Genomic DNA, 113,728 nt, shown 5'->3' on the forward strand with positions numbered 1-113,728 from the left:
AACTTATACTGTTAATTACCTTTTCATCTTTATACATCATGTTCTCCCAATTAGATTTGAAGCTTCTGAGGGCAGAAATCATAATCTAGACATTTCTATACTCCCCTACCCAACCTGGTATATTGTGAATAAGTGCTCATTATGATCGTTGATTCACTGATTTAAGAAAAAAAACATATAATTTAAATTTGTACTCTATTCTGTTGATGTCCTCACTCAATGCTCATCCCAGATGTTGATATTAATGGCTGCTATTGAAGTCAATGGCAATGTTTTTGTCGTATCAAATGGGAAAAAAAAGATTCATTCATTTCCTGGTTTTCTCAGTGAGTCGGGGGGAAAGCATTTTACCTCTTCTCTAAACCCCCCACCCCCAAATTGTTGCTAATGTGAAGTATTATTGTCCGGATGCTTCATTTATGACATGGTCATTTAAAATCCCCCTTTAAAGGACTACACATTGCAGTGAGCCAATGTAACAGTGTTTTGGCCTCTCCTTCCCAGATGGTAGGCTGAATGAAAGTGTCATTATAGAGCTAAGTCTAATTAGTCTCTGACTACTGAATGTGCTTTCTCAGAGGGGTTTTTACTTCTCACCCACATAATGCTCCTCTCTCCTACAGATGGTGACTCTGGCCTAGTTACCGAGTAGGAGGAGGGAATGAATTGATCCACTAAAAACTATGAATCATTATGAATTGCCTTGTGTTAGAGCCATGAACTTTGGGACACATAAGCTTCTTTTAACTCTCTTGTGTTTCGTGTACTTTTCTAGTCAATGTGAGGATGAATCTTCCTAGAATTAAAATATAATATTCTGAGTCATGGGGTTATGGATGTTTCTAATTTTGGAGAAAGGGAAATGTCTTTACCACATTCCCATTCTATTTATCTTCTTAAAGCATTTTTTAATTTATAATGAACAATATTTTTCTCATAATGGTAAATGCAGGCATTAAATGTGAAGAAAAAATAATCACATGTATCATAAATTTGTTGGTTAATGTAGAATTTAGCATGAAGCAAACTTGTTGAAAAAGCAATTCCAATGGAAGGTGTTAGAAACTCTAGCTTCCCTGGCCTTCTTCAAGATTCAGCTCAAATCCCATCCTCTAGAGCAGCCCTCCCCATTTCCACCATCCAGTTTCTTCCTTCTGATGGTCAGGTCCCTGGGACCTGCTCCCTGCCCCACCTCCCCCAAAGTTTCCTTGAATTTTCTCACATGGTCAAGTCTCTATGGACCCATTCCAATAGTGCTGTCAATTGGCCATTCCTTGGCCTATGACAAATTTCCAATTCTCTGTTACTTCTTACCTCATTCAACTCTTCATTGTCTTCAGGATTGCCCCTGACCACTTCCCACCCTTGATCCAATCTGGACCCCATTCTGCCTTGGCTACATGGTCCAGGTTCAAGCACCCCAGATTACATGGCCACTCCTAGATCCTTCTCTGTTCCCACAGTCTTCTGTATAAAAGATTCATTTTGTCTCCATTTAAAGTGCCCAGATTCCTTAAGGGTCTAGCCAGTAGTTCAGATTCAGTCTGGCCAGTATTGCGGATTTTTAGAATTACATCCACCCTGACCTGTGCTCTAATAGACCTTGTCTTTGGCTGAAAGAAGGCTTGGGGTCAAAATCATCCAAGGTAGGCTCCATGTGTTGCTATTTTGAGGTCCCAGCATCCCTACCCCTCAACACTTCTTCCAAAGAATTACCCTCCATTTATCTTGCACATACAGTTATTTACTATTTTTACTGCTGTTTTTTACTACTATAATCTATTTACTATTTTAAGTTATTTAACATTGATTTTGTTTCCTCTTTTAAATGGTGAGCTCCTTGACAGAATGGACCATGTTTCTTTTTGTTGTTGTTGTCTCTCCCCAACCCCATCTGTAACAGAGTGCTTGCCATCTAGAAAACTACTTAATAACACTTGTTTGCTGACTGACTAGTAGCTAAAGGGAGCACACATGGAAGCAGCCAAGGTTCCTTATTGATGAGCTGTGAAACAAGAGGGGACTTTTTCATAAGGATGGTCCAGAAGCAAATAATTCAATAGAAACAAATGATACCTCCAAGTTCAGTGTTTAATAACAAAAATTTGCATTTGCATAGTACTTTGTGCTTTCATCCAGACCTGTAATTTCTTTAGCATGGGAAACTCCTAGTATTAAAATCCAACAACTTGTCAGAGATCTGTAATCTTTTCTTTTTTGAGGTAAGTAGGGTTAAGTGACTTGCCCAGGGTCATACTGCTGGTGTCTAGGGCTGGATTTGAATCTAGGGCTGAGTGCTCTATCCACTCTACCACCTAGCTGCCCCAGAAATCTATAATCTTAAAGAGTTGCCTGAGACATGATGAGGTTAAATAATTTGGTCTCATAGCTGGTGTCAAGAAGCAATATTTAAACCAATGTCCTCCTAGCTCCTGGGTGTGTGATTCCTTTTTCTATATTGCCCTGACTCTTAAAGTTACACAGTTTTATAGAATTGATCAATAAACCCTTATTAAGCCCCTATTGTGTTCAAGGCACTGTACTAGGTCCTAGAAATACAAAGACAAAAATGAAAGAGTCCCTATCTTAAGAAGCTTACATTCCAGAGGGAAAGGAAGGAAGGAAGGAACAACTATTTATTAAGCCCCTACTCTGTGTCAGCTTATATGGGGTGTTCAGGGAGTACCAGAACCTCTGGTGTAAAGGCTCACAGAGCCCCTTTCAGGGCTACTTATCCTGCGTTGGTATTCACTAACTCTCATCTGTGGATCCCAGAAACTGTAGCATGCTCACTGGCCCACAATCCTGTAAACCATCTAGTCAGGCAGGCTACACCAAGTTGAGCATATTGGAGGAGTTTCAAACCCATCAGTGAGGTTAGGAAATGTCTACCCCAAGCATGTGAAGACTTCCCCCTGCGAAATAGAGAGATGAGAATCATTTGTTCCAATGGCCATGAAGGCAGCTGAAGAAGGTGCTGTGGTCAAACACCAAAGATGCCAAGGTCATCCACTGCTTCCTGGGCCATCACCAGTCATCCTGATGTTGCACCTTGATGACTCAGGAAGAGGGAGTGAAGTTATTTTATGAAACTCTACCTCCCTTAAATACTATTCACTCGAAAGTCAAGACATTGTGATATCATTGGCCCTCTTTGAGTACTCAGAACAAACAACTGCAACATGACAGGTACTGCACTAAGAACTTTACAAAGATCTCATCTGATCCTTGCAACAACCCTGGGAGGAAGGTGCTATTATTATCCTTATTTTACAGTTGATGAAACTGAGGCATGGAGCAGTTATTAAGTGACATAGCCAGGGTTAAACAGCTAATAAATACCTGAGGCTGGATTTGAACTCTGGTCTTCCCAAATCTAGGCTCAGCACACAATAAGATAAACAGCATATTTATCTGTATCCACATTTGAGAAATGAGGAAATGGAAGTAAATAGGTAGTTAATGACAGAGCTGGGATTAGAACTTGGATCTTCTGAGTCAATGACCTTTTCTCTCTACCTACACAGTACCCCATATGGTCAACTCATGATTTGTTGTGCTGACAGGAAGATGCGGAATCTGAAAGTCATAGAGTCATATGCTACTTGGTCCCAGAAAGCATAACCAAGGACAAAGGGAAGAAGGTTCTATGAGGAAGATTTTTGTCGAAATGTAAGGAACAAGACAGTGGTAGCAGTTGGAGTAACCTAAAAACCAGAATGGATAGCCTGTCTAGGTAGTGAGATTTTTATCATTAGAAGTATCTTGGTGGAGGCTGAATGAATCAGGGATGTTGTAAAGGAGAATACTTTGGGATCAGCCTAGGTGGCTTCTGAAGACAGGTAGGTGTCAGAGTAGATAGAGTCCAGGGTCTGCAGTCAGGAAGATTCATCTTCCTGAATTCAAATCTGGTTTCAGACACTCGCTAGTCATTTGACCCTGGGCAAGTCACTTAACCTTGTTTGCCTCAATTTCTTCACCTGTAAAATTAGCTGGAGAAGGAAATAGCAAACCACTCTGGTATCTATGCCAAGAAAACCCCAAACGGGATCATGAAGACTTGGACACAACTCAAAATGACTGAACAGCGACAACAACATGGCTTTCAAGATCCCTTCTAGCTCTGATATTCTAAGATTCCCCACTCCAGTTACCACGCTCTTAAACCACACTGCCTCTAGTTTAGCTCAGTCTTTAGAATGGGACGTAGTAGGTAATTATTGTTGGGGGATTTCTTGTTGGGGGAGAAGAGGGAAGGAAGAGTTGTAGTGGGAGATACCAGTAGATTTACCTTTTTAATTGTCTTTCTTTGTTTAATATTAAAAACTAACTTGAAATCTCTGACTCTACACCAGCTGAAGAAATGGAGTTGGGGCTCAGGAGTCATTAAGGTTGTAAGGTATCTTTAGACAATAATCCACCAGTTTGACCTTGTCCTCTAGTTCGGGGAATATACTTTTAACGTAACTCCCCATGCTCTGACTACAGGGGTCTTAATAGGCATAATTTAATGGGTCTTAAGGTAGCCCTGAAGACTTTGATTTCCTGCCAAAGAGCTACAAAGACTTTTCTAACTACATGAAATCCCCAGATATTGAGGGAAAGGAGATGGGGAGAGAAAGGCCTGGAATTTACATCTTTTTAAACTCTTTGAAGAACAGGAACTGAATCTTTAGTTTGTTGCTATCTTTGTACCACTCAGAACTCCTTGAAGGGAACATTACTGCACATCCCAGAGACTTCATCAATGTTTGCTCAATGAGTGAATCATCTGACCTCCCTACCGAAATGTGAGCCACTAAAGAAGGGAGGACAGGAAGGACAATGAGCAGAAAGTCTGAAGTCTATTCTGGTACCACTGTGAAAACGCTATTGAATGATCAGTCTTGCCTCCAAAGCAAACACAATTCAACATGGCCTCTCCTCTCAGCAGAGAGGTGGTGAGCTATAGATGAGGCATGACACATACGTTGTTAATGTGTTGGTTTGTTGTGATTAACTGTACTTCTTTGCTATAAGTTAAGGTTTGGGATAGGGCAGTCATTGTGATTTTTTTTAAAGGGTATTAATGAAACATTTTTTAAATTTAGCTGAACATGGTGATACACATCTGATAATCTTAGCTCCCTTAAAGGCTGAAGATGGAGGATTAGTTGAAGTCAGAAATTCTGAGCTGCACTAGGCTATGCTGATTAGTACCTGTGCTAAGTTTTCCATCAGTATGGTGAGCCCCCAGGGTGTGTGTGTGTGTGTGTGTGTGTGTGTGTGTGTGTGTGTGTGCGTGTGTAGGCACCAGGTTGTTTAAGCAAGAGTGAACTAGCATAGGTCAGAATGGAGGTCAGGTCTACACTGATCAGTAGTTGGATTGGGCCCATAAGTAGCCCCTGCATTTATAGAGTGGGAAAGATGGAGAGATCCAGTCTTAAAAAAAGAAAAAAAAATTAAATGCTATTATGGTTGAATTGAGTCCTTTAATTTTGCCGTGTCTCAGCTCCCCGTCACAGACAAAATGAATCATACTTGCCTGTGGGTTGTGAAGTTTAGAAGGTTTCTGATAAAAGCCATGTCTTACTCATCCTCTGACACTTCGAGCTTTAGATCATTCATAAGACATGATATACAGAGAAAGGCCTAATCACAAAGAGAGCATTTGAATTCCATGGAGCTAGATTTCCATTCTTTCTTAGTTTCCTATTCATTGTTTATGGAAGTGGTACCAGCTTTTGGTGCTTAAAATTGTTCCTTTTGCTTTCTTCTCAACGTCTCACTCCTCTAAGGCAATTTTCTGTATTATTATTTATGACATAGGTATTACAGGAGCTCGTCACTCAAGGAGAGAGGCAGTAGGTTGTGGTAGATAAAGGAAGGAAGGAAGTATTTCTGATTTTTTGCATTTTTGAAGAGCTGGCTGTTTGACATTTACCATCATACCTTTGTATGTAGTTATATAACCTCTCTGGCTACTGGACCCAGATGGCTCACGAGGAGAATGTGAGGCTGGTGACCTGCACAGCCCTCACTCAAATCAAAGTCAAGTGCAAGTCATGTCATCATTTCTCTGATGTCATGATCTTCCTCGAAAACGAAGGATGAACACAGACACAGACAGCTTCCAGCCCTCTATTTACTGCACACACTCATCTGCCATAGTGAACATTTAATAAGTTTATTAACTATAACTTTACAAGATTTCATTAGTGACAAAACAAAATTTATTCACAAGAAACAATTTGAACTTATGATGAAAATTCTTGGTCTTGACAAATAGAGAATGAAGCCTACTTCCTTCCTCTTACTATATTCTTGTTGACTTGACTTGTTATTTTCGTTTTAAAATTTTTTTTCCAAGTAATGTAAAGACAATTTTTAACATTCTTTTTTATATAATTCTGCATTCCAAATTCTTTTTTATCCCTCCTTTCAACCCCCTCACTGAGATATTAAGCAGTTTGATATAGGTTATACATGTTCAATCATACAAAGACAGTTCCATATTTTGATTTGACTCCTGTTGTAGAGGTGAGGGCCCTTGAATACAGACAGTCATGCACACTATCAGATTGTGTACTTTTGTTAGCTGGTTTTGCATTAACTATTTCCTTTCCTTAGGAAGAGGTTTCAGTGGGAAAGAGTAGAGGGGTACTGGGACATCTGTACGATGTAAAAAAAGAAAAGTGTGAATAAATCATGTTAGAAGAAAGTTAAAGATTAAAATCATGTAATCCTGATTGTAAATGTAATAAGGAACTCAGGAAGGGGTTTTGCTATAAACTATTTTTTCTCCTCCTGCTCATGGTTATCATTTGTTGTTCCGTCACTTCCAACTCTTCATGACCCCATTTAGGGTTTTCTTGGTAAAAATGTTAGAGTGGTTTGCTATTTCCTTTTCCAGATCATTTTAAAGATGAGGAAACTGAGGCAAACAGGGCTAAGTGCCTTGCCCAGAGTCACACAGCTAGTGTCTGAAACCAGATTTGAACTCAGGAAGACGAGTGTTCCTGACTCCAAGCCCAGCACTCTGTCCACTGCACCACCTACCTTTCCATGTGGTTATCATTACTGCTGTCCTAATCATGCTCTTCCACAAAATGGAAACTCCAGGAGGAAGACCTCCCTTGAGGACTCTAGCCCCAGCAGCCTCCTTTTGGTAGGCTAACCTCAGGGGGAGGCAACTCGACAGCCTCCAGTGTTCGTCCTCTTCTTGTAAGGGCAGATATTTTCTTAAAAGCTTTGCTAGGTTTCTATGTTTGGTTGTCTCTCAACTTACAAGGAAAACAAAATTAAAAACAAAAACGCATTCTTAGTGCATAGAGGCCACTGCCAGTTATTACTAAATATTCTAAATTAATATACTAAATATTCTAAATCTCCTAAATATTCTTCTTTACTTACACAACAGCTGGTGGCTGGTAATCCTATCTGAAGGGAAGTAGTCACTTAATGTGCTGTGAGTCATTGCCATGCAAATACAAGGCTTAGTTATAAATTTTTATATCCCATCGTCTCTGTTATGAGCTCAGTGAGTCTGGGGAGGAATATTTGAGCCATACGTGTTTGGGACAAACATTAGAAACTTAATGTTTGAATCTGAACATGAATCGGTTAAAATTCAGTTTATTATTAGCTACTTACTTCAGCAAACCTCTATTTGACATGACACATGTTAGCAGAGGATCATCTTCCCTAGTTCCAGTCCCCAAAATAAATAGTTTCTATCTCTTTGCAATATAAAGGCTCAGTTGCTTCTACTCCTAAGGGGCCACCCACAAGAAGACTCCTTTGACACAGGAAGATAGAGAAAGAGAAACTCAAGGAGAGAAAATGGAATGTCACACCTACATGCTCCAAATGGATTCATGACCTAGATATAAAAGGTCACATCATAAACAAATTAGAGAACAGAAAAAAATATCTTCACGGCTATGGATAGAGGAAGAATTCCTGACTAAACAAGAGAAAAAAAAGGAGATAAAATGGAAATTCTGATTATATAAAATTTAAGATTTTGTGCAAGCAAAATCAATTCAGTTAGAATGAGAAGGGAGGAAGTAAATATTAAATGATATGTGCCCAGTGTTGTACTAAGCACTTCACAAATGTTGTCTCCTTTGATGCTTACAACAACCTTGGGAAGTAGGTACTACTTTTTTCCCCGTTTTCCAGGTGTTGAAACTGAGGCTGTGACTTGTCCAGGGTCACACAGCTACTAAGTATTTGAGGTTGGATTTGAACTCAGGTCTTTCTAATTCCAGGCCCTGCCCTCTATCCTATGCTAAATTTAAACTGGTAAAAGCATATTTTTATCCCTAAAGGTATGATATCCAAGGAATAGAGAGACTTGATACAAATATATGTAATGGAGAGGCTGGCCCAGGCATGCGAGTATATATACTCATATAACGTTATTATGTATATAATAATGTCATACATACATACATTATATACATAATAATGTTATATGAGACTGCTTCTTTCTCAGACTATTCCTGTCTACTTACTATGTCACTAAAAAAAAAAAAAGACATTTTGACGGGTTGCTAAGCAAGAACTCTGTGCATAAAAAAGACTATACCCTCTCCCCGCCTCCCACCCCCCAAACTGTGCTCTCTCTTTCTGATTGTATTGGAGTAAGAGGACAAGATGCTCTGGGCCTCCTGGTGGGGAGATAACCAATGAGGTCCCAGTTCTCCATTCCATGCATAAGAACAAAGGCTCTTTTCCAATAGATAAATGATCAAAGGATAAAGGTGGTTCTCAAAAGAAGAAAGCCAAACAGTCCTCTTTTGTTATAGCAAAGGAGGTGCCCATAATTTGCAGGATGGTAAAACAATATTTAGCAGAAGACATAGTACAATCTGGAGAAATCTTAGAGCACTTGTATGAACTAGTGATACAGAGAAAGGTGAGAAGAACAGGAGATACTTTCTTCATAAAGGAAACCTACTAAGAAAGACTTAAGGGATTGTGTGGTAGCTAGGTAACCCAATGGACTTGGAAGCAGGAAGACCTGAGTTCAAATCCTGCCTCAGACACCAGCTATATGATCCTGGACAAATCACTTATCTTCTGATGGTCTCATTTTCCTCATTTGTAAAATGTGGAAAAACAAATAGCACTTACATCCCATGAATCCTTATGCAAGAATAAAATGAGCTATTTGTAACAGTTCTTTGAAAACCTAGAAGTGCTTTATAAATGCTAGCTACTATCATTATTGTCAATGCAGCAACAAATCAGGACTCCAGAGGAATGACAATGAAACATGCTGCTGACCTCTTGGTAGAAGCACAATGGACTAGGGGTGAAGAATGAGACAAACATTCTCCTACAGGGCAGCTAGGTAGTGCAGTGGATAGAGCACCAGTGCAGGAGTCAGGAGGACCTGAGTTCAAATCTCACCTCAGACACTTGACACTCACTAGCTGTGTGACCTTGGGCAAGTCACTTAATCCCAACTGCCTCATCCTGGGTCATCTCCAGTCATCCTGATGAATATCTGGTCACTGGATTCAGATGGTTCTGGAGAAGAAAGTGAGGCTGGTGACCTGCACAGCCCTTCCTCACTCAAAGCAAAGTCAAATGCAAGTCATGTCATCATTTCTCTGATGGCACAGTCTTCTTCGGCAACGAATGATGAATACACTCACCTTCTCCAACACAGACACTGAGGGGATTTTGTGTGTCTGGCTATATTCATTTGTTAAAAGAGAATGCTTTTATTTTTCTGTTTTTGTTGGGGGGAAGTTTGGTGCAGAATGGTGGATAATGATTAGATACTTTAAAAAAGAAAAAGGGAAGAAATAAAGAAGAGAAAATGAATCATTTAAAAATAAATAGAAGAAAGGCAAAATGCCACAGAGAAATACAGCAGGGTTGGACCTATCATATTAAATATGAAATATCAAAAAAAATACCACAAGTAGTACATAGTAGAGATTCATGGTTTCCTATAAAATCTTCTTTTTCTGTTGTTTGTAAAGGGAAATGTGTCAAGTTCATAATAATAACAATAATTTTTTAAAAATAGATACATTTGACATATAAGAACATATAAAATATTGAAAAGTCACAAAAATTAGAGTAAGAGGAGGAAACAAGATACTTTTCACAATTATGGTTATAAGGAGAAATCCTAACTAGAGAAGAAATAAAGGTTATCATAGAAGATAAAATAGAGGATAACTATTTCCCTTCCAGCTCCAGCTATTTTGATTTTACTTGTGAAATGACGTTTCCATTTTGTGTAATTGACATGACAGATTGTATGTCCTAAGAGCATGTCCTATGTCTTTTATCCCTTGTCTAGTCAGGAATCTTCCCCTAGCTTTAGTGAGCAAAATTGTGGCATACAAATGTGGTGAAATACTATTGCCTTATGATAGATAATGAATATGATTAATTCAGAGAAATCTGGGAAGACTTGCATGAACTGATGATGAGTCAAATGACTACAACCAGGAGAACTATTTGTATGATGAATGCAATAATATAAAGGAAAACTTTATATTTGAAAAACTATCCAAGTCTGATTATTGCAGTGACCAGTCATAACTTCCGAAACCTGAAGACAAAACATTCTCCCTCTCCTTTTGGAAGAAAGAAGAATGAGACATATTTCTAGACATAGCCAATTTATTGAATTGCTTGCTTGACTCTGCTTATTTATTACATGAGAGGTCTTTTTTGTGAGAGAAAAGAGAGGGGAGAAAAATAGTTTTTAAAGAAGAAAATAGAAAGCAAGACTTTTTAAAGAAGTAACCTAGAGGTCAGTCAGAATTTTGAGTTGTTTAAAACTCAACTGAATTGGTTTTTTTTTTTTAAGACTAGTTCTATCGATCTGTTAAGTACAATCCCTATTGTTTCCTGTACCCTAATATATTGAAAGGAAATTTTAAAAAAACAATCTCTAACAAAAGATTATAGTTTTTGGTGGTCATGGGAACCTAACCACCTATATCCCATAGGTTCAATTGATCAACTTTCACATTTTTTACTTTTTGGCCATTTCTAGGAATGGTACCCTTGCAAAAATTTAGGATTGATTGTACAAGGTAATTTGGTGGAAGAGGGATATTAAAAGCTTATGTAGTAGGAAGCACCTGGACTTAGGTCCAGAAGTTACTACAGTTATGCCTTCCACATTGCGACTTTCTCCATTGCAGTTTCAATACATCATGGGTTGGCATAAAAAATTCAATGGGAATTTGGGGGGAGTTTTGAGGCAGTCACAGATGATATGTGAAGGCAAGCAGATGACACCGAAAAAGTTTAGAAATTCAGAAATGCATAAAATATATGTATAGTATCGTATAATATCAATATATTTTATCATACATATGCATAATTTCTTTTTTAAAGTTAAAGTAAAAAGTTAGTTTGTTGAAAGAACATGAAAGCTAGTCATTGACACACCAAGACTAGTATTTTTACTTAATGTTGACCTACGTGTAGCCCATGATCAAATACTTAACCCACATTTTACAATAAGATACTGTAAATACTCCATAAAAGAAAATGAAAAAATTCAAACATCTTCTCTGCTGCAAAGGGAAGGTAAAAAAATGTTATGTGGATTTTCCAGATTAGTGGAGCACAGGGTCCCTAACACCATGATGTGGAAGGGATAACTGTAGCAGTTTGATTAAACTAACCTATTTTCTTGATTTGGGAATACAATCTCTAAGTATAATTCTGTGGCATACATTTTTTTTTCATTTGATTCCTTTCTCCTTCCAAAGTATATCCCTTATCTAAAAACAGGAAAAAGTTCCAAACTTGACTTCCTCAGAACAGTCATCCTTTTTAGTAATCAGCTCCAAACCAGAAGGCTGCCGGATACATAAAATACATATACCACTCAGAAAAGGAGGTTAAAGAGAATAGCTCCTTATCTGGGTTCTCTGCTAAAAGAAGGCTTATTTCTTCCAACAAATACCTCTCCCATAGCTATGAGTTCTGGGAATTGATGGCTATAGCCAGCCCCTGAATCAATAAATGATGCATGAGACAGACACCTTCCTCCATGTGGATCAGAGAACAGTGGTTTTACGTGAAGTATGTTTGTTATGCTGTGCTCCATATGACAGACTGACTCTGTCTCAGTCAACCCACAGGCTTCTGCTAGCATGTTATGGGGCTAGATGCTGTTCCAATTCATTCCGGTCTTCTTTTCTCTCCAAGTTGGCTTCTCTTGGAACTGAAATAACTGAAAATCTTAGCTAACATCAGCTACAATGCAACTGGTGTGTGTTTTTGGACAATAAATGAAGAATGGATAATTGAAAATTTTAACTAATATCAGCTACAACCCAACTGGTGTGTGTTTGTGTGCATGTGCATGTGTGTGGGGGTGGGGTGGGGCGGGGGTGGGGGGGTTCCCTTGTCTGGAAATATGACTTCTACTATGGGAGTTAAGTAGCAACCTTCTGAAAGCTCATTCATATATGTTAGCTCCTCATAATAATTCTGTAAAACAAGTCAGTCAGATATTATTATAACCATTTTACAAATGGAGAAACTGATGCCCAGAGAGGTTGTCATCAAATGATAATAATAGCTGACATTTACGTAGTATTTGTTTATTTCTTTGGAGACTGGCCTTTTTTTTTTTGGCTTCTTTTTTATATCCCAAGAGCTTTTCATGGTATATTGTACGTAGTATAATATAATAAATACTTACTGACTTGATGTCATCCCCCAGCTATACAGATGAGGAAATGAAGTCTCCAAGAGGTTACATGACTTGCTCATGGTCATGCAGCTTCTGCTTATGAAAGGAAAGATTCCAACATATATCTACCTGACTTCTAGGTCATCACTCTATCCATTACACCATATGACTTGTCTCTCGCACAACAAATGTAGGACTTACCTAGCCTCTGGATCCAGTGCCCAATACTTTATAACTCTTGTCAAATTGCCACTAATCAAATGGCTATATTCCACAATGAATAAGTGATGAATGGATATGAAAAAGTCTGTTTTTAAAGGAAGAAATCCAAGCTGTCAGTGATGATGAGGTGGAGTAGTTTTTTAGTTGTGTCTAACTCTGAGACTTTTATGGGGTTTTCTTGGCAAGGATACTAAAGTGGTTTGCCATTTGCTTCTCCATCTCATTTTACAGATGAGGAAACTGAGGTAAACAGAGTTAAGTGACTTTCTCAGAGTCACACAGCTAGTAAGTATCTGAGACTGAAAAAGCAGTCTTCATGACTCCAGGACCAGCATTCTATCCAACATGTCACCTTGCTGCCATATCAGAAATACTTTAAGTTGATAATCATTAAAAAATGCAAATTGTAACAACTCTGTTTTGCTACCTCACATCCAACAGACAAGAAAACTTGACAAAAAAAGGAAAATGACCAATTTTGAAAGGCCTGCGGGTAAATAAGTATATTAATGCATTGTTGATGGAGCCATGAACTGGTCCAATCATTCTGGAAAGCAATTTGGAACTATGCTCTAAGAGTTGTTAAACTCTTTGACTCAGTGATATCACCACCAGGTCTATATCTCAAATAGCTAAAGGAAAGAAGAAAAGGATACATATGTACAAAAATACTTATAGTAGTTCATTTTGTGGCAGCAAAGAGTTGGAAACTGAGCATGCGACCATCAGCTGGGAAACAGCTGAATAATTTATGGTACATGACTGTGATAGAATGCTATTGTCCTGTCAGAAATGATAGAAGGAACGGTTTCTGAGAGACCGGGGAAGATTTGTATGAACTGATTCAAAATGAGCAGAACCAGGAGAACAAGTTACACAATAACAACAATGTTATTAAAACAAGAAACTTTGAAAGACTTAGGAACTCTGGCCAATGAGATGATCAGCCATGATTGAGAGGAGTCACGATGAAGTGTGCTATCCACAGAGAGATGATGAATTCAAAGGAAAGATTGATACATATTTTTTTGGACATGGCCAATGGGGAATTCATTTTGATTGACTAAACATGTTTGAAACAGTGTTGTTTTTGTCTCGGTTGTGGGGAAAGTAGAGAAGAAAGCAGGTAGAGCTTCATTGATTGAAAAAAATAAAATTAGTTTAAAATAATGAAATGACAACCCATGAATTTTTTTACATCTTAGGAGAATTTGCTTCTTTTGAATTTTGTAAAAAGCTAGAATTTTCTTTCAGATTAATTAAAATAGTTTTTCCACATAAGATATGAATACATATTATATATGTACATATATAATATATTTAATATATTAGAATACATTATAGAAATTTATACATATAGTATATACATTGTAGAAGTATATGCATATAGAAGTATATGGAGTATAGGAGTATATACATACAGAAGTATATACATATACTAACTATATATTATATTATAGTGTATTATGATATATTATATATTACATAACTGCCATATTATAACATATTATATAATATTTTAGCATTGTCATGTTACCATAATGATGTTAAATTATATATTATACAGACTAATGTTAGGATTGCCAAATAGTATATTAATATATTATTAACTAATATTAATAATTTAAAACAAATTATACAAATATATGATGTATAGCTCTAATATATTAGAAATATATTATATATGTGTATATTTTTTGTTGCTGTAGTTAATTTGGGGTCCAGAGACCCCTATATGGCTACAGGGATGCCAGGAACTGATGACACCTTAAAGTTAATGCTTTTGAGGGCTACTTTTAGTTCTTAGTCACTCATCAAGTCTATCTGGGTTAGAAGAGCTGTTGTATGGAGCATAATCAGCCCTCTTGGTTCTAGAGGACCACATGGGAACTTTGGGACATGCTTCTGGCCATGTGATGACCCATCACTAAAAGGAATGAACAGTATTTCATATGTCCTGCATCCTCTGACAGTGGAAGTGGGGGAGTGTACAGAATGTTGTATCAGTTAAAAGAAGAAGTAGCTTCTAACTTGCTCCCCTGCTTTGACTTTCTAGGTGGCATCATGTAACTTCAAGTGATGTGTGAAGAAGAGGTAATCTTCCTCTATCCTAGGATCATGGCAACCCTGTCCATGTGACTGTTCCTGAAGGGGGACTCAACTAGGCAATCTTAACCCAGATCTCTGATTTCCTTTTCTTTTTTTTCATATATCTAATCTTAGGTAAATGAATATCTATCCCAAGGTAGACATATCCAGGCTTGAAGGAGACCTTATAAATCTGAATAGTCAGGAAGTCCTGAGTCCCATATGATTTAGGTTAAATGGTAGCTGAGGAAAAGCCCTCAGGAACTGCTCCAGAAGTCTGGGAAAGAATGGTTACTGGCAAGAGAATTAGTCCAGACAAGTCTGATCATTTTAACAGTAGACAGTTTCCAAGACAGTAAAGAGTCAGGGTGAAATCTAAAATGCCTAATTAGAAGTATTACAAACCACTTTATCCTCTGATGAATTTTAGTATTAACCTCCCAGAAGATTCTAACTACAGTTTTAAGTTATTACTGAAATTTAATTTTAAGTCAATCTATTAATGAATACTGTGAATCTTTTATGTTTATCATTTCTCTCTTTTTCTATATGGGGATAAATTAGCTGTCCCATACCTGATTCATATGATACACTGAGTATCTTTCTACTTCCCTTTTTGGGGGGAGAATACTAACCATGAGTCATAATCTATCATCCCTGGTGTCTTGGAGTGGTGATTTAAGAAGAAAAGTTTGAGAACAGGAAACCTAGGCCTCCTCTCAGGTTCCCCAGCTTGGCCCAGTTCTTATACTTGAATGCAGAAAAGGGAAAGTTTTAGCCCCAGTAACCACAGCAGCATTTCAAGTTAGATTGGGCTCGTTTACAGCTTCCTATAGATTGCGTGATTTAAAAACTTACGTCAAAGGGAATCTCCTGCTGAAGACATAATTTCCAGTGAATCTCATCATTTAGAAAAGCAAGACAATAGTAGGTAGTACACAGGGAAAGGGATAGATCGGGGTGAGGAACCTGCAGCCTCAATGCACTCTAGGTCCTCCAGTGCAGCTGAATGGGTTCTGTCAAAGGACCACATTTGAGGACCTAATGGTCCTCAAAGGGTCACATGTGACCTCGAGGCTGCAGGTTCCCCAACCCCGGGATAGATATATCTTCCACTAGTGATTTCTAAAGTTGGAGGACAGCAGCATAAACTCACTGTGTTCTTTAATTTCTCATCAGGGTAATCTAGCTAAATGAAATACCCGAATACTTCAATGGATCTGTGATATCAGCAATGCAGACACCTCTCTGCTGGGATAGATTATAACCCAGGGGACCTCATTTTGGGAGACTGTTGTACGTTTACATAAATACTCTATAGGGATACTCTCAGTTTGCTGGAGGACCTCTCTCCAATTCTTTTTAACATTCTGAGGATACAAATACAATACTTCCATCTATTTAAACCTCATTCTTGCCACATAACCACTCTGGTTTTTTTAATGACATCTTTTCATTTTTGGTAAAATGCTTTGGTCTACTTAGCATTCACTGTACAAGCAACAAAATTAAATAGGCTCATAAATCTAGAGTAGGAAGGACCTAAGATGTAATCTAGTCCAGGGGTGGGAAACCTGTGGCCTCATGGGCACATGGAGCCCTCTAGGTCCTCAAGTGTGGCCCATTGACCGACTTCAATCCTCACAAAACAAATCTCCTTAATAAAAAGATTTGTTCCTCAAAACTTGGACTTAGTTAAAAGACTTCACCCAAGGACCTAGAAGGCCATATGTTGCCTCAAGGCCACAGGTTCTTCACCCCTGATTCTAGTTCAGCCTCTTCATTTTATAGATCAGAAAACTGAGGCCCAAGGAAGTTGAATGATTCACCCAAAGACATAAAGGTAATAAATACAAGAAGCAAAATTTAAACCCTAATCCTTTGACCTCAGAGACAGTGCTTTGTCCATGGTACCATGCTTGGACTTATTATTGTCTTATTAAAATGCTGCTAAACTAAACTGTAAGTTCCTATCCTAGAGTTTGCCATTGTACCTTCAAACTGAAGGATTCACGTTCAAATAAATTGCTTTCAGTCTTTAAATAGATTTGGATTTTAGGGTAAAGTAGAATTGGCAACTGTTTTATTTTTCATATTCACCTTTTATGATGGTGCTAGCTGTTTTGTAAAGAATCAAAGCTTTTGTTGGTAGTCTAAAGAGAAAGAGCTAAGGCTTCTGAATCCAGACTGGGAAGAGAGGTTACTGAGTTATAAATAGCACGTTGCTGTCTGAGCTTTACTCAGGATCTGCAAGGAATTGTGTAGCAATAGTGAAGGTTATAATGGGGGGTAGTGGGACTTCCTGCACAACTTGCTGTGCTAGTGAGCTCAGTTGTTGCATCTCCTAGTTGGTCTCTCATAAGTGTGTAGGTGTAGACACTCTGCCCTTGCCACTGCCTTGTCTCTTCCTCTTGGGAGCCAGTGGTGGTTCTTATTTCCCAAGTCTGGGAAAAAGGAAAGGAATATTTTTGCAATCTTGCCTGTAATATCAGCCCAATTAATCGTAGCCCTACTACTAGACTATTGATTTACTGCCTAGACATCCTGGCATAAGTATTTACTTTCTCTGGGAAATTGTTAAAAAAAAAATCAATTATTCTCTCTCATCAGCTCTGAGTCCCCAGCTAGAAAACAACTCTGATAAAATATTGCAGTCATCTGCTTGTCACTCTTCCCTTCCCTCTCTGCTTCATTTGAGCAAAGATACACATAGATGAGCCATGCCATGGTCAACCACATTTATCATGCTAAAAAGACAAAGTAAACAGGTAAACTAACTCAAGAACTATACGTTTCAGGAAATAAACACACTCCCTTTTGGGAGAGAGGGAAGAAATAGAGAGAGGGAAAAATTGAAGACTTCCTTGAGGAGGTAGCCATTCTAGGGATTTCTCAATAACCTCTTTCATGATCCATATGCCTGCAGTCCTAGTCTTAGAGTCCAGAACCGAGCGTTTTATGGTTGTCATGTTTGGCTGCACAGTTTCCCTAGTTTCACTCTTCAGCTTTGCTTGACTTCTTAACTCTGTTCTGCAGCAAACACACTCACATGTGTTGCTTTAACTGCCATAATTTCTCAGCCAGGGAGGGTGTATCTATGAGTCACTACAGTACCACCCTTCTACTCCCACCTCCAGGAGCTCCCAGATTAGAACAAACTCCTTCGGAGATCAGGAACAAAGAAGGAGAAGCTAGTGTGAATTAGACATCCTAGGGATTTGTCTCCAGCATTCTGATCTCCTTGTCAACGGACAGATAGGGCCACACTAGCATGAGGTGGGGGAAGGGAGAAGAGGAAGGAAGAAGAAAAGACAGGGAAAATCAATATCTGTTATTACTTTTACTGTTCAAACCTTTGTTGTTGTTGTTCATTCCTTTTTTGGTCCTGCCCAATTCTCCATGACCCCATTTGGGGTTTCCTTGGCAAAGATACTGGAGTGGTTTGCCATTTCCTTCTTCAGTTCATTTTACAGATGAGGAAGCTGAGGCAGACAAGGCTAAGTGACTTGCCCAGTGTCGCACAGCTAGTCAGTGTATGAGAATGGCTTGAGGAAGATAAGCCTTCCTGACTTCAGGTCTGGCACTCCATCTTCTGCACCACCTACCTGCCCCTATTTAAACCTTAGATATTTGCGAAAGTTTTTTCCCCCTCTATTAGTTTAGTGAAGGGTGGGGAGGTAGAAGGAGACAATGCAAATTTCCATAACATATTTTTTTGGTTACAGCAAAACAAAAACATTTTTATGGTTGATTTGGGGCCTTTAAAATGTCTTAGGAGGGGGACAGAGTGAAGATGGTGGAGTAGAAGGATGCACCTCTAGAAACTCTGCCTCCATAGCCCATAAAATACCTGTAAAAAGTGACTCTAAGCAAATTCTAGAGCAGCAGAAGTCACAAAATAACAGAGTGAAAGAGATTTCCAGCCCAAGGCAGCCTGGAAGGCAGACAGGAAAGATCTATCACACTAGCACAGAGTGCAGCCCTGAGTGGGCTGCAACACAGCAGGCACAGGACCCAGAATAGGCTTCAGGGTGTTACTGGAAGCAGCAGTTTGGTTGCTTAATCCAAAAACACCAAAGATAGCTTCAAAGGTCGGTGAGAAAGCTCTTTAATCTGTTTGAAAAAAGAGCATGGCCTTCCTACCCTAGCCTCACTCCCAGACAGCCCCAGGTAATGGCAGCTTCCATTGTTGGAGCCCTGGCCTAAAGACCTTGGGGGAATTGAGCTGTTGACCTGGATCTCAGCCCTGAGTGGTGGCCCTAGTGTGAGGAGGAGGAGGAGCACTAGCTGGTGTGGTGGAGTTGATGGAGGCTCTGGAAAGGGAATTCTACTGGCAGATCCTGGGCAGAAAAGAGTGCTTATAGTTGCTCCCAGACCAGAGTTCAGGTCAGGAGAGGAGTAAACTCCTCTCCCTTAATTGTGCCACCATGGAGGAAATGAGAACTTACTGGTCCCCAAAAATACACCTTCCTCTTGACAAAGAACTCCAAAGTCAAGTAATTGGCTGGGAAAATGAGCAAAAATGGGAAAAAGAATAAGACAATAGAAGGTTACTTTCTTGGAGAGCAGGTATTTTCTTCCATTCTTTCGGATGAGGAAGAAAAATGCATACCATCAGAGGAAGACCGAAAAGTCAAGGCTTCTGAATCTAAAATCTCCAAAATAAATATGCAGTGGTCTCAGGCTATGGAAGGACTCAAAAAGTATTTTGAAAACCAAGTAAGAGAGGTAGAAGAAAAATTGGGAAGAGAAGTGAGAGTGATGCAAGAAAATCATGAAAAGCCAGTCAACAGCTTGCTAAAGGAGACCCAAAAAAATGCTGAAGAAATTAACACCTTTAAAAATAGACTAACCTAAATGGCAAAAGAGGTCCAAAAAGGCAATGAGGAGAAGAATTCTTTAAAAAGCAGAATTAGCCAAATAGAAAAGGAGGTTCAAAAGCTCATTGAAGAAAATAGTTCTTTAAAATTAGAATGGAGTTGATGGAAGCTAATGACTTTATGAGAAACCAAGAAATTAAAAAACAAAAGCAACAGAATGAAAAAATAGAAGACAATGTGAAATATCTCATTGGAAAAACAACTGACCTGAAAAATGGATATAGGAGAGACAATTTAAAAATTTTGGGACTACCTGAAAGCCTTGATCAAAAAAAGAACCTAGACATCATCTTTCATGAAATTATCAAGGAAAACTGCCCTGATATTCTGGAACCACAGGGTAAAATAAATATTGAAAGATCACTGATCACCTCCAGAAAGAGATCCAAAAAGAGAAACTCCTAGGAATATTGTAACCAAATTTCAGAGTTCCCAGGTCAAAGAGAAAATGTTGCAAGCAGTCAGAAAGAAACAATTCGAGTACTGTGGAAATACAATGAGGATAACACAGGATCTGGAAGCTTCTATATTAAGGGATTGAAGGGCTTGGAATATGGTATTCCAGAAATCAAAGGAACTAGGATTAAAACCAAGAATCACCTATGCAGCAACCCAGCAAAAGTGAGTATAATACTTTATGAGAAAAAAATGGTCATTCAATGAAATAGAGGACTTTCAAGCATTCTTGATGAAAAGACCAGAACTGAATAGAAAGTGTGACTTTCAAACACAAGAATCAAGAGAAGCATGAAAAGGTAAACAGGAAAGAGAAATCATAAGGGACCTACTAAAGTTGAACTGTTTACATTCCTATAATGTATAAAGATAATATTTGTAACTCTTGAAACATTTCTCAGTATTTGGGTAGTTGGAGGGATACATATACATATACATATATATATATATATATACATATATATATAGAGAGAGAGAGAGAGATCTATATATCTGTGTATAGATAGATAGATCTGTGTATATATATATATATATATATATATACACACACACACAGAGGGCATAGAGTGAGTTGAATAGGAAGGGATGATATCTAAAAAATAAAATTAAGGGGTAAGAGAGGAATATAATGGAAGGAGAAAGGGAGAAATGGAATGGGGCAAATTATCTCTCATGAAAAAGGTAAGAAAAAGCTTTTTCAATCGAGGGGGAAAGGGGGAGGTGAGAGGGAAAAAGTGAAGCTTGCTCTCATCATATTTGGCTTAAGGAAGAAATAACATGCACACTCAATTTGGTATGAAAAATCTATCTTACACTACAGGAAAGTAGGGGAGAAATGGATAAGTGGAGTAGAGGGGGATGATAGAAGTGAGAGCAAATGAGAGGATGGGGGTAATTAGAAGTAAACACTTTTGGGGAGAGATAAGGTCAAAAGAGAGAAGAACAATAAATGGGGGGGCAGGATAGGATGGAGGGAAATATAGTTTTTTTCACAACATGACTATTATGGAAGTCTTTAGCAAAATTACACATACACAGCCTATATTGAATTGCTTGCCTTCTCAGTGGGGATAGGCGGGGAGGGAAGAAGTGAGTGAAGTTGGAACTCAAACTTTTAGGAATGAAAATTGAGAATTGTTTTTGTATGTAACTGGGAAAGAAAAAATACAGGTAATGGGGTATAGAAATCTTTCTTGCCCTACAAGAAAAGAAAGAAGATGGGGATAAGGGAAGGGAGGGGGGGTGATAGAAGGGAGGGTAGATTGGGGGAAGGGGTAATCAGAATGCATGGTGTTTTGGGATGGGGGGGAAGTGGGGAGAAAATTTGAAACTCAAAATCTTGTGGAAATGAATGTTTAAAACTAAAAATAAATAAAGAAGTTGGGAAAAAAAGAAAGAAACGCCTTCAGGTTATCTGAAGACATGTCCACAAAAATATCATGATCTACTTTGTCAAAGGTCTAATGGGATAAAAACTATCTTTAGTAAAAAAAAAAAAATGTCTTTGAAATGTTGTAAGTTAGTTGTGTGTACCTTAAAGGAGAGGATGTTCAACTATTAGGTTTTGTAGTTCTTCGTCTGGGTTCCTAACTTTTTCTCCTAACTTACTATGTAATCTTAAATTACTTTTCTAAACTCCCAAATCTGATATGAAAAAGTGCATAGTGATACTTTTCTATCTGAAAGGATATATTGAAGTGGGTTTTTTTTTTATTTTAATAAAGTAAATACTTTATCCAGCACTTCAAAATATCTAGGTAAAACATACAAGTAAAATATATTATTTTAATGAAAAATCCTAAGAAAGAGAATACTAATTGAATGCACATGATCTGCTAACAGTCCCTAATGAAGATAATGCAGTTAGTTAAATAAATAACATCTTCTGGAACCCTCACTCCTGGACAGCTACTTGTAACTTAGAATGAAGTTAGAAAGGACTAAAAAATGGTTTTGTTTTCTGATTGGGGATGATCCTAAGGTAGGAGCTAAGCTATTCTGCCCAAAATATTTCCCCCCTTTCTTTCAACCTCACAAGAAGCAGCAGATTTTAATTCAGCCTAGAAATATGAAGGACAGGAAAAAAAGACAAGGGAGAAATTGTACTGTAGGATCAAAAAGTGGAGAGCATGACTATACCAAACCTGAAGGAAAGGGGAATCAGCTGGGGCCTATCCAATACTTAAAGAGGATACTCATGATAAGAAAACAGGTAAGAGAATACAATCTCCTCCAATATGAGGAGGGTGAGGAATTTTGCAGCCTCGCCTAGAAGAAGAACCCAACAGCAAAGTGGGATTATTGGGGAGTGTCAGTTGCCAGGAAGTGACCAAGATCCAAACAGAGCATTCAACTTGCAAACATCCAAAACACAGAAACACAAAACAAAAGTACAAACAAGTACAATTACTAAGGAAAGAATAAGTAGCGGCCAATTTCAGAGATTGTTTTTCTTGTTAAAGAGAAGTTAAGATCAGCTATCAGATAAAGAAAACAGAAGGGATCACAGAGATAAAAGTGGGGCATGAGGGTATAAAGATGTAGACCTAAAGAACCTAAAGAAAGAGGAAAAATAATATTAGAAAAGCAGAACTGAAACATCTCTCCATTCAAATACCCCTACAGATATTTGTGGGAACAGAATTGTAGAGTGGGAGGTTGAATAGATGGGACAAAGAGAGGTAGAGGATTTTTTTTAAATGGCGAAACACCCTCACTAAGTCCAGAGAGTAATGGGATCGTGAGTCCGATAGTTTCCCAGCAAGAAGAATCTCAACAGTTCGAGGAGAATAGAAAAAGTGGCAGATCTACGCTATATATTGAGTAATTTCTTATTCCCTCCTTTGAAGGCGTCACAAATTAGGCACCCACCCCTGCACCCCCACCCTCCCCCAGATTGAACTGCCACCTATATAGGAGTCTCTGGGGTGGGAATGAGGAACCAATAAATGTGTATTCCCTCCAGGGGTGAGGAACCTGTGGCCTCATGTAGCTCTCTAAGCCCTAAGTACAGCCCTTTGACTTAATCCGAACCACATTTAGGCTAGGCTAGATGGCACTTTAGAGTCCTAGAGAGCTAGATGTGGCTTCGAGGTCACAGGTTCCCCACTCCTTTGAGTAATAAGCAACCTTGGAGCAATGAACCAGGGCAAGCCAGTGCAAAGGACTGAGTTTGGTGCAAGCAGCCAGTCCCTGTGGCCTTAGCAAATGATGCCTTGTTAGCCATTGTACTAGAAAGGAATGTTGCAACAAAATGTGTAAGGGCAATAACAAAAAATGATCTAGAAATACTATCTAAATTTTAATACCAGGGAGATCTGGTGATATTGAAGGGATAAACAGAATATAATCCATGAATCATATAATAAAATTTTAGAATAAATTTTAAAGGTGATGGATTTTTAAAAGAAACAAAATCTTCTCTGTAAAAGGAATAGCAAGAAGAAAACAGACACAAGAAATTGCAGAAGAAAAGAAGGGAAATTTTGAACTAATCATTTAAATAAGAGAGGAAAAAAGAAGGGACAAAAGAGGAAAAGACTAAATAAAAGTAAGCTAATAATTTAAGTAAAATCTCCAAACTAGGAGACATGAGAAGGATGGTGATCAGGTGGTAAAAGATAGCCTTTGGAAATAAGGGTGTCATGGAAGTAGTTTACGCAAAACAAATCACAGAAACAGAGTATTAACTTAATGAGGAGGAAGACTTTTTTTTTAATACTAAGAAAATACTTAAGCAAAAAATGATTAAAATCTCAAGGCTACCTCTCATCACTTTAAATGTGGATGAACTAAACAAGTAAATTAAATAAGAGAATGAATAAGAAAATAAAATACCATAATCTGTTGTTTACAAGAAACACATATAAAAGAACAAAGGAATACAAAATCAAAACAAAAGGCTGGAACACAATGTATTATGAATTGGGTGAATCTGAGGAAGTAGGAGTTGGAATCATGCAACTAGACAAAGCAAAAATAAAAATCCACAAAGCTGTAGAGATAAACATGGAAATGACATTATGCTTAAAGGAATCATAGACAATGATTTAGAGCAATACCAAAACTGCTTGCAACAAACAAATAGCCTAACATCTACAACCAAAGGAAAAGTTAACTGAATTGCAAAAAGAAATAAATAGTTTCACAATAATAACAGACTTCAGTGTATCTCTCTCAGAAATGGATAAATAAAAGAAAAATCTTAAAAACAGAAAATATGGGATGTTTCCAAATGTCTTAGCACAGTCTTAAGCTTTAGTAGCTTTTGTGACACTTTGTATTTAGCTGAGAGATTTATAGTGTCTCTTAAATGGGAACATTTAAAGAATATACACATTTCTCAGAACATTATGCCACCTTTACAAAAATAGACCATGTGCTAGGACACAAAATATTATAAATAAAAGAGGAAAAACAGAAATACTAAAAAAAAATCTATGACCTATAGGTCATACATCACACAATTTTTAAAAAATCAATATAGGGAACAATGTCACAGATCTAAACAGACTTAAAAAAACATCTTGAACAATGAGTGGACCAAAGAAATAATATCTCTGTTAAAGTCAGTTATAATGATGAAATAACATACCAACATGTCTAGGATATAGTTACAAGTCTTTAAAGGAAAAGTTACATTCCTAAAAACATGCATTAACAAAATAGAAAAAGAAAAGATGAATGAATTGAATATGCAAATAAAAATTAGACAACAAACGAACAAAAAAAAAAACCAAAATAAGCACAGGATGGTAGATCTTGAAAAAAAAGAAATCAATAAATTGGAAAATAAAAAGGATTAAAAGAACTAACACGCAAGACTAAAATCTGGTTCTTTGAAAAGACAAACAAAATTGTCAAACTTTTGGCCAAACCTGATTAAACAGAAGAAGGAAAATAAAATTAATAAAAAATTTAGCAAGGTAAAATAGTGACAAAAAATATAAAAAAGAATTAAGAAAACCTACAATCCCTACAAAATAGATTTAAAAAGGAATAAAGGATTATCCACAAAAATGCAAAATATTCCACTTAATAAATATCTTAATTTTATTTCAGAATAGGAAACTGAATTATCCAGAAAGGAACTACCAAAGTGGTAGAGTAGGAGAGACCTGAATTGATAACAATGATGAATGCCCTGTAAACAAATAAAGAACAATTCAAGGATATTCATGACTGAGCCATGCCAATTTAATAAGAAATAACAGTAGTCCCAAAACTAATTTTAAGATTTAGTGCTAAATCAATGAAACTGCTAAGAAGATACTTTATAAAAGTAGGCAAAAAAAAATTATATTCATTTGAAGAAACAAGAGATCTAGAAAATAAGTGAAAGTAAAGAAAATGAGAGAAATGAATGAGAAATAGTATTTCCAGATCTCATACTAGACTATGAAGTACTAATAATAAAAACCATTTTTACTAATTAAAAAAATAGACAAATAAATCAGTGGAACAAAGTAAACATGGAAGAATCAGAAATAATTAGATTTAATAACTCAATGTTCACTAAGCCTTGAAACATAAATTACCTAGGAAAGAACTCCCAATTTGACAACAGTTGTTAAGGAAATTAGAATGCAACCTGACAGAAGTAATAGGAAAGCTGTTGGGGTCAAATGTACACTTCAGAGCAGCATTTTACACAATTTACCAAAATCAATTAAAAATAGATACCTAATGTCAATAATAATTAGAAGAGAAACACATCAGGTATCTTTGCCTTGATTAGATGGCAACTTTTTGATAAAACAAGCAATAAAAATAATTAATTAAAAGATAAAGTAGATAATTTTGATTAAATAAATTGTAAAAGTTTTTAACTAAACAAAATAAGTACAACTGATAAGATGGTAAATTGTCCACTGAGAGAAAAAAAAAGTCTTCATATGAAATATTTCTGATGAAGATCTGGAACTAAAATACTCAAGCAGCTATAAGAAATGTGTTAGAGTAACACTTATCCCTCCGTATTTAAGTGGTCAAAGGACAAACACTTCTCAAAGAACTTCAAACTATTAACAACCATATGAAAAATAGTTTCAAAACACTCATAAAAAGGGAACTGCAAATTGAAATAACTCTTAGTTTTCTCCTTATTCCCAACAAATTATCAAAGATGACAAAAAATGAGAACACTCAATGAAGAAAGAGTTGCAAAAAGTTAAACATACATACACTATTGTAGGCGTTGTGAGTTGCTTTAATTATTCTGGAAAACAATTTGGGATTTAACCCTTTGACTCATAGATTCTACTGCTGGCCGTTTACCCTGAAAAGGTCAATGACAAGAAGAAAGGTCAAAATATACCCCAAAATATTTACAGCAACATTTTTTTTTTGTAGTAGCAAAAAACTGGGGAAAAAAAGTAGATATCTATTAGAAAATGACTAAATAAATTGTTGCACATGAAGGTAATGCAATATTTTTGTGCTGTTAAAAACAACAAATGTGATGAATACAAAGAAGCATGAGAAGAATTACAGGAACTGATGCAAAATAAAATGAGCAGAACCAGGAAAACAATATACACATTGAATACAGCAATGTAAATTTAAAACAAAAAAACACAATAAAACAAGTGAAACTGAAACCTTGCAAAATTACAATGATTATACCTGCCTCCCACAAAGAGATATATAAAGGTGACACCCCAATGTTTTTTCAGAGGTAGTAAAAGGGAGACTATGGGTGAGGGACACTACATATAACATTGGGGTTTGGGTTTATTTGTTTTGTTATTTTGGTTAGTTTTAATTAATTGTGTTTTCTTCCTCTTTTATTTTTTGTCCTGACTTGTGGGTGCATTAAGAGAAAGGGAAATATTGGGAAATATAGGTGATATAAAAACTAAAGATAGCCCACTGAAATTTGCTTTAAAAAAAAGAAAATGTTTGCCATTTAACAATTATTGGGTTTGGTGAATGTGTATGCTTACATTTTAAAATTGCAAAGAATTGAATGTTGTCTATATAGAAAATATGGGTGTATTATTATATACGTCAAAGTGGACTCAAATGTGCTTTGCTCAGCTACTATTTACAGATAAATATTTGCCAGGCCTAGAGGCCTGAGGGCTACCCGAGTCTTACCTTACCTATCGCAGGTCTTCAGCTGGCCAAACCGGATAAACGTATGAGAGAAGAGACTTTCCAGAGTAGAACAAGGGTTAGGCTTTATTCAGGGTCTTGGTTACATGTGCAGGGGGAACTCTTCCTTAGGAGAGAGAGAGAAATCTCCCAAGGAGGCAAAGATCTTACAGTAAGAGAATGAAAGCAGAAGTGGAAGTGGGGAGAGAGGGGAGAGGGGCCTTCTGTCCTGTAAGGCTCCCTCAGTGTTAAGAGCGTCTTCGGGCTTTCCTGACCCTACTTAAGCTCTCCTGCCGCATAGTTTGCACCTGAATACCATGCCTGTTAGATTACAATAGGTGTGCCCAGATCCGGGCCAGTCTCGAGGGCGGGGATGCCTCTCCTATCACGTTCTCACAGGAAGAGGCGGAAATACACGAGATAGCTCGGTCTCACTCCTCGATTCCCTGCTGTTCCCTGGGGGGCCTCATGAGAACTCTAAGGTTTAGAAGTTCTCACCTTTACCCGCCCGAGACTGTCCACATGGAACTGAGCTTACACCCCCAACAAATATTCACTTATTATGTAGTTTTAATATATAAAAGTAATGTCAAGTGACAAGGGGCAGGGTATATTGGGGATAGGGAAGATAATGTTATCTTTGTACTTTCTGGTACATGTACCTTAGGATGGGCACATTGTGGGGGGAGATGTTGATGATTCATTTTGTGATCATACTGGTGTTAAATTCTTTTTTCCCTCCTTGTGAAGGAGTTTATCATCCTTTTCTACAGTTTCTTCTTTAATTGGCCAAGCTAATGACCTTAGCTTAATAAGATCAAGGTCTCCTGCTGCATCCAGGGCCATCTCCAGTCATCCTGATACACATCTTGCCACTGGACCCAGATGACTCCAGAGGAGAAAGTGATTCTGGTGACTTAAATCCAATTCACTTGCATGTCATGGCATCACCTCCCTGATGTCATGGTCCTCTTTGAGAATGAAGAACTAACAGCAATTGACCAAGGAGTACTGGCTAGTACCTTGCTTTAGATGATGAAGCTGACAGGGACATAAAGTTTCTTCAGAGATTAGTAAGTACATGATTTGATACTTCAAAGAATGGTTTCTCAAGTATGCCTAAATGTATCATCATTTTTGTTTCAGGAGGTCTTCATTTGGTTTATCATAACAGGCCTTTATTATCACCATTATTATCATTGTTTTTGGTGCTTCTGCACGGAGCCTTAGGGATGAGGAAACTGAGTCCAAGAAAGGCACCCCAGGTCCCAAGGACAGGAGAGACTCAGATCTCTTTTCAGTTCTAAGATCTCATGACTTATTTTGGAAAAAGTGAAAGGAATACCAGTCGTTGTTGTACGTATGTATCAATGAGGAGGGATCTATTGAGATAATTCAGGTTAAATTAGGATTTGAGGACAGTTGTGTTTGTTGAGCTATGCTGCATTTCTAGAAGTATTTACACGAATACTTGGTGCTACTAACCTTATATGTATACACAGCAACTTTTTCTGAGGCCATGAGCTAGGACCCGACCATCTTTCTTCCTACGTCAGCAAACTCTTGGCCAAGCAGAACTTGGTCTAGGTAACTGGGAAAAATGCTTTAGGGAACATGTTAGTCCACTATTTAAAATCACCAGGAATAGTGGTATGATAGTCTTCACTCAAAATAAACCCAGTTGTAATGGTAATTACAGTAATGAGAGTTAAAGATCTTCCCCACTCATTAATGGACCTGCCAATTAATGGAAGCTTGTTTAAGGGAGATTTTTTTTGTAGGAAGGCCCATACCTTTTGTTAATTTCTATTGAGGCACTGGGTCAGAGGGTCTGGCCCTTTGGCTCTGAAAAGTATATAAATACTCTAAGGTAATATTTTACTTTGGGGCTTACTCATTGGAAGTGTTTGTTTGGCCAGATGAAACTCTAGGCAGCCCCTAAGAAGCCCCTCTCCCCATATAGTCAGACAGTTGTATCTGTCCATTGATCTGTGATTTATGTATTGCTTATGGTCAGACATTTGGAAACCCTGTCTGTTGATCTTTATTTCCTCTGTATTTTCTCTGAAGTTCAGGGTGCTGACTTTTCCCCTGAACTAAGTGAATGATATATGTGCTTGATTAAAGTAGATTGTTGACCCCTCAACAGTTGCTTTCCTTTTAGAAAAGCAGATCTAAAGAACCAATACAGTAGGCCCTCCTGTGTATGCCTTGATGTTACACCAGTTGAGGAACACAGAATGTTGGGTTCCAATAATCACAAAGCATTTTCAGGCCACAAAGAGTGACGGTGCTAGAGCTTATGAGACATGCTCCCTCTTTAATAATGACTTATGTTGCCATCTTCATTGCTAAGCTTAGAAATTTACCTTGGTGTTTGAGATTCTAAAGGTCTGAGTTTTCTCTTTTAATTATGTGTCAAAATCAAGATACTCTCCTTTTTCCTTAAAGTTGTATTTGAAACTATGCTTTCGGAAAAGATTGAAGTCAGGGTGTTTTAGATAGAAGAAAAGATTGGGTTCTAACTTTCTGCTTATTGTTATTTTTATGTTATTCTACTGAGCTGTCAGGTTCTTTCTTGCTTTTGATGCTGCGATCTTAACCTTAAGTCACCAAATTACTTTTGCCCTCTATATAGAATCTTAATATCTATGAAATAGAGACATTAGAGGTATGGAAGTAAGAGAGTAATTAGTAGGTGATTTTGCAAAATTTTGGAAGATTTGGTGGATTTACCCACATAAGGATAAATGGCTAGGTGGGCACAGTGATGGAATCCTGCGCTTGGAGTGAGGAAGACCAGAGTTCAAATTCAGCCTCTGACACTTAAGCATTTGACCCCGGACAAGTCACTTAACCTCTGTTGGCCTCAGTTTAGTACTTACCTCCTAGGGTTGTTGTGAGAATCTACCTTCCCTCATGTAAATACTGCCCAAAGTTGTTACCTGGAACACTGCTATAACTCAGTTGCAACATGATCTCATTGCTAGAAAGCTCTTTACCCACATCCAAAATGCGTGTTCCAATGCAAGCTCCAAGCACATTAAAATATTTGTAAATGAACATAATATAGACTGTACTTTAGATCTATTTTAATGTGCTTCCTTTGCAGAAGAAGGTGATGTTTACTCTCTGAGGTCTTGTATTTATTTCAATTCAGTGTATATTTATTATTAATAATGATAGGTTGCATTTCTGTAGTACTTCCTTACAAAAAAAAACCCATAGCAATTAGGAAATAGCTAGAGCAAGTATTATCACTATTTTGAGAGTAGAAAACTAAACCCTGGGAGGTGAGGGACTTGTCAGGATTCAGACTTTGGTCTTCAGGCCACCATTGTGGCGCTGTTTTCATTGGCTCCATCTTCAGATGATATGTATGTCTCATTGAAATAAGGCTGGTCCTTTTCCAAGAGACTCAACCAAGACCCCACCAGAATCCCAATTCCACATTATTCTCCTCTTTGACATTACCTAAAGGGAGATGTTCTCTCTAGGACACAGTTAATGTGTCAGTGGCATCCTATGAATTAGGACAGTACTTGAATGGCCCTCTGCTTCAATGGTGACATATCAAAGAATAAAATCTCTTTAACTCCAGCCAAAAAATGAAATGAAATTTAAAAATCATGAATGAGAGCTTTTCATTTAGAACTAAATCAAAGCAAAACAGGATATAAGATATAATAATATATGATATTATTATAATATTATATATTAATAATATATAATAAGATATGTCATATAGAATGAATTTGTACAGAAGTACAAGAACTTTGCAGTAGGAGAATGTTCCCCACATTCAGACTCCTCTGAGCTTTGCATTCAAAGGACTTCCAGGTTCTAATATCATCTCTGTCTCTTACTACCACTTATCATCCCTGTGACCTTGGAACAGTCACTCCACTTCTCTGGGCCTCAGTTTTCTTCGTCTGTAAAATGGGACAGTTGAACTAGACTACCTTTAAGGTCTCTTCCTGCTCTAAATCTTTGATCTTATGACTTTTTGAGTCCACAGTTCACCACAAAAACTTCTTGTAGCAGGTTTTGTGCTACAAGAAATCATAGAGATCATCTCTGGGATAGCCCCTACATTTTGGAGATAAGGTCACTAAAGTCAAGGAGGTTTGAGAATTTCTCCAGATCACGCAGCTAGAAAGTAGCTTGGCTTGATTTCAGATCAGGTCCTCTGACTCAAAATTCAGGACTCTTCTATCGTTATCACAAGCAGAGCTTAGTTACTGTTAATTATTATATGAGTATCTTGTATTCCAGTTTCATCTTTTCTTCTGTAAGTGTGAAAGAGTCCACAACACTTCGGAATTTTTTTTTTTTAAATCACTTTTCTATTATAATCCTTTTGACAGCTCCTTCACTTAAAAACTGAGAAGCTGACCAATCAATTGTTCAATCAACAAACCCTTTTAAAGTGCCTACTGTGTTCTAGGAACTATATTAGGCACTCAGGATAAAAACAAACAACCACAATGAAATCACACTTAAAAGATTCTACCCCCTCCCTCACCTTCCAAGGAATTTACATTCTGCTTTTGAGTTCAGGGGGAGGAAAAGGAATTAGGGTATAAACAGGCCCTGGGTGAATTTCTCTTCAGGTAGATCTTTTTCCCTTTCTAATGTGCCCACTCCCTTCAATCCATTGACAGAAAAATAACCAGACATTCAAAAATAATGTCCTACTCCAAGGTCCTTTGGAATCTCAGCATCCTATTAGGATTAATAGTCAGAGTCAAGGCTGTACTGGCAATGCTGATTTTGTAATTCATCTTGCCAGAGGAATAATACTTCCTGATGACTTACAGACACTCAATCCTCCATTTCCTTTCCACGTTTCTGATTCAGTTTCATCCTGGTGGCAGCTTTGACCAGGTGTGACTGTCTCAGAGTTGCAGCATCTCAGAGCTGGGCCACTGAGGGACAGAGATATTTACCTTCTTTAACTGGGTAAACAAGGCTGTGTTTATTAGACAACTCTAGTGTCGAGGGAGCCATTCTGGTTTAATTCCAGCAAGAGCCTGGGTGTTGAATTCACCAAGGGATCGCCTTCTGTTGTGAAAGTTTCCAGGCTGGATAGTAAACAGACGTTGTTATGCCTTCTGACTCGAGAGAGCCTGGAGAAACGGAAAGGCCAATTTTCCATTTTCTTTAGCTTATGTGCTTAATAAGAAGCGAAGAAATGAAGTAACTTTAAATATAGCTAGTGACTTTCTGTGTCTGTTTCTCTCTCTCGTGTGTGTGTGTGTGTGTGTGTGTGTGTGTGTATTGGTGGAGGGGTTGTTTTGTAATGTCAGTAAATGTAAGCTAGATGGTGTAGTGAATAGCGTATCAGGCCTGAAGTCAGGAAGAGTTGAGTTACACACTTACTACTTGTGTGGCCCTGGATAAGTCATTTAACCTCTATTGGCCTCAGCTCCTCATCCATAAAATGGGAATACACTGGAGAAGAAGATGGCAAACCATTCCTGTATCTTTGCCAAGAGAACCCCATGAGGTCATGACTGAATGCCTGACCAACCAATTTCTGCAGGCCCTAGATATAGTACAAGGAACTTATCTTTTACTCATCCTTCTGTTTGGGATGACCCCCTTAATAAAATTAGAGTCTCGACAAAGGAATAAGAAGGAAAGATATTTATTCAGCTTTCTCGAGAAAGGGCACTCCTGCCTGTGCTCAAGATGGCAATGACTGAGGAGGGCAAGAGTGCGTGCCCAGCACAGCAGTTTTTATAGACCCTGACCACAATACCCCACCCTAGCCCCCTTCCTCTTAGCCCATTAGCTGGGCCTTGAGGGTACAATCTATTCATGGAAAATCTACCCCAGCAACAAGCGTACAAGAGTAATTTTTAGAAAAAGGGGGGAATATGGGAGTGTGCAACTCCTGTTCAAGGATGTCATGTAATATTTAGGAAAAGCGATAAGGGAGCGAAGGCAGTCTGGGAGTAGGCGAAAAGTAGTCTCTGTCAAGGACTATCTCATAGCACAAAAAAAGAATTTTAAGAAAAATGGAATCTCTGTTGTTGGTTTCTCAGGGCCCCGTGAGATAAACAGGCTAACACAAGGCGCCCCTGAGAGGTCTCTACTAACTATACCTATTCTATCCACTGAGGGGTCTTTTTTAAATATACCTGTTCAACTCACCTCCATTCCTGAAAATATAGGAAACTCACTACTATATATGACTGTAGCCAGTTTTCTGACACCATTTACTCTTGCAATCCAACCACTTAGGAAACTCAGTGTAGGAGAATTTTATTTACAAGTAGAAAAAAATAAAGCAGGACTCACAAGGGAGGTCTTCTCCCAGGAGCATTGCAGTCCCTAGGAATGCACACTGCAGTCATGACTGAGCTGGGCTTCCAGCAGTGCATGCTTCTATGTTCTCCTGAGTAGGAAGGGAGATTCTCACAGCTCCCAGAAGATACTGTCCTATTCAACATCACTCCTTGTTGTTATTTCATAGAGTCAAGTGCAACTCTCAGACAGAGAAGTTCATTTTGATGGATTCTATATCAATGACATAAGACGATAACCCAATACGGTTCTTTCCCTGTGTTACAGCTGGCTCTGAGATAATATCAAATAAGGGCCTTACTACTTACAGCGTTTCTCCCTTAAGCTACAACTTTCCCCACCAACTTTTGGCCTAAGGATTTTTACCAAGGGATCTAGAATAATTCCCCCTTTACATCTCCTAGCAAATTCCAGTTGCCAACACCAGGTTCAGACATGTTAATCACAATCTCTGAGGTCTTTTTCCCCTCAGACATTTAGGTGATTTTTCTCCCACCTTCCATACCCTATACCAGTTGTTGTTTCTCAAACCCTAGAGACTCTCTCTGGGCCTACTAGGCCTTTCAACAGCCTAGCACACTATGGGACTTTACTTAACAGGAGAACATGTTCCCCAAACCAGCTACTTATCTATGAACGGTCTTTTAAAAACCCCTTGGGTACAAAGTTGTTCCCATGTATGAGATCATTAACCAGTTACTTAGTTGAGATTTGATAAGAACTGAAAAGACTTCTGTTCCCAACTATATTTCCTACCAGTTAATACCTGAAGCCCATTACAGTCTAAATTCCAAAAAGTATGAATTCAATTTTACACAGAAATAGTTTGAAGTTATCTTCTAGAATTACTGAATTTTTTTTTCAGAAGTAGAGTGTGTGTGTGTGTGTGTGTGTGTGTGTGTGTGTCTCAGAGCACATACAGTGAATGGCAGAAATGTATTTTTGAGTGGTTTTATAAAGGATTTTCACTCCCTAAAATCTGAAAAACACATCTTGTCAGTCTCTCCGACCAACCATCTCAGGATTTAACCTTCTTAGAAGAGGCTTCCTAAGCTTTGACATTAGATAAACTGTAAGCTAGTATTATTATATTAATAATTATGTTATCATATTAATATTATTTGTATTTCAGGAATAACAACCAACCAGAACTACTACAGAAGGCTGAGAGTTTCCTCCCCCATGAAGGAGTCTCAGCGAGGTGGTATAGTGGATAGAGCATTGAACTTCGAGTCAGGAAGACCTGAATTCAAATCCATTCTCAGATACTTACTAGCTATACGATCCCGGGCAAGTCATTTAGCCTGTCTGCCTCAATTCCTTCCCTGTAAATAAGGATTATAATATTATTTACTTTCCAGGGTCATTGAGAAAAGCAGATCAAATAATATTTATAAAAGGACCTGCGTAGTACCTGGTACACAGTAGGCAATGACTATATGCTTGTTCCAGCAGAATTTCAGAAAAGCCTGGAAAGACTTACATGAACTGATGCATGGTGAACAAAACCAGGAGGATGTTGCCCACAGTAACAGCAATATTGTTCTATGAAGAACCATGAATGACTTCGCTATTCTCAGCAATCCAATGATCTAAGACAATCCCACAGGAATAATGATGAAGCATTCGATCCTCCTCCAGAGAAAGGACTGATATTGTTTGATTACAGACTGCAGCATACTACTTTTTACTTTCATTTTTTTCATTTTGAGTCTTCTTATACAAAATGACTAACATGGAAATGTTTTACATAATTGCAAATGTATAACCTATATCTGATTGCTTCCCATTTCAGGGAAGGAGGAGGAAAGGGAGGGAGGGAGAGATAGAATTTGGAACTCAAAACTCTAAATACAAATTTTTTAAAAATTAAAAAAATAAATGCTTGTTCACTTCCCTTCCCCTTTTGGGTTCACATGTACGTTTATACTATTATTCCCTATTTATCCCCTCACTCCACATCCCCCATCTTCACTTAGAGCTTTCCTCTTTGGACTTCATATATTATGCTTCATTCTGGACCTTTCTAATCATTCTAACTTTGTTGTAGTCTAGAGGTGCTAAGAACCCTGAAATGACAGGGCAAAGGGCACAGATCTGCCTTGAAAGAATTAGACAACTCAAGCCTTCTTTCAGTCAGAGGTAAGGTTTGTTGAGTCACCCATAGAAGGCAGGAGGAGGGAGTGGGATTTTAAGAATCTTTACTATTTGGGCCAGATTTTAAAAATCTGAGCAATTATTTGTACCCATTAAACTGCTCAGATACTTTTACACAGAAAGACTGTGGGAAGATCTGTATGGGAATAAAGAGTGGCTAGTAGCCTGTGGTGGGAGCAAGGTGCAGAGAAGGAGGGCCACAATGAAATGGCAGTTAAAAGGATTATTGATTGGGATGGGCCAGGTGCTTCAGACAAACACCAGAGGTGTGGGTTCAGGGGATTTGGGGTCCAAGTCCCAAAGGCATGGTCTTTTCCTTTTAGGAGTCCATTGTGAATCCCATCCACTATCATTTTCATATGCAAATATTTTATATTGTAGTTACCTCTGTTTACTCTTTATCCCCTTACAGGATTTAAGCATCATTAGGGTAGAGAACTATGCCTTATCTAAATTTAAAATCCCAATTATCTATCACTGTGTTCTGCATTCAGTAGGCACTTAATAATGTTATTAACTGAATTAAAACCTGGGAGATGCAAACTAGAATTTAGGGTGGACTCTATTATGGTTTGGAATATTCAGGCCATTCCCTGGTGGTGGGGCAAGGAGAGAATTTGGAAGTCAAAAAAATTTTTTAAAAAGAATGTTAAAGTTGTTTTTACATGTGATTGGGAAAAAAATTCAAAGCTTAAAAAAAGAGGAAAATGTTCCAGCACCATATAAAGTTTGGAGGGATCTCTGGCTGCCTTATTGATGAATTAAATCTCTTGCAAAAGAATAATAGGCATTGCTTCTATACCCAGTAATGGAAAGGAACCTATCTCTGAATCACCCAGAGATAACTATTGACTGTCTTCTAAATAGCAAAGCACTATTAATATAATGGAGAAAGTTTGATATGGCAATATATTTTACCCAAAGTCCATTACTGTCTAAACTCCAAAATGTATGAATTTTACATAGAAATAGTTTGTAGTTATCTTCTAGAATTATTGCATTTTTCAGAAATGGAGAAAGTGTGTGTGTGTGTGTGTGTATGTGTATGTGTATGTGTGTATACATGCTTCCTAGAACACATCCAGTGAATGGCAGCTATGCATTCTGGGATGGTTTTAGAAAGGATTGTCACTGTTTTGTGCATTATCTCAATAACTCTGCTAGAACAAAACTATATTTCTTTTGCTCAATTACTTTTGTGATCATTTCTTAAACTGTGATTAGCTATTTGTTGGTTCCTGAAAGAAGGAAATAATCTTCTTAATGCATAACATTCAAAAGGTGTGTTTTCCCTTTTCTCCTCTCACTCTGCCACCCTCTGGTTCAGGCTCTCATCTTCTCACTCCTAGACCACTACAGTAATAGGCTTTTGTTGCTCCTCTCGCCACCAGTCAATCCCCATTCTAGCCCACCCTCCACTCAGCTGTCAAACTGATCTTCCTAAAGCACTTGTCACACAGATCCTCTGCCATTCCACAAATCCCAGAGTCTCCTTATTGTGTTTGGGATCTAAAATAAAATCAATCTTTCCTTTAACTTTTACAGCCCTTCATCATCTGACCCCTTCTACCTCTCCAGTCTTCTTACACCACGTTATCCTTCATGTCCTCTTCAATCTAGCGACACTGGCCTCTTTCCTATTACTCCCACACAACATTCCACCTCTCATCTCCAGGCATTTCCATTGTCTGTCTCTTGATTCTGGAATTCTTTCTGTTCTCTCTGGCTTCCAGATTCCTTCAGTTCCCATCTAAATAAAATCCCACCTTCTGCAAGAAGCCCTTGCCAATCTTCTTTAACCTTGTGCCTTCTTCTGAGATTACCATAGATTTAGCCTGTACAGAACTTGTTTCTACAGTTGTTTGTCTACCCTTTTATACTATGAGTTCCTTGAGAACAAGGACTTTTTTGTTATTATTTTTTGTCTCTTTGTATTTCCAGGACTTATGTGCCTGGCACATAGTAGGCTCTTAATAAATGTTTGTTGATATGATTTGTTGACTTTCTAAGACTCTTCTCCATAGTTCTCATCTATATTCCAACTCTTTCCTCTATTACTCATTCTAAACTCATTTTTGAAAACTTTACTATGTTTAAGCTGAAGCAAAAAAACCCCACAGGGGTAGCAATCATGGTCTCAGGTAAAGCAAAAATATTAGTCTAATTAAAGAAATAGGGAAGAAAACTATATCTTGCTAAAAAGGTACCAGACAATGAAATAATATCAATACTAAACATATATCAACCAAGTGGTATAGCATACGTATTCTTTTTTTTTGTCAATCAGCATTTATTTATTTCATTATTTAGTTTCAACATTCACCTATAAGATTTTGAGTTCCAATATTCTCTTCCTCTCTTCCCTCTCCCCTCCCAAGATGGCATGCAATCTAGTATAGGCTATACCTGCACTATCCTATTAGACAGATTTTCATATTAGTCACGCTGTGAAGGAAGAATCAGAACAAAAGGGAAAAACCATGAGAAAGAAAAACAGGAGAGAGAGAAAATAGCATGCTTTGATCTGCATTCAGGCTCTGTAGTTCTTTCTCTGTATGCAGATAGCATTTTCCATCCTGAATCTTTTGGAATTGCCTTAGATCATTGCATGGCTGAGAAGAGCTAGTTTTATCAAAGTTGGTCATCTTACAGTGTTGCTGTTACTGTGTACAGTGTTCTCTTGGTTCTGCTGACTTCACTCAGCATCAGTTCATGTAAGTCTTTCCAGGTTTTTCTGAAATCTGCCTAGCATACAGATTTTTAAAGAAGTTAAATGAGTTACAGGAAGAAATAGACAGCAAATTTATATTAGTGGACAATCTCAATTTTTCCTCACAGAACTAAATGTCTCCCCCCTCATTGTGAATATCTATCCTAACTAATTATTCACAACCAGTCTGGGATCAAGCCTTGGTGGGGTTAGGAGGGGTGGTCCCACATGACTAATGGGTAGGGCTGGATGGTTAAAAATAAATAATAAGGAAGCAAAACTCTTGCAGAGTTGCACTCTTTAAAGATGATAGGATGGTGTACTTAGAGAACCCTAGAGAATTAACTAAAAAACTGGTTGAACCAATTAACAACTTTAGAAAAGTTGCACAATATAGAGTAAAACCACACAAATCATCTGCATTTCTATGTTACCAACAAAGTCCAGTGGAAGAGATAGAGAGATTCCATTTAAAATAACTGCAGACCATCCCAGGGACTATATGAACATAATTGCAACATACTTTTCACACAAATAGAGATCAAAACAACTGGAAAAATATTAACTACTCATGGGTAGCCTGTGCCAACATAATAAAAATAACAATTCTACTGAAATTTACTTGTTCAGTATCTTAGCAAATTACTAAGAATCATTTTATAGAACTAGAAAAAATAATAGCAAAGTTCATCTAGAAGAACTAAAGGTTAAGAATATTAAGGAAATTAATGAAAATAATTGAAAGAAGGTGGCTTAGCTGTACCAGATCTTCAAACTATATTACAAAGTGGTAATCATGAAAACAATATGGTATTGGTTAAAAAATATAGTGGTGGATCAGTGGAATGGATTAGGTGCACTACACATACTAGCAAACGGCCATAGTAACAAGCTCATTTGCCTACAGAACAAATTTGTGATCTTGGAATAGAAAGATGCCATTATAGTCTCTTCTTCAATATCCTGTTCCCTACTCAGTCCAGAGTTCTTAGATAATTATTGGAGTATTTGAGGAGGAAGATGGACTGTACTGCTTCTTCCTACTCTGATATCTTGAAGTCGTCTCTCCCCAATCTTTTCTTGAAGAAAATGTCTATAATGCAGAGGCATGGGGTTTCCATGTAGTCTACACATCTTTGGTTTCTCTCATTTCTTGTTCCTGATCCATTTTGATATATTTCTTATCATGTTTACTTATTTACACCTTTACATTAGATGAGGTTCTTCAGATTTTCCTGTTTGTGAATGACAAGAGTGAGGCAGGGTGACCTAATGAACGTAGGGTGTGATTTGGAGTCAAGAAGACATGGTTCATGTCCTGCTTCTGACACATGCAGGATGAGGGACTACTTAACCATTCAGTGCTTCAGGCATCTCTTGAAGACTATAAATTATACATGAGTTGCCTTATACTTCAGTTGAGGGAGATTCCACACTGAGTTCCCTCAACTGATGAAATCCTGGATCTGGATTTATGGTGGATCTCCCAACATAAAAAAAATAATAAGTATGGTAAGGGGTGACTTCTCTTTGAGGCACTATAAGCTCTACATTCAAATTCAGATCCAAAGAGTGATTACCAAGTTCTTATGCATAGGATTGTCTTCAACCCCCAAATGCCCCAAATTCAGGACAAACCTTTTCTCCCTAGGTCCTAGTATAGGAATGAGGTAGCTTCCAGGCAGCTAAGGCACACAGTGGGTAGAGCACTGGCTAGAGTCAGGGAGATCTAAATTCAATTCAAGCCTCAGAGCTGTCTTCAGTTGCGAGGGTCCAATGAGATGTCTGTAAAAGTATTCAACATAGTACGTGGCACATAGTAGTCACAGAAGTATCAGTCATGTTTGTGCATCCTGAAGGGGAAGAGCAGTTCACACTGTGCAATGTGGTCAAATGAATGGGGTTGAGCCAGATACCACCACTTAACGGGTCACTGTTTGAAGGCCTTATTCCACCACCCACTATCTCACAGAGATTTAATGACCTATGTAGAGCTTCTAGTTCCTTGGAAAAAGATTTGTCAAAGCCACAGCAGTGGGCACATCTCCTTACCAACACCCCATTACAATAGAAGAGTACTTGATTCCATCCCCCACAGAAGTCAGCCAGGTTAGTCATCTCTGTTTTTGAGAGAGAGGAGGGGCTGAGAGTCCCACTTTTAGGATGCTTCTCTTGTAATTCACAGCCCACCATGCTGATGGAGGTGAAAGGCCATGCATTTAAATAGTGAGAATAAATGTTCATTCTTACTTAAATATTTATAACCTCTTCACAAGGACATTGAAAGGACTAATAATTTAATTATTGAAGAGAACGGAGAAAGAAATTGATGGTGATGTTTGTAGCTCTAAGTTTTCACCAACACCATTTAGAGAATTTGGCTGATGTAAAGGGAAGTGCAGGGAGGGCATTAATAACAGTCAGTTACATGGTTTGCTTTTTTTTTTTTATCACTCGCATCTACGAAGGAGTTATTGAAAAGCACTTAGTAACTCTGTGCTTGGTAGAACTATTCCTCTGAAAGTCAAGACTGAAAAATCAACTCTATGGGTCCACTATCTTCCATAACCTTTTTGAGTTCTAGTTCAATCTCTACGATATCTTTTTGGCTAAGCTTGCCACACACTATGGACATGGAGTGAGAACATGTGTTTTGCATCTCATCCCCTCCACATCCCAGATGTATAACCACAAAAGGTCATTTACCATCTCCAAGCCTCACTTTCTTCATCTATTTAAATGAGGATAATAATATTTGTGTTACCTAACTCTTTGGGTGGATGTGAGAAAAGCACTCTGTAAGACTTGAAATTCTATATAATAGTGAGTTGTGATGATTACTTAGACTCATCCCATCCCTGCAAAGAAAGCAAATTCTCTTATCCCCTTTGCAGAGGAGCCCAAGATGTTAACTGATTTGTTTTTAGTCATTCTGCTTAGTAAGGGTTCTTTATCTGGAGTATCCTATTTCATTTCTCTTTCATTTCCAAGCAGTCACCAAGTCCTGTCAATTTTTCCTCAGAAATGCCCCTTTGTTCTCAACCCTACTGCTGCAACTTTGTCATCTCATGGCTGGACAACTGTGATAGCTATCTGATCTACCCACCACCAGTCTCCTTCCACCCAGTCCATTTTGCCCACCACAATCACATGAATCTTCATAGTATACCACTTCCCTTATGTCATTCTCCTGCTCCAATCCATTCAATGGTTTCCTACTTTATTACGCACTAGAGGATAAAGCTGACTTTAAATGTACTCCACATGTCAAATCTCACCTACCTGTTGAGTACTCTCTCCTTTTACTACCCCAACAAATGCACTCATCTTTCTTCCTTCCTACTATTTTTAAAATAAGTTTCATCTCAGATTTGACAGTCTTCATGAAGCATTTTCTGACCAATTCAACTTAATTTATTCCAACAAGCATTTATCCTAGCCCTTACTTTACTTTCTTTCCTGACAGTCAGGAGAGATAATGACATGAGAATGGCCTTGACCCCTCCTTATCCAAAGCTGATGTATGACTCTATTCTTTGGACAGTTTATCTCTGCCTCTGTGTCTTGTTTTAGGTAAAGGTTATTGGGATCTTGTGAGCTTCCAAAAGTCAGAAGATAAACCCATAAGAAAGAAGTCCAGGAGCTATGTCTTTGCCTAGATTTGCTGCAAACCAGGAAGTGAGAAGTAAAGTCCTCAGCGACCTGCTTGGCCCAGTCTAAAAATAGGATATGTGCAGACTTATTCATCCAGGAGCTCTGCCAAATTGGGAAGTAAACTCAGTGGGGCCAATGCAATGTAAAAACTATATCAAATTTTCATTCACTGTCTCCAGAGACCTCTCCAGAGTGGTATAGGGGAGAGTATGTATAGGGAAAAATGCTTGTATTTCTGTGCTTATTATATCTTTAGAGTAAATATCCCATAATTAAAAAGCCATCTTAATCGCAGCTAGGGTGCTAGCAACTGGTGGCTCACAGTCCAGATGAGATGCCAGAACCCCACTGACTCTCAGGGGGCACCTCTAGAACCCCAAAAGGGCTGAAAGAATGAGTCCTGAGGACCAAAACAAAATTGGAAACCCAAGCATGTTTATAGGCATCGGGAAAGGAGCAGCAGGTAGAGGAATTGAATATGAAAGTGAGAACAGGAATGATGGCTGAAACTAGCTCCCAGAGAAAGTGGAGAAAGACCAAGAACTCAAGTAGATGTGTTAGCTTGGGAAAGGAAAAGGGATATTTTCCTCTGAGATAAAGCATGGAAGAAATGGCGCATGAAGAGTTAGAGAGAAGAGAGCACTCATGAGGGGAGGCCTTTATTTTCTCAGTAAATAAAGAGGTGGTCAACTGCTGAGCCAAGAGTAAGGTTCCATGAGAAGGCAGGAGGATTGGGAAAGCCATTCCAAGTAGTGTAATAAGTGAAATCAAGGAAGAATTAACACTGTCTTTCAGCAGTAACAGCTCAATTCAAACGAAATAACCTTATTTTATCGTGAATTCAGTAAGCAGTTTCATGACTACCACCAATAACATCTGGTCACTTGGAAGTAGCAGCAGAGAATATGGATGGGGGAGGGAACCCAAGTTTGAGGATTGGGAAGGCATGAACAAGGGGACAGTTGAGCAGAGGAAGACCTTGTACAAGACAGTATTCAGTTGAATTGTCTAGCTATGGGGTCAATAATGGACGCAAGCTATGGGAAGAAAGTGAGGCTAGATCTTGTGGAAGTGAATGTTGAAAACTAAAAATAAATTAATTTTAAAAAACCAAAAAAAGAAATTAAAAAAGTGAAGCTAAAACCCAGATAATGGATAGGGAGGGATGATGGGGTTAGCAGTCATTGAAAGGACAAAGAATAGATTTAGGAGAAATGAAAAAGAGGGAATGATGAAAAACCAAGAAATTATGATCCAAAGCATTTTTCTAAAATGTCACCTTTCTCCTGCATGAGCTCCAGTGACTCTGTCTTACCTCCAGGACCAAATATAAAATCCAGTTTGGTATTTAAAGCACATTATTGCCTGTCCCTTTACTACCTCTCTGGGATTCTCACTTTTTATTCCTTACCACATACTTGACAGTCTAGTATATGAGCCTTGAACATGACATTCCATCTCTGGAATGCTCTGCTATCTCATCTCCATCTCCTGGTTTTCTTGGCTTCCTTCCAAACTCTGCTCAGAGCCCACCCCTTGCCAGGAAGCCTCTCCTAGCTCCCCACCCCACTCATGCCTCCTTATTCAGACTACCTTCCACCTACTTTGTACATACCATGGCTGTACCTAGTTATTTACATGTCATCTCCTTCAGGATAGAGGTTATTTTTTGCCTTTGCATTCCCAGTGCTTAACACAGTGCCTGGCATGTAGTAAACACTTGGTAAACGCTTCTTCACTGTCTGACTGACAAGGAGGATTTCAGAGTACAGAATCACAGAAGTGCTGCATTTTGAGGTGATGCTGAGGTGTAAGCTGTGGTCATTCCTGTAGGTGACAGATTTACTCAAGATGCAGGTTTTGAAAGCTGAAAAGGCTGATGAACTGGGAGGCTATGATATTTGAGTTGGGCATTAACATGAGAAAAAAAGATCCCAAATGTGAGGACGGGTGTTGGTTGTGAAAAGAAAAATTGTGATCCATGTGCTGAACTCCTTTAAGAAAGCAAAGAATGTGACTTGAGGGCTGGAGGAATAAGGGTTTAAGATCTTTCTTTTTCCCCTAAAATATAGATCTGACCATGTCCCCTCCCTGCTTGATAGGTTCTAGTGAATCTCTTACCTCCAGGACCAGATATTCAATTCCAAGGGATTGAACAGAATTATATCAGCATATGGAGCAATGGTTGAATAATGATTGCCAAGGGAGGGCATGAAATGGTAATGGGAAGAATATGCCAACTCTCTCTTATAGCATATCATGGTAGGAGACATCAAAGTTAGCCAAGGATGAGGGGTTATAAGAAATGAACCAGGTTTAATTAAACAAGAGGAGATGGAAAGAGTGTGGGAAGAAGAGGTCTAGGGGCATTTGTTTCTGAGAGAGAACAGATTTCTCTCAAAACTGGAAGAGATAAATGGGCCAAAAAACAACATATGGGCAATGTCCCTTGAGACAAAGTACCCTGAAATGTCTAGCAGAAGGTGGGGATGGCCTTTGTACATGCCCATTTATTTCAATGGTCCCTAGAAAAAAGTTTTGCCATTTAAGTCTATTTCCTAATTGGAAAATTCTGGATTCTGTTATATCTAAACAGCAGTTACCTTTGACAGTGAGAGCTATGAGAGGATTCCCAGTTCAAGCCCAGGTTACACTCAAGATCAAACTTTTCCTTGTGGAAATTCAGCTCAATTCTATTTTTTTTCATTTTTTTCCAGTAATTACCCTTTATTGAAACCCTCTACGAGTCAGTCACCCTTGGCAATCTATAGGAGATTTTTTCTTACTACACATAACAGCACCAGACTTTTTTGCATAAACAGTTTCATGGATTCTTCATTGAACATTGCATACATAATTTATCTCCTGCTGATTTGTTAAGGTCATGGCTAGCCAATCTACAACTGTCATATCACTCAGGGGAAATGCCAAGGAAGTGATTTTTCATGTTTTATTCTTCCTTGTGAAATGTCCTTATGAAGAAGCACTTAACTTTTTGTCTGATTAACTGATTGTAAAATAATATTTTACAATTATTCAAAATACATGAATCTGATTTTGATTCTAAGAAAGTAATGTAGTAGCATATGTGTACGAGTGTGTGTGTGTGTGTGTGTGTGTGTGTATTGAGAAGTGAGAGAAACTAGAGAAAGAAATATCTCTTAATCTGTGATAGTTCTATAGGAATAGTTGGAGGTTAGTCATAATAATGACGATGATGGTGGATATGTGCTTAGAGTTTTAAGTGTGCCAAATGCTTTACATGATCGCACTGGAGCCTTCCAGCCTTCTACCTTCAGAAATAGGTACGATGGGTATCGTTATCGCCATCTTATAGAAGGAGAAATGGAGATTCAAAAAAGCTTTGTTCATAGTCAGGCAGCTAATGTCAGAAGGATTTGAACTCATGAAAACAACATAAAATCAAAGAAAAAAATTGGCATTTTACCCTCTTGGCTGGCGGTCAATTGTTTATAATTTTTGCTTTTTTTCCAGGGTGGGACACATGGACTTATCTATGTAAACAGAGATGTTCCACTTCCTTGCAAGGGTTAGCCCAGTGTGGTAACTCTAAACATTCTTTTAAGAGTAGATAGATTTCTGTTTTTAAAGATGCTCAACCCCCACCTTCCTGGAAGGCCTGGCAAGTAACTGTAGAGTTTGGCCATGGTTAAGCTGCCTCATAGGATTATTACCAACCCCTCCTCCACAACAGAATGTCCGGTCTGTCCCACTGGTATTCTTAATAGTGCAATCTATTTGGGAAGAGGATTATTTGGCCTTGCTGGTAGCCAAGGATTGCTAGGTTCTTCCAAAAGGGCACGAAAGCACCTTGTATTCACTGCCTAACTTCTAACTCAACAGGTCATTATGGGGGAAACATTTTTGTAAATCTTTAACTGCTATACAAACACAATGCTGTTATTATTATTTTTTATTTTTATTACAGATCTACTCAACATGTGATAATGGGTGCAAATCATTGTAGGTAATGATCTGTGAGGCTATCATGAATAAGCCATATAACCTGCTCTGTGAGTTCTCATGCTGGAGTACAAACCCCAGCAATCACTTAAATGAATGCTCAGATTCATTCACTAAATGACAGTTAAAAAGGACAAGCTAAATACAAACCCTCTTAAGCTCTAAACTATGAGGCAGAAGAAAGCATAAATGACAGAGCTTCAATGTTGTATGAGATTTCACCATGGCACAACAATATTGTATAATCCGTTTATTAGGAAATGGCTCCATTCTTTGATCCCATTCCTCCCCCTCTGCCTTTCCATGGACTAGAATACACTGTTGCTACAAAATATTTTTCCCCCTTGGAAAGAGCCGAAGCATCAAAATGTAGGCTTCTGCAGCTGTGGTGAGTAATCCGTCAGCAGGGAAACCATGACAGCCTGCAGCAGACATGAAAAGAAAAAGAAAAAAATGAAGACACGTCGGAAACAAATGTGGCATGAGAACCAGGTGGAGGGAGGAAAAGGGGTCGGGGATAAAAGTGAGCTTTCTCAAGCAAATTCTAATTCCGACTATGCTTTGTGAAGATGCTGAAACATCTGAAGTGATAAAGGGATGATTCTGCACTACATTTGTTTTTATGCAGATGAGGAAAGGTCGAGAGGGAGCAGACTAGCCTGCCTATACAGGCAACCCATGTGGTTCCTAAGGAATAGTTCTAGGGCTGAATAGAGAAAAAGCAGACAATCGTCCATGAGTGACTTTTGCAACCTTGAGGGCATCTGAGGAATTGGCTGGTGAAGTACTATGGTTCATCACACACCTACTGCTCACCATGGTACTTACTATGGAAGTATAGCCTATGGTCAGTATGAATTGAGGGAAATTTGAGGGGGGTCAATCAAGGACCGACAAAAAGCAAATTTGCTTGGAAATGGCCAATCATCTTGGGTTTGGGTGATCCTATTGTGTATAGAGTGATGGGGCAGACAAATGGCTTGGGTTAGAGGCTTCATCTGAAGTTTTTTAGCCTTGTGATTTCAGACACTATAGTGAGGGTAACAAAAGATGGCACATGTGAAAACATGTGAAAATGTTTAGAAACTGTAAATACGAATGCCAGGTGCAATTCACCAGCACTTACTGTCAGCTTGCCTATGAAAAATTGCAGAGGTAATAGCTGTTCCTCACTCTGCCTCTACTAAACAAGGATTTTGGAAGGCTTATCTCCCAGGCATCTCTTGAATTTTTGTATTCCATCTCTCATATGTACCTATTCCTGACCTGTACACGATTTATCTGGTCATGTCTTGGTTTCACATTTATGTTCCTGTGTTTTCTCTGTAATTGGTTATCCATGTCTTTCTTGGTTTGTAAACTAAGTGGCAGGTTAACTAGGTGGAGCAGCAGAGAGAGAGCCAGGCCTGGAGCCAGGAAAGCCTGAGTTCAAATCCAGACTCAGAGGCTTACTAGTTGTGTGACCCTGGGCAAATCTCTTAACCCTGTTTGCCTCAGTTTCCTAATTCATAAAATGAGCTGGAGAAGGAAATAGCACACCACTCCACTATCTTTGCCAAGAGAACTCTAAATGAGGTCACAAAGAGTCGGACATGACTGAAATGACTGAACAAAAAAATGAATGTTTTTCATTTCAATTCAGAGGAATCACAAGGAGCTAGATGGGTAAGGGATTTTAAAGATGGCTTAATCCAGAATTCATTTGACAAATAAAAAAAAGGGAGAGAAAGGGAAGGAAGAAGCATTTCTATAATGCTTATTATGCATCAGGCACTATGGTAAGCACTTTATAAATATGATCTTATCTGATCCTCATTTGATACTCTGGGAGTTAGGGGCTGTTATCTTATAAGATGGGGAAATTAAGATAGAGAGAGGTTAAGTAACTTGCCCAGGGTCACACAGCTATTGTCTGAGACTGGTTTTGAATTCAAATTTCCCTGACTCCATGCTCAGGTCTCTATCCACTGTGAATTCAGCTGATTGAATCAGAGTTGAGATGCAAATCCATGCTTCCAGAATGCTGTGTTCCTTATAAAATTACATGAGTTCAAATTTTATTTTAAAAATTTAGCAAATATTTAATGTGTGAAAAGCAATGTTTGAGATGCTATAGGAGTGCAGATAAGACACGACTCTTGCCCTCATGGAATTTAATTTAGTATTAAGATAAATTTTTCCTGTTAAGTCATTTTTCAGTTGTGTCCAACTCTTTGTGATTCCATTTGGGGTTTTCTTGGTATTTCTTGGTTTGCCATTTCCTTCTCCAGGTCATTTTTTTGCAGATGAGGAAACTGAGGCAAACAGGATTAACTGACTTGCCCAAGGTCCCAGACCTAGTAAGTGTCTAAAGCCAGATTTGAATTCAGGAAGAGGAGTCTTCCTGACTCCAGGTCAAGTACTCTATCCACTGTTCCACCTCGCTGCCATAAAATATAATCACAAATATGATATATAATAATATAAAATATCACATTACAAATACATTCGAGTGGTATACAACAAAGAAGTAGGTGAGAGCATTATATAGTGAAATAACTCTTGAATTCAAAATCTGTGAACCCACATTTAGATCTCAGCTTTTCTACTTATTACCCATATTACTTTGGACAAGTAATTTAATCTTTCTCTCTTCATCTATAGAGACAGGTAGGTGGCACAGTGGATAGAACACGGGACCTGGAATCAAGAAGACTCATCTTCCTGAGTTCAAATCTGGCCTCAGAGACTTAGTAGCTATGAGACCCTAGACAAGTCACTTAACCATGTTTGCCTCAGTTTCTTCATCTGTAAAAAATGATTTGGAGAAGGAAATGGCAAACTTCTATCTTTGCTCAGAAAACCCTAAATGAGGTCATGGAGAGTTGGGCATGACTGAAAAATAAGTTCATTTGTAAATGAAGGATTTACAAATGACAGGATTGGAGCAGATGATCCCAGTGGTCCTTCATCATTCCATATCCTAGGGTTATAGCTCCAGTTTGGGGAAACATCTTTGAGGTCATCTAGTCTAGCCCTTTTATTTTACCGATGATTAAACTGAGGCCCAGAAAAGTTAAATGAGTTCCTGAAAGTGACACAGTGAATGGAAGAGACAAAATTTGAACTCATCCTTGTGGACTCCAAGTTCATCACTCTTTTCTTGCAACACACTCCAAAAATACTGAATGTAGGATTAGGAAAGACTTCACAGAGGAGATATTTTATTAAAATGGCAATAATACTTAAGGGACAATATATTTAAAGTATTAGCATGAGTTGACTATTTTGTGGATGACCTGCCTATCTAGCACATTATGTGAAATTTATAACCTCTTTTTATTAGTCCCAGGAATCACATCAAATATTTTTTAATGGCTTCAGAAATGAGCCTTTAGGGAGTTCTATAAAATGTGACTGATTTTCTCTACTACATTGCTATGTGTTTTTGGCATCCATATTGGAATGCTTTCTGGAATCAGACTTCCACTGGGTCATTCAGTTACCTTCTGCTTCATGGTCACAGCAAAATCTGCTGGCAAGGAAACAAACCCATCTGAGGGTTCTGTCAAGACTGCTGACTCTGCCCTGTTCTATCCCTCAGGGACACAGAGATACTATCTTCCTTGGCAACATCCCTCATGGCTGGGAAAAGCCAAATAATCTCAAAGAGTAAAGAGATGTGTTATGCTTTACAGCAATGAATGTCAAACTAAACTAGAAATGGGGGTCACTAATTCAAACACAATGATCCCTGTGGGGCTATATACTGACTCATTTAAAATGGCATTATCCATGTTTTATTATATTTTTATTTTACTTATGTTTTGTTCAATATTTTATTCAGTATTTCCCAATTACATTTTGGTATGGTTTGGCCTGCACTCAGGAATGTTGTGGGCTACATGTGGTTCATAGGCCATGTGTCTGATATCTCTGGTTTAGAGAACAAGTTTATTATTTGGGTTAATTAACCACTTTGAGATGGGTATAGTCTTTTTCATTAGATCACAGATTTGGGGCTGGAACTTAAAGATCCTTAGATCAACCCTGACATTTCATGCATGTGGAAAATATAGATGAGGCCCAGCAAAGGGAAAGACTTTGGCCAAGATTACATAGGAGGGACAGACAGAGTTTGGATTTGAATCCATAATCTCTGGTTGCAAACCCAGTGATAGTTCCATTCCACCATATTGGCAGGGACATTGTCAAAGAGTCAGAGTTCTTCATTGTACAAGAAAAAACTGTCAGTTTTCATGCCTCAAATGACCCTAGAGATTTGTTAAACTGAGGACTATATGTCTGTTAGAATATGGAATAGCTATTGATCAATAAAATTGCATTGCTTGTACGTACCCACAAACACACACACACACACACACACACACACACACACACACACATACACTGTTATGGATGGAGTAAATCAGTTTACAATGCAGTGAAATGAATGTGCCCAATCATGCCCGGCTATGAAACTATCCAGGGTGATGAAAGTCAGCATTTTTGCTTTAAAAGCAATTACAAGCACTTGAAAATCAGTTCTTCACCATCTTTTTACAAAACATCATGTGTTAACGGTGAGAGGTAGCTCAGCACAGGGACTCAGGCTGAAATTTCCCTTCTATTTTTTTCTACTGTTCAAATGAGAATACATGCAGAGCTTGCCTTTATAGAGAAGCTAGAATTGGGCCCTTGGAATATTACCTATAAATTTTTAGCAAAAATGATGGTTTTGTGTATGAGGACTGAGAAGAATCAGGTGGGCAATGTTTTCTCTCAAGTGTAATTAACTAAAATATTTTTAATGCAATAGGACTTTAATGTTATTTCTCCTGCTAAAAATGGTCAAACTCCATATAAATATTATTGTAGTAAGCTTTGTTATTCTCCAGAATTCCTAAGGAAGACAAAGTTACAAAATCATTAAGGCCTTATCATCATTGGTGTTCCAATTATTTTCTGACAAAAATAGAAGCTTTTATTACTTCTTGTATTATAGAGCTAATATGGTTAGGTCACATTTTTTTTTTTGGAATTGAGATAATTGTCTGTGTCTGAGACTAGTAAGAAGAAAAGATTATCCTTATTTTCTAGTCATAAATTTAGAACTTTAAAATACCAATATTCTCCCTTTCATGCAAAGGCACGCAGAATTTAATTCCAAAAAGAGGTAAAGTAGGGCAAATTGAGTATTTACTGTATCTTGAGTAAGTCATTAGGATGAGAAAAACAACATAGTATATGGTGCAAGGGTTCCTAATTTTTTTGTGTGTTATGGACCTCTTTGATAGCTTGGTGAAGCCTTTGAGCACCTAAATGGAATGTTTTCAAGTGTGTAAATAATATACCTAGGAAGGCAATGGAAATCAATACAGCGAAATTGACGATGTTATTTTTTTTCCATCCAAGTTCATAGAACCCCTGCCCTCACCCTGAAATCTATCTACAGATCTATGGATAGCATCAGAACTCCTGATACTATATTGGACTTGAAGTAAGACTTGGGTTCCAATCTTGCTTCTGACGCTTAGTAGAGATAGTATGTGACTGTGGGTAAATCGCTTAATCTCATCAACCCTTAGGCTAAAATCAATTTAGTTCTTACCATGATTGTCCATTTCCTGTTTTCAGCTTCTGGAAATACGAGCGATTTTGGACAATAAAATACTTCATCATCAACTTCTTCTGGTTTTCTGGGCAAGCAATGTAAAAATGTCCAGTTGGAAGCAGCAGCTCCAGCCATCTAAGGGGAAAAACATGGTGGAAATAGTACATCAGAATTGAGTGCACTTTGGCTTTTCCTTTACATAAGAAAAAAATTACATTTTTACCATCTCTCCCAAATTCAGAATTGCTGCTTTCCAAATGAGATTTATATTTCCCTATTAATTTAATTCCAAGTTCAAGACATTTTTTTCTGAGTCTCCAGAAATACTGATAGATTGGCATGGAAAAGGACATTTCATTCATTCACTCACTCACACACACACATCATTAAGCCAAATTTAAAATACAGAAAAAGGTGAAAAGGGTGTTTATCTAGGAATTAAGGGACCATAATACTGGAAAACAATTACATTTATATTTCAAAATAATTGGTTTCCTTATAATCCTACACATTTTATTTTATGTATTTAATAGCTATTATTTTCAGGAGGGATTTCATCAGTCTGACAAAGGGGTTCATGATGCAAAAAAGGTGAAGATTCCCAGTTCTAGAACCAAGAGGACATTGTACACAGTAGGAGCAATATTGTATGATGATCAATTATGAGTGATAAAGTTATTCTCAGTGATACAATGATCCAAGGTAATTCCAAAGCACTCATGATGAAAAATGCTCTCCACTTGCACAGAAAGATCTGATGGAGTCTGAATGCAGATTTAAGCATACTTTTTCCTAGCTTTCTTTATTTTTCTTGTTAGTTTTGTCTGTGTTTTCTTTTACAACATAACTTACAGGGAAATATGTTTTGCATGACTGCACATGTATAGTCTATATCAAATTGTTTGCCTTTTCAATGGGGGTGAAGAACTGAAAATTTGAAGAAAAGGAATGTTAAAATTGTTTTTATGTGTAATTAGGGGAAAATAAAATATTAAAATAAAAATAACCCCGGCTTTAGTTGTATAATCTTTTGATCTTATGCTGCAGCTCTATTTACCTGTGTAACCTTGAACAAGTTATTTAACTTCTAAGGGTCCCAATTTCCTTGTCCATAAAAAGAGGAGATTGTTTTAGATAACATCTGAGATCTAGCTCAGAGCTAAATCTAGGATCCCATGCTGATTCCTTCTAGGGAGATCCCTTCACCAAACTTGGCATTGGATTTCCTTCGAGATCTTTAGGGAATACCCCAAGATTAGATCAGGAGTGCAACAGAAGGTATTCTAGTTCCTAACATGATCCTAGAATAATCCATTTTGGTCCGCAAGTATTTAAGAAAGCAGACATAATACAGAATAAGAATAAAATGAAAGAAAAATTACATGGAATTATATGGCTGCAAAAGTGCCACTGATGTATTTTTTTCAGTCTCCTAATGCCTTCTAATGACACTTTTTAATAATTATGAAAATTCTCTCTACAGTCTCAACCCCAGCTTTGCCATATCCATCACAAAAATCTCTTTGCAAACGGTACAATTAAACTAAGAGGGACAAAGAGTTATTTGTATAGAGGAGAAAGACACCCTGTTCTACCCAAAGTGAAGGAGTAATTTTCCAGTTCTTGCCTTTATCAATGAATTAATGAACCTATAGACAAACATTGATTCGTACCTTCATTGTTATCTGGTAACCTTGAAAGTCTTGTAGCCTCTTGCTCTTCTCTTCCTCTTGTCCCATGCTTATCCACGTGTCTGTAATTAACACGTTGCTCCCTTGTGCTGCTTCCATTGGATCAAAAGTCAGGGACAACTTGGTACCATGCTAGCATAGATGAATGAGCAGATTAGTTAGCAGTCCTTGAAATGGGAAGACAAGATTGATAGACAGATATGGATACACACATAGATAAAAATACAGATGCTGATATAGATATAGAAACAAATATAGATACAGAAATAGAGATACAGATACGATTTAGATACAGACACAGAGATAAAAATATAGATACACTTATAGATTTATATACAGATATAGATATAGATACAGATATAGTTATGTGAGTCCATCATACCTCTTTAGCATATTGCTCTGCTAGCTTGGTGATACCAGGATCTGGTTCATAGCCCTGTCAAAAAATAGATTAAACTATTAATTTGCATCTGTGAATGTGTGTGTGTGTGTGTGTGTGTGTGTGACACATGGGTTTCCTAAAGGACTCATCTTTCAATGGAGTAAGGATTAAAACAAATTATGCAGCAAAGTAAATGCCTACCTCAACAATAACATATTTCATGATTCTTTTGAACAAGGTGAGCAAACATAATGGTCCAGCTCTTCCCAATAGGATGAAATGGAATTAACTCTTTGTAGGAAAGAAGTGTGAACTGTGCTTTTGATGCTACAAATTGCCACTTTTTGTACTTATGATTATTAAGGGGCACTTAGGTGGTGCAGTTGATAGAGTACTGGGTCTGGAATCAGGGAGACCTGAGTAGTTCAAATCCGATCAGACACTTACTAGTGATATGTGATTCTGGGCAAGTTACTTAACCCTGTTTGTCTCAGTACCTCATTTGTAAAATGAGCTAGAAAAGGAAATGATAAACAACTCTAGTATCTGATCAACAACTACAAATAGTTATTAAAACACTTGATGACTTTAAGATAAATACAAGTAACCTGGCCATTTCTAATATATAAGATACTATAGTTTTAGATTTTCTAACCTTGATGTTGCTTCTAAATTATTTTTAAAATGAGCTGGTTCTCCCACATCCTCTTAATAATTGTGCCACTTAAATTGATATGACAAACATTTTGCTTTTTTCTTACTAGCTTGTGATAATCTTTTCCCCTCTTAAAACCTCCACAAGTTGAAAGGTTTGCTTAATTCTCCAGTCTGATTCTAGACTACGTTTCAAAATAAATTTGTTTATTTTTGTTTAGTAACAAAGGTGATAATGGTGATTGGGAAGTGGACACAAAACAGTTATGGAGATTCCCATCAATAAATGACCATGTTGAAGGGGGTGGAATTGAAAAAGTTCCTAAAAGTTGAGAAGTAGAATGAAGTCCTCCAATGCTGCCATCACACTAATGTAGGCTGTCACTACTTCATTGCTGTTTAATTGTGTTCAATTCTTTGTGATCCAATTAAGAGTTTTCATGGCAAAGACATTGGAGTAGTTTGCAATTTTCTTTTCCAGTTTATTTTATGGATGAGGAAACTGAGGCAAATAGTTAAGTGACTTGTCTAGGTTCATACAGCTAATAAGTGTCTGAGACCAGATTTGAACTCAGAAAGAGAAGTCTCCTACTGTGCCACTTGGTTGCCTCTGTCATCGCCTCATACCTAAATTATTGGTCTCTCTGCCTTAAGACTCTTCCCCACTCTAATCAGTCCATCCTCCATTCAAGGGCCTTAAGTAATCTTCCTAAAGCTTAGGTCTGATCTCATCCACCCCTTCCCATCTCAAACCCCTCTCCCCCCCTACATAACTCCAAAGACTCCCTATCACTTCCAAGATCAGATACAAAACCCTGTCTTTGGCAATCAAAGTCTTTCACACCCTGGGCTCTTCTTGTCCATTAAATTGTGAGCTCTTTGAGAACAGGAACTGTCTTTTGCCCCTTTTACCCCCTATTGTCAACACTTAGCATAGTGCCTGACACATAGCAGGCATTTAATAAAAGTTGATTGACAGACTCACCTTTTCAGTCTTCTTGCCCCTGTATCTTCTCCTCCCACCCCCTCTGCACCCTCACATGCTCTTCCCTTCAGGGACCCTGGCCTCATTACTGTTCTTTGCATGGGATGCTCCATCTCCTGATTCCAAGCATTTTCATTTGTTAACCCCCATGCCTGGAATCCCATCTCAATCTCTTGGCTTCTTGGCCTCCTTCAAGTCACAGATAAATTCTCACCCTCTATATACCAATGTCTTTCTTCTGTTGATTATATCCAATTTATCCCAGATATAGATTTTCATACTTGTTTATGTGTTGTTTCCTTATTAGACTCTGAGCCCCTCAAGAGCAGGGACTGTGTTTTGCCTTTCTGAATATGGCTAGGGCATAGCCAAGTGCCTGGCACAGAGTAGGCACTTAATAAAATGCTCATTGACTGACGGATCATTTCCAAGAGGAGAATCAATAGGTGTTCCAAGAACAGCTGAAGAGGTTTGAAGATAAAAGAAACCACCCAACACAGGGAGGTTCAGAGCACAATCAAAAATGGAAGTTCTCATTCTTTGTCTTAGAAAGCTGAAGTCTTTACTGGCCCTTGTATGCAGAGGAAGGTCACCAGATGAAGACCGATTATCAAGCTCATGTCAGTTAAACTTTGCCATATTTACAATAATATAAAAATTGCTTTCAACTGCAGATTAGGGCAAAGTTTTAGGAAGGATAGGATGTGGACTGGACCTGGGATTTCATTGAGATAGGGAACTCCAAGGGGAGGATACTTCCCCCTACTGATATAAGTCAGCACATTCCCAGCAAGTTAGGGTATTAGAGAGTCCCCTACAACATTGGAAGGTTAATAATAATGATAATGATAACAGTAATCATTGTTATATAATTATCATATAGTACATAGTTATAGTAATAATGGGAAGCAATTATACAGCCTTTAACATCTACAAAGGACTTCACAAATATTAACTTAACTGAGCGTCACATAACTTTGAGAGGTTGGTGCTTTCATTATCCCCATTTTAGAGATGAAGAAACTGAGGCAAGCAAAGATTAAGTGATTTGTCATGGGTCACCCAGCCAGTAAAGGGGCAGCTAAGTGCTGCAGTGGATAGAGTGGTGGACTTGGAATCAGGAAGACTCATCTTTGTGAGTTCAAATCTGGTCTCAGACACTTACCAGCTGTGTGATCCTGGACATCATTTAACCCTGTTTGACTCAGTTTCCTCATCTGTAAAATGAGCTGGGGAAGGAAATGTTAAACCACTCCAGTATCTTTGCAAAGAAAACCTCAAATGGGGTCATGAAGAGTCAGACACAACTGAAAATGACTGAACAGCAACACCCAGCTAGGATGAACCAGGGGCAGAACTTGAACTCGGATCTTTCTGGCTTTGAGGGTGCTTCTCTGTCCCCTAACAAAATGATTTTTTAAATTGCTTTGCTTTTCAACGTAAGCTATGCTAAGTTGGAGTGATGCAGGGAGGTAGATTAATTGTAGCTATAGAGGCCTTTCAGTATTTGGTAAGGCAATAAATCCTCTGGCTTTATCTTTAAAGAAAGCAGAACTTGCAGATTTATGGAGCCATTCCAGCAGTATTTGAATTTGCAGGGATTAAAAAAATAACAACACAGCAACAACTGCCAAAATTCCTGGCCAAAGATTTAGCTAGTTTTTAATGCTCTTTATCATTTTGATGAGTTTCTGCCTCAGGACAGTGCTGGAATTATTTTTAATACTGGATTTTTTTCCTTTTAATAGTAATGAAAGACCTTTGACATCCAATGAAATGTTTAAACTCTAATTTTTCCAAATAAAGCATTTTATAAATTTATCCATGAGTATAAATGTTACATATGAACATTCTGTCAATAAAAACAAACCTAATAGTTAATCTTGCACATAAGCAATAGTTTTCTTCCAAGGATTTTTAAATGAGTTTTATTTTTTCCTTCATGTTGAATGTGGGCATTATCCTTACTGCTTCCATATATCCTTGCCCCCTGCTTCCCTTTTTTGATTTGCAAAGCAAATTATACCATTTATCTGAATTTATGTGGGTAGGACAGGGAGCATCAGCTAGATACTTCCCAAATCTGCATTGACTGTGAAGTTTCCAACAGATGTATTTCTCATTTCATCTGGATAGAGTGCCTGACCTGGAGTCAGAAAGACCTGAGTTAAAATCTGACCTTACCATCTGTGTGACCCTGGGCAAGTCATTTGACCCTGTTTGACTCAGTTTCCTCATCTGTAAATTGGACTAGAAACGGAAATGGCAAACCAGTACAGTATCTTTGCCAAGAAAACCCCAAATGGGGTCACAAAGAGTCAGATATAACTGAAATGACTGAACGACAATAAGTTGTCATTACTGCACTGGCCCAGTTAGTGCAGAAATGATAGTGAGAGAGGATGAGGCAAGTAGAGGATGAGACACAGGAACTTGTTTTTATCTTTTTGCAATTTCAACTGTTGTACAATTACTTACATTTCACATTTTCTGTCGTGTGACAATGTCTGGAACTAAAGAAAGAATGATGAATTTCTATTTTCGGTAGAACAATGGGAACTTATTTTTTAACTTATTTTTTTATAACACAGTAGGAGGTGGCAAAGGTTTTAGCTATATGGCGGCTAATTTATGTAGCTTGGCAGGGAACCAATTCATGTATCCAGTATAGACAGCAGTGCTAGTGGGGGAAATGGCTGTACTGTATTACTTTTAAACTTTGTTTCCTTTGCCAACTTAGTAAACGTTTCTTAGAAAAGAACTATGTGAAAAGCATTCTGCAAGGACCCAAAGGAAAAAATGAAAGTCAGGTTCTGCTTTTAACGTGCTTCAGGGACATAAAAGAAAAGATATGGGTTAGGATGTGGTGCCTAATCTAAAAACCTTGAAAGAAGCTCAGAATTCTAGGAGGCAGAGGTCAGTCAGTACTGCATTTATGAAGTACCTCAAAGGGTAAGGTCTGGGGATACAAAAAAAGCAAAAAACAAAAACAAATAATAAGGACCCCCTCCCTGAAAAATAAAGCCCAGTCCCTGAAGGAGCTCACAGTCTAATGGCAGAGTCAACTTATGTACAAACAATTTATTACGAACAAGTTACATACAAGATAAATTGGGAATGAAAGGGGGGTGGCAGTGGTAGAGCAGCTAAAACTAAGGAGACCTGGAGAAGAATTCTTGCAGAGGGTAGAACTTTAGCTGACTTGAAAGGAGTCAGGGAAGCCAGGACGCAGAGATGAAGGGCATTCCAGGCATCAGGGACAGACGGTGAAAACATTTGGAATCGTGTAGATGAACTATCTCTCATATATCAAACCGTGTCATGTGCAAGGAGCAAGAAGGAGGGGTCACTGGATGGAAGAAGATGTTAGCAGGGTTAGGGAGGAGGGGAATAAGATATAAGAAGGCTAGAAATTAGGAAGAGGTTACGAAGGGCTTTGAAAGCCAAAGGATTTAATACCCATGTTGTGGGACTGGGTGACTAGAAAGTTTGTGGTACCCTCAACAGTAATGGGGAAGCTAGGAAATGGGGAGCGTTTGAGGGCGAGAAATAATTCACACCCAGGCCTCTGTTTGATACTTGATACCTAGAGATAACAGGGAGTCACAGTTTATTGAGTTTGTGTGGATGTGTGTGTGTATGTGTGCATGTGCGTGTGTATGTGCATGTGTGTGCGTGTGTGTGTGTGGTGGGTGATATGATATGATCAGACTTGCACTTTAGGAAGATCATCCCAGTCACTAAGTAGAGGAGGGGGTGAGCTGATTAAGACCTGCACCAACGTAGTGGCAGAATCAGGACAGAAGGGAAGACATATGAGCCATATTACAAAAGTGGAAATGAGATACTTTATTGGATATGGGGGTGAAAGAAGGAGAAATCAAGGATGGTACCTAGATTGCAGGGGTGGGTGATGAGGAGGTTAGAAGTAACCCCATCAGTAGTAGAGAAGTTAGGAAGAGGAGAGAGTTCTGGAGGGAGCAGGGGATGATAATTCACACCCAGGCCATCTGATTCCAAGCCTAGCTGTCTTTGCACTTCACTACTTTTCTTTCCCCTGGATAAAATGATGCAATCCACTTGCCTCCATTATATGTCTTACATGGCTTTCCATGATCCTTGCGGGTACCCTACAGTTCATGCAGTCCATCTATAGTTCCTCTCTCTCTCTCTCTCTCTCTCTCTCTCTCTCTCTCTCTCTCTCTCTCTCTCTCTCTCTCTCTCTCTCTCTCTCCTAATTCAATGGATCACCCATTGAACCCATTGGTAACGGGCAGGTTGGCATAGTAATAATACCTAAAATTTGTATAATGCCTTAAGACTTGAAAAGAGTTTTACAAATCTCTCATTTGATCTTCAAAATAACCTTGGGAGATAGGTGCTATTTATATCCACATTTTACTAATGCACAAACTGAGGCATCAGCTAGTAAGTGTCTGAAGATAAATTTGAACTCAGCTTTTCCTGACTGCAGGCTCTATGTGCCACACCACCTAACTGCATCTGTTGTGGATAGAGAGCTGAAGTATAGTCAGAAAACTGGAATTTAAATCCTGCCTCAGCCACCAGTAATGTGATCATGTGTGCAAGTCCCTTAGAATTTCAGAGACTCAGTTTTTTCATCTGTAAAAGAAGGATAATACAATTTTAGACTCTACCAACTTTACAGAGATGTTGTAAAGAAAGTGCTTTTTTTGGCAAGACAGTGATACATAGATGTGAATTGTTATTATTTAACTACACGTTGTTATTATGTTTATTTCCAATACAGATTTGAATCATAGGACTGCATGATTTGGGAGTTAGATGAGACCACAGAGATCATTTCCTCAACGTCTTCATGCAGGGCTTACAAGAATATAAACGGCTGAAATGATATTTAAGTAGGTGCTATTACTATCCTAATTTTATTGATACAGAAACTGAGGCATCAGCTAGTAAGTGTCTGAGGTCAGATTTGAACTCAGGTCTTCCTGACTCCAGACCCAGTACTCTATCCACTGAGTCACCTAGCTACCTCAATGTTGTTTTAGGAAAACTAATTATCCTCCCCTCCCATTACCAGACATCTTTTCCTACCTTGGGTGTAGCCACCTGCAGATTCATTCCAAATTTAGCGGCACTCATCATGATGGAGTGAAGGATATTGTTTCCATCACCAATCCAGCTGAGCGTAAGCCCTTTCAGATAACCATAATGCTCCTGTAAAACAAGTGATATAAGTAATAGACTATGGCCAGGAGGAGACAAAAGGAAACCCACCAATTTGAAATGCTGGGTTTCCTTCTCTTCCTTCACCCCTCCCCCTGAAAACAGAAGAAACATTTCTAGCTCAGATCTTAGCCACTTGGTACAAGATAACTGTCCACATCCATATCATGATCCATAATCTAAAATGTCATTTCAAATTTTAAGAATCCATGATATAGGTATTCACTCTACTACTGCAGATCGCAGCCTTTCTGTGCTGTAGTTGAAGGTTACACCATTTGCCATGGCAGATAACTTATCACTTTGCAGACAACCTATCAGTGAGCCTTTCTGAGACAACAGACATACAACATATAGTCCATATTGGAAGTATTTTTAGCTTGGAAGGATAGCTGTTGATAATCTCTGAAAACCAGGGTTACTTTCACATCTTAAATTAAAAAGAAAAGTTACATCACAAATTTATTATTTTACTATTCCTGGTGGAAAAGGAGTCACTATTTAAACTATTTCCACAGTCTGAACCTTTCACAAGATCTTTTCCACTCCAGATAATGACTTAATGTGCTTCTTTGCACCCTGGAGAATCATGGTATCCAAGCACAATCCATCACGGTTCAATTAGATTTGGATAAATACCCTCTCTTCTTACAGTAATAGCCCCATTACCTGATAGTGACTAATAAGAGGGTTGTGTATTTTTTCCCCATCTCAAACCTCAAACTTGTTTTTCATGCTATTTCAATTGATTTTATGAGATAGGGTATTAACCACATCTAGAAATCTTTACATTCATATCCTTTTACCCAGAGATTCTACTGGCAGGCATATACTCCAAGGAAATTATTGACAAAAAGAAAGGCTCCATGGGCATCAAGATATTTCTACCAGCACTTTTTGTGGTAGCAAAGAACTGGAATCAAAGTGTTGGTGTTGTTCAATTATTTCAGTCACGTCTGACCCTTTTTGGGGTTTTCTTGACAAAGATACTGGAGTGGTCTGCCATTTCCTTCTCCAACTCATTTTACAGATGAAGAAATAGAGGGAAACAGGGTTAAGTGAATTGCCCAGGATCACATAGCCAAGTACGTGTCTGAAGCCAGATTTGAACTCAGGAAGATGAGTCTTCTCAACTCCAGGCCCAACACTCTGTACACTATGGTGCCACCTAGTTGCGTCTCAACCAAAGCAGATACTCAACAACTGGGAAGTGGCCAACCACATTGTGGTACATGTGTGTAATATAATAATTATTGTGTTGTAAGAAATGATGACTCTGTGAGGCATGGACTTACAAGAACTGATGCAAAGTGAAGCAAGTGAAACCAAGAAAATATTCAAAATGACCACAGCAATGAACTTCAAAAGAAAATAGTAGCTATAGAACAATAATTTTTTAAAAAAAGTTTTACAAAATTTCAAAGAAACAAGCTTGTCTCCAAAGAAAAAATACAACAGGTCACCTCCCCTCTCTTTTGCGTAGGTGGGGGATCAAGGAGTGTGAAACACTGCTTATAATACAAGATTTATGTATGCTGATTGGTTTGTTGAACTTCTCTTCTTTTTAAAAAAGTTATTAGTTGTAAAAGATTGCTCTTTGGAAGAGAGAGGATTGGGGAGTAAAGGGGAAAATCAAGGTGATGTAAAAATAAAAACTGTCATTAAAAATCGAGAAGTGACTCGATTCTCCTAAATCCCCTTAGCTTTAACTGAGCATCACTTATTTCTCCTAAACAATAGCACACACTTCTGTTGACCATTAGCAGGCTCAGCAAGAGCCATTATTGGCTGGTTCAAAGCTGGCTGGTCCAAAGATGCATCACTTGGCTGTTCAGGGACACTGGTGAAAAGGAAAAAGAGTGGGATCTTTTCCCAACATTTTTACATACCCTATCACTCTCTGTTCACATTAGCACAAAATTCAAGCAGAGAGCCTTGCTGTACACAGGGCATAAACTTATACTATTTTTATTTCTCAAAAATAAGTGGAACTTATTCAAGTCTTAATAGAAGGGCATAACCCAGGTCAGTTTAATGACAGGTATATCTGCTGACTGGCTTTATACATATAAGACTAACCACCTATATGGTGTAATTTTTTTTTTTAACATTTATATTGTGTTTTCTTGTGCCAGGCAGTTTGCTAAGCACCTGACAAATATTATCTCATCTGATCTTCACAACAACCCCGAGAGGTAAGTGCTATTCTTATCCCCATTTTACAATTAAGAAAAGAGAGGCCAACAAGGTTAAGTGACTTGCCTAAACTCATACAGCTAGTAAGTTCCTGAGATCAGATTTGAACTCAGGTCTTCCTGACTTCAGGTCCAACGCTCTATCCACTGCACCACCTGCAGCGATCCCTTGCTTGAAATTATATCCTCAACAGCTTACAATGAATGCCTATCATTTTACACTAGAACTGTACATCTTTGCAATAAGCTCTTGTGTTTTCAGAAATGTTCATTAAAGTACAAATAGCCCAAAGGAAGCTAATGTACTCCTCCATAGTCAGTCATTAGGTCACAGGATCCTGAGGAGATGGAGCATCAGACAACTAAATTGGTATTAAGAAAACTGTGCGATAGTAGGTCCAGGGAAGGCCTCCACTGTACCCTGTAATGGGAGTCAGGGGCACCTAGAAGTACTCAGCACCTAGACGGGCAGCAGTAGAGATGACAGAAATGGAGACAAGAGGAAGCCCGGGGTAAACTTCAAGTACACTACATATGTGCACAGAGTTTTTCCTCTCTTCATTGACTAAATAAATCCTACAAGGGGAACTTTTGCTTCATTCCACTTGGAAGTCATCTTAGCAGGCCACGAGTAATCAGAGAAGTATTTCAGGATTTTTCCAGCTGTTACATGTCTAGAAACAAGTGGCTGCTATGAATCAGATGCATTTTAAGATTCAGAGAGATGGGCCACCCCCTTAAAGTATGTTAATTGCACCATTCCAGAGTCATTTTAACTTGCTTCAAAAATAAATTTCACAAAAGGGCTGACATCTTATCTATGTTTCCTTCCAAGCATGGCGTCAGATTGGATAGAATGCCCATATTAACACCACCATCTGTTCAAGGACTATAGATTTAGAGCTATAAGGGATGTTGAAAATCATCATATCCAACCATTTTACAAATGAGGAAATTCAAGTTAAGTGTCTTGCCTAAGGTCACAGAAGTATCAGGGCCAGGATTCAAACTCCGCTCCTCCAGATCCAGCATTGTACTATGCTTGTATTCAACCCAAGCAGTCAAATATTTTTAGATCCTCATTAGCAAAATCAAAGAATTTCCCCCCAGAATGACATTAATACAAAGCAATTGTTTATTGGAATTTGAATTATCTTTTTTTGGGGGGTTGTATCTGAAGGGTGGGGGATGAAAGCCACCACCAAGGTTCTTTTCAAACTAGGGCAAGGGTTCTTGACCTGGAATCTGTGAACTTGGGTTTGTTGTGTTTTCCTTTCTTTAATTTTTTTATAAATGTATTTCAACATAAATTGTTTTGTAATCCTAGATATTTATTTCAAGTGATTGAGAAATAATTCATCTGAAGGCTGCAAAAAGAAATATTTTTAAAAACAGCATACCTGGAGAGTGAGGTAATCAGCCAGAATTTGGATAGGATGATACATCTCTGACAACCCGTTGACTATTGGTACTGAAGCTTCTTTGGCCAAGTGGTCCAAATCAGAGTGTTTATATACACGAGCCAGAATGGCATCTGTCATGCTAGACAACACTCTATAGGTAGCAAATATAAAAGTTAAATAAATGAAAGGCATTCTAATACATAAGGAACGTAATGAGAAGTAATGAGAACCAGAGGAGCCACTTAACAGTATAGCAGCAAGTCTTGTCTTAAGATGTTTAAAAGTTGCAAGGATAAAAGGCAACTTACTCCATGAACAGTCTCATTTTGCTCAACAGAACATGATTTTGTTCTGACACATGGCTGTGAAGTAGATTAAAGTAGATTGCTGGCACAGCAAACAAGATAATAATTGATCACTTATAAAAGAGAAGAAACATCCAGACACCAACAAAGCCAAGGAATTTGAAGAGATAGAAGGGGCAACCTTTTAACAGAAAAAAACAAAAAACAAAGAAATACACAATAGGGACCACTGAATATCGCTATATTGACATATAGCTGCTACGTTTGATTTAAGTTATCACGCCAATGAATATATAATTCTATTTCAAATGAAACCTAGGGCTGCTACTGAATATGGAAGAAGTCTCTCTTCTAACTTCTGCAGACAAAATGATTATTAGCACCAAAGGTTCCTTCTGGAAAGGAAATAATGAGAAATAATGAAAATGAACTTTAATTGAACCATGGCCATAAATACAGCCTGTCAGGAAAGCTGAACAAAAATCCATCTCCATTGTTTTCAAAAGCCATGTGAAATCTCATTTTTTTTTACACACACACACACACACACACACACACACACACACACAAATAATAGCAAATAACAGTACTCTAAATAACACAAGTCTCAAGCCAGCCCTCAAAAGCCTACTTAATTCATTAAGAACTTTGGAGCATAGCAGTAATACTAACTGCCATATTTCCTAATGATCCTGGGAAAAATGTACTTGGGATTGCATCTTGGCATGACAAGAATGCACATCCCTGCCTAGCAACTCCTTTCATCCCCTATCATTCATTGTCAAGCAATGGAAATGGGAACTATTCCAACCCCAAGGAGGTAGTAGTAATTCCCATTCTAGGGGGCCAGAAGTTGAGGGGAATCAAAAGTTCCTCTTTCTTATATCCCAAGAGTTACTCCAGTAAATCAATAAACATTTATTTAGTGTTTACTATGATCCTGGCATTGTGCCAAGCACTCGGGCTGCAAACAAGATGCAAAAGACTGTCCCTGCTCTCAATGAGTTTACAGTCTGATGAAGAGGAAAACCAACCAATCCATACTTTCAAACAAGCTATTCGCTATCCTGTTAGACTTACCAGTAATTCCATTCTATTTCTTCTAAGGTTTCTAGGAATTATATCAATTTCTGTGAAATAACAAACACTATAATAACAAACTAAAATATAGTTCCCATATAGATACTCCACCACATGAAAGGTGACCACTTCAATTTCGCCTACTTTAAAGCTTTTGTATTGTACATCCATGATTCAAACTCTGTGAAGCAGTGGCATAGGACTGGGTTGATAGACAGCTCTGGAAAGAGTCCAGAACAGCTTTCTAAGATGCTTTAACATTTGCCCCTCAGAAGCTCCCAACCCCCTAAAAAAAAAGACCGTTATGAGTAAACGGATACCCTCCCCAACTACAACTAACTGGTCATTTGGCCATTTTTGAATTATGTAAAATTAATTATACTGCAAATATGTATAGTCTACTCTACATAAGAGGTACACTGCATCTAGTATATTGATGATCTCCCCAAACAAGAAAACTTAATGATATTTATTCACATGTGGACAAATGATATTTTGGGGAAGAATCTAGAAAGTTTTGCCTCATACGCTCACCTAAGGACTGAAATGAAGACAAAAAACTGAAGAAAGAACAATGCGTTTTCATTGTTGCTGAAAAAAGAAGCCAAGAACTTTCTAAGAGAAAGAGATTTTGAAAGTGAACAAAAAGTATGAGAAGATGGTGTTTGAGAATGGCATTTATACACCCAGACCATGGTTTAAGAATGTAAGAATGACAGGCTCTTAACCAGGAATAGAGTGCTCTTACCAAGGGCCAGAAAAATAAATTTGCCCGGAATTTTGCAACTTTAATCAAACTGGCTTTAAGCTGAGATGACAGAGAAGAAAGAAAAGTCCTTATAACTACTGAGATAGATATATAAGGAGCAGCTGTCGTGTAGGGAGGAGAACTGCAAAATAATAATATCATTATTCATCATCGCAATAATAACTAGGACATTTACACAGCACTTTAACAAGTGCCATCACAGTTGATAGAAGAGATGCACAGAAATTCACAGGAGATAAAGTCTAAAGAAAGGAGCCAGCTACAAATCCATTGCTTTAGATGTATACGTAAAAATGTATAAAGTATGAATAAGAAATAAGATGAAATAGAGACCCCATTAAAAGAAGATAAATATGACCTTATAGATATCACTGGTGGAATGAGACCCACGTTCAGGATATGATTTTGGAAGGGTATAGTTTCTTCACACACACACACACACACACACACCTATATGGATTATACATGTGTATAAATATACATAAATATGCACATATATGACAGGGCAGCAAGGTGGCACAGTGCACAGAACACTGGACTTGGCATCAGAAAGACCCATTTTTCTGAGTTCAAATCTGGTCTCAGACACTAGTTGTGTGACCCTGGGCAAGTCACTTAACCCTATTTGCCTCAGTTTCTTCGTCTTTAAAATGAACTGGGGAAGGAAATGGCAAACCTTTCCAGTACCTTTGCCAAGAAAACCCCAAAATGCATCACAAAGAGTCTCAAACAGCTGAAAAAACTGAACAACAAAAACAAAGCTCATTCCAGTTTTTAAGATGACTTTAGATATTGTATTGAATTTGGGATACGATTTATGGGATTATAAATTTAGAAGTACAAAGACTATTTTGCAGATGAGGAAACTTGGACCCAAAGCAGTTAAATGACTTACCCAGTCACAGAGGTAGCAAATGACAGAGCTAGAGGTCTTCTGACCGCATCTAGTGTTCTTCCCACTGTGCCATGTGGATCATTAACTTCAACATGAATATTACTACACTCAGAAACATTAGTATTGTCTTCTCTAAGAATTTTGCAACCTTTTCCTAAGGAATACAATGAACCTGCTTCTAGATCTGAAAATTTTACAATGGCCTTTGTCCAAAAGCAATAGTATTCTGACCTAGAAGGATGCTTAAGAGGTCTGCAGCTGACACAAACTTGGAAGGCACAGCTAATATCACAGATTATGAAATCAAGATCACAAACAATCTTGACAGGATACAATGCTGGTTGGATATCAACAACATGAATTCAACAGGGATACATGTAAGAGAATGAATTGGAAACTAAATACAATGGAAATCTAGAGACTTATTTACTTTCATTGTTGTTGTTTCCCAGCTGTGCTACTATGTATCATAAGGTTATTAATTAATCTTCCATTGACCTTCAGATATTCATATTAAAATCAGCTAAATGGGGAAAGGAGCAATGTAGCAAGGAATAGGTGCTAAGCAGATCTATAGTCTGTTGTAGCTCTGTGATTTCCAAGCTACCATTTAGGTTTTTGAAAGAAAAAAAAAAGAAAGAAAGGAAAGAAGGAAAGAAGGAAGGAAGGAAGGACGGACAAAAAAAAAAGGAAGGAAGGAAGGAATATACAAATGTAGGGCATGATTAGACTTGATTTAGCCTCAGTCCATCTGGCTAGAGTCATAATTTATTAAATACTATACCTGAGGCACTGGAAGGTCAAATACTGAAGCTGAAACTTAAATACTTTGGCCACATGATGAGAAATGAAACTCATTGGAAAAGACCCTGATGATTGGAAAGACTCAAGGCAAAAGGAGAAGGAGACAATAGAGGATGTGATGGAAACAATGAGCATGAGATTGGACAGTCTTTGAAAGATAGTGAAAGATAGAAGGGCCTGGCATGCTGTGGTCCATGAGGTCATGAAGAGTTGGATACAACTGAATGACTGAATGACACACCTGAGGCAAATTTAGTTGGAAGGAAGGGATGGTAACAATGAATAATGGAGGAAAGATGGTGGCACAGAGCCACCAAGTGGCATAGGTATGATAGTGTATAGGATGGTCCCACTGTTGGGGGGGACAGAATACCCTCAGAGAGTACTGTAGATCAATTGTGTCGCATGCTTCAAGGAAGGATCATGAGGCAAGGTGTGCGTATATGTGAGGAAACATGGAAGTGTGCTTTCTTAGGGAAGAAGCACAAGCCTCATGTTGGCACCTGAGGCAAAGTCTTGTTCAACACATGCTGGTTCTAGCTCTGGATGTGAAAAAGATGAGATTGTTTAATTAAGCCAGCCACACACCATGAGTGTAACATCACTGATAAAAATGCAACTAAAAAATCATGCTGTCCAGATCACAGAAAGTAAGATGTCCTTCATTCTGCAGGAGTCAGATTATAATCAGAACGTTTTATCTAGTCTTGATACTATATTTAACTTTTAAAAACTTAATCATCTTTTTCCCTTTTCTTTTGATCTCCTTCTTTCCATTCTTATTTGGGCATGTGGTTCAAAATCTTCGCTTCCTACTGCCCTCTAACATCCTATTTTAAGTAACATTCTTTTGCCGCGTTCTTTCCCAAGAAGTCTTTCTTTACTTTGCTGTCATACCTCCATTCTCAACTAGTCTATAATGATCCTATTCTCTGATTCGTGAGCAAAACCTTTATTTGTCCATCTTTGCATTCATATTTGATCGATATTTATTGATTGAAAGTTAAATGAAAAGTTAGGTTTGAAGCTTAAAAAAATTACTTTACTTCATTGATCCTCAGTTTCCTCACCCATAAAATGGGAATAATATTTTTACTTCTTACCTTATACGTGAAGATCTAAAGATACATGCAAATCATTTTGTATTATATATTATACATATAAATTATTATTATAAGTAGAAAAAACACTTTACATGGAAGTAAAAGATGTGAGTAACGATAGTAGCCCTGCTTTACACTTTCTATGTAAACTTGAGCAAGGCCCTTGACAAGTTTGTATTCTCTCTTTTCTCATCTGTAAAACAGGAATAGTAATATATGCTTGCCTCCCCCTCAAAGGGTTTTTATGAAGACCAAATGTGAAAGTAACCTGGGAACTTTATAATGGTATGTGAACACAAAGTTCATATATAGAGGTATAGGTTCCTACCTTTCATTTAAATTGTGCTTCACATTTATCAAACAGATTTGACAAACATCATAAAAAAACAGATTATTGTGGAAAGAGCAGAGAATTCCAAATCAAGGTCACAAAGTTAGTTGGTGACACAGCCAAATGGGTGAAATGGCTGGTCTTCTTCTAGGTAGAGTGGGAAGAAGGATAAAAATATTCCTAGTATGATCTCAAACTCTTACACAGTCTATTGGTTACAGAGCTTGATTCTAAATCCAGGGTTATGGAGTCCCAGACCATCTTATCACTCTATCTTTGCCACTGAAGCATGTGGCAATGCTTTCTCCATTCCAGTATCATGCCGATATGAAAATGAGATCTTAGGGGTATATCAAGACCACAGGGTAGCCCTCAAGTTGTTTTCCCCCAATAAATGAGGCTCATTAACTAAAAACAGAGGTTTAAACACTAAATACTGCTTTATTATGTTGTCAGCAGAAATGCATTTTAATTTTATTTCACTCAAAGACGCTATAAATCATAGAGAATTTGGGGGTGGGTGGGAGCTATTAAAGATTTTTTTAAAGAGACCTTTTATTGGAAACACTGACAAACGTAACAACAGCAGGGTTCTGGAAACATTAAAAGTCATCTGGACTTTATATAATCTCCCATCAATTTAAAATACAACTCTTAAAGGCTGTGAAAGCTTTTTTTTTTTTAAAGTGCTACAGATGAGAAGTTGTACATGCTTAAAATACTCCCTGTTCTCCCTCCCACTATTAGTGAAGCTCTTACTGCTGTTTACTTTTATTTTTGTTGAAAAGATGGGGAGGGGGGGGGGGGGAGAGAGAGAGAGAGAGAGAGAGAGAGAGATGGGGAGGGAGAGAGAGAGAGACAGACACACAGAGAGAGAGATAGACATAGAGAGACAGAGACAGAGGCAGAGACAGAGACACAGAGAGAGACAGACAGAGAGACAGAGAGAGACAGAGAGAGAGAGAGAGAATCTGTTTGCTCATGGGGCAACATGGCTGCCCACCTTCGGGTAATCATGGCCATCTTTCACCAGCATTAGCAAAACTAGGTCTCCTTCCTTGTGTTTATTGCATTTGCATTATCCATCCTAACCCAAATATAGAACCACAGGACAATTTGCACAGCATGATTATTATAAAGTGTTATGGTTTCTGGCTTAAATGAATGAGTTCATAAAGGGAACAAGGACAGATAGAATTAATCTTATCTTCAAAGCTAAAAGATTTCATAGTGTATAAGCATTCTACTTCTTTTTTATATTCCTTTTGTTTTATATAGGATTGACATATGTCCTGGACCTGACTGAACAATTTAGAAACTGAGGCTTCTGACTCTGTGTTCAGAGCCAAATTGTCAAGAGTCAGGTCAAAATTGCTACCCCTCCACTGAACTGAAAGGGAAAATTAAGGAGCAGGAAATAAGCATATGTAGAGTGCCCACTACGTGCCAGGAATTGTACTAAATGCTTTCATAAATGCCTGATTTGATGCTCACAACAACCCTGTGAGGTAGGTTACTATAATTATGCTCATTTTATAGATGAGAAAATGGAGACAAACAGAGGTTAATTGACTTGCCCAGGGTCACAGCTAATAAGTAGTAGTAAAATTGGAACTCAGATCTTCTTGACTTCAGGGCCAGGGCTTTCATCATTGTGTTGACAAACTCCATTCAGTTGACTTAAAAGTTCACCTAGCTCCCATCCTAGTCCCTAATATTGTGTGGTAGAATAGTGGGCAACGCTCTTTGGTTGCTTAGAATGCTTACTGGCACTCTGAAGAAGCTACCAACCTTTAACAAATAGGTTGGAGCTGAGTTCGGGTAAGAAGGGATGCATAAGCACAAGAAAGAAAATGATTTGTTTGGTTTTAGGTGCGACCAGTGATTTCATTAAGTCAAGTGAAGAAACTTCCTCTTAGCAATGCAGATCAGTTGACAACGTACAGTGTTAATGTATCCCCGGAGGCCATAGAAGTTAATTGCCCAGGATGACACAACCAGAATGTCAGAGACTTTGGATTTGAACCCAATAAAAGGTCACTGACTTAAGAATCAAAAAACTTGAGTTTTTTAAATATCATTTCTGACATTACCTGAGTAACCTTGGCAACTCTCTTAACCTTCTCTGGTCTCAGGTTTTCCATCTGTGAAATAGCAGGTGGAGGGGGGTGAGGGGCTCTAAAGTCCCTCCTAGCTCTCAATCTGTGATTTTGTGACCTTCCTGACCCCAAGGCACCTTTCTATCCCCAAGGCAGGCTTTTTACTGATTTAAAAGAGTAAGAGAACAGGCAAATTATGTAAGATGAGTCTTCCAAGTACTGGCAAAGAATGTGTGTCATGCTTTTTTCTTTTTTGTTGGGAAAACATACAGAAAATCAAAGTGTAGATCAGTGGGAGGGGTCAGCCTGACATGTGAAAAGGTGTGTGCTACGTGAAAATGAATGAACAAATCTGTATCTTTGTACAGTTTAACCATTTAAGTACAATGTGTCAGGGGACCAGCTTGGAGTGGCTGAATCAGAAGACTTCTCCTAGACTCATCCAACAAGGGCAATGCATGTTTCTGGAGATCGCAGGAAGACGTGGGGGTATACGCCTTCACAATAAGACAAAATACAGGGGAATTGGGTTGACGTAGTCTCCCTCACAACACCTGCAATTTAGTTTCCTGATCTTCTATGATCTCTCAGTCCCTCGTTGGCAGCCAACTCCCTCATCTGTCAGCGCTGGATCTTTATGTTTCACAAACATCCGGGTCTGAAGGCAGCCTGGCTGCTCCACCACAGCCACAGGAGGAGGTTACCTTTCCCTGGCCTTGGGGTTTTCCTAATCATCAGTAAGGGGAATTCCTGTAGGGTGGAAATGCAACAAGGTTGTTTGCCTCCTCAAAGAGGAGACTGAAGGCTGCAATGGGCAGAGTTATTTTCTGTCCTGCACGCCTTTGAAGGAGGTAGCTCAAGATGCCAATAGTTTGAGGAAGAGGAAAGGTGGAGCAGAGGCCATGCCAGGACATTCCATGGTGTATATATAGATATAGAGATATATGTGTATATACACATATATGTACATACATGTGTGCATGCACATGTACATATACACATGCATACATGTCTGTATATGTAATGCTATATATGTATCCCACATTACCTATTGCATGCACATATGTATGTATATGTATGCATACATGCATGTATATTGTGTATTGCATGTATATATGTACATATATGTGTGTTAGGTATGTATAGGCATATATGCATATATTCATATGTATGTGTATATATATATAATATACACATACATAAAACTTAATTTTTTTCTCTATTCTCAGTCTCCTTTTTTTATTGTTGACCTTGAAATGCTCTCCTTTTTGGACATCTCCTCTCTGGGACACAACATTATCTTGGTTTTCAAACCTTTCTCATTATTCCTTCTGTTTTCTGGAACTTTCATCTTCCTCCAGCCTAACTTCACTTCCTGTCCTAAGAGGAAACTAGTTAATGAGGGGAATTCTGTGGATACAGTTTGTTGACCTCTCATTTGACTTTGCTCTGGACTCTCCTGACTTTTATGCACCTACCCCACCCATCTTTCCTTCTTTTTTGGAGATGCCTTGACCTCTTCAGTTGCTTCCTCTACTTGCAGAGTTCTTGCTTGGGACCATCATTGGAGAGAATGAGGCATGCTCACTTTTTTAAACTGGTGGTCATGATCATTTACATCTTGTCCCCACCCTACTGTCTTGTTCTGCCCCCTTGCTTTTCAGCTGTCTTTTATAAGTTATCTCGGCCCCCCCCCCATTAGAATATAAACTCCTTGAAGGCAGAGGCTATCTTTCCTTTTTTTATATATTTGTATTTCCAGCACTTAGCACAGTGTCTGACACATAAGAACTTTTTTAAGTTCTTTACCTGACCTAAGTTCAGCCCTCCCTCACTTAAATTCAATTCACTTGCCTGTCATGGCATTGCCTCCCTGATGTCATAATCTTCTGTAGACAAGCAACAGCAACCTGATCTAAGCTAGATCTCAGCAATGCTTTTGGTAAAGTATCTCACACTGTTTTTGTGGAGAAGATGAAGAGATATGGGTTAGACAATAATAACTTAATGGATTCAGAACTGGGTTGGGTGGCTAGAGTAGGTGCCCAGTATAAATATGGCAAAAAGTTTCTCCAATAGAGTATCATATTTGGCCCTGTGCTATTTAATATATTTTCCATGACATAAAGATTGGGCTCATTGAATCTGCAGTTACTCAAAGTTAGAAGGGCTCTCTAACCCACCGGATGAAAGAGTTGGGATGCAAAAGGATCTCAGCATTGGTCTGAATATAATAAGACTAACTCCAATTATGTGGTAATAAATATAGTCATACAAAAAACAAACAAATCACATTTCAAAAGTATGAAACAGTGGAGGCACAGAGAGCCAGCAATCACTGTCCCCCCACCAAAATAAAAGAAAGAACAATTTTAGTAACCTGCAAGCTAGATATGAGTCAACAATCTGATGAGGTAGCTAAAATAGTTAATGTAAGGTGTACTTAGAGGGACATAGCATCCAGAAATAGGAAGGTAATGATCCCACTGTTCTCTGCTTTTGTTAGACCTCTTCTGGAATGTCCTATTTGGGGCATCACTGGATTTATAGAAAGGATTGATAGAGTGGAGAATGTCTAGAAGAAAGCAAAAAAAATGAGGAAGGGTCTTGAGTCCAGATCATAGGAGAACCAATTTAAGGAACTGGTCATGGTTAGCCTGGAAAAAAGAAGGCTCAAAATTCAGTATCACTGATTTCAACTATTGGAAGGGCTGTCGTGGAGGAAGAATTAGATTTGTTCTGCTTGACCCCAAAGGGCATAGCCAAAAACAATGAATGGAAGTTGCAAAGAAGCAAATTTAGCCTCATATCAGGAGAAACTTCCTAACAATTGCTGGTTGTCCTTCATTTTTGAAGAGGATCCATGACTTCACCAGATAATGCCTTGACTTGTACTTAAGTCAGACTTAAGTAAGGCAGAACTGTCAGCCTTGCTCTTTACTTCAGAGTCGTTTAAGTCCAGTGGTAGAACAAAAGTCAAGATGCCTGGTGATGGTCCAGCATTCAATGGATGACCTTGGTGTTTCAATGTCTGACCAAGCTCTGAGCTCTCTACGATGGCTGCTTTAGCCACCTTGATGGCCACGGGAGCAAATTGTTCTCATATATCCATTCTGGCAGGGGAAGTCTTCATGTGCTTGAGGTAGACATTCCTCTAACTCACCAATGGATGGGAGGCCTGTTGGTTACCCTCAACTGGGTTTAGCCCATCTGGGGAGACAGTTTACCAGAGTGTGGCTGCTGCCCATGCTACAGCTTCTTAAAGCCACAAGTGAGAGTTGGGTGAACGGTGGACACCAAAGGTGGATGAGCAGTCCTGAAAAAGCCCCTGCAAGCCCTCACACCAGAGGTGCTAGTCTTCCTGAACACTCCATACCCCCTTCCTAACAATTAGAGCTGTCCAAAAAGAAGAATGGTCTGCATCAGTCACTCCAGTAACATTTACATTAAATATTCCTCTTAGTATATACCATCTTCCTCCCCACTATTTGACTCCTTTAAATATTCCAATGGAAGAGCTTTTGCAATTAGCTGCTACTCAGTTTTGATATTCCTTACAGGCAGAGTTGGGAGAACATCTGCTGTACAAAGCCTTGCCTATGTCTCTTATTTGATTTGTAATATGTCTTGTATACCTCACACATGTATATGTTGTTTGCCCAATAGAACGTGAGTTCTTTGAGGACAGAATATGTTTGACTTTGTTCCTTGTATCTCTAAGATTGGCACAGTGCCTGGCACGTAGTAGGACTTAATAAATGCTTATTAACTTATTCAACCTCTAGCATAAACAAAAATACCTTGTCAGAATTGCGTATGAAGGCATCAATAATTTTGTTTCATGAATGTGATCCAGACATATATTCTAAATCCACATTTGGAAAAGATTAGTAAAGGTTTGTTTACAAACCGTGCAGTGTCGGTGAGACTTTCATTTACTCCCAAATGAATATCTTGGGTCGTCAGGAAACAAGGATGACCTCCAAGCAAAGCAAATCCTAGGAAGAAATTTTTAAAAAGAATCAGGTATAGATGTCATGGAGATACATAACAAGAAATAGAAAGCCTGTAGAGGAAAAAAAAATGGCCAAACTTGGCAAAGCACAATTTCAAAACACTTCCTCTATGATAAAGACAATACCAGTGAATTCATCCTATCACTCCTGTCATCACTGGGAAAACAAAATGAGAAATTCAGATAGCAGCTTGGCATTCTTCTCCTTGTTTTTCATACTAAGTCCCTGTTTCTTTCTGCTATCTTACTAAACAAAATAATTTTTTTTGTCTATTGTGTCTCCTTCACATCATTATTTTTACCATGACTGGACAAAACCCTTTTGAGGGGAGGGGTACAAAGGAAGGTGGGTATTCTCTCCCTGGGTACTGCCTGACTATGTTAAGTTGCTACAACTTTAGACTCCTTCTCAGTGGATTTTAGAGGTAGGCCTGGGAAGGCAGCTAAGTGGAGATTACCTTCTCACCTCTTGCCTATACTGTTATTATAAATTTCTAATTGGTCACTCTTCTTCTAGCATCTTCTATATTCTATTTTTAGCTGTTAAAAATAACTTACCAAGGCCCAAGTCTGGCCATGCTCAGAATTCTTCAATAGCTCAATGTTTCCTCTAGGATAAAACACAGGTAACTCAACCTCAAATTTAGATGTCTGCACATGCTGGCCCCCACTTATCTTTCCAGTCCTATGTCATATTACTTTATTTCTATGTTTCAGTAAAACTGGACCACCAGCCATTCCACAAATTTGAAGTTCCATCTCCCCTTGCCTTGGATTCACACAAGCTGCCCTCCGTGCTGGGAATGTCCTTATTCCAGATGTCATTGTCCTCTTCAAGAATGAAAGTCAAAAATTAACAGCAATCTGTGGGTTCCACACATGGACAGAGCATGGCTCTCAGCCAAGCCTTGGTCTAGCCAAACAACATCCCTCTTTCTTCAGATGCCTATATGAAGGCTGCTATGGCCTAGGAAGGGAGCATATACCAAATTCATAGATTGGTAAAATTGGGAGGAATACCTAATATTGATCACAAAGTCAGTTTTCCAAAAGCTCTTGACCAAAACCAGAATGATAGGTCCTATTTACCATAGGTCAAATTTAGGTAAGTAAGGACAGGGAAAGAGACTGAAGTTGTGATTCTCTTGGCATAGGGGACTCCCAAATGAAAAAAAAATCCCATTACCAATAATGGTCAACACCTTCTCTGCCACTTAAGAGTCTTAGAGAGCTGCTTGAGAACTGAAAAGTTATGTCCCCTGCCCAGGGTCATAGAGCTGGTATATATATATATATATATATATACATACACACATATACATATACATATATATACATATATACATACATACACACATATATATACATATATATGTATATATATAATCAGAAACTGCACTAGAACTCAGGTCTTCCTGGTTCTAAGGCCTGCTTGCTATCTAGTCTTCCACACTACCTGGTGAAAATTAATAGAAATAATGGTGAAGACTTCACTGGGGTTGAAAAATGCATAGAATGTGGGGGACACTAAGATAAATTTGGGGCAGCTAGGTGAAACAGTAGATAGAGTGCTGGGCATGGAGTCAGGAAAACCTGAGTTCAAATCTAGCCTCAGATACTTACTAGTTGTGTGACCCTTGGAATGTCACTTAATCCTATTTGCCTCAATTTCCTCATCTGTAAAATGATCTGAAGAAGGAAATGGCAAACCGCACTCGTATCTTTGCCAAGAAAGCCCTTTAAATGGGGTCATAAAGAGTCAGATACCACTGAAACAACTGAACAATAACACTGTCCCAGGGGGCAGCAGCAGTAGGTGAAAGTTATAAACAGGCAAATTTCCACTCCCATAAGGAAAAGCTGCCTGACAATTCATTACCCTTCTTGGGTTCTCCTCCACAAACTTTCAGCTCTCAAGTTGGAAGCTTGATGAGCGTTTTTCAGGAATATTGTAGAAAGGATTCCTCTCCAGGTTTCGCTTGGACTAGATGACAAAGAGCATTCTTTCAGTTCAGGTTCTATGTAACTATAGGTGAGGAACCCAGAAGGAAATGGAAGCTGTTGTTAAGACCTGAAGATTCTGTTTGGGGATGGCTTAGAGTGACTAAGGAACTCTCACCTGGCCAGGAAACCAAGATCAAAACCCTCAGAACTTCTTGGACCAAGTAACTATCCTTCCTTAGGAAAGTTTCTTCCTTTTCCAATACTTTTCCTGCCGAGACCTCAAACTGCTGACCTCAAGTTCTTGACCCACACCCCATCTTCACATTCTTCACACACACTCTTCAAACCCTGATAGAGCTTCTTTGTTGTTGCACTTGCATTCTTTTCAGGATGACCCCCATTTGGGGTTTTCTGGGAGGAGATACTGGAGGAGTTTACCATTTCTTTCTCCAATTCATTTTACAGATAAGAAAACTGAGGCAATCAGGGTTAAGTGACTTGCCCAGGGTTACATAGCTAGTGTCTAAGGCTGGATTTGAACTCAGGAAGATGAACCTTCTTGACTCTAGGCATGGCACTCTCTGCATTATGGCACCACCTAGCTGCCCTACTTTCCTAATAATTTCCTCTGTAGGTTTCCTCTTTAGCCAAACACCTCTAACCCCCAACCACTGCTACACTTAATTTTGTATATACGCTGTATATCTCTACATATTGTTTTCCCTATGAGAATATAAGTGCCTTGAGGATGGAAATTGTTTTATTTCTTTTTTTGTATTCCTAGTACCTAGTACACAATAGACAAATATTTGTTGATTATATTTAATTGCACACCAACATCTCTAATTATTTTTATCTACTCAATTTTTTCCTCACAATTGCTTTTCTATAATTACTTTAAGAGCATGTCCCCTAACTACTCCATTGAGTTTTGGGGTACCACAACTGGTTTTTCCAGGTATGAGGTTATATTCCTAAAATATTTAAAATAACAATATAATGAAAAAACCTTTAGAACTTGCCTTAGCAACTTATAACTAGTTATTAGTTATTCCTACATTTTAAGATGACTGAATTTCTCCAAAAATAATCTTATATATAATTCATGCATCTATATTAATGAAATATACAATTCTTGAGAGGAGGGATGTGGTAATACTCTAATGAGTTCTTATTCCTAAGGGAATGTGTTTAAATTATTGATTTAGGAAGTGCTGTTGATATTCTTTCACATGAAGGATGATGCTAATTGGTTTGCAATTTATATCAAGTTCAATTCAATATATTTAATTTAACTCATAAAATACTTTGGGTTAGACCCTTGGATTCCAAGAGGACTTTCTCTCCGCAATGCTTTGCAATGCAAAGCCAAGAATACTTGGATTCTAATCTTGCCTTTCATATTTATTAGCTGGGTGACTGTGGTCAAATTCTTTAACCCCTCTGAGCCCCAATATTCTCATTATTTGTAGCATCTACCTCACAGGGCTGGTATGAATCTCAATGATAAATTGTATCCTAAACTGTATCCTAAACATGCAATGCATATAAATGTCAGTTATTATTCTTAAGTACAGATTTATGATTTCATGGCTATAGGGACCTCCCCAGTGAAAAGACTCCCTCTATCCATGAAGACCTGTTCTGCAATTTATAATCTTAGAAAATAATCTGCCTAAGCAACTAGTTGGCACAGTGGAAAGAGCTCTGATCCTGGAGTCAGGAAAATTTAAGCTTAAATACCAGCCTCAGACGCTTGCTAGCCATGTGATCCCAGGCAAGTCACTTAACCTGTTTGCCTCAGTTTCCTTATCTGTAAAATGGAGATGATAATATAGCACCTACTTCTCCAGAATTGTTGTGAGGATCCAATGAGAAAATAACGTGGAGCACTGAGATAACCTTCTCAGGTAACACAGTCCATGTGGAACAGGACTGACCTCAGGTCTTCCTAACTCAAACCTGGCTCTTTCCCCACTATACAACAAATTACCAAAATAATAGAAAGGAGCTAAATTTCTTTTCTTAAAACTTAGGAACTTAGTAGCCACTTAAAACATCTTTCTATTCCTTTTATCTCTTCATACATAGACCAGGAAATTACTTTTTTTTTTTTTACTCTTTCCTTTTTAAGCTAAATTATGTCAACAACAATTTCCTGAGTTCTATTTCTAAAGCCTCTAATAACTGTCATTCTTCTCTGATCTCTTCAAATTTTTCTGTAGTAAAGGGAATCATCAAGCATTGGAACCATGGGTCAAAGTTCAACCACCTAGGTCATATTAGTTGTTTACTTACAAATGTAAATAGATTATCATAAAGTCAAACATTTCTCCTAACAGGACCACTACAGTATTGCTGAGCACATACAGAAGATAATAGCTCACAGTTATAATGTACTTTGTTCACAATAACCCTAATACAAGTTTTCTTATCCTCATTTTAGAGATGAGAAAAGAGAGGCTTAGAGTTAAGTGTCTCTGTCCAAGGTCACAGATCTTTTAAAATAGGGCTGAGATTTGAACTCAGGTTCTCTAATTCAGAGGCATTTGTTTTCCACTATACTATGTCTCCATCACAAAGAGCTCTTTTACAAAGAGAACAAACTGTTTTTGAAATAACATCAGTGAGAAAAAATGTATCTTTCACCCTTCATTAGAAAGCTGGTTAGTTTTGCTGAAATGTCATTTAAAATTTTTCTTTATTGTTTATTCTTTGTTACAAGGGAGGCTCACTGGGGAAAGAAAAGGGAAAGGATATTATTTACAAATGAAGGTGAGGTAAAAACAAAATATGTCAATACTAGTAAATTAATTATTTAAAAAATTAAATATCCTCTTAAATAAGTCTCTCATGAATATTTAGGTTGATGGGAATCTTAGTCCTGGCTCTGCCATTAATTAGGAAGTCTGTCACCTCTCTGTGTCTGCTTCCTCATGTATCACACCTTGTCTGGCTTTCAGTTTGGTTCAGCAAACATTTACTAAGAAACTACTATGTTCTAGGCTCAAGGGAAACAGACATAAGGCAGAACCTCTGCTTTTAAGGTTTTTACATACAAATGGGAGGATGAAGAATGTAAACAGACTAGTAGATGTAAGGAGAAGGGGAGAGAGGGACAGGAGGGAAAGGAAGAAAGGAGAAGGGGGGAGAGAGAGAGAGAGGGAGGGAGGGAGGGAGAGGGAGAGGGAGAAAGAAATGAGAGAGAGAAGAGGAGGGAAGTGAGGAGAAAGAGCTTAACACTGGAAAGGCTCCATGTGGTAAGCAGTACCTGACTTGAGCCTTAAAGGAAGTTAGAGATTCTACCTGGTGAAGATGGGGAAGGAGGCCCTTTCAGGAATGCGGGACAACTTTTACAAAAGCATGAATATAGGATATAAGAGACAGCAAAAAGCTAAGTTTCCAGAGTTGCTGAAGTCATTGAGACTGTCAGATAATAAGAAAGCTAGCTGACTGCAGGTGGCCTCCACCAATCAAGAGACAGAAGGTGGCCTTTAGAAAATTACAAAGTTCTTGCTAAAGGGGACCAAATCTAAAACTAGCTTAAACTAGGGGAAATGACTTAGAATAACTAGGAGAAAGTTTGTCTTCATTGCACTTGCTTAATGAATCTCATGCATATAAGCAGATACACCCTGCATAAAATTATCTCTCCATTTTCTGATTATGGGTCCTATGTTGAAGCATGTTTGTGAGAGGGAAACACACCAAGGATGGTTACGTACTAGGCATGTAGAGAAGATGATGGCCTAATGGAGAATGGACCAACCCATCATCTCTGATGGAGGATCTGTCCTGAATGAACAGTATAAGAATACTCTCCCTTCTGTATCTAGTACTCCCACTTCCTGAAAAGAGGGGTGGGGTCTGCTTTGACCAAAGTGTTCAATTCCTCTGAACTCTACTGTAATAAATTTTCCTTGATATCTGTTAGTGTCAAGTGTGTTTCTAACAAGGAGCTGGAGCGCCAAGCTTAGGAACAGAAGTTAGGCCAGTTTGTCTGGAACATAGACAGTATGAAGGAGAATAGCATGAAATAAGTCTGGAAAAGTAGGTTGGAACTTAGATTGCAGAGGTCTATGATAGGCTAAGGAGTTTGTGTTTGATTTCCTAGGCAATAATGAGTCACTTCAGATTATGCAACTGGAGAAGACATAATCAGACTTTTCTTTCTTCACATGGATATTTGAAAATCAAAGGAGATAAAGGACAGAAATGTAATTCAGAGAATAAGGAGCATTATGCAAATGTAAGCTATTATGGTTTAGATTATGAAGGCTAGTTCAAATGGCGAATAGAAAATGGAAAATCAACCAATGGGAACAAATATGAAGAGAAAAAAATGGATAGTGGTAGTGAATCAGAGAAAAGTGTTTTCATCATATACACTTTGGAAGAAGCAGCAAGAAGCCAAAGGATGGGCTAATCTTAAAGGCTAAATAAAAGCTAATTAATAAAATATAATCAATAAGAAAAATAAAAAAGGCTAATAAACTCTAATAAAAGTTTTCCTGGCAAACATTATAGCAAGAATTGGTAAAAGGAAAACCTATTCTCACAGATAGGAAAATTGCCAGAGCAAAAGTTCCAGAAACAAGTGATATTAACAACACCCTCAGATCAATATTTTAAGATAAACCTCAGACCTTGGATCAATAGACCCTGCCTCCTTTCCTCCACCTTTTTGGACATTATGCAGGTAACTGTCCAGGGTAGTGGTCCAGGTTGCTATTGGAGAAAGAAACACATCACCTGGTTGGTAGTTTCCTATTTTAACTAAATATCCATGCTAATTAGGTGCTCCCTAGGGCAGTAAGGTGGATCTTGGAGAGACACTGGGCTTGGAAGCAGAAAGACTCCTCTTTGTGAGTTCAAATCTGGCCTCAGAAGTCATTTAATCCCAGTTACTCCTCTGTAAAATGAGCTGGAGAAGGAAATGACAGTCTACTTCAGTGTCTTTGCCAAGAACACCCCAAATGGGGTCACTAAGAGTGAGATAGGACTGAACAGCAAATTAGGTGCTAAGCCCAATTGTTTCTACATGACAAGCTTATAAAAAGTGTTTTCAGAGCTCTCTAAATTTTGTCATCCTGGCAAAAAGTCCAGTCACCTCACCCTAGTTATAGCTCTGACAATAACCCAGAATTGTATATGACTTTAAGCTTTACATATGATTTTTTTCCTCCAACACTGTAATAAGAGTATCATGTACAAGTATCATTATTCTCAATTTACATATTAGAAAACTGAAGCTTGGAGGTTGTAATCTTGTCCAGTCGCGAAGCTAAACTTGGTATCCTGGGTCCAGTCTAATTTCTAATACAACACAATTATTCTACTAAAAACAGAAAAGGCAGGTAGAATCATAGCAACCGGAATGGGAAGGGACCACCCTGATTATAAAAAGGGGGTACCTCACTTTACCTGTGGGTGAGGTCACATAGTTAATAGATTGCAGAACTAGTTTGACGACCCAAATCTCCTGATTCCAGACCCAAGTGGACTTCATCAATGGAGAGAGGAAATCAGATTCTCTTGTTACATGACATTCAAAATGTCCCTAAATCTTTCACTTCCCTATCTGTATAAACAGAAATAAGTAACATCGGTGCCCTCTTCTCGCCTTTCCTCACAAGAATACTGGCTAAACAAATTCTACAAATCATGCCTTAGAAGGACCAATATACATAAGTATATATCATTAACCTGAGAGTTAAGGGCCTTAAATTTTGTGGCTGATTCTCCTATATTAGGTGAACTCAGGCAGGAGGTTCAGCCTCTTTGCGCTTTGTTTTCCACACCTGCAGAGTGAGAGCACAGTACTAATTTTCTTGATGTGGGTACTGTAAGGAGCGATTAAATTGATGCCTAAGTACTTTGAAAAGCTTGTGAAGCACTTGAAAGCAAAGCACAAGTGCTAAATGAGAAGACTCTCTCAGGATTCTCCTCCCCTTTTCTATCAGCTCCTGTACTTTTTTGTCAACAGCAAATGTGTCCATGAATCCACTCAATTAGTCTCAAGTAAAAAGGCTGTAATCATTGGCAGGCAGGCACACAGGAGGCTTCTTCCCAGTGTACTTAGCCAGCTGGGCACTGAGAAAGAAAGGAAATGGAATTATTCTTCCACTGAAAATTGCTTCTGGCACTTTTTACAATCCCTAGACAGAGGGTCCCTGTTTATATTTCAATGGATGTGCACAGGCCAATACTTGTAAGCATTAGTCTGCTGTCCTCTAAGTGGGGCTGCTTCCCCCCCTTAATTATGGAAGGCAGAATTGATGTTAAAATGTACCTTGGTCATCACCTTTGTAGTCAAGTGAAAGAAGGGAGTTATTCTGTTGAGGCCTGCATAAAATTTGTTTTTTTCTTTTCTCCTTGAATGATATATTCTTCTCTCCCCCTAATTATGCCTTTGATCTTGATGAGAAAAAAGGCAAAAATAGCTACCCGGAAAGAACTAACAATAAATTCATATAAATAAATTTAATAATTTATTTATATAAATTTATCATAATTTATATAAATTTATTTATTATAAAATTAGTAATAAATTTAGTGGGTATGAAAAAAATAGGGATTTCTTAAATAAATGGATTCAAAGCCAGAAGACCTTGCCCTTCTTTGTTGCAGCATACCTGTGTGACCTTGGGCAAGTCACTTAACCTTCCATTACCTCATCCGCAAAATGAGGGCATTAGAGTAGATCAGAGGTCATCGAATGAAGGGCTTGTGGGCCATAGTATTTTAAAATATAAAAATAATTCTAAGCTGTATAAAAATCAAGCAATGGGTCACTAAGGGTCAGCCCCTGAACTAGACAATTCCTGAGGTCCTTTCCAATACCAAATCCTTGTATCTGTACAATTATTAAGCCAAATAAGCATTTAAAATAAAAGTTAACCTTGACAAAATAATGGTGAGATGAAAACTCATTAGAGGTCTGTGCTCTATCGAATTCGCAGCTGCCTTGATTATCTTATCCAGTCATCCATTCAGCATCTCCTGTCTTCCATCTGGCTCTGGGGGAGAAACTAAGGCTGGTGACTTTGCACCCTCCTGCCCCACTTAAATCCAATTCACTTGCAAGTCGAGGCATCACCTACCTGATGTCATGGTCCTCTTTTAGAATAAAGAATAAATGACAATTGAGCACCTAGTAGGCTCATGTCCTCCTAGTAGGTCAGCCAGAAATAGGTTAAAATGCTAAGATTTTTATCCTTCCTATCTAGATACCATTTTTGAGGGGTAGGGACAGTAATTAACTTTCTTAGTATGCTAAACTGTTGTTGCTCGTTCCTCTTTGTCTCTTCATGACCAAGATGCTCAAGGAACAAACTGTCCATGGGATTTTCTTGGCACAGATACTGGAGTAGTTTGCCATTTCTTTCTTCAGTGGATTAAGGTAAAGCAGAGGGTAAGTGATCACACAGCTAGTAAGCTACCTAGCTGCCTCCTTAGCAAAGAAGTTAAGGGCACATGGCTAGTGAGTGTCTGAGGTCATATTTGAACTCAGGTTTTCCTGAGTCCAGGTCCAGTGATCTATCCATTGAGTCCTCTAGGTGCTAATCTACCAATTAGCAACTAACATATATACATATATATATATATACATTATATACATAATAATGTATATATAACAGATTTAGGGTCCACAGAGATCATGAATGGAGTTGGGGAGGGAATTAAGGGAATAAAGCCACTTATTTTACAGATGAGGAAACTGAAGTCCCGTGAAACGACTTCCCAGTGTCGTACAGGTAATAAATAGTCAGCTCGTTGGCAATGGATCAGCAGTCACTTCCACTAGCTCCTTCTATAACCTGGTAAATAGTTTATGTGGGTAATTAGAACTTGTTGAAAAAATGGACTAAATCAGAAGGGTCACATTCTAGATTTTGGCTGTAAGTATATATGCTAAAAACTGGAAAGTTCTATATAATGGAATTCCTGATGTAATTCAGTATAAATCTCTTACCACATAGGCTACAGAGTCTCGGAGCAGTGATAGGTGTGATAAAATAAAGTTTGATTAACCATGTGCATGTCTTGAAGATAAGGGACTTTATCAAATACTTCTCTGTATCTGTCCACAGTGGCAGGCATTTTCACTCCCTCTAGTCTATTTCACAGGTTATTGATTCATATGGCTTCCTCTCTCACCACTGTGCAGACAGTTTGATAATCTGTCCCTTTAGTCTCCATCTTAAATTTACACTTATGTGTGCTGGATATTTCCATCTGAAGGATTTAAAGTCATTTCAAATGCAAACTGATCATCTCTTCCCTATTCTCCACGTGTTTCTTCTTTTAAATTTCCCAACTCTGTCAATGACAGCCCATCATCTCTTTCATTTAATTGTTGATAAGTCTCCCTCCCTAAAATTTCTTCTTTTGGAGGAGATGAATTTCTCCTCCATAAATACAGTTTTGTGTTCCTTCGCTAAATAATTTCAATAATATCTACATTACATTTCTAATTCTATCCAACTAATCTGGCTTCTAGGTTTTCAGTGCTGACCAACTGCCACATGAGAACAACACTCAAGAATTTCACAGCAATACTCTTTTTTTAGTGAAATGCATTTTCTAACCATTTCCCCCCAGAGAATGATTGATTAAATAAATGTTGACAGCCAATCCCTTCAATTTTATTAGGGCCAGAGCTTTAATCCTAATGGCCTTTTCAATCAAATGACCATCAAGTTTGGAAATGTGTTGGGTTTTTTTTGACGCGATACTAAACAGATTTTGTTCCAAGAAATGCAAAGCACTTAGTCATTTAAAATCCTTAAAGTCTTTGTTAACAAAGGTGAGAATTTAGAAATTAAAGGTAATTAAAACATGTTTTTTGGTGATTTCTTTCCTAATTCCTTCCAAACTATTTGCCAAAATAGTAATATTTGAAATTACTCTATGGCATATTTAAATTTTCCCCCAAATGAACTGAAAATAATTTTGTTTTGAGAACTACGTTGATAAGCATTGATAATTAGAGATATTCAGGATGCCTCATAGCCAGGTTTAGAGGTTCATTAAAACATAACTCAGAGTATTATCTGTCTAAATTCTTCTATGAAGTGCCAAGCATAACTTAGGGGTTTGATGCAATGGTAAAAATATTGGCCTTGGAGCTGGAGGATCCTGGTTCAAATTCTACTTTTGTTACGCTTTATCTATTTGACCTTAGAAAGTAATTTAATTTCTCTGGGCCTCAGTTTCTGTGTCTGTAAAGTGAGGCAGATGGACTAGCCCACTCATTCAATTTAGAAAGTGTTGGGACTGGAAGCTCAATTCCGTGTGGACAGTCTCGGGCAGGTAAAAGTGGGACTTCTAAATCTTAGAGTCTTACGAGGCCCTCCATGAACAGCGGGGGTTCGAGAAGGTCAGACTGAGCTAGCTCGGCTAGCTCGGGTATTTCCGCCTCTCCCCCAGAGATACCTGATGGGTGGAGTCTCCCTGCCCTCAAGGTCGTCCCGGATTGGAGCACACCTAGTTACCTAACAGCATGGTATTGAGATGCAAACTGTGTGGCTGAAGATTAAGTAGGATTAAGGAAGCCAGAAAGCTCTCTCTTAGCACGTGTGGAGCCAAAGAGAAAAGTAGGGCTCCGCTTCTTTTCTTTCCTCTCTCCCCTCCCCCTGTCTCCCCGCTTGTACTTCTACTTCCAATCCCTTAAGCTTAGCCTCCTTAGGAAATCTCCCCTTCTTCCTCCTAAGGAAGACCGCCCCTGCACTTGTAACCGATTCCCTGGAATAAAGCTCAACCCCTGTTCGACTCTGGAACGTCCTTTCTCTCATATGTGCATCTGGCGTGGCCAGCCGAAGACCTGGGACAGGTAGGAAAGACTCGGGTAGCCCAATACAGGCCTCTAGGCTTGGCAAGAAAGCACCTCCTACCGATCCTGGTAATACAAAGACAAAAATGAAACGGTCCTGACTCAAAATCCCTTCTAGCTTTTAACCCATGACCCCATGACTAATTATGATGATTCAGCACATACTTATTTCAATTCAGCAAATATTTATTAAATACTTAGTATGCATCAAACACTGAATATTTTGCTAATTCCTGGAACAGATAAAAATGCTAGATAAGAAGGTATGCTTCCTCTATCAAATTCCTTAAAACTTAGTAGAAGAGATATGCAAACAGAAATAAGCATCATGCACAATAAAGCTTAATAAATATATGAAAGGAAAAAAAGCAACAATGTGTTATGTGAGGACCAACTGAAGAAAGATTAATTTCTGACTGGAGGAACCTGGGAAGACTTAATAGAAGAGGTAGTATCTGATCAGGCTCTTAAAAACAGAGACAGAAGTAGGGTCCTTAGTACAATGCTTGGAATATAATTAGTGCTTAATGAATGCTTGCTTGCTTGATTAATGGAAGTGAAGATAGATATTTCGGGCATAGTGGGGACATGGGGAATGTTTAACAAATAACAATGTTTAACAGATGGACCCAGATGGCTCAGGAGAAGAAAGTGAGGTTAGTGACCTTGCACAGCCCTCCCTCACTCAAATCAAATTCAACTACAAGTCATGTTAACATCTTAATGTCATGGTCCTCTTTGAGAACGAAGGGCATGATGTAAAGTTGTAAGTAGTCCATTTTGTGCATTGGTCAAGGTGTGGTGTGGGAGATGCTCACCTGGGGTGCAGGTGGGCTTCCAGGGAAGAGAAGCACACCCCAGGACACCATGAGGTTAAATTACTAAAAGACTTGTTACTCCTGGGGAGTGAAGGGCAGAAGGGAGTGTGGTTGGGAGCAAGAAAGGATAGGAAATGTCTTTGGCTGAGTGTGGGAAATGGAGGGAGAGCTGCAGGGACCTGGGGGAGAAGAAACTCGTAATGTTGCTACCTGTGCCCTCTGAATCTTCCATCTGTACAGAGGATGACCTGTTTCATAGTTCAAAGCTACCACTTGGAAAGTCAGGCAGCTGCTAGTCAGGAAGCATATCTTCAGATTTTGCATCCAGTGCCCTCTAAGTTCTATACCCTAGGATAAGCCCTTATGGATCCATGCTAGTTATGGCTCAGATGCTGTGGAATAAGGTAAAACATGTCTGGAAAGGTTGTTAGGTAACGTGACCTTATCTATATATTAGAAGACAAAAATCCCCAATCAGTAGTTGGTGAATTATGTATGGCAGAAGGCTGGGACACTTCTACGTAAAAGAAGAAACAATGTGGACAGCAAGCACATACAGTCTTCTTTGAAGAAAGGATTTCCCAGTGACATTCATCTCCAACAGAAAACACTATGCCGAGAATGGTCCTTGCACATCCTTCCACCCAAGTGGAACAAGGAGGCAGACATTGCCACCACTTTCTTAGAATGATGAGCTGCGTGTTCCCCTATGGAGTCCTAGGGAATGGGCTGCCTTTTGCAATGGGACTCACCTGTTTCTGTTGACAGTCTCGTCCTTGTGCTTCTTTTCTCAAAAATCATGCTGAGGGATTTCCCTTGTAACAAAGGCAAATACTGAAAACCAAGAATAAGAAGTGAATTACAACATTATCAGCTGTATTTTAAACACAGTGCTTTATAACTGAAGTAGTCAGAATAAGTGATCTTTAAGTATACTAATTCTACTTATTCTCCCTTCATATGTTAATATTATAATTAATTATATTAATTATTATTATATTATATATAAAATACACAATATATTTTAAAAATAGGAATTTTAAAATTATTTCACATCTTATAGGAGAAGTGGTAGACTAAGGAAGATGAGAGGCAGCAGCACCCCCCTCACCTCACACCATCCCCAGTGCCAAAATCCTCAGCCATTTGAAGATATTTTCCTTATTTTTCCAGGCTAGGCTTAAGGATTAAAAATCATTCTATTTTTTTGTTGATATTCCAATGCTGGTTTACATTTTATCAGGAACCAGGACATATCCCTGCCCATCCTACCCCATTCCTGGAGCTTCCCTAAAAAGGTAATATGATCTGATGGACAAATATTTTCTCATTTGTCAGCCTTCTCCGCAGCTCAGGAAACAAGCTCAGACTCTTATTTATGTGAATGTCTAAACCAAAAAGTTTCAGATAAACTGTGTATAAACCTTAACTTGGGATAGGAAAGGGCTTGTTTACATATGTTTGAAAAGAACTGTTTGGGGGATAGGAGGGGCTCCTCCTTCTTCCTGTTCTGTGTATAGATAATGGAGCAAAGCCTCTGCTTTTTTCTTCTCCTTTTCTTTTCCCTTTTAAGATCCTTTCTGGGGAAGACTTCCCAAGAGGACAAGTTAACCTACCAGTCTGCCACTATATTATAAAAATGATAAAGTGTCAGTGCCAACAATTGTCGACTCATCTCCTTGTTTCTTGACCTGCATGAGAAACTTACCCCACAAAATTTTGCTCTGCTTCTGGTCTCTGAAACTTGAATTAAAAAATTTAGGAGTGAATACTTTCTCTCCTCTCTCTGTTTCCGTTTCTTTTCTGTATCTCTGCTGCCTCTGTGTGTGTGTGTGTATGTGTGTGTATGTCTCCATCTCTCTCTCTCTCTTTCTCTCTCTCTCTCTACATACACACACACACACACACACACACACACACGTGTGTATACTACCATTAAACTTTTTTTCATCCAGGGACCCTTTTAAAAAAAAATCTTTTAAATACTTGGAATTAATTAGACTTGGAATAGATAATGCTTTTACTACTATTTCAGACCAGGGATTCTTAACATTTTTGGTGTCATGGACCCTCTGATTTAACCTACAAGTCCCTTTTCAGAATGTTTTTGCCTTACATTTGTTCTTGAAGGAAATGCTAAATTTTAGTTAGAGGTTAGTGAAAATAAAGATGTGATTGAAGGAAATGCTAAATTTTAGTTAGAGGTTAGTGAAAATAAAGATGTGATTCCCTGCTCCCTTTCTATCCAAGTTCACAGACCTGAAATTTCTTCATGAAGTTTTTTTTGGGGGGCTCCCTAAAATCCAAATCAAAAAGCCCTAATTATACACTGTTAAGTCACCGTTGTGCCTAAAGAATGCCTAAAATGCTTTTCAAACATAAAGGGCTATGTAAATTCCAAATAAAGATAATTGTTAAGCACCCAGTTCTTCCTTTGTCTTCTTGAATACTTGTGACAATACTGGCCTCTTTTCCCCCAACTTTCTTCTGAATTAATTATATGTGTAATCAATATCAGAATATAATAATAATATTAATAACTACTCCCATAAATGTAGTGAGAATTTTAGGGTGTGTAGATCAGACTATGACTGCCAAGGTTCCTTCCAACTCTGACATTCAATGTTTTCATTTACCCAACAGTGGGTTATTGAGTTCAATTGTTTCTGATCCTCCCTTGTCTCATCTGTGATATTGACCACTCTCCCTCATTTTTTAGTCAGTACCAGATGTTTTTGATAACTACTGCTTTGTCATATAGTTTGAGGCCTAAGGTACTATTCTTACTCTGTCCCTACCTTTTTTCATTGCTTTTGATATTCTAGACCTTTTGTTTTTCCAAATGAATCATTCTTTTTTCATCAAATTTATGCTATTAAAAAGATTCCTCTATGCCTATATTTTATGGGTTTTTATTAAAGACATAATGAATTCTGCACTGTCAAAGGCTTTTTTCTGTATTTATTGAGATAGTCTGGTTTAGATATTTTTGTTTTTAATATGATAATGTTATTTTCCTAACGCTGAACCATCCTTGCATCTCTGATATAAATCCAACCTACCTACAAAAAACTCCATATTTGATTAAGATTGTTGGGAAAATTAGAAAATAATCTCACAAATTAGACTGAGTCCAACATCTTACATCACATGCCACAACACATTTTAAATGAATATGTAACCTTAATACTAAAGATCATACTATTAAAAAAATTAGAAGAGAAGTAGATTATATACCTCTCACAGCTATGGCTAGGAGATGTATTCTTAACCAAACAAGAGATAGAGGCAATTATAAAAGAAAAAATAAATAATTTTGATTACATGAATGATCTTTGATTACATGAAAAATCTTTGTATCAAATTTCTCTGATAAATGTTTCATATCCAAGATATATAAATACTTAATAATTAAATGTATATATGTTTATATATACATATGTGCGTAAATACTACATATGTATATATAGGTATGTGTATGTATCTATATCTATCTATCTATCTATCAGCAATTTCCCAAAAGGCAAGTGGTAAAGGGATATGAATAACAGTTCTTAAAAGAATTACAAAGTGTTTACAACCACATGAAAGAATGCTCCAAATCACTGATAAGATAAATGCTCATCACAATAACTCTGGCATTTCTCCTCAGATCCTACAGATTATCAAAGATGACCAAAAAAATGGCAATACTCAACTCTGGAGTGGTGTGGGATGACAGGCACATTGCTATATTGTTGAAGCTGTGAATTGGTACAAACATTTTGGAAAGCAATTTGGAATTATGCCACTAAGGTGACTAAATGTCCATTTCTTTAACCCCCAGATTCCATTACTGGGGCTTATATCCCAGCCATCGATAAGTCCCCATATACACCAAAATATTTGTAGCACTTTTTGTGATAGCAAAGAATTGGAAACAAAGTAGATACCCATCAATTAGGAAATGATGAAACAAACTGTAATGCTCAAATGTGGTGGAATATTACTATGCTCTGAGAAATGATATATATGATGAATACAGAGAAGCATGGAAAGAGCTACATGAATTGATAAAGTAAACAGAGCCCTCAAAAACAATATATATGACTACAACAATGCAAATAGAAAGAATTACATAAAAATAAAAAATGAATGCAGCAAAATTATAAAGCTCTAACATGACTCAAAAGAAGAGATAAAGATGACACCCCTAACCGACTTTTCCAATGTATTGATCAGTTGTACTGATTTTTCTTTTCTTTTTCTTTTCTTCTCTCTCTCTCTCTCTCTCTCTCTCTCTCTCTCTCTCTCTCTCTCTCTCTCTCTTTCCCTTTCTTTTTCTCTTTAATGTGGAATGGCTTGCTGGGAAGGGGAGAGGGAAGGATGCTGGGAAACACTATGAAGATATGAGAAATGAAAGATAAGTAAAAAACTTTATAAAAAAACTTTATAAAAAAGAAATTCAGTGCTTCTGTGATCCTCAAAGCAACCCTGTGGTAAGCACTGTTATCCCTATTTTAAAGATGAGGAAATTGGGGCTTCTAGAGTTTAAATAACTTGACAAAAGGCAGACAGGTATAATAAGTGTGTGTTTGTGTGTGTGTGTGTATACACACACATATATACATACATTATGTGTGCATAGGTATGTATATAATTGCAACTATATACACATCTCTATGTACATGATTTGAAAGTAAAATGCAGAGAAATATGGCACTTTAATGTTTACAAATCATCTTAGATACATTATCTAATTTTTATCCTGAAAGATAATCCTATGGAAGAAGGGTTATACTGGTTTTATTTGGTGCCAAGGGAAGTAATAAGTGGAAGTGGCAAGAAGACAAATTTCTTTTTGGATGGAAAGAATAAAAGAATAAGTTCTAAACAGGTTGGATGATATGGAAGTGGAGTAGACAGCCTTGGCAGAGAGTGGATTATCCTTTACTGGAGGTAATTTCAAGCAAAGAATGATTTACCTCGAGTTTGTTGAATTCTGTGTGTGTGTAGTAATACATTCATATGTATATGTGCAATCTGAAACTGAAATTTAGAGAATGAAAGACATGGATATTTCTTTCTTTTCATCTGGTAGGATGCAGGAGGACATGAGCAAAGAGAGCTAGTGTACGAAAAAAGAAAATGTTTCACCGTGAATGATTTCCTTAGGTTCTGATCCAGTTTCTAAAAATGAACTTGAATATTCCACACAAATGAAATCCTGTAATTTTTCATCAAATCACTCATTTGGTGCCCACAGTGTATTCATTTTCCATTCTAAAGTAACCAATCAGCTTATCTTAGTGGTTTCATTCCTTGGCTCTATAATAGAAGAAATTTGGTTCCCAGGGTTTACTGCAAAGGCTGCTATTGAGTAATCTTTTTGTCAGTAAGTTGAAAGTTTTACATACCTCTCCTTTCTGTTTTATTCTGTACTTTAGATCTGCTGATAACCAGAGCAAATACTTGATTTCTTCTCCTGTAAAATCTTTTAGAGTTAAGAGATGACGTCCTTTCAGCTGCACATTACTTTGGACTGATTTTCCACATCTGTATCCAATAAAAAAAGAAAAAAAATGCTTTAAAAAGCCTTAGTGATTTACCCTTTGTTTTTTTGAGAAGCAGCATAACAAATTAGAGTGACTGTCCCTTGATTTTGTGAAGTTAATGTGTTTAAATGTAATTAGCAGAGATATGGTTTAGAATTTAAATGAACCAATATTTCCTTTAGTTAGAAGGGGAGAGTGAATAATTTTGCTTCTAATAGGGTAACATCTATTAAGGCGGAAAAGTGGTTCTTTTGCTACATTTTAGCTCCCATTTAACAGTGATTCCTATTGCGTGTCAATAAAAATTAAGCATAGCTAAGGCAAATCACATCTATTAAAAATTCATATATTACTAGCACTCGAATAATTGTCATAAAGGCTAACTATTAAGGCTAACCCCTGGCCCCAGTACGAAGCACAAGCTATCTCTACTGATGGCAAAGTCTTTAATTGTGCTCATAACTTTAACTGCTTGTACCCAATCCAATAGAAAAACAAAAAGTTCATTTCATTTGCTTTGTCGTTAAGAAGTGAGAATGCCATCCTGACATATTTTATCACCATATTAACCAACTTGTTGACTAAATTATTGTTGGTTCAAAAATATTGGTTGGTTCTTTGGTGTTTTCCTCTTTTCATATCCCTAGCAATTAGAATAGTGCCAGGCACATAGTGGTGCTTAATAAATGTTTATTGATTGAATATTTACAAAAATATAAATTGCTCAGATTAATACAACAGGAAATAGAATACTTAAATAACTTTTTCTTAGAAAAAAGAAATGAAAAAGCCATAAAACAACTTCCTTAGAAAAAACCTAGGAGCAGATGGATTTATGAGCAAATTCTACCAAATATTTAAAAACAATTAATGTAACTATAGGGGAAAAATAATGAAGGAAGTCTATCAAACTCCTTCTGTGACACAGATATGGTCTTGATACCTAAACCAGGAAGATTCAAAACAGGGAAAGAAAACAATATATCAATTTCCCTAATGAATATTAATACAAATATTTTCAATGGAATACTTGCAATAAAATATCACAAAGATCATACTCTATGACCAATCCAAATATACATCAGGAATGCAGGACTAGTTCAACATTAGAAAAATTCTAAGTATAATTCATCATATTGATAACAAAAGCAACAAAAATAATACGATTATTTGAATAGCTAAAGACAAGGCTTTTGACAAAATATAACACCTGTATCTGCCAAAGAAAGCACAGAAATAAATGGAGCTTTCTTTAAAATGATAAATGGTATCTATTTAAAACCAAGAGTAAGCATTATCTATAATAGGAATAAACTAGAAGCCTTTCCAATAAGATCAGGGGTTAAGCAAGGATATCCATTATCACCATTACTATTCAATATCTAGCCAGAGCAATAAGAAAAAAGAAATTAAAGAATAAGAACAAATAAGAAATAGAACGACCACTTTTTGCAGATGATATGATGGTTTACTTAGAAAACCCAGAGAAGCAACTAAAAAACTAACCAAAACAATTTTAAAATTCAGTAAAGTTGCAGTATATAAAATAAACCCATACATGTCATCAGCATTCCTATATATTATTTAAAAAAAAAACAGTAGGAAGAGAGGGAGGAATTCCATCTAAAATGACTAGACAGTATAAAATACTTATGAGTCTACCTGTCAGGACACACACAGGAACCATAAAAATACAATTATAAAACATTCTTCCCCTGAATAAAGATGTTCAAATAAAAAAAAGAAATATTAATTGTTCATGGGTAGACCAAACCAATAACAAAAATGACAGTACTACTTAAATTAATTTACTTATTCAGTGCCATACCCATCAAAAATACTAAAGAATTACTTTATAGAGCTAGAAAAAAATGACAAAATTCATCTGGAGAAACAAAAGGTCCAGCATATTAAGGGAATCAATGCAAAAAATGAGAAAGAAAGGAGCCTAACAAAAGACTGAATCTCAAATACTCAGAGGGATACATTAGGTATACAATATTCAGGAATAAATGAGCACCGTAACCAAGTGTTTGAGAAACCCAAAGATCCAAGTTACTGGGGCAATAATTCACTATTTGACAAAAACTGCTATAAAAACTGCAGAGTAGACTGGCAGAAGAAAAGCATAGAACATCTTCTGGTGTATGGCAAGATAAACACAAAATAAGTACATGATTTAGTCACAATGGATAATATCATTAGACAATTATTGACCCATAGAAACAATTGACTGTCAAATCTATGGATAGGATAAGAGTTCATGACCAAGCAAGAGACAGAGAATTCTGCAAGAGATAAAACTGATCATTTTGATTATATAAAATTTTAAAAGTTTTAGCAAAAACAAATCCTATGCAGCTAAAATTAGGGGAAAAAAGAAGGAAAGTAGTTTAGTGTAGAAAACCATTTATAAAATCTTTTGGAGCACAGTGGTAGGTTATAAGTATAATCTCATAAAGAGTGAAAAGTGGTAGAGGGAAAAAGACATATTTAAATGTGTCAAGGGACACATTTAAGCAAGAGCATCACAAGAACATTTCAAAGATAAACTTGAAAGGAAAGCAATCAACAGATGAAGAGTGGAAAAAAATCTAAAATAAATTATTTTCTCCATCAAACACAATATAGCTTCCACATTTGGACTTTTAACATCACAGTCTCCAATACAGTCTGTGTGGGGAAGCAGGTAATAGGTGGAAATAGATAGAAAGACAGATAGATGATAGATAGATAGACAGACAGACAGACAGACAGACAGATAGATGATAGATAGATAGATAGACAGATAGATAGACAGATAGATAGATAGATAGATAGATAGATAGATAGATAGATAGAGTATTGATAATGTATTTTTGCTTCTTCTTAATGGGAAGATCTTTCCCAACCATGAATAGGCCCATGTGACCTGCTTAAGTCACATAGAAGCCTGAGTCGCATAAGTCCAAGTCACATGGAACAGGAAGCGGTGGAGTAGGAATGGTAGAACAGGAAGAGGCAGAGCTAGAGAGAAAATTGAGTCAGAGCAGTCAGAACTGAGGGAGAAAGAGATGATGAAGGAATCTAGTCTCAAAATATTTGGGAGAACAGATACCAAATACTTGGGGGAAATAATAGACATGATTGCCTTTAAGAAAGGTGATGAGGAAAAAAATAATAACTACTGGTTTATATGCCCATTTTTCTACTATAAAAAAACAAAATAATCTACACATAGACCAAAGTTGGGCAGCTAGGTGGTAGAGTGGATAGAGCATTGAGCCTGAAATCAGGAAAATTGATCTTCTTGAGTTCAAATCTGGCCCCAGACACTTACTAGCTGTGTGATCCTGGGCAAGTCACTTAACCCAGTATGCCTCAGTTTCCTCATCTGTAGAATGAGCTGGAGAAGGAAAAGACTACTCCATTATCTCTACCAAGAAAACCCGAAATGGAGTCACAGTCAGATATGACTGAATGGTAACAACTGTATATCAAAGTCAGCCTTGATAAAAGCATAAGAACAAAAACCAACTAGGCTTTCACAAACAATATTCCAGAGCAGACCGTATCTTTACCATCAGGTAATTGACTAAAAGAGTACAAAATTCCACTCTGCTTATTGTTTATTAACTAACCTTGGCTTCTGTTGCTAGGTCTTAAAGGGAGAGCTTTACAGAAAAGCCAGATGCTGGAAGCAATAGGCCCTTTAATTATGGGGACTCTGAAGAGAAAGCCATGTGGCTTCACTGAGGACGGACAAGGGAACCTAGTTAGAGGCAGAGAAGTAGTGGAAGATTCCCCAGGAATTCCCCAGGAAGGCGTGCATCTCTGAAGCTGGAGCAGCAATTAATACCTCCAAACTAGGGCAGCCTACTGACCCTCCTACACACACACATGTGCGCGCGTGCGTGCACACACACACACACACACACACACACAGCCAGGACTAGTAACAGTTCAGGGAAAAGATATAGTCATGGCTATCGCCAGAGAGTTTTGAACATGATGACCTTCAGGCCACAACAGGAGGAAGAAACCTGCAATGACCTTCAAGGAGGCTGCTCCTATGATTTGCTACATCATTATGCCAAGAATAATGGTGCTCCTGAGTCTGCCTTCATTCCATGCCTCAGGTCAGCTTGTGGATGAGGACAGTTCTGGGACAAAGTCACCTCCATAAAATTGAAAAGTGGCAAGTATTTTTATAAAGAGGTGCACCTAACTGGTTTCCCACACCTCAATGGGGTGTGTGTGTTTGTCCTTTGTTGCCAAAGAAGACCATGCCATCAGAGAAATGATGACATGACTTGCACTTGACTTTGTTTTGAGTGAGTGAGGGCTGTGCAGGTCACCAACCTCACTTCTTCTCCAGAGCCATCTGAATCCAGTCACCAGATGTTCATCAGGATGACTGGAGATGACCCAGGATGAGGTAACTGGGGTTAAGTGACTTGCCCAAGGTCACACAGCTAATGAGCGTCAAGTGTCTGAGGTGAGATTTGAACTCAGGTCCTCCTGACTCCTGCACTGGTGCTCGATCCACTGGGGTGAGGAAAAAGTGGGGGCATTCATCTAGAAATTTAGAATTTTGTAGTTTAGAAGATTTCAGACATAAAATATCTTAGATGTCGTGAGTTCTGAATGGTACAAGGCAGAATGGAGGGGCAATAGGAAGGAGAAGTAAGGTTGAGAGAATGGTAAAGGCAGGTCTAAAGTATATATAGTCTGTCAGACAAAGACTAGGTCTGAAAAAAGGGACCATCTCCAGTTATTCTGTTCTATATTTCACCACCGGATCCAGATGGCTCTGGAGGAGAAAGTGAGGCTGGTTACTCTGTACAGTCCTCCCTCACTCAAATCCAATTCATGTAAGTCAAGCATCACTTTTCTGACATCATGGTCTTTTTTGAGGATAAAGGACAAAAAGCAACCACAAAGTCTGAAAAAGCAAGATTTCCTGGCATACAATATATTATATATGCCTATTCCTGGTGTTAAAAAAAATTGTGATTCCAAAGAGAAAAATGTTTCCTTAAAAGGCCGTGTGTGTGTGTGTGTGTACCCTGTTCCAAAAAGTGCGTATATTAAAATCATCTAAGATTACTTATATGATATAACCACAGAGGCAACTTATTATATATTATTATTATTTTTATTATTACTACTTGCATTATTAATGTCGAGCAAGGCATGCAGCAGACATACGTCATTCACAATTGCTTACCACTGTGAGTGAAAAAATGACTATTAAATAGCTAATTGTTAATATTGAGGAGACACAGGACTTACCCCTTTCTGAAACCTTGTTCTCTGCTAGACCAAGCCAGCATTAAAAGAACATTGCTGATAATGAAATTGGATTAGCTTTCTCTTCAGTCTTGTTTCTTTGTATTATACTCTCTTTGAGTGGGGATAAATTCTTTGAATGGATTGCCAAAAGCTGGGCAAATTACATCATTTGGGAAGCAAATTACATAATCAAAGTCACAGCCCCTCCTTAGAATAAGTCTACTTTCATTATAATATTCATTTTTCTCATTACCCACCCTTCCAAGGGCATATAAGTGCCAAGTTCCGTGAAGGGTCTTTGGCATTCAAGATGATCACTGACCCTTTTTATTAATTATATTCCAGCGTGATTAACAAAATGTTTAATTACCCAGAAACTATGTCTCTAGAACTTATAGATCCCATCAGTTTTAGGGAAGCATCTTCTCCCCAGAAAAAGTAATTTTAGAAATCCAAGAAAGTTAGAGGATTATGTAAACAGAGACCCTCAAGCCAGTAAGGACAAGACGTCTTACTGATTTCCATCTTGAAGGAGATCTCCACTCTCCAGTCCTACCAGTAGATTCCAATGAGATTAATTACACAGAAAACACACCCATTCTAACAGATTTGATCTTTGGCAAGTCCTGAGACCCCAAGGTTTACACATTCTCCCCCAAATCACTTGACATCCTGTTTCTAGTACTCAACCTCTCAAATAAGGAAAAAGATGCGCAGGCTCACCTGATAGTCTCTGGAATTCTGCTGCATTTAAGGTCATCCCTAAGGCTGTATAAAATCCTACATATGTTCATCTCCCTTGGTTCAGTGCCTTATTGTCCACCTTTCAACTGCTTATCAGCTGGTGCTAATTAATTGTTTTTTATCTTCTAGCCTTAATTCCTGATTTATTGAGCTCCAGTCAAATGAACCAAGGTAGGAGTAACAAGGTGGATCTTAAGGACTTCTAAATTGGGGAATTCCATAACATTACTAACATGGGACACATTCTCAGTGAAAACCCCAGATAGAAGTGGGAACCCAGAGAGTCTTGTTTACGAATGACATGATGAATTTTATCAAACCTTGAGAGTTACAGAGACTCTTAAATGAGATTCTGACTCATTTAAACATTTGACTTCACTTATACACATAGGACAAACCAAGTTAATAAAAAGGTTTCCATGATATTTAGTTAGATGGGCAACCCATAAAGCTGACCTATAAGTACATTTATATTGGAAATACACAGAAGATTGATCATGAACTAGACCCAGATTTGAATTAGAGGTTTGCTTGCATTTGGGGAATTGGATAGTTCTTTTAATGCTCCTAAATTCTCCCTAAAATAAAGTGGCCCTGTTTTAATACAATATACTTCCAGTGATGTTATGAAACATGGAATATCACAGTCTTGGAAGAATTCACATTGTGGATCACTATAAAAGCATTAAAAAATGCATGATGGCTAAAATAGACTTCAACATATTATCAATGAAGCATTGTATATAATGATGCAATTATGTCAGAAGTGGCATAAAAGATACCATCAAAGATATAAGACAATGTGGAAGTGGATTGGTCATGTAGCAAAAAAGTGAGAGGTAACAGATGGGATGGAGAGCTTGTGAACTCCACTGGTACCCACATAAGTACAAAAGGTAGACCGCCATTATATTGAGTGGATCCTCTGGGTAAAAGGTTTATGAGAGGACAGGAACAAGAGTTTTAGAGGATGGCAAGGTATGGATGGTGTATAATATAGACCAGAATAGCTCCCTCTTAGTGAATTTAGGGTAAGTAAGGAAATTTAGGGGAAATATCTCTTCCCCACATACTGTAACTTCTGAGACCAAGGAAACAGAACTCTAGAGTTTGCCCTTTACTTCCCTCCCTATTGACAACAACAGGATGAGCAAGAATTATTCTATTTTAAAAGGACCTCAAACGTCTTGGAGATTTTCTGCCAATGCAGGGAATTTTGATAAGATCAACCTCAGAGAAATGCATTTCCCGCAGGAACAAGCCTGACCTTTCACAATTCCGATGATGCTAAGGTTAGCATATTTTCCTCATTTCCATTCTGCTGTGGAGCGTTTCCTCTGTATCCTGCATGTAGCTTGCTTTGCACGTATTTGTTTGCATGCTGGCTTCCTCTATTCGAAAATAAGCTTCTTGAGGACAGGGACCATCTTTTACCTCTTTTAGTATTCTAGGTGTTCGCACAGTACTGCGTACATGGTAGATACTTAATAAATGTTTATTGATTGATCGAATGCTGCTGATTGGATGTATACTTCAAAAGCCATCCTAAGAAGCTAATGTTATTCCTAGTCCAAGCATCTCCCATAATATCCTCATAAATTTATTTTCCTTTCAGTTTGGCTACTCACCTTTTGACCTCCATTAACACAGACTTCATAGTGAGTGAGATTCTCCCTAAGCTCCCATGGAACTCAGGCTGGGAAACTCCCATAACAATGGGTTGTGATCTGCCACATGGGAGATAATACGCACATTGGTGAGATCATTGATCCAGAGGGACCCTTCAGAAAGCTAAGGAAACACATAGACAAATACAGAAATATCTCTGGAGGCTCAGAAGATTTAAAGACTCTTTCATCATTATAAAGAAGTGAAAAAAAATGCCAGACTTGGATTGAGTGTCAGAAGATAGGGATGCTGAAGGTCTGAGAAAGGGAAGAAAGACAAATTTTGACCCTTTTATGAGGAAATTGCTTCCCTAGCTCTCTCCATTGCAAAGGCATTTGCAGAGGGGAAAACTGATGATTTTAGGGTGTTTAGGGATGTCAGGAAGTCAAGAGAGGGCTAGTACCTAGAGGCAGCTAGGTAGAACAGTGGATGGAATGCTAGGCCTGGAGTCAGGAAGACCTGACTTCAAATGCAGCCTCACATACATACTAGCTGTGTGACCTTGGGCAAGCCACTTAATTTCTGTTTGTCTCAGTTTTCCCAACTGTAAAATGGGCATAGTACCAGCACCTACTTCCTAGTGCTTGTGAGGATCAAATGAGATAATATTTGTAAAGCACTCAGCACAATGTCAGGCACATAGTAAGTGCTAAATAAACATTTATGCCCTTCCCTAGTGGATGTGGAATCAGTGTATAAGCAATCCGATAGTACAGCAAATGACATGAATTCAAATCATGAAAATAGCACCAATGACTTTTTCATGTATCAGTTTAGAAAAATGTAATGCTAAGTGCTGCAAGACACAAAGGAGGGCCCGTTACCACGGGTTTTTTGATCTGCTTTTCTAAAAGGAAAGGCAATTTTTGAGGGGTTAACAGTCACTTTAATCAAACACAATGTATCATTCAGTTCATTCAGGGGAAAAAGTCAGCAACTCGAACTTCAGAGAAAATACAGAGAAATCTCAGCAGACAGCACTTCCAAACTGTCTAACAGCAAGTAATACATGCATCACAATTCAGAAAATAGATGTAACTGCCTGACCATACATACATAGTTACCAGAGAGGGAAGCACCAACATCTGGATTTTCAAAGCCAGGGGGCTGCTTAGTGGCTTCCCAGAGTCTCATCTGGCACACAAAGCTTCTTCCAAAAATTAAGCCCCAAAGTAAAACCACACCTCAGAGTCTTTATACACTTTTTAGAGCCAGAGGGCATCACAACCCTTGAGAACCAGTGCCTCATTAACAAAATATGTGGGCCTTCCTACTAATCTTCCCAGGCCCAATAATTGGTGGGAAAGATCCTCCTTAGTCACATTATTCAGTGGCATTATAATTTCTTGGAATAAACAAAAACAGCAAAAGATCTTACTTTGCTTGTCCTCCGAAGAAGGCAACCTACAAATTTTAGGGGAAAATCTTCTCCACAGTAAAAAGTAATCTTAGAAATCAAAGAAATAGAGCTAAAAGATTGTGTAAATAGAGACTCTCTGGCTAGCAGGGACAAGATGAACCTTACTGATATATACCTTAAAGGAGACCTCCACTCTCCTAGAAATTTCCTGCCTTAGCAGGATATTCTAATGAGACTAATTACTAATTACTAAAACCTGATCTTTGTCAACTTCTGAGACCCCAAGGTTAACACAGTCTCCCCCAAATTACCTGAAGTAATATGCCTATTACTAAACCTCCCCCAAAAGAAAAGTGTCTAAGCAGCCTCACCAGGAAGTCTCTGGAGCTCTGCTGCATTTAATGTCTATGTAAAATCCTTTATATATGTATCTCCCTTGGTTTATTGCTGTGGCAATCCAATTGTCAATCACCCATCAGCTGATACTACATATAATTTTTATCTTCTAGCTTGGCCTTAGGATTTAATGATTTCCAGTCTAAGGGGAGAGGAGGAATGGAATCTCTGGTTTAAGAAATTCCCCAACAATTGATAGATAGCAATTAATTGTGCAGATAGTAGCATTCAGACTTTTTATTATTTATTTTTTACTAATTACCATTCACTATATTAATAAATTCAGCAATTGCATAACATTATTTTCATGCTAAGATCAGGTTAGGATGAAGTCAAATCATTTCGGATAAGCTTATTACATGTCTAAAAAACAATAAAACAAAATACAAGTAACCATAAAAAACCCATTCTGGGTTATAACCAAGAAGAATAGACTTGGGTTCCTATGAAAAGAATATAAAAGAAAAAATACAAGCCCAAATGTGTTTTTCAGAATGGGAAGAAAAAGTCCCTTTTTGAAACAAAAATGACCACAGCAAAAAAAATGCTATCAAAATGAAGTCAAAAGAGTTTCCTGCCACTCAGTCTACTAGCTTGAGGCAACACCCATTCAGGTACAAAAGGCTGAATAAGGAAAGGAGGCAAGAGATGTACTCCTGATTCGCCAGTATCAAAAAAAAAAAAAAAGTCTGGAAAAGTTATTTAAAAAAAAAACCCAACTGCTAGCACACATACTTAAATTGCAAGCTATTTGGGGAGGGCGGGGGGGGGGGGCAGGAATCCCTCAATACTCATTCTAGGCTAACAAAAGTATAAACAAACATAATGTGTCTCATACAACTGAATACAAGTCTAGGGCAATTTAGGTTAAAAAATTGATTATATGTGACCAGGAAATACATTGATATTTTTCTAGACTAACTCCTATATGTTAAGGTCCCTCCTGGTTCTTCTACCTATCTGACCATTCTTTCTCAGTATTCTTTATACAATATTAATCTAGGTAAAGCCCCAGGTGTCCCCAGGCCTCTGTCTTGGGCCCTCTTGTTTTTCTCCCTCTATTCCACTTTATTTACTGATCTCATTACCTTCCATCAATTTAATTATAGGATGCCTTCTATAGACATCTTAAATTATCAACATATGCAAAACAAATTATCTTTTTCCCCCAAAGCCTCCCTGCTTCCAAACCTCCTTATTCTGCTCGAGGGCACCGCCATCTTCCCAGTCCACCAGACTTAGAACTTAGTTTTCCTTGGCTCTCTCACTCCCAGTTCCCATATCCAACCTGTTGCCAAATACTTGTCAATTTCACCTTTGGAAAATCTCTCCAGTGTGCCCTCTTCTCTCTTGTTTCTGCCACCATGCTGGTGCAAGCTTTCCTTTCTTCATGCTATTTGGTCTCCCTGACATGAATCTTTCCCTATCCCAGTTCATCCTCCATTCAGCCACGAGAGTGATTTTCCTAAAGTATTGATGTGACCATGTCATTCCCCTAATCAAACACTAGTGACTCCTTAATTGTTTCCAGGATCAAATAAAAAATTCTTTTTGGATTTCAAAGACCTTCATAACCTCCCCAGGATACCTATCCCCAATCCACCCCATATTGTGGGATCCAGTGATACTGGTCTCCTTGCTGTTCTACAAAAAAGATACACTTAACAGGAAACATTTTCAGTGGTTGTCCCCCATGCCTGGGATGCTCTCTTTCCTCATGTCTGCCTACTGGCTTCCCTGGCTTCCTTTAAATCACAACTAAAATCCCTTCTCTAAGGTCCTTTCCCAATCTCCCATTATTCTGGTGCCTTCCTTCTGTTTATTATTTCTCATTTATCCTGTATATAGCTTATTTGGAAGTATTTGTTTGTAAGTCATCTCCCCCATTAGACTTTGAATTCTTCACAGGGACAGGGACTGTCTTTTGCCTTTCTTTTTTTCTCTAGCATTTAGAAGAGTGCCTAGCACATAGCGGGTAGTCATTAAAAGTTTATTGACTGACTGGTGTGTTGTATGTTCTTTTGCTCATGTAGCTAGGTTATATGCACAAAGATGGGTCTGTATAGACACGACTCACAGAGAGGCAACAATATCTACCTCTAGAGTAGGGGTGGGAAAACTGTAGCCTATAAGTTAAGAATTTTTAAAGATGTTTTTATATACAATAGAACTTTATTTTAAAAGAACTATTTATAGTTTTCAGGGAGTACAAAATCAATGCCAGTCAGAATTGTTCTGAGGAATACAATTTTCTCTAGATATTTCATCTCCCAACCTTTCTCCAAAGAAGACTTTGATTCATACCAGCAGGGAAAGCAGGAGATTGGGGCTAGAGACTGGTCACTCTGCTCCGATCAGTGAAAGGGAATGCTCTGTAGAATGATATCTATCTGCTCCCTTAAATGTTGTTAGTCTAGAGAAAATAATTCTTAGATTCAAATTGTGCTTCTAATCATTATCCCTTCACTGAAGAGCACCCCAGGCTATATATCCAAGGCCTAACTCCCTTCTCACCAAATGTCACTTTCATAATGTGTACATATAGAGAATAGTGAATAAATCCATTTATCCAAGTCAATAGCAAAGAGAAATCAAAGAATCTCTTACCCAAGGAGAAATTCCCCAAAATCTCTAGTGTTCTTGGCTGGGGATAAGGATATGGTTGAGGTGCTTACAATTTCTTTTAGGGACCTAAAGGGAATCTGGAACTGTATCTTTTTGCTGGAAACAACAAAGACAAAAACAACCTAGGATCTCTTTTCTCCTAATCTCTCACCAACTCTGCTCTTCACAAATTCAGGGAGCATTGAGTAATCCATCTCCAACAACTGAAAGAGTTTTTTTTTGGAAATGGGTTTTGAATCACTCCTTATATCAGGGTTGTTGTTTGTCCTTCATTCTGGAAGAGGACCATGTCCTCAGGAAGGTGATGCCATGACTTACAAGTGAACTGAATTTAAGTGAGGGAGGGTTATGCAAAGTTACCAGCCTCACTTTCTCCTCTGGAGCCATCTGGGTCCACTGGCAAGATAGATCAGGACAACTGGATCGCTGAAAGTGAGATTAGGAGTTGAGACAGAGAAGGCTGTGTTGACTGAGAATTTCTGTCACGTGTTTCAGGATGAGAACAGAGAGTAGGCTTGGGAGAATCCAGAACCAAGAACTCTCAGAGCCACAGTGCAGTGTGAGATGAGAGCAAAAGGTTCCAATAAGTAGACCTTGCCATGAGTTTCCTTTCCCTGCATAGGTTTGTGCTGGAGCTAGCTCAACCCACTCAAGAGAAGCGATTGTTAAATCTTCAGTGTGAGCGTTGATACTTTGGAAACTTGTGAAGTAGGTACTGCAAATATCATTGCCTCCACTTTATGGATGAAAAAACTGAGGCCCAAAGAGATGAAATGATTTACCCAAAGTCACATAGCTAATAAGCAGTAGCTCTGGGAATAGAACCCAGATAGGCTGTCCTGTACCTTCAAGGACACTCTCCTGTGGATTTAAAAATCTGGAGGGTATCCTCAGTTGCCCAAAATTCAGGCGTGTGCTATTTAATAGAATCTGATCTTACAGTCCTTGGCATTGCTAATTTCATATTGTCTGTATGGTTCTGGCAAACAGACTACAAACCCTACCTCTGCTCAAAGCTCCTCTCTCTCTCCATGACAAATACCATCCAGATAGCAGTGTGTTGGTAGGTGTTTAACAACTAACTCTCTAAAAAAATTTTTTAACTAACAACACACTTTTAATTGTAATCTGAATTTATTAAGATTTTTCTCTATCATTTTATTAAATCTAGACAATAAAAAAACAATAAATCAAACCCTCATTTGCAGTTTGCCAATTTCCAAAGTATAAGCGCTCACGCTGAAAATTTAATAATTAGCTCTCTTGAGCAGTTTGAACTGGCTGCAGTACAAGCTCTTATTTGGGGGGAATCAAATAGGTTTACTGTTGATGGGTATTGTTATAGGATTCTTAGAAATGCAAGTTTGCAATACCTAGCTTTAGGTCAAGCCATGGTGGTGGTGGTGGTGGTGGTGGTGGTGGTGGTGGTGGTGGTGGTGGTGGTGGTGTGTGTGTGTGTGTGTGTGTGTGTGTGTGTGTGTGTGTGTGTGCGCGCGAGCGCGCGCGCAGGGGGGGTTTGTACCTATTCATTGTGAGAACAAGCTTAAAAATAATTGCTTCTCCAAAGATAATTTCCATGCAATAGGAAGTCATGTAAAATGAACCTTCTATTTTCAAGACCATAACAATAGCACATTAACATTCCACAACTCAGCACTTCCTTCAATACTCTAACGGGAACTAGGCTGAAAAGCAAAGCAGAGGAAGTTTCTAGGAATGCAGGAAAAAGCCCCATAACTTCTGGACAAACAGTTCTTAGCACCCCCTGAGGTGTAAACTGGGAATATTCTCATTTAAGGCAAAAACAGATAGGGGGAGGGAGCAGCAGTGGTACAGTGTAGAGTGTGATGGCTGATACAGCTAATCAGGAAGAAATTCAAAATGTTTCACTATTTTGTGGGGTTTGGGGAGGGATATGGCCCAGACTGTAAGTAAGAGAAGAGGAATTGCCTGGGGAAAATGTCCCTAGATAATGCGGTCTTGGATGGAGCAAAGCTTCCTCCATTTTTCCCTAAAAGCTCTGACAGTACCACACCAAGAAAGTTTCAATTATTGTTGACTGGTGGTCCTAACTTTTGCCTGTCTTACTCAATAAAATATTCATTACTAGTATTGCTGGAGCGCTCAAAGGGATGGTCTTGCAGTCTGCTTCTCATAAGGAAGCACCCCTTTTCTGGATGCTCACTAGGTGAAAGGTGGGGGGAGGAGCATGGAGAGAGAATAGAAAACACAAACTAACTTAATCTGAGAAAGAGGTAAAATAATGTCCGATCCACCAATTTTAGACCTTTTGGCTAAGATAGATTCAATCTGGATCAAATCATTCAGGACTCCCCAAGTCACCTCTTTCCCAGTGCCAGTAATAATCCCTCACATTTCTATAGACCTTTGCTATTTGCAAAGCAGTTTACAGACTTCATCTCACTTGGTTCTCAGAATAACCTCCCAAATCAGTTATTATTATCATTACCCTTTTAAAGTGGAGGAAATTAAATGCCCAAGAAGTTAAGAACTTAAAACAATTTCACTTAGCTAGTAAATAACAGGAGTTGGGACTCAGACTCTGATTTCCTTTCCTTCCCTGGAGAGTCCTCATGAAGGTCGCTCTGGAGCAGTATGGCATCAATTAAGGACATGTTCCCCAATGGATAGGATTTCTAATAAACAAATGACTCAGTTGGGTTTGGTCCTCACAGAACGCAGTATTTTTGCTGGATCAATCAATCCTCTGGATTTCTTGAGGAGACTATAATCTATGCTGAGGATTCTCACATCTATTTATGCAGCCCTTACCTCTCTGTTGACCAGTAGACACATCTCTAATTGTCTTTCAAGCATCTCTGACTGACAACAGAAACTTAAACTCAACATGTCCGAAACTGAGCTTACTGTCTTTCTATCTATTCCTTCTCTTCTTACAAACATCCCTTACTGTCTAGGGTACCACCATCCTCCAGGTCCTCCAGCTAACAACCTGGATGTCATCCTTGACTCCTCACTATCTCTCACACCCCACATCCAAGCTGTTGCCAAGGCCTGTCCATTTCATCCTTGCAGCACCTCTCAGATATGGCTCTTTATCTCTTTGGGTATTGCTACCATCCTGGTTCAAGCCCTCATCATCTTGTGTCTGTACTGTTGCACTAACCTGCTGGTTGGTCTACCTGTTACAAATCTTTCCTCACTTTAGTTCATTCTCCATTTAACCACCAAAATGATTTCTCTAAAGCAGGTGGTCCAACCATGGCACATCTATACTCAATAAACTCCAGTGGCTCCCTAGAACATCTATGATCAAATATAAAAATCTTCTGGTCTTCAAATGATAGGAAAAGATCTGTATATACACCAAAATAGTATTAGTAATGTTTTTTCTTACAGCAAAGCACTGAAATCTAAAGGGATGTCCAAAAATTGGAGAATGGTTGAATATATGGAATATGAAAGCAGGAAGTGCTTACTGATCTGTTTGAAGTGATGAAAGAGAGAGATTCAAGGAAAGTGGGGAGAATGGATATGAACTGATGTGGAGTGAAAAGAGTAGGACCAGGAGAACAGTTTACATAATGATCACGACATTGGAAAGAAAAACTATTTTGCGAGACTTAAGAACTCCAGTTAATTCAATGACCGAAGCATGTTTTCCACCTCTTGGTAAAATGGGTTAGAGGTATAGAAGGAGACATATTTTTAGATATGACCAATAGAGGGAGGGAGGGAAGGGAAGGGAAAGAGGGAGGGAGGAAGAAAGAAAAGAAAGAAAAATGGCATCAATGATTTTTTGTTGTTTAATTCACAGAAGAGAACAGAAAGCGGTTTGGAGAGAAATGGGAAAGCAGGATGCTTTTGGAACGAACATGCTGAATTTGGTAAATAAGTAAAAAAACAAAGCTGTACATAATTAAATTTGTTTTTTCCTATAACTCTTTAAAAAGCATTCTTTGTAACATTACACACACACACACACACACACACACACACATATATTAAGATTTTTGGTGTTTGTCCAGTTTACATCAAAAAATATTTTTTAAATACTATTGTTTCAAGGTACAGGACACAGCAAATTGAAAGTTAACATAGCCTCCCAGCCTCCTGCCCAAATCCACTTGGCTGAAGACTATAAATGAAGTTAAAATGTAACATTTAACAAACAAGAATCAAATAGCTTTCCTCTCACGGGAGGATGTCAAAGGTCAGAGATTTCACTGAAACAGAACTGTTCTTAGTTTATTTAGCTGGATGTCATCCAGTAGCAGGGCGTGGTGTGTGTGTGTGTGTGTGTGTGTGTGTGTGTGCGTGTCACACTGCATCAGTTACAGAGCTCCATCTAGACTCTAGGTCTAATGATTTTTCAGTCCAGTGCTCTTTCAACGACACCACACTGCCTCCCTAAATTCACCACAGAAATTTTGTTTTAAAATCTACTATGGACACAGACAACAAAAAGAAGACCACAAGGTGTCGTTGAATAAATAAGATGTTATTTCTATCATTACAATTCATGCACGTGAACTTGAACAAAATAACAGCGCTATATGTTGCCAAGCCCTTTTGTGATCGCTTCCACATGTCTGACATCTGCCCCTTCTTTCTAATAATCCGCCAGCAGAGTTCAGACTTTCATCATTTCTCTCCTGGACCCTGACAAGAACCCTCTAATTGGCCTACCTGTTTCCAAGGTCTCCCCTCTCCAATTTATCCCTCTTGCGGTTTCCAGATCAATGTTTCTGCCTCTCTTCCCAGCTGATTTCAAATGACTCACCCTCATGTACTCTCAGTTCCAACAGAACCAGCTTATTGGTGCTTCCTGAAATTCCGTCTCCTGCCTGTTTGCCTTTGCACAGACTGTATCCCTATGCCTAGAATTCCTCCCTTCTTAATCTCCCCTCTTTAAACCTTGGCTCCCTGCAAAGTGCACCTCAGGCCCCATCTCCTTCCTAGAAGAGACCTTTTCTGATCCCTAGACCTATGCTGTTCCAGTGCCTCACCATTCAGAAATTAATCTGTATTTGATTTGTATGTACTTTTTAATTTCTTTATCTGTGTACATCCCCCAATAAAATGCAAGCCCCTTGAGGGCAGAGAATTTTTCTTTTTCTTTTTTTCTTTTTGACTGTGCATCCCCTTCCAGCCTCCCAACTTCCCCCAATTCCCTCCCAGGGTCTGATTCACAATAGGTTCTTAATGCCTGCTTGTTAAATAGAACTGAACAGGTATACTCTAATAGTCTGGGGTTTATGGTTTGTGTGCATGATTTGAATCCTTATTGTGCTTGTTTACTTAATTGGTTTATGGTTATTAAGAACGCCTCCAGGATTTGGGGTGGACCTGTGATCTTATAGGAACATTGGAACCAAAGGAGCAGGGTGAGCCTTGCATGGCTTGCTACCGACATTGTTAGAGATCAAGTATCTATTGGAACAATTATATTTATAATGAAAAAAAAAAGAAAGAGAAACTAAGGTAGGAGGTTTATTGTGACTACAACAAATATATCTTTCTGAGAACATGCAAACACTATAGTTGTTTCCTTAAAATGACTTCTATCCTTGCTTTAAAGCATCTTCCTTCCAGTTGCTAGCTCAATTTCTGGAATCAAGAAATAGCCACTTCAGCCATACAATCCAGAATCTTAGGGACTGAATTTTCAAATGTAAATGAAAAATAAATGCTATTCCTTTTAGGCAGAAAGTTTTTTTTTTTATATGACCTTTTAAAATATGTATCTCTAAATCGTTTACTGTTGAATTTTAAGTCTATTCAAAGATTGGATGAACATTGGCATCCCTACAGTGAAATCAATCAATCATCAAGCATCAATTGAAAGCCTACTATGTGCTAAGCACAGAGTACAAAAAAAAGAAAAAAATCCCTACTCCCAGTGAATTTTCCATTCTGACAGGAGACAAGACGTGAATGTAAAATATGTACAGAATGAAAATAATATTAATAAATACAAATCTACTCAAAGTAGTTAAATACAAGGCATGGTATTGGGGAAGTAAAGTTTGAGGTGGAGGGTACTAACAGTTTGGGAAATCAGGAAAGGCTTTGTACAAAACATAGTACTTAATGCAGTATTTTTTTGAGATAGAAATAAATTTAATTCACATATATTATGTTTTAAAATATAATTTATAATGTAGGATATACATGTGCTATAATTATGTTCTATTAAAAATGCTAGGTCACTGCTTATGCCTGGGCAATATACCATGCATTGTGCTGGTGTTATAACTAATATTGAACAGTATCTTAACAGAAGAGAAAAAGTCTGGGAGGTGAAGGTAGGAAAGGAATGTATTCTATGCATGAGAGATGGGCAGCAACAGCATGGATTTGGGAGATAGAGTATCATGTGTATGAGGAACAGAAAGTTATTTTGACTAGATCACAGAGAATGGGAAGGGGAAGTCACATTAATGAGGCTGGAAAGGTAGCTTGGGTCCGGATTGTGTATGACTTCAAAAGCTACACAGAGAACTTCATATTTTTCCTTAGGGACAATAGGAAATCATTAGAGTTGGTTGAGAAAGGTATATTGTTGGAAAGTTCTTTCTATGCCTTTCATTCAGCCAATATTAACTGATTTTTCTCCCTGGTCTGAACCAGTGATTTCGTCCCTGTAGGTGTCTGGCCCAGTGTGGAAACTCCCTTCACAGATGAAGAGTAGAATTGCCTTGGCAGATAGCAGGTGCTTAATAAATGTGTATTGATGAGTAGATTCATTGATTCAGAGGTTAAGTGATTTATTTAAGATCTCATAGCAAATAGGTGTCAGAAGCAGGGCATAAACTCAAGTGTCCTTGGCTCTCAAACTGGCCCTCTATCCACTGTACCACCTTACCTCTCAGATATTAGGTGATAGCCCAATATAATTGGTTCCTTTAATCTTCTCAAGATAGATGATTGTTTAGAATTTAAAGGCTCTAAATGGAATAGATTGGATTGGAGATGTCTAGAACGGAATGGGCAAGTCACAGTCTTTTTCTCTGGACTTCAGTTTCCTTGTTTGTAAAATGAAAGAGCTGGACCAAATAATGTCTAAAGTCTCTTCTAGCTCCAAAGCTATGGTAAAAATGAAAATCATACAATCGTACCTGCCACAGTGGGCACAAAATGAAATGTGATCAGTGCAGAAACAAGAAAAGAAAGGACGACTCAGATACTGGTCAGATTACTTATGACCCTCTCAAGAAAGGGGACCCAACCCTAACTCCCAGAAGAGACAATTTTCTTAGTACGGAATATCATTTCCATCATCACCAGAACTGTTCACATTCCCTAGATAAGAGAAGGTCTATATTGAACACTTACTGAAAATTTCGAACTGCCAGATGGCTTCCTTGTCGGAGAGCTGCACTTCTCAGCAAGGTCTTCAAATTAAACAGCATCTTTGGCTGATAATGGGAAGGACAGCTGCAGGTACTCAAGAATTCCTCTGCACAAAGTCAGCAAGCAGAAGCACCTTGGTTAAAGAGAGGACCTTCTGTTTGAATGAGGGAGCAAAGGTAATGTCACTTTTCAACGACCTTATCTAGCCTTCCTGGTTAGGATTCACACTGTTCAGGGCTACGGGGCAGGTGTACTTAATCCAAATTGCACTAATGTGTAATTTTTAAAGGGATATTAACTCTTGGTTTCCATTTCAGAGCCAAGCCAGGAGAGGTTTTTCCTTAAATCTATTGATTGAGTCACACAATGGTAGGTTCAACTACCATCCATTAACCAATATTTACTGACTGCCTACTGCGGTCAAGGTAGAATGAAATGAGATCAGTGAG

The 113,728-nt window shown here is 38.1% G+C and overlaps 1 protein-coding gene across 1 annotated transcript; it reads right to left on the reverse strand.

Moving 5' to 3' along the window:
* Positions 1-46,463: 46,463 nt before the first annotated feature.
* On the reverse strand, positions 46,464-113,508 carry OTC (ornithine transcarbamylase). Its single transcript, XM_072615172.1, has 10 exons — positions 113,262-113,508; positions 93,737-93,875; positions 89,093-89,174; positions 75,639-75,726; positions 64,340-64,493; positions 60,613-60,735; positions 53,895-53,948; positions 53,495-53,644; positions 51,819-51,956; positions 46,464-46,650 (listed from the first exon to the last, which is right to left on the reverse strand). Exons 1-10 carry the CDS (start codon positions 113,336-113,338, stop codon positions 46,591-46,593), a joined length of 1,065 nt encoding a protein of 354 aa, XP_072471273.1. The 5' UTR covers positions 113,339-113,508; the 3' UTR covers positions 46,464-46,590.
* Positions 113,509-113,728: the final 220 nt, after the last annotated feature.

The sequence above is a fragment of the Notamacropus eugenii genome, chromosome 5 (assembly GCF_028372415.1).
Source record: "Notamacropus eugenii isolate mMacEug1 chromosome 5, mMacEug1.pri_v2, whole genome shotgun sequence".
Lineage (NCBI taxonomy): Eukaryota > Metazoa > Chordata > Mammalia > Diprotodontia > Macropodidae > Notamacropus > Notamacropus eugenii.

Excerpts from the sequence above, each read along its gene's own strand:
- OTC (XM_072615172.1), bottom strand. The coding sequence starts at position 113,338 with ATGCTGTTTAATTTGAAGACCTTGCTGAGAAGTGCAGCTCTCCGACAA. Across the intron at positions 89,175-93,736 it reads GAATAAAACAGAAAGGAGAG|TATTTGCCTTTGTTACAAGG; the intron begins GTATGTAAAACT and ends CTTGGTTTTCAG. Across the intron at positions 53,645-53,894 it reads CAGAGCAATATGCTAAAGAG|CATGGTACCAAGTTGTCCCT; the intron begins GTATGATGGACT and ends CATCTATGCTAG.